Source organism: Vulpes vulpes, chromosome 3, assembly GCF_048418805.1.
Source record: "Vulpes vulpes isolate BD-2025 chromosome 3, VulVul3, whole genome shotgun sequence".
NCBI lineage: Eukaryota > Metazoa > Chordata > Mammalia > Carnivora > Canidae > Vulpes > Vulpes vulpes.
Genome location: NC_132782.1, coordinates 53,816,218 through 53,938,113, shown reverse-complemented (window position 1 = coordinate 53,938,113; position 121,896 = coordinate 53,816,218). Strand labels below are relative to the sequence as shown.

The window sequence follows — 121,896 nt, the reverse complement described above, 5'->3', positions numbered from 1 at the left end:
CCACATCACAGTGTTTATACCAATCTTGGGTGGAGTAGCATTCTCCGTGAGGCAGACAGGGATGTGTGGCATGATGAAAGGAGAGGTCTAACAGCCGGGGGTATTTGGATGATGCCGGTAATAGGTCCCTTCCCCTTAGCCTGGAGTTCAGGAATGGGGTCCCAGACTCTGAGAAAAGCAGGACCCCTGCCAGTCAGGGCTGGACAAGCCCAGCAATGCAGCTTTCTTAGGGAACAAGGTAACATCACATCTGGACAGTCAGTCGGGGCGCAGAGAGGAGAGTAAAACAGGAGATCAAAGCCAGTGAGGACCACAGCGCTTGATGCTGGGGTCCAGAGGTTTGCCTGAGGACAGGATTGGTGTTGGAGCCTATGGGAGACTTACCTGAGGATGGGAAACAAGTAGTTACAGGTGTGGAGGGAACAGGTATGCAGAGGTAGGAAGCAGGGGGGCTTGACTGTCCATTCCAATGGTCCTCAGTAGTTATGAGATTCTCATATCCCCTGAGAATTTACTCCACTATGTCTGGGATAGAGTGTGGAAACCTGCATTTTTAAGAAGCTCCATGGGCAACTCTGGTGTTCATTTCTGGTTAAGAATCACTGTTTTAGATCAATCCCTTCAGTTTTTCAGATGAAGAAACTAAGGCCTAGATAGAAGAAGTGACTTGCCCAAGGTCATACAACATACTAGCAGAAATAGGACTTAAACCATGCTTTCTCTATCCCCAGTCCCATGTATCTTAATGTTCAGGTGAGCATTTAACATCACCAGCAGTCACAACAGCTCCTTACATGCGTACTCCTAAACCTCTGATCTCATCTGATGTTCACGGTCAGGGATTATTTATGCCCCAGATTACAGATAAGCAAACAGGCTGCGTGACATGAAAATTTGCTTGCTCATGGCCATAGGGAGGGGCTGGGACAAGAACATATTCTTTCTGAGTCCTAAGATCTTTCTCCTGCTTCAGATTATGAAAGTCGACTTTTCTCCCACGAGGCAAGACCTGACCCTTCTCAACCTGGACAGTCTAATGGCCTCCAATCCATTTCCTGTACACGTTGCCAACAAGCCCCTAATGGAGTGATGCAATAAGGTTAAAGGGGAGCCCGGTAATTAGTGGCCTAGAGGCATAAGTGACATTTGGACAACTGGACAGCTGGCTGCAGTGCATTTGGCACCCCAAGGGTTCCAGCAACCGGAACTAAAGTGCCAAGTACATCAAACTCAAGTGTCACCAAGGTCTGAGCTCAGCTGCTCCCTTAGCATTTGCAAAATGTCCTGCCCACAAGTCTGTCCCTCGCATCCTCCCTTGGCCATTTTCAGGCGCAGATGAGCTGAGGTTACATGCAGCTGATCCCAGACCTGCTGGTTAATTATCTTGGCCTGTAATTAGTATTTCTTATTCCTCATTCCTTGCCAACTTCCGCAGTTAATGTATCATTTCTCTCTCTGCAGATTCTCCTTTGGGAGGGCTCCAAGGCCATGACATGAACATTTCCGGTAGTGGCAGCCTTTTGGAGATGCTCTGTCTGCTGACTCTGCCATCACCCCTGGCATCTTCCCTGGTCTCTTTCTCTTCCTCACAGTCTCTACCACTCACCAACTCTTCTGGGTCCCTCCTGAACATTTCTAGTCCATGTCTTTGTCTCCCCATCTTCATGTACTCTGATTTGCTCTGGCCCCATAATCTCTCATTTGCACTCCTGCAGCATGCTCTTAATAGGCTTCATGTCTGGTCCTGCAAATATTTCTTGTATTGTGTAGGGAGAATAATCTTTCTAAATCATCCACCAGGCTGCGTTACTCTCCTAGCTAAAGTGTAATATTTTAGTTTGGCATATAATGCCCTGTGCAGTATGGTCTGCCTATTTTTCAATTCCCTCACTCACATAAAAGACTCACAGGTCTTTTATGCCTCACTAATTTAGAACTGTTGTAATTCTTTCTCTCCTCCATTCCCTGCACATCTCAACACATTTGTACATGTGTGCACATGCACACACATGCGGGCGTCATCCACCCATGTTGCTTCATGACCAGGAGGACATAAGATGGGATAGGGAGGGGGTCTGATGGATGTGGGTGCATCCTAAGAACCATCACAAGAAAAGGAAAAGAGACTCATTCTATGTGGCTTTGGGAGATGGGATTAGAAGCTGAAAGTTCATTTTATTTTATTATTATTTTTATTGGAGTTCGATTTGCCAACATATAGCATATCACCCAGTGCTCATCCCATCAAGTGCCCCACTCAGTGCCCGTCACCCAGTCACCCCAACCCCGTCCCCGCCTCCCTTTCCACTAACCCTTGTTCATTTCCCTGAGTTAGGAGTCTCTCATGTTCAGTCACGCTCACTGATATTTTTACTCATTTTTTCTCCTTTCCCCTTTATTCCCTTTCACTATTTTTTATATTCCCCAAATGAATGAGACCATATAATGTTTGTCCTTCTCCGATTGACTTACTTCACTCAGCATAATACCCTCCAGTTCCATCCACGTCGAAGCAAATGGTGGGTATTTGTCATTTCTAATGGCTGAGGAATATTCCATTGTATACATAGATCACAGCTTCTTTATCCATTCATCTGTCGGTGGACACCGAGGCTCCTTCCACAGTTTGGCTATTGTGGACATTGCTGCTAGAAACATCGGGTGCAGGTGTCCCGGCGTTTCATTGCATCTGAATTTTTGGGGTAAATCCCCAACAGTGCAATTGCTGGGTCGTAGGGCAGGTCTATTTTTAACTCTTTGAGGAACCTCCACACAGTTTTCCAGAGTGGCTGCACCAGTTCACATTCCCACCAACAGTGCAAGAGGGTTCCCTTTTCTCCACATCCTCTCCAACATTTGCTGTTTCCTGTCTTGTTAATTTTCCCCATTATCACTGGTGTGAGGTGGTATCTCATTGTGGTTTTGATTTGTATTTCCCTGATGGCAAGTGATGTGGAGCATTTTCTCATGTGCATGTTGGCCATGTCGATGTCTTCCTCTGTGAGATTTCTGTTCATGTCTTTTGTCCATTTCATGATTGGATTGTTTGTTTCTTTGCTGTTGAGTTTAATAAGTTCTTTATAGATCTTGGCTATTAGCCCTTTATCTGATACGTCATTTGCAAATATCTTCTCCCATTCTGTAGGTTGTCTTTTAGTTTTGTTGACTCTTTCTTTTGCTGTGCCAAAGCTTTATATCTTGATTAAGTCCCAATAATTCATTTTTGCTTTTGTTTCCCTTGCCTTCCTAGATGTATCTTACAAGAAGTTGCTGTGGCCAAGTCCAAAAAGGGTGTTGCCTGTGTTCTCCTCTAGTATTTTGATGGATTCTTGTCTCACACTTAGATCTGAAAGAAAGTTCATTTTAACGTGCAGAATAATTATCCAACAGTTGATATTGTTTGAACACAGTATGGGCTCCCTGGGAAATAGTGAGCACGCCATCTGGATGACACAGGTAGAGGCTGTCTGTCCAAGACGCTGCACATACAGTGCAGTTCCTGCTCTGGGCATGGTCTGGGAGTCTTTGGCCCTCAAAGGGCCTCATTAGATGGCATTCTAATTCCAAGATTTTGTTAACCTCTGATACAAAATCTACATCAAGTTTTGCTGCTTCCACAAAGACTTTCCTGTTTGGGAAAATCTCTCACCTCTCTGCACATTTGTGTCTGACTTCCTACATGCACACACACATAAGCTCTGCATATATCCCCAAGTGGACAATCTCTACAGTGCAAAAGGAACTTACCCACAGTGCCTCAAATTGCTTTTAATATGTGGTGGAGGCACATCCTACACTCGTGCAGCTATGCAAGCTGGAGGGGGAAGAAGAGCAGGAAAAATCATTCGAATAATGTGGGGAAGCCACCTGGACTTCCAGTTGATACACAGGGGCTCCATGCCAGGCTGAGAGTGGTGGGAGGTTAGAGTCTTCATTCCCTTACCTCATCTCATTCCCCAAGCACTGTTCAGGGGCTTAGGGCATCCTCAGTGATATGGCTGCCAACACAAATTACTTCATCTGAGGCATCACCAGAAAGCAGACGTCAGTTCTAGCCTTGAAAAGGCCAACTGATGGTGTTGGACTCCATGAGAAACATTAAGTTGGGTCCTGTTGTGGGCCTTTCTGAAAGCGTTTGGAGGGAAATTTGGGTATGGTTCGATTTTTCCTCAGATGTCAAACTCTATTTAGGACCAAGCGATGGGAAGGCACCAGGACTTCTACTCTCATCCTCCACTGAACCCTGAGGAAGCATGGTGCTGGTCACCTGCATCTCAGGAATTAGCTACTGCATAATTGTTTAGAAAACAAGCTACTTTTGGGGTACCTGGGGGCTGAGTCTGTTAACCAGCTGACTCTTGGTTTCTGCTCAGGTTAAGATCGCAGGGTTGTGGGATGGAGCCCTACCTCGGACTCTGGGCTCAGCACAGAGTCTGCTTATTCCTCCCCCTCATCCTCTCCCCACCCACTTCTAAACAAACAAACAAACAAATAAATAAAATTAAAAAAAAAGAAAACAAGCTACTTTAGTCTTTCAGGATTGGTGTAGTAGAAAGAATGCTAGTCTGGGGGTTAGTGACTCCAGTTATAGTCCTTTACCAGTTTTGTGATTTTAGGTAAACCTCTTCCTCTCCAGAGCTCAATCTCTTTATCTATGTGTTGGGGGTGGGGAGGGGAGAAAGAAATAAATGATCTCCATTCTTCCTTCCAATGTAAATATACTAGAATGCTCTGATTTTTCTATTTCAGAGGACAGTGAACTTCATCTGCAAAGGGCCTGATATTTTGGGGTCTGCACACCACATGGTCTGTGTAGCACTACTCAGCATCCCCATTATCTTGTGAAAGTGGCAACGAATTAATGAGCTCAGTTTTGTTTCAATAAGACATTATTCACAAAAAACACATGGCAAGCTAAATTTGGTTTGTTGACCCCTGGTTTGTTTACTCCTGTTCTAATCTATTCTGTTTTTCACACAATAGGATTGATGTTCTTCAGTCTGAAGTGAGTGGTGGGATTCTGTCCTATTCCACTAAGCTGACTCACGAAGGGACTTTCTCAAGGCTCCTTCCTTCAACTCTCCCAGAGACAAGAGGTTTCAGCTTATAGTATACTTCCCTTAAATCACCTCAGAGTTCTCTTGAAGTCAGAACCAAGAAACATGTGGTAAAGAAAGTAATGGGAGTTGGCCATTTTCACTCTGTCAAATATGTTTAGGTTTCCAAGACTTCCCAAACCACTATGATGAATGGAAAATTTAGTAAATAACAGAGTTATTGGATCTTTTCAGTAACAAGATCTAGAGAGACTATCTCAAAAGCTAGACACATTTGTCTCCTCAACTTCACATGTAATATCCTCTTAATCTATCATGAATGGCTTTTACATCCTCCTATAACCATCACCGCTATTGTATCAATTTTATAGCTTCTAAGCTGTATGACTTTGAAGGACTTAATCTTGCTGTGCCTTAGTTCTCTCAATCTAATGAAAGAATTTGTTTAAAGAGCTTTGCACAGCACCTGGCACACAGTAAGCACTTGATAAATATCATGTATTAGCTTCTGGACCTGTGAATATTCTCCATACTTACTTGTCTCTAGGCCTTCGTTGTCTTCATCCTCACACATCTATACTCTTCCCGTTCCTCAAGACTGAGCTCATATACTGATTGGCCAGGAAATGTTTCCTAATCTTCCTGGTGAGAAATAACCTTCCCATGTCCCACTAACCCCCTCAACTGAGCCTCCTACTTCTACATCTCATGCTTATTCTTGACTTTGTCATAGTTTGTTGGTACTTGTTACCATAAACGTGACCTCACCGGTTCTTTTATGGATTCTCCATGGTACTGAGCCCTGTGCCTCAGCACACAAAGGATTCTTTGTTAGTGTTGGTTGAATTAATAAATTAAGTAAATCACAAAAGGCCTCATTAGCCAGATTTGATTTTCCCTTTCATTTTGCATTGTGTAGTTGGTTTCATGAGGATGGGGTCTCTTGTCAGTTTCTGGTAGAAATTTAACAAGGCTCATTAGTTTTCAGAATATATTGGATATGACAACTGACAGAGATATGATTCTTGCTTAGGTTTGTTTGAATATGGGTGGATGGTTTTTCTTGATAGCTTGCAGATATGAACTCATCCATTTATACCACATCTAGGTATAGACTGGAGACTTGGAATATGGGCCTAGGAGACAGCAGGAGCAGGTGGGCTTGAAGCCTAAGGCTCAAGAGAAAATTTGTCAGATTTTGCTAATTAAGTCTGGGGTCTCTTTCTCCCTCAGCCTGTCAGGATGATGACAATGGGCTACAGCTAGCTATTTTACTAGAGAATTCCCATTGTAATATTTTTCCCTGTCATTAGTGAAAGAGAAGTCTGTGTGCATTAGCCACATATTGAGGCCATACTTTACCCCAATTTAGAATATATATTTGCTCCTATTTGACTTCCAATTTATGGAGCTGAGTTTAACTTCAGGGAAATTTTGGTTCCCAGGCCTGTGACACTTCCAAGGGCTGGATGAATGACAGACTCTCAGAAAATTGAAAAGGGACTTGGAGATTAATAATTCTAATGTCCAATGCATCCATCTCCCCAAATATCTCTAAGAGAGGGCTGTGCTACTTGCTCACGAATGTACCCAGTGACAGGGAGTTTTATTGCTATGTGAGACAGTCCATTTCTTTTTTATTATAACTCCAGTTCTTATAGATATTAATAGTAACATCAGATTGTATTTTCATAATGATTTACTTTTAAGAAAGTATCTTCACATTCTTAATGTTGGATTTTCACAAGATTGTTGGGAAGAGATTTGGGCCCCTTCTATCAGTAATCTTCACCAATGAGAAACACAGGCCTGGCTCACTGTGAGCTGTGAACCTTGTGTGGGCCTCTGACTTCACGCATGAGGTGATTGCCACCATTCCATGAATTCCCTTTTAGAAAATAACAGTTATTTTTACCTTCCAAACTATAAATAGTGGAATATATCTTCTCCAAGTGTAAAGGAGAAAGGAAATACTCTAACTTTATGTTTTGAGCTCAGATATCTGTCTTAGTACTTCTTTGAGATGGCTTAACCAAGTGGCCAGAGTTCAGGGAAGAAAGGAAGCCTGGATGAAGTCCCATTTGCCTGACTGGCACCTCAGTTACCATGGAGACGATTCAGGCAACCACTTGGGATCTGCTGGCAGCAGGTGATGGCTTGCATCTCAGACAGCCCAGAGCAAAGCCGAGAAGCAACCAGCCTTGCAGTCAGTGTGGTGTTTACAGGCCCAGGACAGGCTCAGTCCTACTGACACGAGTTGTCCTGGGTGGACCAGGCCTGCATAGGGCTGCAGCTCTTTTCCAGTGCTCTCTTTTCCCTCTCATGAATCAGGATAGGTTCATGAACCCAGTGGCCTTCCCCTTCCTTAATTCAGGAATCCAGGCCTGTCTACCTGTTGCTGTAGACCTACCTGGAAAGGGTCTAACACCTCCAAGGCCCGAACAGCTCAGCCTGAATAGTGTTAACGGAACTTACACTGGCTGATGGTGCTGACAGGTCTAGGCTGCGTTGATAAGACTGAAAATACGTCATCATCATCATCATCATCATCATCATCTTAATGCTGAGAATTTGAGAGAATGAGAAGCCTAATGGAAAAGCTAGAACATTGACACATAAAAATAAAACAGGGCCCATTTATGTAGAATGGAGGGAAGAGAGAACAAGAAAGAGAACTCATTGATACAATTTTTCAATGAGATTCAAGATGTTACAAAAGAGAAATAATAAGAAATAATAATAATAATAAAAAAGAACCCTCAAAAATTAGGAAAAATAATTTTAAAAAACAACTTCTAACATTGAAATTCTACAGAAGGAATGAAAATGTATGGAAGGCTGAAAACTGGATTATTAATCTAAGAAATAGACCTAAAAACACAGTACAGAATATGGACCAATAAAAAAAATCAATGAAAAATATTAATGCAAATTAAAGAGAAATGGAGGATGGACTCAGGAAGTATAGTTGACAAAGACAAATGGCTCCAGAAGAGAAAAAGGAAAGAATGGAGAAATAATAATTGTTTTAAAATGTAATTTCTTGGAGCTGAATAAAGAGAAGTACTTTTGGATTAAAAGTCATAGGATTATATACATAACTAATAAAAATAATGCAAGGAAACATTTTGTGGTAAAGTTTTAATTTCTAGAAATAGAAAGTACATTTTAAAAGTTTTTGAAAAGAGAGAACAGGTTACTTACAAGGGGGAAAAGAATGATTTTGACATTCACGTTTGTATTTGCAACTTGGGAAACTGGTAGACTTGAGAAATATTTAAAGAATAGCAGTGGCAAAGCAAAAATGGTGATGCCTTTTGTCCTCCAACCAAGGGCTGCAGGGCTCAAAAGAGTATGCACTGTGAACATCTTATGAAGGACTTGAAGAAATATGCCCTCCAGATTAAAATTTAATCAGGAATAAGAGATCAGATTGGGGGAAATAATACATATAAGAAAAAATACTGAGTTTCACTGAATCCAGCAAATCTCTTTTTTTCCCAAAGATTTTATTTATTTATGAGAGAGAGAGAGAGAGAATAAGCAAGGGGAAGGGCAGAGGGAGAAGAACAAGTAGACTCTCTGCTGAGCAGAGAGCCCGAGGAGGGGCTTGATCCCAGGACCTTGGGATCATGACCTGAGCTGAAGGCAGATGTTTAACTGACGAAGCCACCCAGGTGCCCCCGTAAATCTCATTTTTAAGTGTAAATTAAGTTTCTTAAAAGAGAAGAAACACATATTTTAATAACTCAGAGTAAAAATCACAATCATGTTAACAGGCAGATGGAGGATAGAGTAAGAGAAAGCACACTAATAGTCTCTTCTTGAGGGAATATGAGCACAATCAGGATCTAACTTTTAAAGATTTGTAGTGGAATAGGTTAAAATAAGCAATCCCTGGGAACTTGGCTTTGAATAAATGGAGAAAATAAAAACATAAAGCATTAGGAATGAGAAAAAGGAGAACTAAATGAAAAATCTAAGTGAAATACATAATTCTTCAGGAAAGTTGAAAAACCAAAACTAACTCAAGGCAGGGCTCTCTTGCCCTCCCCACATTGTATGTATGGGCATAGGGGCATTAGTGGGAGAAACCCTTGTTCCAGTACCTTCCAGTGACTGGGAAGTTCAGTTCAGGAGGACCCCATTTTGACTGCAGAGCTCATCATGTTCTTCAGGCCAGCTTTACCAGTACTATAAGGTCTACTATATTTTCTTTTTCCTTTCTTTTTTTTTTGAAAGATTTTATTTTTTATTCATGAGAGACACGTACAGAGAGGCAGAGACACAGGCAAAGGGATAAGCAAGCTCCCTGAAGGAAGCCTGATGTAGAACTCTATCCTAGGACCCCAGAATCACGACTTGGGCCAAAGGTAGATGCTCCACCACTGAGCCACCCAAGGACCCAGGGTCTACTATATTTTCATTCTCCCCTAGGTCCAGTGTCTATTGTGTTCTGAATATGAGTGACCTCCCCTAGGTCCAGGTCCAATGTGTTCTGAATATGAGTGGAAGGAGGTGTGGGTAATTGGATTTCCAACATATTCCAGAACAACAGAACAAGTATTTTCCCAGATATTTTTATGAGGCTGGCATAGACCCGACACCAAAACTTAATAGAGCAAACACACACACACACACACACACACACACACACAAATATGGACAATGCTAATTTATGAATGTTATATTCATTATGTCAAATGGACTTACGGGAAAAATGCAGCTTTTTTGTTCACGTTACTAACAGATATGAGAGTATGGCTTTGGCATGCTGAAAATAAGCATGTAAAATTTCCTTTCTACTGCTTTCATTCCCAGCGCACTTTCTCACCTGCCTGTGGCAAGGTGTACCCCAGCAGGTGCAAGCCGACATTCCATCAGCGGAGAGCTACAGCAGAATAATAGCATCTCTCTACTGACAATTCCAGTACAAGTTCTGAGAAGGTATCTCATTGGTCCCACCTCGCTTCCATTCCCATTATTGAAGCACTCCCTGTGGCAGATCTGGTGCTCCAGCAGGCTCGGAGTGGATGATGTGTCCATTCCCAGAACAGCGGTAGAATTAGTCCAACCTGAACCTTATGGGCTTAGAATGAGGAAGTGGTAATAGTCCGCATGAAAACAGGGCCGTCTATGAAGAGAAAGGAGAACGGATTTTAGGTAGACTAAACAAAAAAAAGTCCGACACACACAGACAACATACAAATAGAAAAACCAAAAGAGTAGCATCTAATGTAAGGTTAGTTATAAAAATCTAATCAAATCAAATGCAGCTATATATTCAAGGAATAGTATATTACTAGTATGAAGAGTATTCTAGGTGTGCAAGGATGGTTCTATATTAGGAAGTCTGTGAATGCAAATCAGAACAGTATTTACCTAAAAAGAAAAAGAAAATACCTAGGGGAAAGGCATTGGATCTGATTTACCATCTATTTCCTGTTGACTCATTCCTCCAATAAATATTTCTTGAGCACCAACTATTTGCTAAGCATTTTTCTAGTCACTGGATATAGGATGAACAAAATGGGCAAAACCCTCTCCGTCATGGAGGTTACATATTAATGATTAAAATTCTATGTAAAATAGTAAGAATGTGAACTATCCTAAATATGGTAAAAAATTATCTTTCAGATGTTAAATATTAAAAGACTAAAGATCTTCAAATCCCAGAGTTCTTATTTTATTTGTCTTTTGGGCACAATTTTAACAAGGCTTCTGAGAAATGTAGATATATGTATTGAGTTCTTGCTTGTTAAGAATATCTTTTTACCCCCTTACAAATGAAAATAACTTGATATATTTTTCTGGCCTTGAATATTTTCCCTTTAAACTCTCAAAATGTGGCTTCTTTTCCTTCTGACTTTTAATATTAATAAGAAATGATGTGAAGCCAATCTGATTTCTGTTTCTTTGTAGGTAAGCCATTTCTTCCCAGTCTTGCTCAGTCTTGCTTGTTTTTTTTTTTTTTAATTTCTCTGATATGAAAAAAAGAACTTACTGGAGTATGTGTATGTGTAGGAATCTTGATTAATGATGCTCTTTATGACATCCTCTCAAATTGAAATATGTCTTTTTTTTTTTTGACTCAAGCAAGGTTTCTTCTTCCTTTTCTTGTTTCTCCTCAAATTGCAATTTTCTCTTTCCAGGCTTTATATTTTATACCTACATGGGACCTTCTGGATTTGTCCCCTACATCTTTATTTTTCTTTAATTGTTCACCTCCTTCTGCCTTTTCTCTGATCGCGGGGGCACTCTTGAGCATGCCCTCTCCTGCTTTGGTTCTCCTTGATATCTAGTGCCTTCTGTTTGTACTTTGCTGTCAGTTTTCTTTGTTGTCAGACAGTCTTTCCTTTACAAAATTGCATGATGTTGCTAGAAGAAATATCTATTTGAACATTCTCAGAATACAAATTAAACATCCCCTCTTTACCCTAGCAACCTTATTTACTAGAAAGATGTTGCTCTGATCTCCAAGTCTGTGCTTTTCCAGTGTCAGATGTTGAGCCTGAATCTCTCAAGAATTATTTGTTGACCTTTTAGACATTTAGGTGTAGACAAGAGATTGAAGAAGTTTAGGCTTAGGGTAGTTTCTCTTTGCTAGTTCTGCATTCTGAAAGCCTGCTAAAGAGACAATTGCCAGAGGCAATGATGATGATCTGGAGCTCTGCATTCTTTGCCACAGCTCTTTTTCCTGTGTTTGTGTGATCTGGAAGCTAGCTGGGGTAGTGGCCTCATTTGCCCACCTGGCACCAGGGTCCTATGTCCTTGGACAAGCTCCAATGTACCAATGTAGCCTTTATGTAGCAAGGACTGGGAAACTTAATTCAAACAGGTTCAGACAATAAAGGGGAACATGGGTGGTTAACCGAAAGAAGGTGAACTCTTGAAATGTTATGCCACAACCTGGTGATGTTGTCAAGAACCCAGTTTCTTTTGATCTCCCTTCTCTACCTCTGAAGTGTCAACTTCACTCTGAGGCAGAACTTCCTCACAGAGACAGAGGGGCTGCCATAAGACCCAAAGGTCCTCTCTGCACCCCACATGATGCTGTAGGAGAAGGAACTCGCTGACTCAGAATGGGCAACTGGACTTCATGTAATTATTGAAGGGAAATGCACTTTCACTGATAGGTTTAGATTAGTCTTGGCCCTCCTCCTGCCCCTAGAGCTGGGATGGAGTCCATTCACTACTATTCCTTGCCCCACCACACCACAGCATTAAATGGGTGATGGGGAGTCACCCATAATATATTCAGAATTTTAATGTCCTTTTACTGTGTTCTCAGAGTTGGAGACAAGTTCTGGAAGTGGTCTGAATACTGCAGAGATACATTTACTTAGCTATGTGAGTCTATTTTTTTAAAGATTTTATTTATTTATTCATGAGAGATACACAGAGGCAGAGACACAGGCAGAGGGAGAAGCAGAGGGAGGAGCAGGCTCCCTGCGGGGATATCAATGCAGGACTTGATCCCAGGACCCCAGGATCATGACCTGAGCCAAAGGCAGATGCTCAAACACTGAGCCACCCAGGTGTGCCCCAGCTATGTGAATTTATTATATTAATCACTCAGTTTAAGAAAATTGTGAGTGGGAGCGATTATTATTACCCATTATTTTGGTTTTATTCCACTTTGATATTCCATCAATCCAAAAATCGATAAGAGGGGAGCAAAGAGACTAGACTTGGAATAATGCTAAATTTTTATATTAAAATATGGAGGTTTCACTTATGTAACAATTTTTTTGAGCACCTGCTACTTTCCAGGTATTTCGTTCTTCGATGTGAGGATACAATGTTGAACCAGGTAGAAAATGCTCTTGCTCTTGAAAAGTTTAAGTCATAGAAGAGATTAGAACAAAGTTAATAGATCTCTAAGCGTGATAGTGTTATAAAAGAAAAAAATATCAGCTACTCTGGGAGCACATGGGGTAGGCACAAAATCCGGGCTTAGGGAAGTAGTAAATGCTTATGTGTTAGAGAAAAAAGATACCTGAGATAAGACTTCAGGGTTGAGCAGTAGTTGGCCAGGTGAAGGATGATGAAGGAATCTTATAGCAAGGGGGAACACCATGTGGAAAGACCCAGAAGTGAGAGGCAGCAGAGCAAGATTCGAAAGCCAGAGCACCTGGATTCAAATCCTGGCTTGGCCACTTGGCAGCTGTGTGATGGTGAATGAACTAATTTCTTTGTGCTCCCATCTGTGAAACAGGGATAAGTATGGGAGCTACCTCATAATGTTGTTATGAAGATTGAGCAAGTTAGAACAATGCTTTGTTTGTTAAATAAGAAATGAAATAACATCTTACATAAAAAAATAAAACATCTTTCCACACTGCGTCAGCCAACAGTGAGTAAGAATTTACTTTCTGGTGTCTCTCACTCAAGATAGCCATGCTTATTCTCTAACCTCCAGAACAATGGGTCCAGCTGCCTACACATAAGACTTCCTGCTGGTTCCTTCCCTGGACTAAGCCAGCTCACTCAGGACACAGGCTAAAGTACAAAACCAGATGAGGAGTGAGTGTAAAACACAGTTCAGTCAATGAGTCAATGCAAAGGGCATCAACGAGTATCCTAGAGAGATGGTTATGTGACATCTAGGATGGAGGCAGGCAGTGAACCATGCCAGTGTGCCTCTGACCATCTGTTGTCTCTGACAGCAGATCTTTGTCAAAGCTTCTTTACCCTGTGCAAAGGCAAGACTCCATCTCTGGGAAGCCTGACCGGGACCAAGTCAGGCCCAGATCCAAAGAAAACACAATACAAGGCAAATTACAAAGCAGTGACTCATTCATTCAACAAAAAATTTATTAAGTGTTTAACATGTGCCAGGCAACATGTTAGGTGCTAGAAGTATTAACAATAATATGCTGTCTTTGTTTCTAGTTGTCTAAACTATTCACAATAGTAAGTAGGATAGGTAACATATAGTACAGTGCTTTGGTAAAAATATGCACAGGGCAGTATGGTAGCAAGCTCAAAGTTCTGATCACACCAAGCCCAGTTGCAAGGATGAGGGGAGAGGCAAAGAAAAAGGGCAGGATTAAGTAGTCTTCACAAAGGAGAAATCCAATTATTAATATAAGATCAGGGTTAGCTGGCTTCTAGAGTGGCCTGTTGAAGCCACTGTAAAACATGATTCTTTCTAGAACCTAGGTTAGAGACTCCAGGTTGCAACCTGCAAGGACACAATCATATAACAAAGGTAAGGAGAATATATGAATAAAAGAAAATTGCACCGTGTCCATAAAATATGAACAAATGCCAAAAATATATTGGGTTAGAATACTATTCAACAATAAAAATGAAAGGGGTCAGGAATGCTGCTAAATATCTTGCAATGCACAGGATAGCGTCCTACAACAACAAGTTATTTAGCCCAAAATATCAATGGCTGAGGTGAGAGGCTGGTCTTAAGAGGTAAGCAGAGGCCCAAAGGGTTAAGGGGTCAAGCCAAGGAATTTGTCCTTCCACTTAAGAATAGCATGGAAACGTGGGATTCAGTGTGGGATTGGCATGATGAGATCTGAATTTTAGATAGATCGCTTTCAGTGTAGCACATTGAAAGTCCTATAGAAATCAAAGTGGTGATGTTCAAGAGGCAACTGAAGATAAGATTATGACACTCAGAAGAGACTGGAACTGTAGGCAGGCAGCAGGGTGCATAAGGCAGTGTACATGGGAAGGCCTAGCCTAAGAGGAGTAGAGCATCAGACAAGAAGGCAGAGCTCAAGAGACACTAACAAGCCCAGGAAATAGAACTTATAAAGGAGGCTAAGACAGTGGCTAGAAAGTTGGGGAGAAAACCAAAACAGAACAAGACTGTGTGGTATTACCGAAGTCAAAGTAGATTGTTTCACAGAGGCCAAAGTTCTGCACAGAGTTCGAGTAATATGAAGACCGGGAGTTATCCAATGAATTTAGCAACAAGGAGGTTAAGGGAAATGATGGTAAGACCAGGTTCAGTGGTGTGTTGGGGACAGAAGTCAGGTGTAGTGGGGATGGAAGTCAGAGGAAATGGGAGGTAAGAAAGTTTTGAGGCTGTGACGTGGGAGGCTGTGAGGTTAAGAGACTCATTTGAGACATGTGGCTGTGACAGGGAGGGAGGAGATCAGTGACAGCTGAAAGGCGATGTGGGGTCAACACATTTAAATGCTGAGTGGAAGCATCAGTAGGCAAAGCTTATCAGAAGTATAAAAGAGGGAAATGAAAATGTCAAGATTTTCAGGAAGGACAGAAGTTATCACTCGACCTAGGTTGAAGGACACTTCTGCAAAAAAGCAGGAGTGAAGGACAAAGGGATGGGTACAGGCAAAGGAGTTTGTGGGTTTGGTGGCAGAACATTGAGGAGATCCCCAATCTGAAGCTTTCAGCTTTCCCAGTGAACGAGGTAAGGCCATCTCCCTCGAGCGAGCTGGTAAAATGGCAGGGTTGGGATGTGGGGGAGGATGCACACAGTTCGAAATAGCTCTAACAGTGGAAGAGAAGGGAGCAGAGAGAGTATGGACAAGGTAGAGGCTCTATTGAGACTGGGGACGTAAATATATGACACCAACGTGACACCAACGTGTGTGTTTGACACCAACAACGTGTGTGTTTTCCCAGCAGCAGCCAGAGGGCTACTTACATATTTGACTAAAGTAGGAAGTAGATCCATCCCTGATTGAGATTTTTAGCAGTCAGATGGGACAAGCCTCAGTGAAAGACCACATTATCTAGACTGGAGAGGGCTGGAGAGCTGGGGATAAAGGCGGCAGGGTGCTTGCTGATGGACAGAGAGCAGAGAGGTCAGGGGCTGGCAAGGTCTAGAACAGCTTTGGTGGGAGTAGCCGGAGGAGAGAGCTGGTTGTGGTTAGACAGATGGATGATCTAGAACATGACACGATCAAGGGTGATTCTGTGGGCCAGGATAACAAACAGCGTGGAGGTGAAAGGCATTGTATAGGAATAGATTCAGGAGTAAAGATGGGTTTTCTTTCTTTCTTTCTTTCTTTCTTTCTTTCTTTCTTTCTTTCTTTCTTTCTTTCTTTCTTCTTTTCTTTTCTTTTTCCTTCCTTCCTTCCTTCCTTCCTTCCTTCCTTCCTTCCTTCCTTCCTTCCTTTCTCTCTTCCTTCCTTCCTTTCTTTTTCTCTTCCTTCCTTTCTTTTTTTCTTTCTTTCTTTCTTTCTTTCTTTCTTTCTTTCTTTCTTTCTTTCTTTCAGAGACACACAGAGATGGTGGGGGGGGGGGGGGTACGGACAGAGACACAGGCAGAGGAAGAAGCAGGCTCCTTGCAAGGAGCCTGACGTGGGACTCGATCCTGGGTCTCCAGGATCAGGCCCTGGGCTGCAGGCGGCGCTAAACCGCTGCACCACCGGGGCTGCCCAAAGATGGATTTTCTTCACCAAAGCTGATTTGTCTTGGCAGACTGGAGGTCTAGCACACCTCTCAAAATGAGCTCAGATCATAAGTAGTGTTTTGTTTTCACTTCTCAGTTGCATTCTATCCATAAATCTAGACCCACTAGTACTTGCGACACTCAAATCTACCTAGCAGTCACACTTGAGGAAATCATGCGGAAAAGAATGGAAACATTTCTGAAGGCTACAAATGGATATGGACCATTGTGTGCTCATTGACTTGAGGGTTAGAGCTATGGAAAATGTGGCAGCCTAGACTTTATAATAGTCCTTTTGTAAACAAACACCTACTTGGCCCATTTACACCGATACTTTGACTTGCACCAAACAGGGCCATATCATTTTCTCCTGTATTTTATTTTCAGTTCCAGGGAAGGAGGAGATACTCCCTGGGGGATTTTAAGCAAATCTAGGAAGAGGCCTGAAAGTCATCTCCTCCAGCTGACCTTTGGTGTGGAACTGTTTGGTATCCTCTCTGTGTGGTTGCCTTGTCCATTCCTGGAAAAGTATAGCTTTCAATCGCAGTCTTTAATTCTTAATCTGGCCCTCTGTGTGTTACTCAAAATTCCTGGGATGCCACTAGAGAGGGGCTGGAGTGGAGGGAAACCCACCCCACTTCTGTCCAACTTGGAATGACAGTCATGTTCCGCTGTCCCTTACATTGAATGAAAGCTCTCCTTTCATCCCCTGCCTGCAGTTTGGCCCTCTCGGTTTTCAGGGATGAGCTTGCATCCTTTTGCACGCAGAAACATCTTTGGAAATTCCAGCGAGACCCCTTCTAGTGCATTTTCCCTTCCTCAAGCTACATAGTCCCCTTTACTTCAGCACTCTTCCCTCTTCTTAGGCACTGACGTCTACACGCCGTCCCCCTTCTCTTCTAGCAGGTACGTCTAGATAGCCTTCTCAGCTTTGCCAACCCACCCCCCTTCAGTTTTCTCTGAAAGTGGGAAGAGGGAAGTGTAAGCTCTACCAGGAGGTAGGTTTTCGGCCTCTGGAGGACTGTGCTCAGGTTCCCTCTACTACCCACCTGGGACAATCTCACACTGTCGACCATATCAATGCGGGATATAGGAGGATCCTTTTGCAACTTCTAATGTACATCCAGAGCCCCAAACCACCCGCAGAAGGCCAGAAGTGGGACTGAACCCGACACAATCTAAGCCAATGCTTTGCTATGCAGAAAAGAAGTTGAGGTAGAGCAGTATTATACTTGTCCAGATCATGGCAATCGGCAGGGGATTCAAATCTAGGTCCTCTCTCCCGAATCCGATCCTCTTTGTTTATCAAATTCCCTGGGGACAGTATCTCGTTTTCTTCTCCCTAAATTTCCGTGCCAGAATAATCTTTCAGCTCAGTTCCACGTATTAGTGCTGCGAATATTCATTTCCCAAACTCAGGAGCTTCACAAGAACACAAAGTGGATGCAAAAATTAATCTGTTATTGGGTGACATGGATCATAACAAATACAAAGTGGGCGAAAACACACAAAAAGTAAAGCCTTGGAGTGTTTACAGCCTTATGACATTCATCAGGCTGCGGCCAAAATTGGACAGGACAGAGCGTCATAAATCACGGGGCTGGAAGGGGCGAGCAGGGAGAGAAGCAGTGAGGCGGCACTGATGCCTCCAGCCACATTCATCACCTGCACCTCCCAGCGGCTCTGGCGACAGCACCGTGTGTTCAGAAGCAGTAGGTCTCCCTGAGCTCTCTGCAGGCCTGACATACGCTACTGATACTCAATAATTAAAGGTGCTCGCAGGGCCAGCAGGGCCATTCTAGCACATTCTAGCACCTCACTGAAACAAGGTTATAATGAATCTGGATTTTCAAAGATGCAATGGAAAAAAAAAATCCCTGAAGAGCTGGCAGGGAGAGAGATAGAACTGACCTCTTTTCCTCCGACAATGGAAAACCTAATCCTCCATCTCCTGGCCGAGAATGAAGAGTGCTCCCACAGAGAGGTACACGAAACCGGCCGTGAAAATGATCTGGGGAACGAACTGGGAAAATCAATAACTTCGTGGAAGACTCTAAGTCAGATTCTGGGACGGCTCCAGCACCAACCTTCTGAGCTGTCCTTGAGGGGACAATATTGCAAAACATCGTCCTAGAGGTCAAGATGTCCTCACCTTTTAATATACTCACAAACCACCCCTGGGGGTCTGCGGCTTTGGGCCTGCTGGTCTTCTGCTGCTGGCCTGGGGTCTTGGCTGCTCTCTGTGCAGGTTTAAAATTCTCTGGGATACCAGGGGGGCTTCATGGATCTCCCTGAGGGCTGAGCTGCACTCTCATGGCCAGGCCAGCCTCAGCCTGCAGGGGTAAAAAGCCAAGCTCTTGCTGACTGGAGTGACCACCAGCAGGCTATGCAGTGTCCCTGCAGCTTCACATCGTGGTGGCCCTTGCTGACTTGTCTCCATTGCTCGTATCTCTCTTCCATTCTGAAACATTTCTTATTAAGAGTCCCAAGCCATCGGGTTACCAGATGGGCAGCATGGATCTGGGGATAAAGGTACATTCTAGCACATGAAATGCTCTAAAATTTAAAAAATTAAATTTAATTTAAAAAATAGTTAAAATTTATTCATTTTAATCTTCTGTTTTTCCTTTGCCCAACATAGAGACACAGACACTTTCTAAGTTCTTGGCCTAAATGTCTCTCTTTTTTCCATAAGGGAGTCCTTGTGTCTTCTTTACTCTTTAGTTATTATGTTCAAATGCTCTAATCCATCCAAGTGCAACTATTTCAAGCCTCTATAGAGTCATCTTTTTCGAAATAATACTATCAGATATAGTTATATTATGTCATGTATACAGTGGTTATAGTTCATATTTATGTCATATTAGTGCATACCTTATTAAATATAGTGCACTGAGTATTACTCCCATTTCACAGATGAGGACATTGAGGTTCAAAGAGGTTAAGTAACTCAGTAAGGGTTGGAGGGGGAACATGCACCCTGATCTAATCTGAAGCACAAGCTTTTCCCCCTGAATCACTCCAAGAATTGTATCTAAACTTTCACTTATAAATCAAATGTTGGGGCACCTAGGTGGCTCAGCGGTTGAGCATCTGCCTTTGGCTCAGGGTGTGATCCCGGGGTCCTGGGATCGAGTCCCGCCTCGGGCTCCCTGCATGGAGCCTGCTTCTCCCTCTGCCTGTGTCTCTGCCTCTCTCTCTGTGTGTCTGTCATAAGTAAGTAAGTAAGTAAGTAAGTAAGTAAGTAAATAAATAAATAAATAAATAAATAAAATCTTAAAAAAAATAAATCAAATGTCAACCATTACAAAGTGAGCCAGTAAAGAATGGGACTTAGAGGACCTTTAAAATCTCTTCCATGGCATGGTGGGGTGAATGATTCTAGTGGATGTTTGGAAATCTTTGACAGCTGACTGAATTCTTTATTTCTCCCCCAGATACTGTGGGCTGAGAAGAGAATGAGTCTGCCCCGTGTAGGACCTGGCTCTGCTCCCAGAGAACAGCACAGGGGCAGCTCTGCCCCGTTAAGCTTATGCCTGGCTCTCCTCTCTCATCACTGCAAGCTTGGTAAGTCTTGTCCTTATACCAGCGGAAAGGAGGTCACACACGGAAAGGAGTGGGGTCATTTCCCATGTGCACGGTGGAGGCCAGCAGCAGTTGGCATCGGGTATTTATAAACCCAGGTGTGTTACGCTCTGCTGAAATAGTTTTCTTTGAAGGAAGACCTTGTTAAGAACAGAGAGTTCTGGGTATCTTAAAAAAAAAAAAAAGTTACTCTCCTGCTCCCATTGCTGGAAGCACAGGAATTTTCTCCGTCGTCAGAACAAGAAGCTGGTAGGGTTCTTGGAGGTAGAACTCACGAAAGCATGGGGATCTCCCCTAGGATAGGGCCTCCAGGATTTTCAGTTCTTCGGCTCTTCACTGAGCCTCCAGCCATTGGCAACGACAGTTTCAAGTGTTCCTGCCTGTACTGGTTCCAGCAACAGTGGCTCCTGGGCATTTGGCTCTGAGAAGCTGTGATTCTCTGTCTTTACCCCTCTGTCTCTCCAGTTTTCAGGGCAGCAGCTTGCCCTGTGACCCCATCTCTCTAATGGATCTAAGAAGAGTTGTTAGTTTTCAGTTTGTTCAGTTTTTTTCTTGCGAGAATGGCAGTTCAGCAACTTTTGTGTCAGATCAGAAAATGCCTTTGTGGGGCACGTGAGTAGCTCAGTGGTTGAGCATCCGCCTTTGGCTTAGGTTGTGACCCCGGGGTCCTGGTATGGAGTCCCACGTCAGGTTCCCCACAGAGAGCCTACTTCTCCTTCTGCCTATGTCTCTGCCTCTCTCTCTGTGTGTCTCTCATGAATAAATAAATAAAATTTTAAAAAAATATGCCTTTGTGCACAGAGGAAGGAAGTGGAAAAAAATTAATGAAACTGCTCTTTGCCTTGGTTGGGGTTCAGAAAGCAGAGACTGAGACAAGACCTTGGTGCGGGTGGTTAATGTGATCTCTGGGGCTGGAACAGTTGGGTAAGTTGAGTCAGAGAGATGAGAAAAGCCAGTGAATGGTGTGGCTCTAGCCTTCTGGTTTCCTGGCACTGGTCTGCAGTGGGGGTGGCAGGGTAAGGTGCTTTAGGGACCTTGCTTTAACACATCTTCACCACAGTCTTGGAACAGAGCCTGAATAGTTCTGACTCTGGTTTTAAGGCTGCCTGTATTGAAAAAGAGGAAGTACTGTCGAGAATGGGAGTCGGGGTTCTATCTGTAAGGGCTTCGGGATGGTCTGAGTTGGTCACTCTCCTTTCTGGGGCTCAGCCTCCTTCACGCTCATGGAAGGTCTTTCTACTGCAACTATCCAAATGGTTGTCTATGGAGGCAAACCCCAGCATTCAATGGGGACCGTATAGGGCCTGAAGCCAAACAGGTTTTCAGGGAGAATGTGAAACAAGCAGCACCTTTGAAAAATTATGAGTTTTTGTTCAAGTTCTTTTGATTTTACACAGCTCTTCTGATTCTCTTTAAGAAGCCTATTTATTTATCTATTTATTTGTTTGTTTTTGCCTTTTTGGTGCCATCTTTGCTCTCTGGAATGGAGTCCTCAGTGGGCCTAGCCCTGAGCCTGAGCAGCAGCTGGCTCTGGGCTGCTGTCCTACTTATTAGCTCACTTTTCACACGTAGCTGGCTATCGAGATGGTTGCTAGATGTGAGTCCTGGGGGAGCAATGGCCTTGCCCAGGGAGGTCCACAGTGTGGGGACAGGGGTTACGTAACAGGAGGATGATAGGAATGAATGTGTATCTGGAATAGCTCAGAATATATCTGCGTATCTAGGAATGTGTAGTGATTAGGAATGTACATCTCTGCCCAGTCTGAATTCTAAAGTGACGACTGTGCTCTCCAAGCCCTTATATGCACACTTATTTGTAGGTTTTTTTTTTTTATTTTTTTTCCCTGTACTACCGTCTCTATATACTTTCATTTTGTTGTATTCCCAACATGTTTAAGAAAGGTTTTATGGTAACTTAACAGAGAAACATGCAATGCCGTGACAACAACAAGTAGCAAACCCTTCTATTTGCTTGCCAAGTGCTGATAGCTATTTTAAAACTCATTCAATACTCAGAACAACCCTGAGAGATAAGTGGTATTATTATAGCCACTTTTTAGATGGAGAAACTGAGGTATGGAGCAGTGGAGGGGCTTCCCCAGGCCGCCACGGGAGGGGGTGGAGGAACTGGGATGCACCCCGGGCAGGCTGGCTCTGTGCTATGCTCTGCACTAAAAGGATAAGCCAAGAAAAGTGAGACAGGGAAGGTGAAGGTAGATGCTCCTCCACTGATCTGTCTTTCTTGCTATCCTGAGAATAAGGATGAGCAGATTATAGGTATTTAATGATGTGTCATCTGCTATTTTAAAGACAACTGTCTAATTCTGCTTTCCCTGTTGTAAGTAGTTGTGAGTAGTCATAATGTGCAGTATAGGGGCGGGGTGAGGAGAACCTGCTCCTTCTATTACATTCTGGGACAACGTGGTCTTAACGCCTTCCTTCTTCCCCTCCAGGTGACCCTTTGCTGAGAAGTAGTCCTAAGTGGAGTAGCAGTCCTTTCTAGGATATACCCAGGAGCGCCAGCCCAGAGGGTGCAACCCTTAGAGGAGCAGCATGAAGACCCCCACTCAGGTTCCTCGAAATTGCTCCTTCTGTCTTCTGCTTGTTCTATCATTAGTAACCCATTCCTTCTTTAGACAAGCTCACACTTTCAGGAGATTTAGTGTAGCCTCAGAGAAGTTTAAGGCCTGGCTCTGCCACTTATTAGGTCATCCTGGAGTCTGGGAGGTGAAGATGTGTCTGGTATCCCCAGCACAGCAGGCACTCAAATTGTAGTATTAATTTCTCCTTATTCTGAACCCCCAAGGCAGGGTAAATGGACTTAGCTTAGGGGTCATCCAGTCTCATCGTTTCCCAGATCAACCACGTCCAAAAATTTCTGTATCTGTTCTGCATGTGCCTATAGAGTTTCTGCTGGTTGAAGAGATGTTTACAAATATAAGTAAAATTATTGCTATTCTAGGGACTACATTTCTTTCTCCCTCTCTGTCTCTTTTTAATGTGAGGCTTGAACTCAAAACCTGGAGATCAAGACCTGAGCTGAGATCAAGACTCGGATGCTTAACTGAGCTGAGCCACCCAGGGGCCCTGGGACTACACTTCCTGTTTATTGTTTCCCTCCTTTAACCAAACCAAATCCCTCCAGCCCCTTCCACCCCTGAGCTAGAGTAACTACAGAAATAATTATCAAGTGGATGACTGCCATAAAGAGAAAAAAATAATTCCTAAGGGCTTTCCAGGCTTCTCTCAAATCCTATGGGTCCAATTCCAAGCTCCTAAAATTATCTGGGTACATAAGAGTTTTCTACATCATCTGTGTAGACATAGGAGCCCTCAATGTGTAAAGTTAGAAAAGCAGAGAGTTTATATAACACAGAATAGCCGGGGAGGGAGGGAAGAAGAGGAGCACATGAAAGTCTAGAAAGCCAGAGAAGGTTTAAGCTGATCCTGTCTGGGACATGCTAACCCTAGTGGGGCTTCCAAGGACATAAGGTCCTGCTTGTTGTTCTCTCTCCTATTTGAGTTTAAAATCCAGAGGGACAGAGCTCACTTTCTAGAAGTGACTTGAAGGTCATCTGGTTCCGGTCCCCCACCCTCTGAGTGGGAATTCTCTCTATCCTGTCCCTGAAAGACGGCCCCCACACCTGCTTGCAGCCTGTCCTGCAAGATAACTTACATGGCAAATGGCAGAGTTAAATAGCTTGGTGTCCTGCCGCAGGACCCAGGAGATCTCACTAGACCTAACCACTGGGTCAGGTTTCAAGATGGTCCTCCCACCCTGGCTCCAGAGTGACAGCCTAGAACCTGAAATACCATCCTCAGCTTCTTCTCAGGGACAGAGGTGGAGAGAGACATCCCAGGTTTTAGAGCCCCACAGGCCTGGGTTCAAGTCTCACGAGCCTACACTGCGCAATGGCTGTGTGGCTTTGGGCAAGGCGACCCACTCCTCTGTGCTTTCACTTGCAGAAGACGAGGAATAATCCCCCCATGGGATGTGGTGAGGAGTCACCGGTGCCCGAGACAGCATCGGACACAGGCTCCCCCAGCTGCCTTCACGTGTCTGCACAAGAGTGTGAGCATCTATGTGGGTAGAAACCACTGCTCAGTGGCATCTATCCCAGCGCTGAGCATAGTGCTTTGCCTGGTGTAAACATAAGAGAAAAATAAAATCCCCAGGGCACTTCCAGGTGCCTCCAGAATCTAGAACAGAGCTCTGCTCTCAGATCCCTCTCGGCGAGGCCTGTTCACCAACTGGCAAAACTCTGCTGCCCTCTGTCTTCGAAACGAAAACCTGTTCTGTGGGCTCCAACACTGGAAAACGAAACTTAAGAAGACAGCCGACGCGTTCCAGGCTGAGAAACTGAAACTGATGTGTTTTTTTGCTTTTTTTCTTTCTTCCTTCCCCTCTTGCCACTTGCCTAGTGCAACAGAGCTCCCCACTAGGCATGGCTTCCCAGCCTCAAGGGAAGCAAACGGTGTCAGACGTCCGGACATGGGAGCAGACATTTCAAGAACTGATGCAGCAGGAGAAACCTCGGGCCAGGTGGACTCTGAAGCTGGATGGGAAACTCGAGCCAGATTGCCTTGCAGAAGGGTGGAAGCAGTACCAGCAAAAAGGATTTGGCAGGTGAGCCAGGGTTTGCCTCTTGGCAGGCCTTCTTGGGCACAGGGGGGTCAAGCTCAGCAGCCATTGACTGCTTTTTTGGAGACCTCCTTCTAGGAACAAATGTCACCAGGACCTCCATCCTTTCATGGTCACAGTGATCTTGTGGTTGGCAATGCCCTCCAACTTGCTTAGCTGGAGGGAGTTTCCTCTTTTGCTAGTTTTCCTCCCTAAATGTTTCTGGAAGTCCCCAAGGCTTGCTTCCATATTCCACAAATCTGCCCTCCCCATTCCCCACCACCTCCTGTTCCAGAGTGCCTCCATCCAGAGACTTCTGCTATTTCCGCCCCCAGTCCAGACCGACAGCAGCCCTCCTGGTCCAGCCCCAGCCTGGGACCAGGGCCTTCCTTGAAAGCACCAAGACTTGGAGGGAGGCTACACAATCACTTTGACCCTGATTTTGCTCAAAGCCTGGGGATAAGAGAGGGAATGATGCAGCAAGCAAGACATCTAAAACCTAGATCCTGGAGTCCCTAAGTCACACCCTCTCCTCATGGGCGATCTTCCTCTTTAGCCTCCAGAGTCTGTACCTGCAGAGCCTGTGCTGGGGGTAAGGGTGGGGCGGTGGTGAGAAATGCTGACCTAGGCAACCGGGTCTCCTTTTAGGGGGCACACAGGGACCTTTGCTCTACTTTCCACCTTACTTGTCCTGTTTTCCTCTCTGCCGCACCCTGACTCCATCTGTCCTCTGCTCCATCTTTTGGATTATGAACCGTGCTGGTGCGTTTTCAGACTTCTGTTTCCTTATCATGACACTCTGCTGTTTGGCAGGCCCTTTCCTCCCTCCCCTGTGCTCATCCTTCAAGGACCAGCTCAAGGGCCGCCTCCTCCTTAAAGCGTTCCCTGGTCTTCCGAGGCAGAGTAAATGTTCCTTCTTCTACATTCCCATAGATAATGGGAATAAATATATGTTTTTTAAAAAAGTCTGCTTATGCCTTTGTGACTCAGTTTCCTTATCCGGATATTGGGCTCAATAATGCCTACCTCGGAAGGGACCTTTAAAGATGAAGGGGATAACACTGCAGCCCTTATTACAAGGCCTGCCTCAAAGTAGGGTTTTTTTTGTGTGTGTGTGTGTGTGTGTGATTATTAGGAGGTCCAGATTTGGCTGGCAGATGGCAAAACCACTTTTCCCTCTGAGACATCAGAGATATCTTACTAGCAAAGAGGTAAACTTCAGACCATGTAGGGTGGAAGTTCAGCAGATCACAGGAAAAAGCTTTATCAGAAACACAATCCCCGGGTGCCAGGGTGGCTCAGTTTGTTAAGCGTCTGCCTTCAGCTCAGGTCATGATCCCAGAATCCTGGGATCAAACCCCACAACGGACCCCCTGCTTGACAGGGAGTCTGCTTCTCCCTCTATCCCTCCCCCACTGCTTGTCCTCTCTCTTTCTCAGATAAATAAATAAAAATTTTAAAACAAAACCCTCAAGCCTCCCAATCCCTCTCAGTCTTATTTGGCAATTTGTTAACATCATCTACACTTTTTTTAATTGGAAGAGATCTTAGAGATTGAAGCCAGACCCACCTCCTTCAGGTCCATGATCACCTGAAGGCACAACAGCCTCCTTCCTTCTGTCTGCAGGTTTCAGTGTTCCTCATGCCAGCGAAGTTGGGCTTCTGCTCAAGTGCTTATCTTATGTCACATGTACCTGGAGCACCAGAAGTCCCAGGGCCAGGTGATTATGCGGCTTTTTGCTCAGAGGTGCAAGAAGTGTTCCTGGTCTCGATTTGAGGATCCTGAGTTCTCCCCAGAGAGTGCCATGAGGATTCTGAAAAATGTGGTGCGGCGTATTCTGGAGAAATTCTACGGGAATGGCTTTAGGAAGTTTCCAGAGCTACCCATCATCAAGGAGGTGCCTTTGGATGGGTCCCATGACACAATCAATTGTGAAGCATGTACTCTGGGCTACTGTTTACTGAGGTCACGAAACAACACAACAGAGCCATCAATATCGCCATTCTCCTGTACAGATAATAGGAGTTCCTCTTGTCACATTGGTGACGTGTCCAGCCAAAACCAGGAGTGTGGGAATTACTATGGCTCTAAGGGGTCAGGGCCCAGCCATACCACTACTGAGACCCAAGCACCTGGGGCAGGCACTCAGCCCAAAGGGGAGACTAGTAGACCACCCACCCCAATGGCAGACAGGCAGACCACACAGGGTGATTCACAAACCACACAGGGAAATTCACAATTCACACAAGGGACAGCACAGTGGCAGACCACCCCAATGGCAGACAGGCAGACCACACAGGGTGATTCACAAGCCACACAGGTCCCCTGGAGGACATACTCTGAGGTTCTAAAGATGGCCCGCCAACAGTCTGCACAGCAGTCATGCTCACAAGCCACATGGAGGACAGACCCAAAGACCACGTCAGGGGCAATCCTAAGGTTTACATCAAGGTCACACACTCAGACTATAGGCAGAACAGCCCCCTCTACCCTAGGGTCAAACCTAAAGCTCACACAGAGGACAGCCAGGTTTGTGACCATCAGGGGAGCTCAAGCTGTCTGGGAAAGTTCATCCAGATTTTCTGTTCCAAACACCTGTCCCATACATTCTCGTTCACTGCGACAAGAGGTTTTCTTTGACCCGGATGTGTTATTCTACTTCTGTGTTATCTGTATTATTTTTTTCTTTACCTTTGTAAGCAAATACTTGGAAGCAGAAAGATCAAAATGAGCTTGCCTTCTTTTCTTTTGTCTTAATTACATGGTAAGCAATAAATTGGTTGCCATTTTGATATGACATAGAATGTGCTTTGAGACCAAGCAGGGTCAGGTTTGCTTGGTATAAAATGTTCTGTAACTAGAATAAACACTAGTTTACTAGTTTCCTAGATCTCCTTAGTGGATAGTCTAAAGCATAACCTAGCAAATAATTGACTTAATAATAAATATTTGTTGAATAACTAAAAGCTCTTCATTCATTCATGTACTCATTCATTTCTATTATCTATCTATCTATCTATCTATCTATCTATCTATCTATCTATCATCTATCTAAGATATCTTGACATATGTTCACAAGAACTGAGGGTCATGAATGATATCAGGAAGTTATTGTGGTAGGTAAGATAATGGCCACCCCAAGATATCCATGTCTTAATTCCCAGAACCTGTGCATATGTTATTTTACATGGCAAAAAGGACTTTGTAGATGTGATTAATGTAAGGATCTTGAGATGAGGAGCCTATCCTGCTTTATCTGGATAGACCCAATGTAATCACAATAGTCCTTATAGGAGGGAGGCAAGAGTGTCAAAGTGGGCAAAAGGAAATTTAATGACGGACAGCAGAGTTCGGAGTGATGGGCTTGGAAGATGGAGGAAGTGGCCATGAGTCAAGGAACGCAGACACCTCTTAGAAGCTCATAAAGACAAAGAAATAGATTTTCCTCCAGAGCCTTTGGAAGAAACTAGCTCTGCTGACACACGACCTCAGCCCAGTGAGGCTGCTTTTAAAACTTTGGACTTCCAGAACTGTAAGATAATAAATTCGTGTTGTTTTAAGGCACTAAATTTGTGGTAACTTGTTACAGCTAAAATGGGAAAGTAATACAGCTATCAATGTTACCCCAAGGATCAGGCAATTATGTTTTAGGTATGCTGCAGTTTTAACCAAAAAAGAGAGTATTTTATGGATTAGAAATACTGATATCCTGATGCCCTCTTGTTCTTCCTTCTCCCCTACTTAAATCTACCCAAATGCCCCCATCCAGAAGAGACTCCCTTTGATTTGGCGACCCCTGGAGCTGTCCTATTCTTTCACTTCCTCCAGCACTGGATGAGGAGATCTGGAATAGAAATTAGGTAAGGGAAAACTGAGATGCAAAGCAATTCATGTGGCACAATCTCAGAAAGTTCAAAAATTATAGGCAAGAGTAGCTCTTAAGGTGGGTGCTGGGGTGCTGAAGCAGGAGGATTGGCTGAAAGCCTTATGGCAAGTTTCTTTGCTCCACTCCTCTGCAGCCTGGTAACCACTCTCAACTGGCTCCAGGGAGAAGAATGGAGGTTTATTCTCTGAAGACATTGACTTAGAGGGACTCTGGATTCAGAGACTTGAGTGATGCGAAGCAAGTGAGTGCCACCCAGCAACAGAAAGACAGTCCAAGTCTACACACTGACTCTGGGACTCCCTTACCTCACCATGAAACCCAGGAGCCATGCCAGCTTTATGTCTTACCTACCCACTCCTCAAATACATAGGAGAGTAGATGGGCCCTCTTTGGGAAAACTTATGAGCTCAAGAGAAAAAACAATATATATCTACTAAAAAGGGTGGTGGTGGTGGAGGGGGACAGTTTCCAATGGAATCCAGTGGAATGACTAGCTAAAGTAGCTCCAGAGTGAATCTACATATACAAAAATCCTACAGAGCTTCCAGTGAGCTCTACGGTGTCAGACACCTAATTTGGATAGACTGTCAAGGGGTATTAAATATGTGATTTATCTCCAAATGCGAAGGCAAAGAAAAAGAAAAAAAAAAAAACGGCGAGTCAAAGAAAACAGAGATAATTCAAGGATAAGAAAACAAACCAAAAACATATTTCAAAAGTCAAACTATGATTTATGCCTCAGAGAGTTAAGAGGAGGTATAATATTCACGAAACAGTAATTAGACAAATTCTCTGCAGCAACCTCAGGTGAAGCAGCTATCTTTGGTTGGAGGGGAGTCCTAAGGGAGATCTCAGCTTAGCTTTAGTCTTTAGCAGGCAATGCTCCCCAGAGCTGGGTCAATGAGTGCCCTGATCCCAAAGGCAAGGATCTGGACAGGGGACCACAGCCTCCACTACAGTCAATATTTTGTACCACTTTAACCAACTTGATTGGTATAAAATGTTCAGCAGGCAAATGGAGCCCCATCACTGAATCTGTCTTGGGATGGCAACTAGATATTCACTATCTCCCTTTACTGCCCATTCTCCATCCCCCTCACCCAGGCACCTCTGCTGGTCAGGTGGCTTACCTGATGGGGTTATCCAGACTTTCATCCCTGAGGGGTGTAGGCCCTCGGTCACAAGGCCATTCTCAGTCTGTGGCATCTGCACTGGTCTACCCACTGTCAAAAGTAGACAGGAAAGTACCAAGAGGGGCTCTGGTGGATCACCTGGGTGCCAAATATATTCTTACTGCCTCCACAGTGTAACAGGAGTCCTATTTCCCTCTGAGGATCAAGAGAATGTCACTTTCTTGCTTGCTGTTCTCTTGGCAAAAAAATGTTATTACTGTGTTACTCAGTGAGAGCAAGTCCCTATCTAGGCTGGCCTGACCTGCGGAACCTTGGGTTATGGTTGATGGGACATTTGAAAATGGCACCAAATTTAATGTGAGTGATGGTAAACTGCCGCCTCTTGATTTTCAGACCCATACACACTACCTACTGGGACCACACACATAGTGGTCATTGATTCAGGATGTATACTATACCGTGGTGGATGGTGACTCATCCTTGCAAGGCAGCATCACCAAGGGGCATCCCAGCTGCCTCTTTAAGAGGCTGTGTCATTGATCTGTCAGGGTGGCAGCTTTTGGGTGGTGCTGTATTTGATGGAACCAGGAAATTCCATGACCTTATCACCTCTGCTATGACTCTTTTGCTACATATTTGGTCATTTATCTAATGTGATATCATGTGATGTGTTAGTTTGTTAGGGCTATGAGAAAGGATCTGTTCCATGCCTCTCACCTAGGATCTGGTGATTTGCTGGCCATCTTGGCATTCCTTGGCTTATAGAAGCATCACTTTGATCTCTCCCTTCACTTTCACGTGGTGTTCTTCACATGTGCATTTCTGTATACAAATTTCCCCCTTATTTTACAAGGACTCCAGTATGACTTTATCTTAACTGACTACCATTTTGAGCTTTCACCACATAATTGAACTAAGCCACTGGTGAACCAAGATTGGCCTTATGTTTCCTCTGTTGACTGGTCATAAGTAATAGCCTCTCCTTGAACACATGACTAGCTGTGAGCTGAGGGAGAGGAGGTATCAGTGTACCAGTAGAGGTCGCCCTGGGGCCTGGGCCACTGGTTCATCCAGCTCCTTTGTATTCTCTATCCCTGACTTGTGCTCAAGCCCTGGTGCGTTATTTCCATATTCTGATGGGTTATGCTGGGCCTGCTTATGACTAAATGTGCCTTTTAGAATCTAGGTCATGATGGGCATCTCTGCCCATGAAAATATGATGGGCTCCATCATATTTTGGTATCTCACCATCGGGAGTTTTACCTCTAGGGCTTGTAGAAGTTGGTTTTTGAATGGCGTATAAAGTCTGATGTAGATGGCATGGCCTTGTTTCAGAACACAAGTGCTAGAAATTGTATTTCTCCTACTGGGGATTGATGTAAACATCATCTGGCACCATTTCCCAGTACAGCTGACTCTGGTACCAAAGGGTCTGGTGGATCATATGGCCCATGTGGCAGGGCATTGCACTGTGGGCTTGCTTCAGAGCCCTTTCCTATTCTGGGTCCCATTCAAAGTTGGCAGGTTTCTCTACTTATTGGTAAATGAATCATAGAAGTGTGGACTAACAGGTATTGTGCTTCCTTTTAGTGGTGTGAGGGTCAAGATCCAGTAATTTGCCCTTCACTTTGGAAGGGTTGTCCTGGCATGCTTCAAATTACTGTACCCCTAAAACCTTTACTGACTTGTCAGGGAATCTTTGTAGGGTTCTGTAGGACTCCCATCTCTAGGGTGTGAGGTCTCCAACGCACTTGCCAATTCTTACTCCTCTGGTCTGATTAAAATGATATCATTGATGGAGTAAATCAATGTGATGTTCTGCAGAAAGTCCAGATGGTTCAGACTCTGCAGATTATGACAGAGGAGGAGAGAATTAACATGGTCTTGGGACAAAAGTGTATATGTAAGCTGCTATCCTTTCTATATGAAAAGTACTTCTGAGAAAGAATAAATTCATCCGATCAATGCCCAAATACCATGTCTCTGAAGCTATGTTAATTTGCTCTAGCAAAAATATCACTTCTGGCACAGTAGTTGTAATTGAGACCTCTACTTGGTTGTATCTGACACACATAGTGTGTCACACACATTACACCTAGTGCAATGTCATCCTCCCAGGATTTGATTGGTTTCTCTAGGAGCCAGACTGGCGGATCAAATGAAAATAGGCTGGAGATCCCAGCTCTGTGTCTTTTAGGTCTCAAGGGTGGCTCTAATCTCTGCCATTCCCCCCTGAGATGTTTTTATGATACCTTACCGAGGTTTTTTGAAAGAGAAGTCCTCAGCTTATCTCATTACAGTAGCTCTTACCCCACAGACTGAAGAACTAATGAAGGGTTCTGGCATCTACCGCATGTGTCCATTCCAATTATCCATTCAGGGACTGGCAAAATGACCACTGGGTAAGCTATGGATTCAGTGGATCCATCATGAGCCTGACCTGAGCCAGGACTCAGCTTATTACTTGGCCCCCACATCTACTCAAACAGAAGTCTGTAACCTATTTCAGATTTCTGGGGATCAATATCAATTCAGACCCTGAATCCTAAAGTCCTCAAAATGTCTGCATATTCCCTTTCCTCCAGAATACAGTTACCCAAATAAATGGCCATTCACCTCTTTAAGGAAGGATTGGGGGTTTTTTCAGCATTCTTCCTCCTTGGGAACCATCGTCTCTTTCAGCCAATGAATTATGGATCTGAAAAGTGGCTCAGATATTCCTGAATAAAGAGTTCTGATTTTTTTTTAAATTAGTTCAGGTGGTCTCAGTCTCCTGATCATCTATTTATGGTTTCTTTTGATTGTATAAATTGAGAAATACTCTTACTGGCTGCCCACCTATTTGTTCTCTACATAGAGAATAAAAAACAGAAAAAAAACTAGAGAATTGGTCCAGGAGGCCCAATATCCAAACAATAGGAGCTCCAGAAAAAGAAAACAGAAAATGAAAAAATAGAAATAATGAAAGGATGATTTTAAAAGCCTTTCTTAGGACCAAAGGACATGATTTCCTGATTGAGAAGGTCCACCCCAGGGCCCCCTACACAATGAATGGGCAAGGTTCATATCTGGACATATTTTTTTAAAAAGATTTTATTTATTTATTCATGATAGAGAGAGAGAGAGAGAGAGAGGCAGAGACACAGGCAGAGGGAGAAGCAGGCTCCACGCCACGAGTCCGACGTGGGACCCGATCCCAGGACTCCAGGATCGCGCCCTGGGCCTAAGGCAGGCACCAAACCGCTCAGCCACCCAGGGATCCCCTCTGGACATATTATTAAGAAACTTCTGGGGCACCTGGGTGGCTCAGTGGTTGAACATCTGCCTTTGGCTCAGGTGGTGATCCTGGGATCTTGGGATGGAGTCCCATGTCGGGCTCCCCGCAGGGAGCCTGGTTCTCCCTCTGCCTGTGTCTCTGCCTCTCTTTGTGTGTCTCTCATGAATAAATAAATAAGATCTTTAAAAATAAGGAAAAGAAAAAAAAAAAGAAACTTCTAGCACCAGATTTAAAAAAGACTCCAAAAGTTTTGGAAGGAAAAACAGGACAAAAACAAAACATATAAAGGACCTAGACTTATAATGATATCAGCCTTCCAACATCTCAATATCTCTCTGAGGCATTCATGCTTTTGTTTGTTGGCATGTATCATTTTCTGAATCTTGCGCTGGCTATCTCTCCTAAGTTCTTTATCTTATGCTTGTTTTGGTCTCTGCCTTTCATATTAGAGGATTTCCTCAAAAATCTGGTAGTCCTGGGCTCTGTGTCCAAGTTCAAATACAAGACACTAAAAAGCAGATGGGGATACAGCAAACTAAAACACAATGAAGCCTTCAAAATTCTGAGGGAAAATTATTTCCAACATAGAATCTGATACCCAGCCAAAATTTAGTCAAGTGTAGGTATAGAATAATTTTATTTTCAGTTACCCATGAAGTCAAATTTTTATCTCCTTTCTCGTCTGGCATCCATTTTCAGGAAGCTACTAGAGGATATTACCCCACCTCCCCTCTCCCCATCCTCACACCCTCCCAAAATGAGGAAGTAAACCAAGTATATTGAATACCCGGAGCCCAGGAAGTAGTGGCTTCCACAAGCAGAGGGACTGAGGGAGTTCTCAGAATGCTGGAGAAGCCAGCTCCCAGAACACTGGCTACCAGCTGGCCTAGAAAGAGAAACAGATCCACACTGAAGCTGGATGACAGAAGGGTCCAGCAGGGGATGTTTGCAAGGGGCAATCAAAGGGAACTGAATGAATGGAGGAGACTTCCCACTTCCCACAGTTTGGAGATGATTTAGACACGAACATGGAAAAGTATGCAGGTAAAACCTGCATGAAAATGAAAACCAAGGTGATCATTGATAGCAGGGGTAACAAAACAATTGCACAAGAAAATAAAGGCTATGAGACTAGATTGTACATGGCTTAGCCAGGAAGATTATTCAGAGTCATAATATTAAACATCAAGACTGAATAGTATTTTAACAAAAAACTAGGCCTTAAAAGCTGAGGGGCTGGGGGTGTAAGACAGCTTAACCTTTGATGTAGGAAATCTGCAGATGGTTTTGGAAATCAAGGAGCAGAAACCTGGAGTTTCAATACTAAGAAGACTAAATTGAGAGAGACAAAAGTGGGGAAAACAGAAGCAGAGGGGGCCGGGAAAGGTGGATAATACTTTTCTGGAGCTCTCCACGTCTGGCTTTCACAACACGTAGCATGATAGGCCACCTTCAAGGTGTCTGATCAGATTCGCAGGGAGCTGCCAGTTCTTGGGGTTCCCCATCCCCAGTTCGGGGACTCCTCCCGTCCCCCCAGCTCCCCTGGCTCGGCTCCTCTCACATCCAGGCCCTTCTCTTCTTTCCCGGGGTCTCCTCTGGCCATCAAGCGGGTCCCGCAGGATGCAGGTGGTAGGGACGATTCCAGGGTGTACGCTGCCTGCCGGGCGCTGGCTCGGCCTCGGGGTGCGCTGCGGGCGGGGCGGCGGAGGCCCAGGGCGGACAAAGGACAGCCTTAAATCTGTGATAAAACCTGATGAAACCTTGTCTGTTTTTTTTTTTTTTTAAGATTTTATTTATTTATTCATCACACACACACACACACACACACACACACACACACACACACACACAGAGGCAGAGACACAGGCAGAGGGAGAAGCAGGCTCCATGCAGGGAGCCCGATGCGGGACTCGATCCCCGGTCTCCAGGGTCACGCCCTGGGCTGCAGGTGGCGCTAAACCGCTGAGCCCCCGGGCTGCCCTGTTTGTTTGTTAACATCAGGAGCTCCGCCAGTCCTGAACGTGGGTGGCAGAGCACTCCCCGAAAGTAATAGTCTTGAACCACCACGTGCGGTTGGGGTTGAGGCTTCCCAGGCGGGCGAGCAACGCGGCAGCCAGGGACCCGCGGTGGGCGGGCGGGAGCTGCCCAGCCCGGGAGCCGGGCCGGGGGCACAGGGGGCACAGGGGGCACAGGGGGCGCCAGGCCCCACCGGCTGCACACACCTCCGCCCCACCTAGACCTCCACGCCCCTGTGCCCCCGCCGCCCTCCGTGTCCCCCACTCGTGCTGCGCGGCCGCCCCCCGATGCCCAAAGCCGCCAGGGACCCAGTGGCCGGCTCGGGGTGCTCGGGCTGGCTTTGGGGGGCATGGGCGCCCCAGCAGACAGAGCTGAGGGAGGGGTCTGGGCCGGCAGGTGCAGGACTCGCCTGGAGAAAGAGCAAGGGGGGAGGGCGTGAGCAGCCCTTCAGTCCTGCTCCTTCTGCACTTCCTCTCGCCCAGCTTGGGGTTGGGGAGATGTCCACCCCCGCCCTTCCTTCCTTTGCCTTTTTTTTTTTTTCTTCCCCTTCTCAGAATATGTTCCTAGAGACCACTGTGTCTCTGAGATTCAGAGTTTTTGAAAAGGGATTTGGAATGGGCTTTTCTTCTCAGCGAGACAAATGTTCCTTCACCCAAACTTCTTGGAGAAACTTCTTCCTAAACTGGAGCGGAGGATCCGCAAGTCATTTGGCCTATTCATGCGGGAAACAAAGGCAGAAGAAAAATCATCCAATGTCCTTACTATCTACAGCCCATTGACAAGTCCTTGAAAGAGGCAGAGTGACATTCCTCTAGGACTCAAGTGTCTGGTGTTAATACTTTGCTAAGGGCAAGGCTCAGTCTGAGCCCAACTCCCAGGACCCTGTAAGTCTCCTTTAACCTGTAAATATTACCTTGGAAACTCCCTTTATCTCTACTTCCCAAAGATACATGTTGGCAATCATCCCCCAAGCATACGACGCCCCCCCATATACATCTGAAGGGTCTCATGATTCAGTTATTATTAGATGATAATAAATGACCTTTTCCCAACAATAGCAGGCTTCTCGAGGTCCTGGAAATCTTGCTTCCAAATTCTTTAGAACTATGCTATCCATAACCCCTTCGGACTTGAAAGTCTATAATGGGCCACCCCTCATGACCCTGATGGGGGAATCACAGGACTAGCTGAGGACAGAGCACACTGACAAGTCCTTGAAACAGGGAGAGTGACATTCCTCTACAGACTCAAGTGCCTCGATGATGTTCATACTTTGCTAAGGGCAAAAGGCAATCTCAGCCTGACCCCTAGGATCCTGTAAGTCTACTTCGTATAAAAATTCCTTTAGAAATTTCCTTTTTCTCTAAACTCCCAAGATAGGTTTTGGCAATCATCCCCCAAGCATATGACCCACTGATATACATCTGAAGGGTCTCATGACTCAAGTTTTATTAGATGGTAATAAGTGACCTTTTCCCAACAATAGCAGGTCCCTTGAGGTCCTGGAAACCTTGCTTCCAAAATTCCTTAGAGAGTATGCTGTCCTCAAACCCCTCCCAACTCCCAGGTATATAATCAGCCACCCCATACAGGACTGGGGCAGCAGCTCTTCCTGCCCATGGGTCCTGTCCCTGTGCTTTTAAAAAAAACCACCATTTTGCACCAAAGATGTCTCAAGAATTCTTTCTTGGTCATTGGCTTCGAAACCTAACGTCATTCATGCATCACTATTAAGGAGGAAGGTGTTTTTTTGTTTTTGTTTTATTTATTTATTTATTTATTTATTTATTTAAGATTTTATTTATTTATTCATGAGAGACACAGAGAGAGAAGCAGAGACATAGGAAGAGGGAGAAGCAGCCTGATGTGGGACTTGATCCCAGGACTCCAGGATCATGCTCTGGGCCAAAGGCAGGCCCCAAACCACTGAGCCACCCAGGGATCCCTGTTTTTGTTTTTAAAGAACAACTGTATTTTATTTATTTTATTTTATATTTTATTTTATTTTATTTTATTTTATTTTATTTTATTTATTTTATTTTATTTTATTTTATTTTATTTTATTTTATTTTATTACTATTTTAATTCAAGTTGCCAGTATATAATATAACATCTGGTGCTCATCTCATCATGTACCCTCCTTAATATCACCCAGTTACCACCCCCCCCGCCCCACACACACACACCACCCCTTCTACAACTCTTTGTTTGTTTCCCAGAGTTAGGACTCTCTGTCTTCTTCTCTAATTTTTCGCCACTCAGTTTCCCCCCTTCCCTTATGGTTCCTTTCACTATTTCTTAAATTCCACATGAGTGAAATCATATGATAATTGTCTTTCTCTGATTGACTTATTTCACTCAGCATAATACTTTTCAGTTCCATCTACATCGGTGTCCTTTCTGATGACTGAGTTTTTGTTTCTTAAGTAGGTTCCACACTCAGCACAGAGCCCAACAGGGGGCTTGAACTCACAATGTTGGGATCAAGGCCTAAGCTGAAATCAAGAGTCAGGACTTAACCAACTGAACCTCCCAGATGCCCAAGGAGGAAGGTGTTTTTAAACAAAGACCCATTCAGGGTGTTAAATAGGTTCACCTGCTGATTGTTTTCAAATTAGATTTCCAGGATAACCATACCCAAGCACTTGATGATTTTGTTTCTAGGGCACCTTGTATAACCGCACAATATCCAATAAATATCATGTGACTTGTAGGCCTTTCTTTCCACCCAAACTTGCAGCTATCCCAGCCTTAAACTGTTTTGTCCTGGAGTGGTGAAGGCTCAGGATGTGGCTGGCCTGGAAAGAAGCATGACTCTATCCCCATGTTGAGGAATTAACAGGAATAACGCATCATGATGTCACTGGAGGGCAGAAACATGTGCAGAGAAATTCAACAAAACACCTGGCCCAGCCATGTGCAAGTATTGTCAGGCCAGGCAGCCAAGCTGGGATCAGAAACAAAAATATTTATTTTGTGAACATTATGAGCACTGAGCTGATTCTGAGGCAAACAGAGATTTGACCTGAGGAAGTTCAGCCAAAACAACAAAAAAAGGCAAACCAAAAACACAAAAAGCAACCCCTGGCCCCTGGCCAGCAACACCCCTCCTGTTAACAAAATCAGGCGTGCCCTGAAATGGAAAAGTATTTCTGTGTTGGTCATTAACTGTAGTCCAGGGCCTAAAGTTGTGGCTTTCGGGGAATATTAAATGCATCCAGTGGTCTCTCTTTACCCACCTTTCATGTTCTCTGCCCCGTGTACCCTTCACATCTTCACCCCTCCAAAGTCAGGACACTTTCAGCGGTGAGTACGTTGGCTCAACATCCTCAGGTAGAGGGAGAGAAGCCTCTGGAGATTTGAAAGTTCAGATTCAGCAGATGTCAGAGCCAGAAACAGGTTTAGAGAGCACTCCCACGTGCCCCTTTGCAGCAGCAGGGATGAGGGATGTAGTGGTTTGACCTCTGTTGCTTCAGTGGCAACCAAAAGGCGCTGATTTCCACTCTAGGATGTCAAGTAGGTGAACGCTCAGGGGAAGCTCCTTACCATCCTAATTAAACTAAAAGCCTGGGGATGTGGAACTAGGAATTTCTGAGGCTTATCGTTGGATGTGGGGACTGGTTGGGGCAGGGAAAGGCAGGGCAGTGGAAGTAGATTGGGCAAAGCAATGTAGTCTTATTCCTGGGAACTTCTAAACCACCTTAGAACTGTTGCAGTATGCAGAGCAGTGTTCTAGTGTGCTCCGACCACTCTCTGGGAGCTGGGTGGCAGGGGCGGCATGGGCAGGCACTAATTCTCCGCTCCAAAGAGTGAGCCTAGCAGTTTCCCTGGGGACCCTGGGAAGCTAGGAAAGAAGTTGTAGGTGGCCTTGGACTGGGCCCTTAGACACCTTCTAGTCCTAAAGTATCTTTTAACAGAGAAGGAGATCAAATTCTTAGAGGCAAAAGTGAGTTGCCTGTTAAAATATAGTTTTTGAAAAGATAAAATCATGTTCTTTCATATAGATGTTAAATGATTATGTTTCACAGATTTTATTGAGCTCCTCAATTAATGTGGAGAGATAGAAGACTTAAAAGTGGCCCAAGAGCATTGGAGACACTAGCTATGTATAGGCAATCTAACAGCTTGCAGGGTTACAGGCTGTACAAAAACTGGTGTGTGTTGAACAAGATCATAAACTGTTAACTTTGGGGTTCTTAGTTCCACTGGGAAGAAGTTATTTGCATTTCCACAGAACAAAATTTTCCAAAGGAGCTTTTGCCTTATAGTGAAGAAAAATAATCCAGTAAACAGAGAGTTGTCTCTGGCACTGAAAGAGTACCTGATAGTCTCTTTCACCTATTTCCAAGTTTCGGGAAATTTTTTTTTTAACTTGTCAAAATTACACTGGTCATTGCTAGTAGCAATGATTAGTAGCAATAAGTAGTAGTGATTATCCTACAGCTGAAGTCTCATTCTGCCCAAACCAGTCTTTCCGGCCTTGCGACACACAGTCCAGAAAGACCATGATGTATAAGAAGAGCCAAATCGTCAACTGGAGAAAGGACTGCTTAAGGAAGTGCTGCGTTCCCTACTTCCCATCTACCCAGCCCACCTACCCCTGGAAGGTGCTGCTCATGCCAACACTGACCTTTGAGGAAGCCCAAACTGGGTCCTTGATCCCACATTCCCCAAACCCAATGTGTGGTCTTAATACTCCCTGTCTTCTCTCCAGCAAGATTCCTTAATCATCCCATCATCCACCCTTCCACACTCAATCCTCATATTTCAGTCTCTCTGGGCTCCTTTTCTGTATATTCTCTGTTGGAAACTTCCTTAGATGTTTTCAAGTGAAGGTAGAGGACACCTCGTGGAGATGTGTAAAAAAAGGGACTTAGGTACTAAATGTATTCGGTTGGCACAGGTATCTGTTAAAGACCTGTCTAGTTCATAAATTCAAGCACTCTTCAATTCAAGTTTGTCTTCCCAATTGGGAGCGAGAACCTGCATAAAAAACCTAGAAAGCCTCAGGTGGGTTTGCAAAGCTAGCATTGATTTTTTTGGCTTTAGAGAAACTCTAATTTCCTGGCTCTTCATCAGAATGAATACTGATGTCCTTCCTTTGGGGAGGTCTCTGAGGATAAATTGAGTTACTTATTTGCTGAGAGATTTGGTAGCCCGAGGCAAGTGACACTGAGCTATGACAAGGCATCTGCACAAACACCCATCCTTTTGTTCTTGCCAGATCTTTGTGGGCGGCAGAGTTTGTAATAACTTCCTTACCAGAGTCCATCAGACTCGCTAGTGTCTAAGATTGCCTTTGCCATTATCATTTTGTTTGTCTGCAGTGGAATTCAGGTAGATAAGGAATGGGGGTAGTGTAGGGGGAACTATTAGCTACACTCAAAAGATAACATGATGGGAATGAATCATCTACCCCCACGCCCTGATTCTGAGGCTTGTTTTTGTAATGTTTTTATCCCCTAAATAAAGAGAAAAGAAAAATTCTAAGAAGGATAAGTTTCTCATGGCTAAGTGAAGTTCAGAGCCATCATAATGTTTAGATCACAGTTTGGGATGAAATGGGAACATTTCAAAAGTGCTGTGCCCAAATTTTAATCTTGTTCTTTTACTCACAGTATATTAGGGAAAAGGGCATATGAGAGATTTTTGAGAGATTAGAATTTTATGGATTGAGAAATGAAGACCCAGAGAAAGAATATAACTTGTGCAGTTTCACACCCCTGTGTTGGGTGCCTGTTTTTGAGATTTATAAGGGATGAAGCAGGAGGAACAAAGCTCTACGATGTTGGAGCTAGTACCTTGTCTACTGAACTGTCCCACTGATGAGGGATATTTCTCTGAGGCTGCATCATAAAACACAGCAGAGGCAGGAAGGAGTGGTTTCAGGCCATTTTCCTCTCCTCAGATCAAATCATCCTTCAGATTTTGCCCACAGGGCCTCTAGGACCAGCTTCTGTCTCCACTGATCTCACCCCCAATCCCCAACATTTTCCCCATAGACTGTCCTCAGTTCTCAGAAATTGTAAAGAAATAGCGATTTTTCTCAAATATCCTTTTTAAGTTTTAAGCTCAAAACATTCCACTTCTACTATCTCAATTAATCTTCACAAGAACACTGAGGCCAGTACTGTCATTCTCACTTAATGGATGGGAAACCGAGGCTTACTGGGGACTGATATCCAAGATCTAACAGCTGGTGACGACCGAGCTGGAGATCTTTCTCCTCAACTCTGCTCTTAAGTTCTGTGCTTTGCAGTCTTGCGCATTTGACACCACCTCCTCAAAACTTTGTCTTATCCCATCTTGCTTCCCTCCTTGGTGAGTAAATTCTACTTCTAGTCAGGTGGGGGCCACCGTCACTGGACTCTGAAAATCTGAAACAGGCAAGGGCTGTCTTGCCTATTGAGTGCAGAACCAAGCAGTTGAGTGCAGAATCAAGACAGCTGTAAATATCTGAGTTCGTGAACGCTATGGGTTGCCTGCCCAATGCCCATTTCCACTCTTTCCTTAGAGTGTAGGTTGTTGTTGTGGTTTTTTCCCCCCCCAAGATATCCCTCTTTCTCTCACAAAGCTCACATGCTTCACTTCCAGCCCCAAGAAAAGTGATTGGTTCATAGACTGATATCTGACACAAAGGTGGTCACTGAGATGCAAAGAGACGTTTGCAGAGGGCTTCTGGCAAAGTCCTTCCATCCCCTTTGCCTGCTCCTGCACACATTCCTTTCTATTCACATGGGACTGTGAAGTGCCAGTTCTGAGAACCAGTTGGATGCCTCCAGTGTTCCCAACCCACTTTTTCATCACAATGGCAGGACTCCTGGCTTTTCATAAACCAGCTCTAAGACTAGATTTTGGGTCTAGACCCCCCTCCTTGTCTTTAGTTGACAATGGAGCCTTTTTAATGAGGTGTCCCAGAAAATACTGCCCAGTGTCTTCAAATATTAATAACTTCATTTGTTCCCCAAACTTAGAGAAGGTGGCATGAAAATTAATGAGTGTGCTGGTAGAAATCAATTGTCTTCTACAAAATGTTCTCTGGAGTCATTGTGTAGGAAATTATGTGGATCTTTCTTGCTTGCTGTTTTTGCATCTGGGACAATGTGTTTGTAGCTAAAGGGTATGTTTCGATTATACTTATGATGCAGCAAATGGAGACTTGGTAAAAATCTTTTGGGCCTTTGTTTTGAAGAAAGATGAAACTTAGAGAAAAATAATCCCAAAGAATTAAAACCCAAAGGAATCATTTAATCAAATGTTTCTCATGACTCTGACGTGGGTATCCAGATTTCTATTTAGTGCCTGTGTCTTGACACTCACAGCCAGGCTAACATGGATTTATACTGAGTTAGGGACACAGAGACAGGCTTGGAGAGGAAAATATTTGCCATGAGTCTCACAGTGTGGTTAGCAAAAGAGATCACTGATCCCTTGTTCACATATTTACTGTGCTACATATTACTCACCTTTTCTGCTCTCTCTTAAAAGAAAAAAAAAAAAACCCAAACCAAAACTGGGCATGGGGATAGAAGCTAGCAATGTATTCATTTGTTTTGATAAGTTTCCCAAGTTAAAGTATTTTACAAAAAATTATTTACTTAAATTCAATTTAGTTAACATATACTGTATTATAGGTTTCAGGGGTAGAATTTAGTGATTCATCAGTTGCGTATAACACTCAGTTCTCATTACTTCAGGTGCCCGCCTTAATATCCATCACCCAGTTACCCCATCCCTCCCATCCACTTCCCCTCCAGCAACCCTCATTTTGTTTCCCAGAGTTTGGCATCTCTTATGGTTTGACCCCCTCTCTATTTTCATCTTATTTTATTTTTCCTCCCTTCCCCTATGTTCATCTGTTCTGTTTCTTAGATTCCACTTATGAATGAGTGAAATCATATGGTATTTATCTTTCTCTGACTGACCTATTTTGCTCAGCGTGATACCCTCTAATTCTATCCACGTCATTGCAAATGTCAAGATTTCATTCTTTCTGATGGCTGAGTAATATTCCATTATATATATATGTATATATAAGTATATATATGTGTGTGTATTCCTCACCTCCCCCCATATATATATATGCTACATCTGCTTTACTCATTCATCTGTTGATGGACAGATGGGCTCTTTCCATATCTTGGCTATTGTGGACATTGCTGCTATAAACATTGGGGTACATGTGTCCCTTAGAATCACTATGTTTGTATCCTTTGGACAAATATCTAGTAGCACAATTGCTGAGTTGTAAGAACTTCCATGCTGTTTTCTAAGTTAATGTATTTTAATGACTGAATTAAAATCACAATCTTTTCCCACTCTGAATCTGCCTTCATCTTAAATTTGCTAGTGTCAGGTAGCATAGGATAGATTATAGATTTTTTGGGGGGGTCTAGTTATGAGGAAGTTGAAAATACATTTGATCTTAATTGAGTGGGACACATTTATGTATTTCACATATCTGAATAAGATGCACTATTTTATGCAGAAAATTGGTAATGTTCAAACAAACCATGTTAGCTGCTGTTTGAAAAGACATCAGAATATTTCAGTAAGTCAAGTGAGAGTTTTTGCTTCCTGTTTGAACATACATGAAGTATATCTTGTTTTAGCCTTTAAAATTTTATTTATTGAAGAATTGAAAGAAAATTACTGAATATTTATTGTATCATTTAAAAACTATTTGCATATTTGAAACCTTTCATAATAAAAATTCAGGGACTTTTAAAAAAAATAACGGAACACAGGAAAATGGGGATCAACACAAGCAAGATAATGGATAGAAACTTTCTGATCTTGAGAGGCAAATTGTAAGAGACCAAAAATCACCAAAGACAGTAATTCATTAAGAGAGATAACTTTTCAATAAAATAAGTGAATAGACTCTTAGATTGTTTGATAATCCAATCAACAAAGTGAAGTGAGTCATGTAAACACATTGGAAAATTTTAAAATATTTTGTAGACCTGACCTGGAACGATAATATCAATGAAGGATAATAAAAAACTGATAATATTCACTATACCAAGGACATCAACAACAAGCTCATTAATGAGTGGCTTGATTCAGAGTACTTAAGATGAGTCACTGTACAAAGAAACCTGAAATGCCCTGAAAACTTCCTGCTCACACAAGAAAAAAACTGGATAAAATTCCCTTGTTTGATAACAATCCTAAAACTTTGGATGACATTATTAATAGAGTTGTAAAGCTTAAAGGAACTTTACTAAACTATCAATAGTGTTTTCAAAAAAACTGATTAACATGGTAGAAGAAAACTGTGTTATCTTTCTAGTCTCTCTATAGTAAATATTACAAAATCAAACAAAAATTTGATCAGATTTTAGAAAAAAGTATGACAGAGATGTCAGTATTTGCCATTTTTCTGGATTTTGTGGATTTTTCAGCATTTATGGATTTTTCAGCATTTTAAAATGTATTTGCTGTGATTTTTTTTCATTCTGGATAAAGATTCACTTTTACTTCAATTTTGTATTCTCCTCTTAAAGAGAGCCTGGTCATATTGTATAAGCCAAGGCCCTACCAAACCTGCATGGCTCAAGCAGTGAGAGGGAGAGCAGATGTTAAGATGAGGTGGGGGGTGGGGGTTGGTGATGATTATTGGAACCTGAAGTGTAAGTGCCAGTTATGGAAGAAACTGAAAAGATGGAGCATCTAGGTGGCCAGAGACACCAAACTTGGCTAAGTCAAGTAACCTTATAAATAGGAAGAGTGGTAAAGAGTGGATTAGGGGCTTTCCAGAGGCTTTTGATAACAATGACCATGACAATTTCTACTATTACTGACCACTTATTATATGTCATGAATTATATCAAAGGTCACAAATTACGGCCCATGGATCAATTTGGCCTCCTTTGTTTTGTATGTTAAGTTTTATTAGAAAACAGCTATAAATCTTCATTTAGGTATGGTCTATGACCACATTTGTGCTACAACAGCAGAATTGAGTAATCATGATAGAGACCACATGGCTTATAAAGTCTAACATATTTACTATCTGGTCCTTATAGTGAAAGTTGGCCAACCCCTGCACCATGTGGTCATTAACCCTGTGGTAGATTGTACTTCCAATATGTTCATATACTATCTCCCAAACCATACACTCAGGTGAACATGTAACCTTCTAACCCAACCCCACTTATCCATGTCTGGGTGGGTGGGTCCTGGGGCTGCTTTGATCAATAATATTAGTGAAAGCAATACTCTGCTATTCTAGGTAGTGCCCTAACTTGCGTGGCAGCTTCTGCTTCTTCACTATTGGAGAAGTTAGCCACCATGTAAGCACATCTACCTGAGACACCATCTTGTGAGAAGCTCAAATTTCATGGAAAGGCCCTACAGATTAGATGACACATGAAAAGAGAGAACAAGGATAGTGGAGGCACCAGGCACATGAGTGAAAAAAATATTTTGGAAGTAGATCCCCCAGCCCTGGTGCCCTCACTAACAGCATGTGGATCAGACACAGACACCCTAACAAACCCTCTGGAATTTCTGACCCATAGAATCACTAGACGTAATAAAACAATTGTTTTTATCAAATAAAAAAATTGTTTTTATCCATTAAGTTTGGGGTAGTTTGTTATACATTAATTCAAATTATCTTCACAACTACCTTATGAGGTATGAATTATCAGTCCCAATTTATATGCGAGAGAATCAAAGGTTGGAGAAGCCAAATTATATGCCCAAGGACACACAACTGATACATGACAAACCCAGAGTTCAAACCTGAGTCTGCCTGACTCCAAAGCCCAGGTACCTGCCATGCCTACCAGTCTGACATTCTGTGTGCTAAAAGCTAGCAAAGGTAAGGAACAATGGGTCAAGCAGGAGGCTCCTGAGAAGGTCATACTCTGGTCATAGGGGAGTTATGTTCAAGGAGCGAGTTTTGAGTATCCAGCTTCCACAGAGTGGAGCAAGTAATGATAGAGCAAACATTGGGTCTTTGGCAATTCTCCTGACATTTCCTTTCCTTTCCTTTTTTTTTTTTTTTTAAAGATTTTATTTATTTATTCCTGAGAGACACAGAGAGAGAGAGAGGCAGAAGCAGGCTCCATGCAGGGAGCCCGGTGTGGGACTCGACTCTGGGACCCCAGGATCATGCCCTGGGCCGAAGGCAGGAGCTAAACCACTGAGCTACCCAGGGATCCCGATATTTCCTTTTCATCCATACTATGTGTTTATTCCCCTCCAAGCCATGTTGTTTTTCAAAATGCTTTCTTTTTAAACAGATTTATTGAGGTATAAGATAAATACCATAAAATTCATCCATTATAAATTCATAGTTAAGTGGTTTCTAGTAAATGTACACAGTTGTGCAAACATCACTACAATCCATTTTAGAACATTTTCAAATGTTCTAAATGAAGGAATATTTCCTAAAAAGGTCCTTCATGCCAGATTGTGGTCAATCCCCACTCCCACAGCTGGTCCTAGCAACCATTGATGTGCTTTTTGTCTCTGTAAGTTTGACTTTTCTAAAAGTGTCATATAAATGGAAGCATGTGATAGGTAATTTGTTATGTCTCACTTTTTTTGTTTAGTGTGTAATTGCTGAAAAGTATTCCATTGTATGGATATACCACATTTTCTTACATATTCAGTAGTTGACAGACGTATGGGTTGGTGTCAATTTTGTGTTTAGTCAGTGTTTGATTGTTTAAGAAGACTCACAGGACCCAAAATGACAATGCTTAAAATCTATGGCTTATTTCAGGAAAAGGATAGAAGAATAAAACATTGTTAAAATAAAGATTTTAAGCATTTCCTACCACTTTCCTGAGAGTCAAGAAGGTTGCTCAATGTTGGAGAAAAATGGGGGAATTCTAAAGTGAGTATTTTGGGCCCGATATCCATTTCCTTGACTTTACAGGCAGGACCTAAAAAGTCTCCTATTTGGTCTCTAGGTGGCAGGGTGTGGAAATAAACAAAGACCACCCAAATGAAGAAAAGCAAAGACTGTTATTTAGAGCTTGCACTAACAAGGGAGTCAGCTACCATCACACTTTTGGCAGAGACTCAAAAGCAGGCAGGAGAGTCTGAAAGTTTTGTAGTAAGAAAAGGGGAAATTTCAAATATGTCCCAATTGGAGACTTTTGGCATGGGGAACTGAAGGACAACTAGCTAGAATGGGGGCATCCTATTTGATTAGTTAGGGGAGTGTATTTGGCTTTCTCTGATTAGTCCTATGGCAGAAGTAGGGAGATTAAGGAAGTTGGCAGCGATTGACTAGGTCCTGAGTGTTTGGGGTCTAATCTTGCAAAAGCTGTAGGTTGGCTTCCTGGACTGGTTGTTGCAGAGGTCATGGGTCAGAGTTCTATTTTTATATATGGTCAGGCCACTGACCACTGACAATATTCAGTCTTTCAAGAGCCATTCTTCTCCTAGAATCCCTTCCATCTAACTCCAGTACGCAGATTCCCAAGCAAATCTTCCATGGTGCAATAGAAGTGAAGAGTGTTTGGTGCCAAACGACCCAGCTCTATTCCATGGAAAAAAAATCACGTATCTGAGATTCCGGTTATTTGCACATAGGATGAATTTAATGATAGTAATGCTTGCCCTCTTATCACATAGTGTTTATAATAGATTGCACTAAGTTCCCTAATTTTTTATCTGCTCCCATAACTATGCCTTTTGCCATGTGACTTCCTGCAAAAGGGAAGAGGATATTTCTCTAGACCATGACTGAGTCAGCCATATAATGTGCTTTGGTCAGTAAAGTAAAACAGAAATGACAGTACAATATTTCTGAGCTTAGCTCTCAAGAGCTCTTTCTGTTTCTACTTGCTCTCTGGTGGGCTACCTCCATTATCATGAGTAGATCATGCCTAGGCTAGCTCACTGTTCCCAGAAGGTGATGCAGAGCCAACTTGTTCCAGTTGAGCCATCCTACATCACCTGACCCCAGTTAACCCCTATACCCATGACCAAACCCAGATAAGATGAGCAGAACCACCCAAATTAGTCCCACTCTGTGAGAATAAATGATTGTGTTTTTTAAGCCACTAAGACTTGGAGTGGTTTCATAGGTAGCAAAGGCTAATATAATATAGAGTTGTCAGGTCAATCAAATAAAACAGTGAGTGTGGAAGTTTTTTAGAAACTGCAAACTACTCTCCAAAATAAATTATCCTTACTTTTGTGTCCACATGACCTTATTTCAGCTATTTGTGAATTAATCTCAAAAAAGTATTAGCTGGAAACAGTTTAAGATGTATTCTTTTATGAAGTATTCATCTGTATATTTATTTCTTAAATATTTTGAACACCAGCTGTGTATTCTGTAGAATACAGAAAGGCTTTTGAAATTCAAAGAAATATCTTTCTAGCAGAGAACTTTCAGACATGGAATAGATTTGGGGTGAGTAGGGAAAGATATGAACTTTGAAGTATTCCATCAGATACTGGCCTGCTGCATTGTATGGTGGACACCTATTCTGTATCTTACTCTCCTTCAGAAGCAAACAAAGAGCCAAAGCCCTCTCCCTAGATGATGGGGAGCACAGAATTCCTTGGAGAGCAAAACAGGAGTAGAACTTCCATCTGGAAAGGACTAATGAGGAGGGGAGGGTCTCACTGCACTTAAAGCTCTGGGTCCAGAGAAATTACTGGAGAACCTTCACTCCTTGTAATTTACATCTTCTGAAATCAAAACATTCCTTCAAAGCCCAGCTCCAATTCCACCTCCTCCAAGCAGCTTTCTTTCCTGGGGGCACTATGGGTAATATCTTTTTTCTTTACATCTGGAGTAGTCTTTCTTTGTTACCTCTATTGTAGCCTTTATATATTTACTATTTTCACAAAGCAGCCTAGTCAACTAGTAGGATCTGATCTGGGAATGCCTTGTGGCAGCTGAGTGTGGCTTAAGGCAGGAAAGTGCAGCTTATGGCAAAGGTTGGGATGAAGGAAGTAGAACATGGAGCATCTGGTTTCCATGAAAAATTGTTGGAGGAATCAGGAGGTCAAAGAGTGGCCAAGACTACTTTGGGCTCCATCAGGGTCTTAGAAAGAATTTATCTCTGGCTAGGAATTTGAGGGTCACACCCATTGAAGGTCACTTCTCTTCTGCCCTGAGTCTCAGGTTTATTAAGTGGCCAGGGCTCAGCTAGGTAGACCCCTCAATGACATGTTCCTTAGATGCTCAAATCAGATCTAGTTTTTTTGGGAACAACTTTCCTTTTATTTTTTAAAGATTTTATTTATGTGAGAGAGAGAGAGTACAAGCTGAGAGAGGGAGGCTGATGTAGGGCCCAATCCCAGGATCCCAAGATCATGACCTGAGCTGAGGTCAGACACTTAACCAACTGAGCCACCCAGACAACTCCCAACTCTCCTTTTAGATGAAAGTGCTTAAGCGTGATGCACTTTAGATCATAGGCTTTACTTGACAATTCATTTTAATTACTGAATTTTTAAATAGGAACATCTCCAGATCCTCAGAATCTCAGAAGGCATTACAAATACAATGGTTTGTGGATGTGATAACTATTATTAAAGAATTAACTCATTTATGATGATTTTTTTAGAGATAAAATATGCAGATGTATACACTTTTACTTAACTAGGGACATGATCTTTGTCAATAGTAAAAGAAGAGCTGAAAGATCTATAAAATACCTGAAAGAAGTATTTTGAAATGAGTTGGATTCTTTTATGTAAACCAATAGTTTACCTTCTAATCCTAAGTAGTTGTGTATCTGTGTCTCTCTTCCAGCAGCCTCTATTTCCTGAAGGGCAGGCACTGTCTCACTTCTACCTGCATCTCCTTTTTGGCTGGTACAGTGCCTGGCACTTAATGAGAACTCAGAATGTATATTTGTGGTCTTGAAGTGTTATCACCAGCTGCTTTTACATATGTAAATCATTTACTCCTTGCAATAATTTTGCAAAACATTACCACCCTAGTTTTCACAGAGGAAGGAACTAAGCCTGAGAGAGGATGATTTGCTCAAGATGCTACCATTAGTAAATGGCAAGATCAGGATTCAATACTGGCCTACTTTCTATGGAGTCCTTCTCTTTAGACAGAAAAACAGGACATGAAAATGATCAAACACAGGGATTTCATTGCTATCCTGCTGTTGTGGATTTCACTCTTTTTGTCTCTTCACTCCATTGACTTATCATATTATGTTCTTCAATTACAGCTGTCAACTTCCTCCCACAATTGCTCTGTATTCTGGGATGTAATTGCTCCTCACAGAATCTGAGCCCACATGCCTACAATTTCCCTATCAGCTAAGCAGCCCCCACTGCTTCCAAGGGACCATGGCTAATGCAGCCCACAGAGGTATATGCACCTGTGATTACTGCCATTTTCCACTTTAGTTATCCCAGGAGAAGCACTATTCTAGAGTGCCTTTTAAGTAATGTGTAGTGACAATATTCTGATGTGGGTAGGTGGCCAGGAATCATTATCCCCCATGTTATTATTTGAGAAATGGTACCTTCAAAGTAGGATCTGATGTGTTCACTTACATGATTGAGGAGGACATAAAGGTGAGTCCCTTTGGGACTGAAGTTCATTCTGTGTCCTTAGTACTGAAGGTACAAGGCTGTTCCTAGATAATAAATTAAGCCTCTACTTAAGAAAGGTCTAAAGCGGTAATACACTATCAACTTGCGTTGTCCAAGGAAAATGCAGTTCAGAAAAAGAATTCCTCCAATTTCTTCTATATAGAAATCCTCAAGATGAATTTAAAAAAAAAAAAAAAAGAAAGAAAAGAAAAAAAAAAAACTCAAGCAGTTCATAGAATTTGAGAATTAACAAGGCCTTACACAGGTGAAAGAACTGGGGCCACAAGAGGAAAAGCACTTGGCCAAATCATTCAGCACATGGTAGACAAGAGTCAGATTTTAAGTCTTCTAGACAAGGGCCTTCTTCACTTTTGTTAAACTATGGTTGATAGGGAGGGCTGGTGCCATTTCTACTTTCAGTTTCCTGTGAGCTTCTGACAGGGGCAGCTACAGAAACAGCAGGTCCCTGGGATAGCAGCTCCTGCCATCAGTAACATCTTACTTCTAGGACACCCTAGCCCAGAATTCAGTAAAGAAACTCTAGCCAAGCAAGCCAAACATTGCTGAAGAGATAAGAAATAAGAATAATACAAACAAACAAATAAAACACTAAAAGGATTATTGAATGTGCTTGAGATCCAGTCCCTCTCCACCTCAGGAATGAGAAAGGCTGGTCATGAAGCTGGTTTTAGGGACCTGAGAAGCTTCCTGGAGAGAGGAAGAGATCAAGTGTAAGGATTATTACAACCAATTTGAAGCCCATAGAACCTAATCCCTGTCACAGAGGAAGGGACTCTTCCCTAGGCATTAACTAAAAGCAGAGAGCTGAGGAAAAGCTGAGACAGGGTTCTAAAGGGCTGCTGTGAGGCAAGGACATTACAGAGTGAGCAGCTGTCTGAGGGATCTGCCTGGCATCTAGCAGAGACAAAGCCCAACTGACACAGCAGCAACTAAAGAACACCAATGGAACAGCAACACTACTAAGCTTTACTGAGCACTTATCATGTACCAGATACTTTTCTAATTGCTCTACATACATTATCTCACTTGATCCTCACAGCAGCTTTATAACAAGAATCAGGGAATGTGGTAGGTCCGCTTTCCAAAATTCTGAGAAAGGACTATTACAAAGTAAAAACATTTCATAAGAAAGGGCTGTTTTGAGATCCCACAACCTCTCTATATATGAATAAATATTGTTTTTAATATACATATTAGTTTGAACCAGGGAAAACTATTAGTTTTGCAGATCAAAAAAAAAATGGTCGAAGAGCAGAAACTTCATATGGTTCAATCTTATATATTAAATACATATTCTTTACAGGAATTAAGTAAAAACATAACAGGAAAACACAATAGAGTGGGATGCATACAAATAGTAAATTTGTGCGTGCTGAAGAACAGCCACATACAAAAGAGGGTTCTAACCAAGTGTCTAGGGGAGAAGGGCAGTCAGGGGAGACTTCCCAGGGGGAATGTTGAGACCTGAGGAATAGAGAACAATTAAGGAAGTTAATCATTGTGAACCGATTCAGTAAGTCAGGGAGCTTTTGGGTCATTGCAAAGTAATAGGTGTAGGACATATACAGCAACTAGAAATGAGTAGAAAATTGGGAAAAATATATACAACAATAAGAACTTTCAGACACTGGACAATAAACATCACAGAATCATCATCACTGGGAGCAGGAAAATAAACAAGGTGAATCCTTCAGTTGATTAAAATCAGTAAGTCTTAAAAGATCGAAATCATAGAGTATGTTCTCTGTACAGAATTAAATTAGAATTAAAAACAGAAAAATGTTTAAGAAATAAGCAATATAGTCTTAAGTAACTCTTGGGTTAAAAAAAGAAAGAAGGAAAGGAAAGAAATCCTGAGAGGAATTAGGAAATATCTTGAACTGAATGAAAATAAAATGGTAACATATCAAGATCTGTGGGATGGAGGTAATACAGTGCCTAAAAGAAGTTCTGGAACTTTAAGTGATTATGGTAGAAAATAATAAAAACTCAAGGAATGATTTCAGCTTCCATAATAAAAAGATACAAAAAGAGGAGACAGTTAAATCTAAAATAAGTAAAATAGTAAAATAATAGGAATAATGGCAAAAATTAGTCAACTAGAGAATGTGCAAATAATGGGGGAAAATCAATAAAAACTGAAAGTTGACTCTGTAAATATCGGGCCCTGAGTTACAAGCAGACATCTTAGTCTGGAAGCCCTGAGATGAGAGAAGCTCATAAAGGAGGTCTGCCCACTGGAATGTATACTGGCTGTAGAGGCCCATAGCTCTGACCTGCCACTCAATGTGTCACCATCTTGATTGGCTGCTGTGACCAACATTTCAATAAAACTAATAACTTCTAACTAAATTTATCAAGAAAAACAAGAGAGAAGATCAAATTACTCATGTCAAGAAGGAAAGAGGGGAAGTTATTCCAGATTCTACTAAAAGGATATTAAGAGTTATTATGAACAACTTTATTCAAAAAAATTCAATGTCAGATATGAAACAAAAGAAGCCTTTGAAAAAAAGGCCAACATTGACTTGAGGAAATAGAAATTCTAAATAGTCCTATATGTACTTAAAAAAAAAAATAGATTTCTTATTAACAACATTCACAAAGAAAAATCCTAGTCCAGATAGCTTTTCTGGTGAATTCCTCCAAATATCTAAAGACAAAATAACAATCCTACACAATGTCTTTCAGAAGATAAGGAAAGCATTAATATGTTATTCTGCATAAAAGATTAAAAGAAATACTAGGAGCACCATTTAAATCCTGCCTTTTTAAGAGAGTCCTATAACATCTGCAAATCCAAGAGAAATAAAAACATGTGCCCATAAAAATGCTCATGTGCAAATCTTTATAGAATCTTTATTTATACTAGATACAAACTGGTAATGATCTAGATATACACCAGTCAAAGAAGGAATAAACAGATTGTGGTAAATACATATGGTGGAATACTACTCAAATGAAAGGAAAAATTGCAGACATGTGCAACAACACGGATAAATGTAAAAAACATGACACTGAGTAAAGGAGCCAGACAAAAGAATATAGATGTATGTTCTATTTCTATAAAAATTTGGAACAGATAAAACTAATCTATGAGCAGATCAGTGCTTACCTATGATCAGTTGTAGGGGTAATTGGCTACAAAGAGAGATGAAGGAACTGATTGGCTTGTGGAAATAGTCTACATCTTGGTAGAGATGATGTTTCATAAGTATATACAATTGTCAAAAACTCATTGAACTATATAGTTAAAAAAAAAAGAACTATATAGTTAAAATGGCCACATTTTAGTTCATGTAGATTATATCTTAATACAATCAGATTAAGAAAAATAAATCAAAGAAATGGATAGAAATAAAGAAATTAAGGAGAATGATATCCAAGATATCCATAAAGTTCCAATTGAAGCAGCTCAGTGGATGGTGGTTTCCCTCACTATTCTGGGAGGAAATGCTGGAACAGAACCCGGTTTGAGATGAGGGAAGAATACTGATAGAGCGGTACTGAAATGCTAAATTGAAGGTGTCTGTGGCAGTGGTGCATGGCAAACATTTCTCAAGGAGGAGAGGAAATGGACGGGGATTTGTAGCATTTCCTGATTTCATGCTGTATATGCTTCCATCACCTCTGATTTCAAGCTCCCAGTGGTTTAACAAGCAGCTTGAAAAATTCTGGAAACTTAGCTATAAATTCTGGTGATCCAGGTAGAGCTTGCTCCAGCATACCACTGCCTATGAATCGTCACAACAAATATGTGGAGCAAGAAGTTGTATAAATGGAGGGTTTGCTGAGGGCGGGTGGGGAGGGGGAATGTAGTTATTGGTGAATAGATGGTAATAAAGTCCAGGTATATAGATGCAATTAGGGAAGGAATAATGAGGGAAGGATGCCTAGAACTGTGTAAAACCACATGCCTAAGGTACAGTTGAGAATGAGCAAGTAGAAGAAAATGAGAACGAGCTGAGACTCGGGAGGACGAACAAGGTGGCATGGTGTCAAAGGAGCTAAAGGACAGAGCAAAGCAGTGTCAAATTTACATAGATTACATAAAACAAAGACTAACATTTTATGGTATGGAGTTGATGGTGACCTTTAAGAGAACAATTTCAGTGGCACTTGGAAGTAGAATGAACTTCAAACAGGTGCTTTCTTCTGGAAACCCAGAGGTGGAATAGCTCATAAAGGAGGTCTGCTTAATGAAACATATACAGGTCTTTCTCAACTTACAATGGGATTACATCCTGACAAACATCATTTAATTGAAAATATCATAAGTTGAAAATGTATTTAATATACCTGACTTAGCAAACATCATAGCTTAGCCTCATCTACCTTGTATGTGCTCAGAACACGGTTGGGCAGAATCATTTAACATAAAGCCTACTTTATAATAAAATGGTGAATATCTCCTGTATTTTATTGAATACTGTCCTGAAAGACAAAATGTCTGTATGGGTACAGAATGACTGTCAGCATATCGGCTGGTTACCATCATGATCCTGTGGCTGACTGGGACATGCGGTTTGCCACCCCAGTTCAGCATGAAGAGAGAGTATAGTACATATCACTAGATTGGAAAAAGATCAATATTCAAAATTTGAAGTAGAGTTTCCATTGAATTTGTAAGACTTTTGCAACATTGTAAAGTGGAACCATCCCATGTCAGGGGCTGTCTGTACTGGCTACAGAAGCCCAGAGCTACAAACTGCCACTTTGATGTGTTATCACCCAGATGGACCGCTATGACCAATATTAACTACTCTAACCAAACAGAAGATGTCCTGAAACTCAAGCTAAGATACCCAGGTCAAGCATGTCCCTAGAATCCTGAAGATCTCTGCTTTCATGCATGGAAGAGTTTTGCAATGGACCTGGGTTCTCTGCTCCAATTCCCAACTATCTGCACCACCACCCTTTCCTGAAGGAAACTTGCCTTCTCCTGTGTGACCCATCAGCTCTCTAACCATGGCCCATGTAGTACTTTTTTAAAGAGGTAGTTCTAAGTTTTCCATAGTTCTTATCAGTACCTAGCATTTCTAAGTAGGGATTCAGTAAATACTTATTGGGTGAATTGATAAACCAGCCCTCTCTTTACCATCCATAATGACTTCCATACAGGGAGAATCACTTGGATCCTAAAATTGAAGGTCTATTCTCATGCAAGTGCCACTGCAGATTTGCCCTGCCAAACCATGTTATTCTCCTCAGAACATGCCCTCAAAGTATGGATTCTTCTCTCCTGCTAAGTCCTTATTCCCATGCCACTGAAGATTTGCCCTGCCAAACCATATTGTCCCCCTTGGAAAATCTCTCCAAAGCATGGATTCTTCTCCTGTTTAGACCCTGTTTCCAAAGCACCAATACCTTGAAGAGCCACAGGTAATAAGAAAGGACATAAGTCATCCTAAATGAGATGTTTGTACCCACTTGTGGTGACTTGAAACTATAGAAGAAATATGACACTTATTCTTGGAGTGCTAGTTTTACTCAAAGTTGCTTTAGTGGGGGAGATTACACACACACACACACACACACACACACAAATAGGTATAAAAAATAAACACTATGATGTACTATGAAATACAAGAATAGATAAAGCATAAAGATAAAACATGAGATTTCAAAGAAATTATGTTTGCAGCATGTTACTTTACTCTAAATTTCTAGGCCTCTTTCAACTCCTCTCTCCCACTCTACCCATATATCCATACCCCACGTGTGGGGTATCCATATTCATTCTCCTTGGCCATTAGAGAGACTTGGATGAATAAGTTTGACAAGCCTGCTGGAGGCATATGTGGGCAGGTGCCAAGAACCAGGACAAGACTTCCAGTAACAGATGCTCTTTGGCTTTTCTGAGCACCACCTGTCCCTAAGGAACCTGGAAGACTGTTGCTGGGCTCTTCCCAAGGAAAGACGTTGTCAGCCCTGTGGTTTCACACTTTCATTTGCCATCCTTCATACCATCCTATCCATCTTCCACTGCTCCTGGGCTATAAACAGCCCAGAGTCCACTGAAGACCCAAAAATCTGGACCCAGAAACCAGAGAGGGAGCACAAGCACAGAGACAGGAACTTCCAGTTTCTTCTGACTCCAGTAGCACCCACACTCACTGCCTGAGTCACTGGGAGAGAATGGATATAAGAGGAACCTTGACAGCATGCCCATGCTTCTATGTAACCCAGACCTTAACAAGGGCTTCTCAGAGCAGTTAGAGGAACACTGGACTTCTTTATATAGAGTCTATATATAGACCCTAAGCTATATATACTAATTTTTAAAAAGAATTTATTTATTTGAGAGAGAGAATGTGTGCATGTGAGAGAGAATATGAGTGGGATGAGGGGCAGAGGGAGAAGCAGGCTTCCCACTGAGCAGGGAGCCTGACACCGGGCTGGGTCCCAGGACTCTGGGATCATGACCTGAGCCAAAGGCAAGACACTTAACCAACTAAGCCACTGAGGCTTCTTTGTTTTAAACATCACATGTTATGTCTATGAAAAGATGTAAGTAATACCCCCTGGAATCTAGCAGTGCAAAATCTTGGTACCTATGTGTATTGATTCTGGCTCCAACTTTCTGAGACCTTTACTAGCCAGACCAACCCCCAGGTGTCCTACCAGGTAAAAGGAATTTGGACTGAAGGGACAATGAAAGCTTAGGAGAAAGGTCTTCCCTGCATTCTAGGAAGTTGACTCTGCTGGCCATGGAGGGTAGGTGAGAGAGATTAGAGGTTGGAGGAACAACTAGGATTTTATTGTAATAAGCCAGTGGTTCCCAGGGGAAGTAATACTGCTTTTAAGGCATGTTTTGAAATTTTGAGGGATCTTACACTTTGCTACTGGTGTTCAATGAATAGAAGCTAAGAATGATAGACATCTTGCATTGTACAGGACAGCTACAAACAACCAAGAATTGTTCTGAATTCCACATAAAAATCAAATATCCCTTTTTATAATGGTCAGAGCCAGCATTTAACTCTGTTTTATGCATATACACACTAATGATATTTGAATCCTAGTTCAACACACCTATACTGGCATGCATTTGTACTTATAGCACTCAAAGTATGGAAACGTTTTACTACTTGATTATGTACACTAGTTTACTGAAAAATATTATTGTTTTGTTATAAATTACCTTCCTTTACTTCTCCATGTATTAAATGCAAAGCGTTATATTGTTGTTTGTGGAATGATGTGTTGTTAGATTATATTATCTTTGATTTTCATTTCCAAATACTAGACAGGGCATCAAAAATCTTTTATTTTTATTTATTTTTTAGAAAAAGAAATTTTAGATGTAACGGTGTTGAAAGTGACTGGCTTAGGTGATAAATATCAAAAATCTCGGCAAAGGACCAAGGAGTATGAAAGGAAGTCACTGTGGATGTAGAATCAACAGAATTTGGAAGGTGATTGGATTCAGTGGGCTAAAATTAATCTCTGTTTCAACTTTCCCTTCTGTAGGCTTCGTAAACCCAGAACCATCATCTTCCTTGGCTTGCTTCATAAACCTTTCATTATCTTGGTTGTCTCCAGAAGCATTTCTTTGAGTTTCCAAATGGTGCTCAGTTATAGATTCTCACATGGAGCTTAACTATATTAAACGAGGAGCCAAGACTCCCAACTCACAAACAAATATGCCACACACTAGTCCACAGATCTTACATGCACAGGAATACACAAGTGTGACAGACATTATCAGTAGCTTGAAAATATCCCCTCACTTTCTACACATGCTGAGGGACTTGCACCTGTCAGGATTTGCATTTCACTGACAACCTGCTTTGGCCACTGATGGAGGATAGAAAGCCTGGAATTCATGAATCTCCCCATCTGACAAACAGCCCTCAACAAATAACTCACTGGAGTTGGTATATAAATACCCTTCTCTTGAGTATGGGTATAGTCAAAGAGCACAGGCCTGGGAGACAGACTTGGGTTCTAAGCCCAACCTGTACCAACTCACCATCTGACTTTAGGGATATTACTTCTCTTTCTTTCTCAGCTTCAATTTTCTTACCCTTAGAATAAAATATTTTCACCATATTAACATTACCCAGAATGTATTGGAAGAACTTTGAATTTTGAGAATGTTAATAGTTGTTATGGGGAAGGGATGAGAGAAGAAAGAAGGTTCCTGGGCTGTAAACTGTGGCCATCTTTAACTACTTCTCAGGACTGTGATGAAGTAGAAGTGGAGGGCCTCTCAGTGCCTGACTTCTAGTAGGCTTACAATAAATAGTGACTGACTTTAAATCCAAAGAAGTTAGCTCATACTCTGTGTAGAATACATCATCATTAGACAGGGGTTCTTAACCTGATGTCCATGCAGTCGGGGATCCCTGGGTGGCTCAGCAGTTTAGCACCTGCCTTTGGCACAGGGCATGATCCTGGAGTCCCGGGATTGAGTCCCACATCGGGCGCCCTGGATGGAGCCTGCTTCTCCCTCTGACTGTGTCTCTGCCTCTCTCTCTCTCTCTCTCTCTCTCTGTGTGTCTCTCATGAATAAATAAATAAAATCTTTTAAAAAAAATGAAGTCCATGCAGTCTCTGAAATTGTCATACAAATTGGATTCCCTGTGCTTCTGTGCCTTTTTGTGGGGTAGATTTTCTTGATTTAATTGGGTTGTTAGACTCCCTAAAAGATTAGTCTTGTCTTAAGCCATTTGTTCTTATCAGTTGTTTTAAAACATAACAGCAAGTTATTATTTCCTGGTTTTAATGATCAATCAGCAAACACTTAGTAAACATCTTATCTCCCTTTTGGGAGAACACTCCAATTCTTTGTGCAGTGGTCAATTGGGGGAATTCACTGAGAATTTCTGAGACATGAATGCAAAATGTGTGAACTGCAAATGTAAGAATTCAGTTGACATAAGAAAAAAACTAATGGATTAAAAAAATTCTGGGTTTCACAGGGAACTTTATTTTTATTTGGGCAAAAATAAAGGTGTTTTGTTTTGTTTTGTTTTGTTTTGTTTTGTTTATCTTTAATGCTGGCCAGTTTGATGCACACTGTATGTTAGAATGGGATAGGATATTTCCTAAATGGATTAGAACAACTGGGCTATCATTGAATATTTTCCCTTTACCTTTCTCTCTCAGAACAACAGACAGACCACGGGTCTTGTATCCAAATGCTTTACCCCACTGTCAGACCATTAATTGGATCAATGTGTCCTGGTGTTTATTTGGAGAAAATGTTCACTGTATTTGCCTGTGATATCTCAACAGTTTACACAATCCTTTCTGTTTTATAAGACTTCAACAATTCTCCAGGATGTTGGGAGGCCTGTTATCTCAAACCACATGCAGCAGAGCTCTCTTCACAAGCCAACTTCAAGAATAAGGGAATAAACCACTGGGGATGTTTCCAGCTCTAGTTTTAGTTTTATTAGTCTTTCTCTCTCTGTGAAGCCTAATCTTTGGTTGTTATTGCCAACTGTTGTGACCACATTTGAGAATGTATGCAAGGAGCTGTGTGGAGGAAGTATAGGGAGGTGGGAATGAAAGGGGACAAATTGGCAGAAATGATTTCAAAAGATTCCTATGTTCCCAATTTAAGCTCACCTGATTTTGTCAACATCAAGAGAGGCATAATTTTCTTGTTTTTAAAAAACAAATTATGCCTGGGTAGAAAATAAGTCCATTATCATGAGTAAAAGAAAAATATATTGTCAAGATAATTGCTATGGGAGATAGCATCCAGCTTCAGGAAACTTTCTTGCATTTCTTACAGGTAGAGAATAGTCTTTTATTAGAAAAAACTAAGCAATATCATTGGTACAATGGCCTCTGCTATACTTTACCCATTAAAATTCCTAGTTCAGTAGATCTTCATTTTATTTTTTTTTGTGAATATGAGGCCCCTTGTAATATTTTTGAAAAATCGAGGACCTTAAAATGCTAATAGCTGTACATTTAGTAACCATGAACAAAAGGAAATATAAAATTGTTTCTAGTTACCTATTGCTGCCTACCAAGCAATCAGCCAATTTAAATCTTCAAATCTGATGTTTTAAAACAACACCCTTGGTTTTCCAGCTCATAAATCAGCATTTGGGCAGGGGTTGGCAAGAGCAGCTCATCCCTGCTTCACACGATGGAGCAGAGGTGGCTTGAAGACTGGGGCCAGAATCATTAATGATCTCAGGCCTGCACATGTGGAGAGGTTGGTACCCACTGTCGAACCTCAGCTGCAGCTATCACCCACAAAACCTATACATGGCATCTCTACATGGGCTCTTTGTTTTCTCAAGGCATGCCAATTGAGTTCCAAGAGGACCAGATATCACCTGTATTGCCTTTTATGACTGTGGCTAAGAAGTCATATAGTTCCATTTCTGCTCAGTGACAAGTGCACTCTGAATTAATGGGTACAGCTTCAATGTTGCATAGTAAGAAGAATGTGTGGGATCAGAGTTATTGTTGTGGCCACTTTGAAAAATCTGATTTTCTACGTATAGCAAAAATGCTCACATTAGGTAATGCTTTTAAATGAATGTATGAATAAGCCCATCACCCCTGGTAATGATACTTCCTTGTTTAGGGACTACTAAAGATCAATGAGCATCTCTGCTCTAGAACAAATGCAGGTAAAACCCGTTCCAATAGGGGCAAAGCAGCAATTGGTTATGGCTTGAGGCCCTGATGGTGCCATGCTTCTCCCCACAGAAGATGGACCTCCTTGCCGTCAATTGAGTGAACCTTCCAGACCTCTGTAGTTTGGTCTTCTCCAGCCTTTCTTCTACATGTACTTTATCCCACATTTAGCCAACAGCACATTTTTTTCTTCTTAAAATACATGCCTGTTCATAAAACAAACCATCTCACAAATGAACTCCATATGCCTGTAGAAATAACAATAACATAAGCAGTTATCATGTTTGAGCAATAAATGTCAAACACCAAGCTGAGTGGTTTACAGGCATTAACTTCATTAACCATCACTGGGATAATAAGGGCAGTTCATGACATTATCCTATTTTAAAAATTAAAGAACAACACTCCCCTGAGGATTATAATAAGTTTATCCAAAATCCTGGCTAGTGAATAAGTTATGGACAGGGTCTCATGGAGACCTTGCTTTTAATCATTATGATGCTATGGGTTCCTGTACAGGATTAACCAATCTATTTAATGTGATGCTCATTAGCTAGACCCTGTTTTTCTAGTTTCACATTGTAGCAGTTTTCCTTCACCCTCATAGAACCCATATAGCAGTCATTTAATGTTTCTTACTATACACACATAGGCTTTATTCTTTGTTCGTTTGCTTAACATGTCTTTCTGCTCTCCAACTAGCAAAATAGAAATTCTCTGCCTAAATGTCATCTCCTCTAGGAAGTCTTTCCTGACTTTCTTAGATAGTTAAATAGTCCCTCCTCTTGATTTCTATGACACTCAGTACATTCCTCTACAAAAGCTCCTCTAACACCATTGAGCTTATTTGCGTGATTGTGGTTCCACCAGATAATGAGGCCAGGGACATGCTAGTCATTTGTAAAGCCTCAAAGACTAGCACAGCACTTGGTACCAAGTCATCATATATTCTGTTTGGTGGAATGTCTGTTTCCTGCCATGATGGGTTAACAGATACCACACTAGTTTCTTTGTAGTAAGTAGCTATAAACCTAGACAAATTATATTAAAAAAATCACTGTTTTGTTTTCTGATGTGAGTCAAAAGCCATATGGGATTGTAATCTCTGGGAGATGAGAAACAAACAAGTCAGCCCCATGATTAGCATTGCTCTCTTTTGGAGGCATGTTTCAGACAGCAGTGCAGAAAAGAGGAGCCACCCATACCACAGCTGCCTCACAGAGCTGTAAAGCCAGAGATCAGAATTCAGGGCGACTAAGTCAGCTAGAATTTCTGGGACAGGGTAAGTGAAAGATAGCGGAGTCCAAAAGAAGCTCAAAAAGTCTGCTTATGGACCCCCTTGAGATTTTAGCTGAATACTAACCTGTATATGTTCAGAGAAAAATGGAATGAAGCTGGCTGAAAACATCTACCAGAGGAAGACAACTATGGGGAGCTGGGAACTAAACAAATACCAAAGTTTGTACAGAGCTTGGGGATGGCATTTTAACCTGCAGAATAGAGAGCCTTTGCATGAACATTCCAGAAACTAAATAAAACCCACAGAAAGTCAGCACCTGAGGAATAGAATTAGTCTAACCTTATGGTAACAGACATTCTAGACTGGATCTTTAAAAGCTTCCAAACATGGGGCACCTCAGTGGTTCAGCTGGTTAAGCATCTGCCTTCAGCTCAGGTTCATCAAGCCTTGAGCAGGGAACCTGCTTCTCCCTCTCCCTCTGAACCCCACTCGTACTTGCTCTCTCTCTCTCAAATAAATAAATAAAATCTATAAAAGATAAAAGTTTGTAAGCAAACCTTGAAAGATCTCTCTTGATCCATGAGTAATTTAAATGTCTGCTGGAATAAAACACTAAACTCTCTTTTGAAAGAAGACAAAATCCTTAAAACTGTAGTATGCATAATGCCAACCATATAATCAAATTTGCTAGATATGTAAATGAGCATAAATACATGATCTGTAATCAAAAGAAAAAATCAGAAACATGGAAACAAGAAATGAGAAAGATTATGAAATTTGCAAACAAGAACTTAAAAACAGATATAATTCTAATAAATAATTTAAAGGAAAATGTTAACATAAAGAATAGGGAGCTTTAAGAAAGAAAGGAAAACTTAAGGTAGAAAGAAATGAAAATTCTAGAACTAAAGAATACAATATTTGAAGTGAAGAAATCATGGGATTTAGCATCAGATTAAATAATGCATAAGAAAGGTCGGTGAACTCAAAGGCAGAACAACAGAGATTATATAAATGGAAGCACAGAGAGAGAATATGCTGGAAGAAAATGAACAGAATTTCAAAGAAAAATTGTCTTGTGGTATAATACCAAGGAATCCTGGGTAGGCATAATTTGAGTACCATGAAGAGACAACAGAGAGACAATATTTACAGAAGTAATGATTGAAAAAATTTTAATGACATGAAAAAGATAAGCTCACAGATGTAAGAAGCTCAGTATACTTGAAGCAGAATAATCACATACACGCACATTCCACCTCACACTGTATTCTGATGGCATTATTGTACACCAAGATGTGTTAAACAAATGATTAAAAAGAATCTTAAAAGCAGCTGCAGTGGGGGTGGGATGAGGGAGGAAGATATATTACAGAAAGACAAAAGAATAACTATAAAAATGACCACTGGTTTCTCAATTCAAAGCAGAGAAAATTGAAACATCCTTAATACACTGGGAAAAGAATATCAATCTAGAAATCCATATCCAAAGAAAATATTTTTTAAAGGAAGGCAAAATAAAAACCAATGAGAGTTGAGAGGATTTGCCACTAGCTCTCTTGCACTAGGAGAACTGTTAAGGAAAGTTCTCCAGGCCAGGGGAAAACGATACTAGATAAAATGTGTCTGTATGCCTGTGATCTGTGTATGTAAATTATACCTCATTACAAAAAAAGTCTTGCTTCTCAGGATGCCCTTTAGATTTCAGCACTCAGTCAACTCACCTTTAAAGAGAATTGGTATTTTTTCAAGATTTTATTTATTCATTCATGAGACACACACACACACACACACACACACACACACAGAGAGAGAGAGAGAGAGAGAGAGAGAGAGGCAGAGACACAGGCAGAGGGAGAAGTAGGCTCCATGCAGGGAGCCCTATGCAGCACTTGATCCCTGGACTCAAGGATCATGCCCTGCACTGAAGGCAGGCGTTAAACTGCTGAGCCACCCAGGGATCCCCAGAACTGGATTTTTTCAAGTGGGTTCTTGGCTGGCTGGCAAGACTAAGGCCCTATCTGTCTTGTCCACAAGCCTTCCTTGAATTCTGCTCCTTTCAAAAAGATAAGACAGTAACAATGCTGGTGAAGATGTGGAGAAAAGGGAGTTCCTTTTGCACTTTTGCTGGGAACATAAACTGATACAGCCATTATGAAACCGGTGTGGAGCTTCCTCAAGAAATTAGAAGTAGAGCTATCATATCATTCCCACTTCTGAGTATATTTCCAAAGGGAGCAAAATTGTTATCTTGAAGAGATATTTGCACCCTGTGTTCATTGCAGGATTATTTTTAATAGTGAAGGTATGAACTACTCAGTGTCCGTCAACAGGGAAATGGGTAAAGAACATGGGATATTCACACAAGGGAATGTTATTCAGCCTTAAAAAAGGAGGAAATCCTGCCATTTGGGATAATGTGGATGAAGTGGAGGAGGGCATTATGCTAAGTGAAATAAGCCAGCCAGGGACTAATGAACTTGATGGTAGGGAAAGTCTTTCCCAGTATATATGTATATCGAGTCATTACCTTGTACACTTTAAATATCTCACAATTGTACTTGTCAATCACACTTTGATTAAGCTGAAAAATAATTCTGCTCCTTTCTCCCTACAAAAGCTTCTCATCCCGGGAGAATGAACAGGGCACCCACTCAGAGGCTGGTGGTGATTTCAGCAGTTTGAGGAACTTTTATTAAAGAAAAAAAGTTTTTCTTTTGTGTCTCAGGATGGGTCTGCTGAAGATCTAGAAAGCTATGGCCCAGATCTGCCCTTTAGCTTGGAGTTTCTCAGTAAACCAGTTCCTTTCTCACCTTCTTTATGAAAAGATTAGAGGATGGAAAGCCAGAGCAAATGTGTCTCTGTCAGGCTTGTCAGCGCTTCACCTAGTCTGTGCCTCGCTGAGGGCAGTACGTCACCGCCTGCGCCTTCAACACCATCAGCCCAAAGGCACCATGAGTTAATTGTACAGGGTTTTAGCTTATTGTTGGTAAAGTGATTCCATCAAGAGTCTTTTATCTTTATAGTGAAGATTCTACTTTTGTACAATGGGGGTCACTGTGTTTGGTGTATGTATATTAAGGAGGGAGGGACTTGGAATATTTGAAGTTTCTTTTGCAGACGGTGTTATGGATGTTTGAAATGTCATTAGAGGAGGGCACCTGAGTGGCTCAGTGATCGAGCATCTCTGGCTTTGACTCAGGTCCTGATCCCAGGGTCCTGGTATTGAGTCTCACATCGGGTTCCCCGCAGGGAGCTTACTTCTTCCTCTGCCTATACCTCTGCCTCTGTGTCAAATCAATCAATCAATTAATCAATCAATCAATCACACAAAAAAAGAAATGTCATTAGAGAAGTGATGCTAGGAAGAAATTCACCTTCCTGGGCAGCCTGGGTGGCTCCGCGGTTTAGCACCACCTTTGGCCCAGGGCGTAGTCCTGGAGGCCTGGCATCGAGTCCTGCGTCGGGCTCCCTGCGTGGAGCCTGCTTCTCCCTCTGCCTGTGTCTCTGCCTCTTTCTCTCTCTCTTTGTGTGTCTCTCATGAATAAATAAAATCTAAAAAAAAAAAAGAAAAAAGAAAAAAGAAATTCACCAATTCACCTTCCCTTTTCTTCACAAATCTTTTTTTTTTTTTTTTTTAAGATTTTATGTATTCATGAGAGACACACACAGAGGGAGAGAGGAGATTTCTTAATCATAGTCCAGCTGCCTTCTTGGGTGGTTCATCTGATTCTGGGCCACCCTAAGTTATATTTGCTCCTAAACTTGGTGCCCTCTCACTGGGCCATCGTAACATAATGCTCTTCCCCTGGCCCTTAGGGCTTGGACATCCTTTCATTGGCTTCTCCATAGCTCCTCTACCCAGCACAGAATAGGAGAATTCCTTTAAGTGTGACAGCCAAGGTACAAACAACAGATCACAGTTCAATTCCACATGTTTTCTGTGGGAAAGGGGCAGCCTCCTTTGTCTGCCCCATCCTCTCAATGGCCCATCTCTAATCTCAAAAGGGGTTAATTCAGGGTGTGTTCCTTTGAATGCTTTGCAAAACCGAGTTAAGTTGAGAGGCTGTGATGCCCAGATTTCACCAATTTATAATTCCAGAAAGATATGGAAGTGATCGCAGGTTCTGGGAGGGCAAATGGCTTGCTGAAGATCATCTAGCAATCTGGGGCAAAAATTCTTTCCATTGCTCCTATAGTGTCTCTTCTTTCCCCATTAAGTTTCAGAGTAAAGAAGCAATGATTCTGTTGGGAGACTGTCTCTCAGGTAAGGTTTAGATTGAAAGAGGAGAGAATGACCCGCTCTCTGCTTGAAAGGGCTCTATTTCTCAAGGGAAGACCCTACATCTGTGTATTCCTGAAGTTTCATTCTTTTGAGGACGTTTAAGTGCATGCTGCTTACGAGCAACCCTTGGTTTTCCCTTGGAAATATTTTGCTGGGCTCCTTTATCTTTACTTTGAAGTACGGTTCTCCTATATGCAGTTAAACCTGAAAGAGTTGGTTGATGGAATTTCTAAATGTTCTTTTCCAAGTGTTTTCTACTTCTGAGCTCTCCTCATCTAGTGAGGGTGGGGATGCGGAAATGAGAAAACCCAGTCTTGGGAGCCTCGCTGCATTCCTTTAAAAAGGAAAATCAGCACAACTTTTGATGAGCATGTCACAAGGTTTAATTCCCCCTTAGACTGTCAGTGAAAGGTAGTGTAATGAGTATACATCAAGCCTGCAGCCTTTCTCACAAGGAAATTTCAAGAGGGTCCACCTGCTTCTTAAAGGAAGTGGCATTTTGCTATAGGGCCAAACACACCTCTTGGCATTCTGTGAACCTTTTCTAAAGGGAAGAGAGATATGGCTCATCTCAGCAGCGGATCTGTTGCAGGCAGTAAGAGGCCAGTGGGGACTTGGAGTGTTGCCCATTACAGTATCATTATTATTGTTGTTGTCATTATTATGATCATCTTTCAGATTCACTTAATGGTAACAACAGGACCAGGCCCCAAAAAGAGCTGCAAAAAAGATGTAATCCCTGCCCAGAGGCCTCATTTTGGAGATGGATGTTTTTCCAATAACTCAATCTCCCAGTCCTCTGGTGCCTGTTGTGGCTACGTGTCTGTGTGCTCTGACCAGCCTGGCCACACGAATGTCCATAAGCTATGCACACAGAGGAGTCATCATAAACACAGAGGAATTGTCCGTTCACATGCACTTCATCACCACTCTTGATAAACCAGAGCTTCTTTGCAAGAGAACATGAGAGATGTATTGACATAATTCTGTGAATACTGCTATCTTCTCAAACAGGATTCAGAGAACCTAACAGGTGCCTGATGTTGGAAGTGACCTCACAGAGCCAACGATATGGTGCTTCAATTTGCCCTTCAAGCATCCTTCTCGCCTGTTCCTAAATACTCCTGATGTTAAAGAATTCAGCACCTCATAAAGCAGTCCATTCCATTCTTAAGCAACTCTGCCAGAAAGTTCCTTCTTTCATTAGTGCCTTAGGTGTCTGCTTAGTCATTTTCTTTCTCCTTTTAGAGAGCAGTATTCTCTAATCCATACAGATTCTTCCTTTCTTTGTTCATGGCTCTGCCCTCTCTGGAGTGCTCCCTAGCACTGGGGGCCTTTCTTATTGTCTCTGGCTTTTCTATGGTTGGCATCACCTGGGGCTCTTGCTTCATTAAATGGGCTGATGCTTAGTAAGTTTCCTCAAAACCTAGTGGCTTAAAACAAAAACAAATCATTATTTGTTATGACTCTGAGCATTGGTCAGGAAATTGCTCTGCTGATTTCTCTTGGTCCCCAGTGTGCATTTAGGTGGGAAGCTGGGATGCATGGAAAGGGGCAAGATGACCTCACTCTCATGTCCAGCAGTAAGTGCTGACAGTTGCCTGGGATTCCGTTGCTTTCCTTCACATCCCCATCCTTTCTTTACTGGACTAAACTGGCATTCTTCATGGTGGCCACCAGGCAGTTTTCCAAGGGGGTGGAAAGGAAGCTGCAGGGTCTCTTAAGGCCTAACTTTGAAAACAGTGCATTGTTTCTGCCACATTCCTATTGGACACAGCAAATCACAAAGCCCATCGGACTCAGGTTAGGGAAATAGACTCTATCTCTTGATGGGGTGTGGTTGGTTCTTCTGTCTAGCAACAGCCTGTCTACTTGATTGTAGAGAAGGTACATAGAGACAATAGAAGGTACAGATGGGCACGAGGGCATCCCCCCTTTCTTGGCATTGTTTCATTTTCTCAAGACCAGTATCTCTGGATGTATGGTAACATATAACCTCCTTTTCTAAAGACTTTTGATGATTTTGGAAGAGAATTATACAAAGGAAGAAAGTATAATTGAAGCAAATGTGAATATTGCCTTAAATCTAAAAAAAAAAAAAAAATTGAAGGGACTCATTATGTCAAGATCCTCTGTGGCCACTTTTGAGCTTTCAGCCTAGATCCTCCATCTTCAGATTTGGCCATTTCCTCCTCTCTCATATCAGGTGTCTCATTGTTCAAGGGTCTTTATCCAAATTTCTTCCTCAACCCCACTTCCTTCTATGAAAAGTTATCTTTTCATGAAGGAAGAATTTTTTCCTCCTAGAGCCTTTGCTCTTTCCTGATATAAAATGACTTAAGTTTTAATTATGTACTCTCAGCCCTCATAATGTTGGTCATGAATCAAATTTCATAGACAGGTGGGCACAGGATAGGTGCTGGATCCCCAGGGGAAGCTGAACATGGAGTTGCTTTTTGAGGGTTCCCTTTCTCTATTCCCTTGTAAATGCTGAGGCTGAAAGTTCCTCTTAACAGGCACCTAGTAAAATGGGAAAAGCTCCCAAGGCAAACATAAATTGTGTGGTTGTGTGCATGTGTGTGTCTATGCAGGTATGTGTGAGTGTGTTTGTGAGGGTCCTGGGGACGGTTCAGATAAAATGGGCTTTACTCAATTAAAAATAGAATCAATTACTCATTTAAAAATGGAGTCAGTGGAACCCCATTATTAAATGAGAAGTATTTTATTTCTCTTCTGCTCAGTCTTGATCTCTGCCAGAATCATGTCAATTCAGTGGTTTCCACTCTCACCCCCAACCAAGTGAACACACCCATATCTTCTGAAGGGATATCCACTTGTCAGTGGTGATTCTTCCCTGAGGACACACAGAAAAAATCTAATTCATCTTTTATGAAAGTATTTCATGTATTTCAAGATAATTACTATGTCTTTCACAAACCTATTCTCTTAGATAAACATTCAGGCTGGCTTAATAAAATGTTGCTTGGGGGTGCCTAAGTATGTCAGTTGGTTAAGCTTCTGACTTTGGTTTCTGCTCAGGTCATGATCTCTAGGTTGTGAGATGAAGCCCCCAGTCAGGCTTTGTGCTCAGCCCAGAGTCTGCTTGAGATTCTCTCTCCTTCTCCCTCTGCCCCTTTTGCTTGTGCACTCTCTCTGAAATAGATACATAAATCTTAAAAAAAAAAAAAGTTACCTGACAAATGTCACTTGATAAAAAAGATAGGAAAAACATTCACACTCACACCTATTATTTTTATTCTAGATATTTCAGTTGTGCACTCTGTCCAAATGGTTGGACACAGAATATGGATAACATATGGGATAATTAACATAAAATGTTAAGTCATTAATCTGCTTCTATTTCTTTTCTTTTGTGTCTAGTACATAAGTCAAAAGGGACAAGGAGTAAAGATTATGGAAACAGGTCCTATGTTTAATAATTATTTTCCCTAACTAGACAAGTCCCTACCAAACCATTTAATAAATATTTATTAATCCTCAGTAATATTTAGTAGTAACCGATTCTGTATCAGTCACTATATATCAGACATCTAGAAAACCCTTGGTAAAGTTCTATTGGGTGAAAACTATACAACTTTGTGAGGTAGAAATTATCCTCATTTTCTAGACAAGGACATTAGAATTGGGAAGGTAAAGTGAGTGGATCAAATTGTTACAATTAGAAAGTACCTTCCAAACATGGGAATATAAAAATCTGTTTATAAGTATGAGCATCTGAGCTTGGGATTGGGCCTCTTGCTGGGATTAGACTCAATAGGAGTAAAAAATGGAAGCAGGGAGATATTTTTCTTCCTTTCTCTGGAGGAAAACCAATGTAGGATGGAAAAACAATAGGCCAAGTCCTCCCAGGAGAGCTGAGGAATGTAAAGAACTATCAGAATTCTTCCACACAAAAGGGAGAATCATTCTCCAGGTTTAGCCTGATTTCAAAGTCAAGAAAGCATGAGATTGGTTTCCTTTCACCCCAGTCTTGGCACTTGAACTGACTCCGGCAGGGAGAAAATTTAGATCAGTTCTTAGTCTTAAGAAGCTCATCATCGGCAGGTTGGTACAAAGATCCATTCAAGAAATTCAGCTTTACTTCTTGGCTTATGCTTGTCCTGACAGGTTGCAGGTGCACCAATCCCTCCTCGAAATCTCATGAGATTATTTATGTAAACTCTCTGAGCCTCAGTTTCCCCATCTGTTTCATGATACTGATGATACTGTTTGGGGGGCACCATAAGGACTATATGATACCACTTAAGTGATTTGCCAAACACAGTACCTAGCACCTCACTAGAACCCAATACTTGTCTCATACCATCACATTTAGGAGAATTGAAATACTTTTTTAAAAATTACACATTTTATGTGAGAGAAGCTTGACAAGAAGGAGAGGAAATTATTTGTTATTAACATTTTCTCCAATGAGATTCTAAGTTCCATAAGGTATTTATTCCAAAATTGGTGGGAAGAAGCTCAAACGAGACAGCTCATAGGAAAGCTTTTGCAAACTCATAAGTAGCACCCCACCCTCCTCCCTGCCACATAGGAGGGACCACCTTAGGCCTGAGAGGGTCTGCTCACTGGCTTTGCAGCAAGGGTGCTGGTGTTCTGAGGCCAGAATCACTGCATGGAAGAGGCCTTCATTACCAACCCTACATGCCTGCTGATGATGACCACAAGTGAAGTGGTGGTGAAGGGGTTTTCCATTGTTGTGCCTTCTTCTAACACCAATTTGTGTAACCTATGGCAGCTCTGCTTCCAGGACCCTGAGTCCCAGAGGCTGGTAATAGACAAGATCACTCCAGTGAACCTCTGCTCATCTCTAGCCAGGGGGACTCTGACTTCCCAAGAGAAGACAAATGATTGTTAAGCCTATGGAGAGGGGAGGGAGACATGTTTCATTAACAACTCAGAGCTGATGACAGAGGGCTGGTCAGAAAGGAAGGATGCAAATGGCATTGCTGCCCCTTTAGCTCCTACCACTCTAATCGCTTCCGGGTACTGTCTTACTGTCTTGGGGCAAGATGATGATGATCTATCTCATCAAAGACTATTCTGAAGCTGTTTTTAGGGGTGCGTCTGGGAGGAGCAGAGGCAAATCTGCCAGAGCTTTCTGATACCACCAACTCTATTGGGTGCACCTTCTTGACTGGAGCCCTGAGGCAGAAGCCACTTCTAAATTGATTCATTACAGCTTTTCCTTTCTCAAAAAAACAAAAACAAAAACAAAAACAAAAACAAAACAAAAAACCCCAAACCACACACACACTTATTTATTTATTTTTCTACCTATTATTCTTTTAGGACACTAAGTAATTCCCAAACCTCAATGTTATCAAAATTACCTGAAAAACCTGTAAATGTGCAGAAACCACTCTCTCCACCATCACCACCACCACATCTCACAGACCCAAGGGGTTCAGGGGATCTGTGTTTTAACCAATTTCCCAGGTGATTTTATGTAGATGATTCTTGCATCACACTTCAAGATACCCTATTCTGGGGATTAGAAATTCAATACAGAAACTATTTCATAGAGTGTTCAGACCAGAAGATACTTCAAGAACAACTTTTCAATCTACAAATGAAAGAGCGTCATATTGTCGGTAAAGGCACAGATTCTAGCAAACTGTTAGAGTTCAAATCCTGGCTCTGCCTTTTATAAGCTGTCTGATTTCGGGCAAGTTACTTAAACTCTCTATGCTACAGTTTTTCCATCTATGAAATGGAGATAATACAAAATAGGATGATATCTACATCACAGGAAGCTCTGGGTGTTTTAAATAAATTAATACAGGGAAACCATCGAGAAAGTGTCTACTAGCACATAGTAAGCATTTGATAAATATCACTTGCATAATTCAGGATTCCAAGAAGCAGAATTGCTTCATGTGGTATAGAATGAGAAATATATTACAAGGATTGGACCGTACACAATTGTGGAGGCTAATAATGTTGGCCACTTGAGTCTATAATTTCTGTATTTAGTGTTGGGCCTAAAGTCAGCAGGACTAGAGATATAGAGGGAAATAGACACAAAGTAGAGATACGAAGAACAGACTAGAACCTACAATAATTAGCTGGAACACTATCCGTCCCTCACCCCTTTCAATCTCAATGATGCTGCTGACTTACAATAAAGGCATCAGGATGAACTGGCTCCCCCAGACCCCAGTGTAGCACCTGCATATGGCCCATGACTCAGAGAAGTTGAAGGAGGGGATCTTGTAGGGACTGGATGAGCTGAAGGACCAACTGTACCCCATAGCAATCAAGTAAGCTTTTAGACTGGTGACAACAGTGCCAGCCCTCAGTGACTTTCAGAGTGTAAAATTATTAAATGGCTCTCCTTCACGTCCCTCTTCCGAAGCTCACATGACCCTAACTTGGAACACTGGCTTGTGGTCAACTCTAACTTGAAACCATACAGAAAAGAGAATTCTAGGATCCGTAGTTCCAGTTTAGCTAAGCTCATATAGTACAAGACCACCACATTGTTAGTTTCTCTTACTACTCATCAGAAAACTGCTACAGAGATGGAAAGTAATTTATTCAAAGTCACACAGCAAATTTGTAGGAGAAGATTTACAAGGGCTTGGATCTATTCTTTTCTATTTATGCATTTAAGCCTCTTAGTTATCACAGTGATCTTAAGAGGCTGTTCATTTGAATGGTTTCTGGACCTATAGACAGAAGGCCCAAAGGGTGATGGATCTAATTCAATAATACATTAACAAAGGGCCTGATAGGTATCAGGTACTTTGTCCCTTGGAGAAGAGCCCTTACCCTCAAATTGCTCACAGAAAAGACAAGAGTGTCAGTAAGTACAATAAAGGCTAGAGAGAACAGGTTTCCAGAAACAACAGCAATGTTTGGATAGAGCTGATGAAAAATGGGTTATCAAGATAACTTTGGGGCCTTTTGCCTAGTAGCCAGAATTCATCACATCTAACCCTTACCTCTCCACTCTTATCCCTAGGTACTCTGCCCCATTGAAGCAGGATACATGGTTTTTCTGGAACTGAGGGGTTTTCCCAGATGCAGGACTTCCAGGGCTAAAACTGTAAAGTATCTGGAAAACTGAGGTAAGTTGGTCACCTCAAGGCCTAACCAAATAGAGTGACTTACTGGAGGGAAACAGCAAGCAAGTAAGCAAAGCCAGCTAAGTATAGTATAATATTCTCTTGGCTATTATGGTGGACTTAAAAAAGAAAAAAAGGCACCAACCCTGCAGCTCTCAGCCTAAGAAGCCCAAGAACCACTCACAAACAATAAACAAAGGAATCAAAGAAGGCACCAGGGCTCTCCAGTCAACCTTTAACCTTCCTCAAAGGTTCCTGAACTTCTCTTCCACTTGGCTTCCCAAATTCTCTTACCTCTTGTTTGTTCTCCCCACAGGTACCAAAGACCGTTGGACTTGGTTTATGTTGGGTCTCTGTGGCTTTTACTCTGGGTCTTTCACTGTTGCCTTCCTGATTCTTCCCAATTAAGAACTATGAGAGGACACTCACACCCAAAGCACCCAGCACCGCCAAGATAGAAAGACCTTGAGCAGAAAAGAAGGTACCGGAGTTCATGTTTGGTTGTCAGTGCTGAGATGGTCACTTAAATTCTCCAGCTCTTTGGAAGGAAAGTTTTAAATAACCAGGGGTGCCTATCAAGACCTTCAGCTTTCACTATACAAACATCATTTCAGATGAATCACCTTCCGGATCTACCAACCAGGGTCTTTGTTTGGCTTGCACAACTAAAATTAGCAGCCCATTCATAATCCATAATGGCTGGGGAATTATCTCATACACATGGGACAAAGGAGAGGGATCCGAAGAGGGGCCTCTTCCCTAAGTCTCATCCACGAGATTCTTCTCGTTAAAGAGGCACTCTCAAGCGTCCAATTTACCGCAATTATAGCAATCAAAAAAGCATTCATCCTCCTTCCGCACCTGACGAGCCAGCTCATGCATTTTCCCCAACAGTGGTGGGGAGGATGCTAATGTAGCTCCCATCCCCCTGGCTCAGCTATAGCCATCACTACCACCCCTACTCCCACCCTCACAGCTGGAGTTGGTTCACAGATCAAGGGGCTCAGTCATGTCGATGCCACATGATAGACCTGTAGCTGCCCAGACCCACATGGGCTCACTGGTTCTCCAGGGAGAGAGGGCAATTAGCTTTTGGATATTGGCTTTAATATCTCTACCTCCAAAGGCTGGATGGAAGAGAAGTGATTATAGACAACCTCTTCCATTCTGTAAGTTTCTAAAGCTGATAAAGGAGTTCCTGCTGTGAAAACAGGTGCAGGTATAGCACCATGGAGAAGCTAGGGCTTGTCTGATTGCTTCATTGTGCCAGCTTTCATGGCATTTGAATGGGCGCTTTGTGAGCACACAGTCTCCCCAGATTGCAGGGAGCGGCTGCTGCTGGTGGTGGGTGGGGGTCTGTTGATTAACGGCCCATTAACACAGCACAAATAACTCTCAACTTCCTCTTCTCACCTGCTTCTTTGTTTTCATCTAATGGCTCTTGGGAGATCTGAAAATATTATTTAATTATTCCCACCCCCATGCTGCTGCTACTATGACTCCTTCCAGAGCATGCCTTCCCCAGTAAGACATCTGTAAACATTCTGATGAACCTCTCCAGGCTTACCAATGGATGTAAGAAGTCTGCAGTCACTCCAGTCAGGCTGGTATTGACTCATCTACTGGCACTGCCTCTGTGCTCCTCCCCTGAAGCCCTGGCTGTCCCACCTGTGAGCTGCTTCTGTCCTCCCTCAGGCCACTGACACAGTCCTTAGATTATTACTCCTCTTATTTCCCTCAGTCCCTGCCAAGAGTCTTTGGAAAACAACATGCAGGTCTTTGTTTGTGGTTATTAAGGATGATCAGTGAGCCCAATGGAACATCTTCTTAACCTTTTCTCAGCCTCCCCATCTTTAAATGGGGACAATGGGGATAACAAGATCTCCAAAGTGTAATTATGATTCCGCAATGAGTTAGCATTTGGAGAATACCTAATGTTCAATTGAGTATGTGCTCAATTAAAGGATATTATTTCATTACTGTTTCTGTCTTGTCAATTGTTATTTTTAATAACTTCCTCTGGAATGTCTTGCTGTCTCTCAATCTGACGATGTGTTCCTAGAGCTGGACACTTCTGGATTTTCTATTTGTCCACACAATTTACCAGGCGTCTAGAATATAGAAAGAGTGGGGAGCATCAGACTGGAGTCCTGACGTTGCCAATTATACCACATTCCTCTCTCTGGTTGTCTTTTTTTTTTTTTTAAGAGTTTATTTATTCATTAATTCATAAGAGACACACACACACACACACACACACACACACACAGACAGAGAGAGAGAGAGGCACAGACACAGGGAGAAACAGACTCCATGCAGAGAGCCTGACGTGGGACTGGGTCCTAGGTCTCCAGGATCACACCCTAGGCTGAAAGCAGCGCTAAACCACTGAGCCACCCAGGTTGCCCTCTCTGGTTGTCTTTCAATTGTCCTTTTGTCTCCTCTGTGCCCTTACTTTTCTCTCTCTTCCTTAAATACCTCCCCTCTTACCTTGACTCTACCTATTCCAATTCCTCTCCTCCTCCAGGCTCAAACCAAATGGCCACCTTCTATGAATCCCTCTGCTGGCTGCTCCAGCCTACACCAGCCTTTTCTCCCACATTGCTAATCTCTTCATGGTTGCACCACAAAGCCTAGTAAATTATTGCTTTTTAAAAGCCTCATATTAACATAGAAAAAAAATGCAACCTTCTTTATCTTTTTGCAAAACTCTTTTGCTGCTGTGCTTTCTACATTTATGCAGCACTGTAGGGCAGAGGTTGACAATCAATGGGCCCTGTTTTCTCTTTTTCTCTAGCCTAGAGCTAAGAAATTTTTTTGCATATTAAATGGTTGAAAAAATCAAAATAAGAATAATATTTCCTGACACATGAAAATTATATGAAGTTTAAATTCTATCATCTATAAACAAAGTTTTATCGAACACAGCCATACCTATTTTTTTATGTATTGTCTACAATTGCCTTCACAGTACAATGGTGGGCTTGAGTAGCTGCAAGAGATTGCATGACCTACAAAGTTTGAATTACTTATTATCTGCCCCTTTTCAGAAAAAAGTTGCTGACCCTTGCTTTAAAGTGTAAAAAACCCTTCACATTTGTACATTCATTTGGTTCTCATAGTAGGCCTATGGTAACATTTCCATTTTCAGAAGCTCAGAAAAGTAAAGACATGTGTCCAAGCCTGTATATCTTCAAGATGGCAGAGCTGGTAGTGTCCAACCCACTATCCTGACCACACCTACATGTACACTGCTCTTCAAGCCAGACATCATGGAGGTAACTCCTTTGCCTGCAATCCATTCTCTATCATATGACTCATCTCACTTGACATCTCTGAGGAGCTCCCTCAGGAAATCTGGGTGTGTGGAAATGTAAGCCTGCATCAGGGACTCCCCAGACTCCCTGAAATGAGGTGTAATTGTTAGCAAATGAAACTCATGGATAACCAGTAAATGGCCTCTGTTCTTGGATGGTGCTGGAACTGGGTGAGCTCTATCCTGCCAACAGTAACTTCTTCCTTGGCTGACTCTGGTAAGCTTTAATTAGGGGGAGGTGACATGTTGCTGGTGATTCCCAATTGCCAGCCAAATGTACAAATGAGCATCAGCTTTGGGGGAACAGTTGGAGATCCTGGCCCCCATCCAAGCCATTCTCAGGCAGCTGACTGCCTGCCCAACCCCCTTCCCAAATCTCCTGCTGTCTTCTCTCTTCTCCAGAACTCCTATGGTGGGTGCTCACTGGCTGTCTCTAGTATCTCCCTCACTGGTCCTTAGTTTCGGGCCATACTCTTTCTTTAGGGATCTATTTTATGCTTCCCAGGATCTGGGTGATTTAGGGTGAATTACTTGCCCTCACTGAACTCATCTGTTGAATGGGGATAATGCCTTTACTTTCAGCATCATTGATATGACCACACGTGATAATTTCTATAAAGTGCACTCAGCATGGTGCCCAGTATATTGGCCAGACTCAGTAAGTGCTAGCACAGTAGTGATGTCTTCATTTGGAGTTGCAGCAAAGGCAGGCACAAGCCTTTTATTAGGAGTCTGTTTCTTCTCCCAGGAGCTTTCTAACATGGGTATAACCCTCCCTCTATTCTTGCTCTCCAGTTCTCAAGCTCCCCCACATTTTTTCATAGCTCACTTGTCAGGAAAACCAGGAATGTCTATTGATATGACTCCTGCCCTTGAGAGGGGTAGTGGTTCTGAACCAGAGCTGAAACCTCTCACTGGAAATGCCAGGTTCCATAGGATGCCCTCCATGGCCACAGGGGCCACTGACCAGACCTTGCTGCCTCCCACAAACCAGGATTCCCAGGTTCTCACTGGGAAGTTCCAACTCATGGCTTTATGGAGTGGCCATGAGTGGAGTCGAAACTATTCACTACCTCTGTGGAGACTTCCATTTGGGTAATGGTAGTGTGTTAGAATTCTCAAACAAAACAAAACAAAACAAAACAAAACAAAACAAAACGAAAAACCCACCACAGAATAAGACTGTATATATGTACATATAGAGTGAGTAAAACCTATTTATTATAAGGAATTGGCTCGCACAGTTATGAAGGCCAGTTAGTCCAAATTCTAGAGTGTGGACCAGCAGGTTCAAGACCTGGGAGAGCTGATGGTACAGATGAACTCTGAAGGTAGTTTGATAGATATTTCCCTCTTGCTACAGGATACTGATCTTTTTGTGCTATATAGATTTTCAACTGATTGGGTGAGACCCACCCACATAACGAAGAACAATCTGCTCACTCAAAGTTCACTGATTAAATGTTAAACTCATCCCAAAACACCTGTCAAGTTGACATAAAATTAACTATCACAGATAGCATGCATGTGTGCATACTTTACTCTTTCCATTGTCTCAGACAACTCCTATTTTGTTTCTCTTTTTAAACAAATGTATTTTAGGAGGTAAAGCAGTCGGAGAGCCATGTGATGTTATTTCTCTGTTCGGAGTGGTTGAATAAAAGTAATAGGGGGTGGAGGGTAAAACTGTCTTAGCCGCAGAAAGCATTTTTCAGTCCACATTCTCACTGGTGAGGGCCAGTGGTCAACTGGTCTAATGCCCTCATTTTTCAGAGAGGGAAACTGAAGTTTGGATACAAGAGGAAGTTTGGCCAAGGTTATCTCATATGTACATCTGCTGGTGATCCAGACAGCTGAGTAGGCATACTGGAACCTGGCCCAGGGTTTTCCCACTACTTACCTAAGGTTTGTATAGTTGACATGGAATGAAGCCAAAATTTGAGCAGTTACTTTAAGTAGGTTTGGATTCTTTCAATCAAGGGTCTATAAGGAAAATTTGTGAAAGCCTTTAATATTTGATGGTTAGCTCATCCACCTAGGTTATCTCTGACTCTCCTCGTCTTTGGGCTATTTTACAGCTCGGTGCAGATAGAAATTAAGTTGTAGAAAATGGACAGTAATTCAAATAATTCCTGCCCACAGAAATGCAAATCGAGCCTAATGGGATGCAATTGATTTTTATGAGCACTTTTTCATATTTTTATAAATTCATTTCAGCTTTCCATACTTGACTAAAAATATGTGACCCTTTGAGTTTGTTTTTGGATTCACTGCAACATCTACTGGTTTCCTCATTAATTAATGAGTTAAATAAAATCTCTGACATATCCATTTTCTATCTGTATGAGAATCATGATTACATCATCTTTTAAAATGTATCCTTTAATAAGTGTAAACCATGCATACACCTTGTTTTCTCACACTGCACCGTGTTCCCACACCTTATTTAAAGAATAAATCGAAGTTCCTGTGAGCTTCAGAGCATTCTGGGGAGTAATAACTCACCTTGCAAAAATACTTTAGGGTTTACAAAGCACCTTCACTTTTATCATCTCCTTTGATTGCTACAGTCTGCCTGGGAGAGCAGATATCATTCCTATTTCACAAATAGGAAGAATGAAGTCCAGAGAAAAAACATGTTTTTAAAAACCAAGATCATACAGCTGTTTGAGGCAGAGCCAGGATGTCAGTGTAAGTCTTCTCTTCATTCTATTCTCATCCTCTTCATTAGGCCACATCTTCTTTCTTGATAAGAAATACTGTGGACCCAGCCTGGCAACTGGATCCTCGCACGGGAAAGCTGCTGTTTCAGAAAAAAGGCCAAGAATTTGGATATAATGAAAGTTCTGAGAAGTCACAGCTCCATCTCCAGGGATGTTATTCAGCTCCCTTTTTCATTTTTCCCCTTGAGAACAAAAGCTAGTTTTACATTTTAATGGATTTAATTACTGCATAGAGATCTGAACAGATATGAAAGGAACAGACAGTGAGGACACAGTGATGGTCTATTGAGCAGCATTTGAATTAATTTGGAGTTTTCATCCCTGTGATTAGTGTGGTTATTAGTGTTAATACTTGAAGTTCATGTTAACAGGGTGTTATTGTGAATTTGAAGCATTAAAACAGGCCTGATTTCCTAGTATTTGTTTGTTTACTTATTAATCAGTCTATTCACAATGGCTATGGTGCTGACATATAAAACACCCCTTGCATTCAACTTCTCAGCTTAACTTAATAAAGGATAATATTGGGTCTCATTTAGCCAATGTTTAATGCTAATAAATTGTCCTTGTCTATTTTGGTGACTTCCCCACTGTGGGTATACTTTCCTTTGTCCTTAGACCACTGTGGAGAAGCAGATAAAGCCTCAGAGCTTCTGGAAACAGCCTTAGTTAGGGTTTGGGATACCAGGTTTCCTTTGACTTGAGATTCTTGAGTGATCCTGAGAAAGCCATGCCCCCTCCCTGGGCCTCAGTTTTCCCTCAATAAAATAAAAGGTTTAGGTGAGATGATCCCGGCTTCCCTTCAGCTCTGTGGTTCAGGGAGTAAATCAAACTCTAGAGATAACTGGGGAGTTATGGAAATGTGAAGTTGTGACTAAGAGAATATCTATCCCAATGCATTAATCCTTTAGTTCTGCACTTTTATTTCAAAGTCCATAGGTGTGGATTCATTCTTTTTCTTCTTGTTCCAGGTGCCCTGTAAATCTCCAATCTGAGGGTTTATGTTTTTTTTTTTTCAACTATGGAAAATTGTCAGCCATTTTCTCACTGAATATTGACCCTCTCCTTTCTCTTTGAACCCCCTAAAAGATGGTAGACTGCTAACTAATTCTAGTTAAAGCCCTAAATCTGTCTTCCAGGCATTAGTTCTGTCTGCTACTGCATCTACTCTGTTCTCAGAATCATCAAGCTTTCAAATTCAACAATTTTTGTTTCTAGGAGTAACAGTTGTTTCTTTCTCAAATCTGCCTTTTCTTTTTTTACATGGAGTCTTAATGTGTTGTGTATGTGTACTCTACTTTTTTTTTCTTCTTGAATTTTATGATTTTTGAGTGCGAGCACATTTTCGATGACAATATGGGAGTGACTAGGAATTCAATGCAACGTGGGTTGTGGAAATATCACTCTGGAGAAAGCTTTGCATTTGCTTTTGCTGAGTGCCCCAGAGGTATCATGATCCCAGAAATATTTTATTTTACTTTATTTTATTTTTAAAAAGATTTTATTTATTTATTCATGAGAGACACACACAGAGAGAAGGGCAGAGACATAGGCAGAGGGAGAAGCAGGCTCCATGTAGGAAGCTCGATGTGGGACTCAATCCCGGGACTCTGGGATCACGCCCTGAGCCAAAGGCAGATTCTCAACTGCTGAGCCACCCAGGCTTCCCCCAGAAATACTTCAATGTAAATCTTGAGGCTTAAGGATTCCTGTAACATATAGGTGATATATTCTTTTATTCTAAATCTTCCTAGGCTGGTGCAGTAGGCTGAATAATGACTGCCAAAGATATCCAGGCCCTAATCCCTACAAATTATGAATATTACCTTATAGCAAACAAACAAACAAACAAACAAAAAACCTCTGGATATGTTTAAATCAAGGATCTTGAAATGGGGATATTATCCTGGATTATCCAACTGGATCTTGAGTGCCATTGAGATCACAAGTGTCATTACAAGAGGAGGCAGAGGGAGATTTGACTACAGAGAGGAGAAGCCGATATAGCAATGGAAGTCGACATTGGAATGAAGTGCTTTGAAAATAAAGGAAGGGGCCACAGACAGAAGAAAGCAAGAGATGCAGAACTAGAAGCTGGAAAAGGCAGGGAGATAGATCATTCCCTAGAGCCTCCCAAGCAGTCTTGCCAACACCTTGAATTGAAACTGACTCCAGAAGTGCAAGAGAATAAATGTGTGTTATTTTAAAGCCACTAAGTTGTGGTAATGTATTAGAGCAATAATGGGAAACATAGCTGGTTAGCAGAGTTTTTCTATTCCTCTTTGAGAGCAGTACTTAAAAGATTTTTCCAAGAAAACTTGACTGGATTTTCCATGAAGGCAGATGGTGAAGAAAAGGCTGGAAAGACATGGGATGACAAGATTCCACAACTCCTATGACTACAAATCAGCCTTCAGAGAGGGATTAAAAAGACATGGGTTCTTGATTTTTGAGCCCTTTTTACTAGCCAAATCTATGCCTCCAAATGATATAACATAGTTGTCAGGAGTAGTTCAATAGACAGACGTTGGTATTTTGTATTCCATGTGTCTTATAATTTGCCATTTGGATAGAAAAGGCATCTTGGGCAAAATTTTAAGTTCTATACTTCAATTTCTCATCTGTAAATGAAACTAATAATAGTGCTTCTCTTACATTATCATGGTGAGGCTCCCAATTAGATAGGGCACATGAAATGTCTGGGTATATATATGCTTTATCCTTTGGTATAGACCCAGGATTATTGTCCAAGAACTATGTAAAGAGAATTGAATGACTCAAAGAGATTCTTAAGAACTTTTGAGGACTCAAAAAGAAACCTCAAAATGAAGTTTTATCATCTTCAAAGTTCTAGAAAACAGAAGATTCTGTTAATTTTAGAAGGAGAAAGGGCTGGTTTAAAATAGAAGATGCTAACGTGGTTGCTACGTTATTCATTCAACGAACATGTGTCTGTAGGGTGGTACCTATGTGAGGCTAGATGCTAAGTGCTGTGAGGGAGACAGCAGCCACAATCCTCCCATTTCTAGAGCTGCACTGTTGTTAACAGTTCACAGTATTGCAGGAGGATTTCACAGGCATCCTCTGAGGTGAAGTGTCCAGGAACTACCTACCAGTATTTTACAGATGGGGGAACTAACCCTCAGGTTTAATAAAGTCCAACAAAGTTGGGTCCCAAACCCACCTGCTAATTCAATGCCACTGACACTCTATCACAGCTAAGATGAGATCCCTGATCTCAAAGTGCTTAGAGATGAGACAAAGAGGAGAGAGCACTGCAAGGTAAGTATGACCACCAGAAGGTATCAAAGCAGAAACAAATAAGATCTTTGAGAGGTTAGGAAGACTTGTGATATGGAGTAGGGTGAGGGTACCTGGTAAGACAAAACACAGGAAGGCTTGGTGGAGGGACAGAAAAACATACACATTTTAAAATTCTTCACCTTGGAAAATAAAAACCAATGACCCAACAACAAAACAAATGGTTTCTGACCAGGTCAGAATGTTGCACAACATGTTTCCATTCCACAAGCAATTCTTACTTGCCTACTATATGTGTGGGATTGATCACAGTGAATCGGAAGTGACGACATTCCACAGAACCAGCCTGATTGAGGGAGACCTGCGCTCCAGCCCTCACACTGAATGTGGCCTTGGGTGGTTTGTTTCCCCTTGAGCTTGAGTTTCTTCTTGCATACGTCGGAATCTAAACTTCGCTTGCTACTCTGACAGCCTAAATTTGAATAAGGAGGATATTTATGTACTCTATTGTTTTTACTTTCATTATTCATTCTTTCATCTTAAATTATTTGCTTTCTCTCTTTTCCTCATGTCTTTCTCCTCCTTCTTTTGGGCTGGCTCCTTCCCTGCCCTCCCTCATGGTTATTCTCCTTCTCACGTTCAGTGTCTGCATATTTTCTTCCTCATTACCTAAGTACATGTAAATTGGCCACATTGCTGATGCGGAAGCAATTTTTAAAATTGGTTAAAATGTGCCAACGTCAAACATGACGAATTCTTCCACTTTTGGACTCCTCATGATTTTAATCATCCCAAATCAGCCATTTAAGAAATGACAGCATGAGGACCAAATTCCCTTAGCATCATTTTTTTTTTTTTTGTCCTTTGGTGGTGTGTGTTGTGTGTGTGTGTGTTTTGTTCACCAAAATTGTCAGTGGGTTTGGGCATCATTTAAGTGTAGCATTGAACACTTGTTGTATACAGGACTTTCTGAGTATGTGGAGAAGGGGGAAATAAAAAAAAAAGAATAACATCTAGTCTGTAGTCAAAATGATACTTGGGGACTTGGTGAACGAGAGCATGGAGGCATGGCTAGAAGTAAAGAAGGAAACCTTGGCTCTATTATGCTGGTATTTTGGCCCCAAACCCAGGAGTGTCTGACTCTTCAGTACAGGGTTCTTGGATGTTGTTGAACACAGAGTAAACTGTAGCAACATGGCCACAAAACTGCCACCTTGCTTAACACTAAAGCCATGGCCTGATAATCCCTGATTAGGAGTTTTCTGTTAAATGCTGATTTGGAAAACATGTGTTAGGCTTATTAACTGCCTTTCTAAGCACCAAATATCTATCCTGGGTCTCATACGTTCAAGAATATCTTTGCTAAGAGAAAGAAAGAGAATCAGGCCCAAGAGGGACCTTAAATCTGTTTACTCAATCAGTCATAAGTGGAAGCCAAAGACCAACAAAACTGGTCAATCTGGCCTGGGGCCAAGGCTTTACCTGCATTTCAGGCAAAAAATCAAAAAACAAAAAACAGAAAACAAGAAAGAACGCAGCACAAGGTGCTGCTTGTTTAAGGTACAGTAAGCCAGGCCACAGGTAAACTGGACTCATTAAATGTTCTAGCTCTGGACAATCCAGCAAGTCTCGTATCTTTGGAAGACTGGAGAGGGAGTTTTTCTCACTCCTAAGAGCAAGTAGCACTCCATCAGTGCAGGAGTTACTGATCTGATGTGGCCTCAATAAAGTTAGAGGAGGAAAAAGAATATTGCCTCCTCCAACAGGACCTTGGATAAGAGACATTGCTAATGAACTGGGCAGATTCAGGAGGAGAAGTGTGCTCAACCCCATTTCAGGCAATATGAGCAAGTTTAGAGAAGTAGGGCAAAGAGTTGTATCTGGAGAACATAGTGAGTTACACTTTTATATCTGAATAAATGCTCCTAGGAGCAAAGTGGCTTACCCAAGACCATGTTGGGTAGCACCAAGGCACAAATAGTCTTCTGACTCCAGGTCTGGGTTTCCTCTCATTTCACCACCACTGCAAGGTAATAGGCACCCATCAAAGCAATTGATAGCAGCAGGACTGCTGATCTGGGAACGGCCTGACCGTGAAAATGTCCTGACCATGAAAGATGATATCCCTGTCCTTGGAGAGAGGGCAGGGCAAAGGAAAAAACAAAAAAGCACAGCCAAGTTTTGGAGCAAAATGATGACTTGAAGACTGGGTTTGTCTCCTCACTAGTCCCATGATTCTGGGCAAGTCATTTAACTTCCCTGATCTTCAGTTTCCTTATCTATAAAGTCAAGATAGCAATGCCTCCTTTAAAGTGTCCCTCTGTGGGGCACCTGGGTGGCTCAGTAGTTGAGCATCTGCCTTTGGTTCGGGTCATGATCCTGGGATTGAGTCCTGCATCAGGCTCCCTGCAGGGAGCCTGCTTCTCTCTCTGCCTATGTCTCTGCCTCTCTCTCTGTGTCTCTTATGAATAAATAAATAAAATCTTAAAAAAATAAAGTGTCTATCTAAGGACAAGATGGAATAATCTATATGAATAGCATTTGCCACAGTATGTGCTCAGTGAAAATACCTTTACTCTCGGTGTCATTCATTAACTGAAGCAATATAAAATATACTAGTTACCTGCTACAATGATTTCTAAACCCTCATGTGGGTAAGAATCACCTATATAGTTTATTTAAAAAATGTGGATTCTCAGTCCCACCCTCTTTAAGAGATTCTGACATGGGGCTCTGAAATAGGAATTTTATCAAGTACTCCCGGCGACTCTGGTGATGTGGTTCAATGTCACACTTTGGAAAATATTGTATTGGATTGTATTTTAAGTTTAAAATATGACTTCTCCTGGTTCATGGCTCTCAAAAAAGTCCTGGTTAGGCTTGCATTCTGAAGATTTCCACCTCTTCTTCCTCACCCTCACCTCCAAGCACAGTGGAGGAAGCAATAAGCTGCTATTGTTGTTACCACCACCTTTGGGGAATATTCCTTACAGCAGAGGGTCTCAACTTTGGCAGCTTATTCCAATTATGTGGAAAGCCTTCAACCAATCTGGTGTCCAGGCCACACCCCAGACAAACTAAATCAGATATCTGAGTGATATTCAACATGGAAGCTTGCTAGGGGATTTCAATGTATAGCTAAGTTGAGAATCACTGCTCTAGATCCTCTGTCCCAACTTCCCATCAAATTTTCTTCACTTGGTTTCCATCCCATGCCTTCTATCTGGATATTTCCCTTCTTTCAACAATTTTGGCTGGATCCACTCAGCAGATTTCCTGGTTTTCTTGTCATTCTTCTTGATCCTCCTTGATGCCTCTTACCTGGCTCTATTTGGTGTTGATGTCCAACCCACCATTCTGTCCAAACTTGCAGGACACAACACTGAAGCCCTCAGATAGTACTACTTTGTCTTGAGGCTGGGGCAGGGAGGACAGATAGGATCATACCACTGTCTTTCAAACCTCTTTTCCATTTTCTCCAACTAGATGTTTTCCCAGCCCCTACCTGTTTATTATGCCAGAGTTCATGCAAAGACCTCCTTCTCTGGAAGGCCACCTCTGACTCTCCCAGGTCAAAGAAGAAAGACTCCTTATTCCTGACTTCTCTAATACCATTGATATCACATATTATAACATTCTACCTATATAAGGAGGGGGGAAGATGTTATGGTGACAAGAGTCATCAGAACTTCTAGGAAGGAAGCCACTTATTTGGAAAAATTATGACTGCATGGGGTAGAAGTTTATACTGAGAGGGATATAAAACAGGTCTGAACTACCTTGCTCAAATGTAAGAGCAATTGTTGAATACCCCCAGAGAGAAAAAAGGAGGTCATCGCTCTGTGATGTGACCCACACAATGATTTCCATAAAATCTTGAGTAAAATCTATAAATCATTATGAGATACGTCATAGAAGCAAATTTTCAGGGCACTGCTAAAAGGCCTACATCCAGGGTATTGAGGGAAAGACAGGCCACATGGCATGGACATAAAGATAAGAAATACGTAGAAGATTCTAATGGAAATTTTAGGAAAGTTTTTAGATTATCACAGGTCATAGACTATGGGTCAAGGCCAGGCTTCACCAGACCTACAAGGGACACAGTAGCCTCACCTGTGATCTGTATTCCATCTGAGCATCCTCTCTGCCCACTGAACTGGAGTCTACTGATGGCAGGGCCTATCTCCAGGTCTGCAGCTGAGTTTCCCTAGTTCCTGGCACAATACTTGGCATATGTAATACTTTAAATAAGTGTCTAGAGAATGAACAATACAGAAAGCACATTAACGTAGGCTTTTCTTAAAGTCAAACGGAGCACCAAGGAATTCGTCCTGTCTGTGGCTATTTTGTTCCTCAGACTGAATTCTTTTTCGTTCACCACTTAGATGCTATTGAACTTGTTTCTCCAAATTCGGTTGCTCAAAATTTGATTAATTTAAGCTCAAAATGACATTTCAAAATCCCCTATTCCCAAACACATAGCTCATCAGAAATGCCTCCCACTATTTACAGTTTTGCTTCATTGAAATATGATGATGCCAGGCAGACAGCGATGTGTATTCAGTGGAATTCAATTTTCCTGATCACTGGCTCCATCGATCAGTCTGTTTGCAAAGGGCTGACGCAAGCATCAATTCATCTCTTATGGACGATGGGTGAGCCGCTCCTATTATTTCTGCATGTGAAAGGGGTTGTTAGACTCTAATGATGGGATTCTGGAGGATCGCTTTATTATTGCTGTTTTAGGCTTTATTGAGTTCCTATCATGGGCCCGGAGTTTTTACTGTTTTCATATTTAATCTTTACAATTGACATTTTGTGGGTACAGAATCTGAGACCTGGAGAACTTGGGAGGTCTTGGGAGCTCTTGTGCTTACAGAGCTAGTGAGGTATAGATCCAGGATTCAAATGCAGTCCTTTTGATTCCAAAAATTAGTACCATCTGGTTTGTTAGATTTTCTTCTTGAGAATTATCTTGGGGCTTAGGCAGGAGAGGTAGAGAGAGGTGATTGAGAAAGAAATCCAACACAAGCTGAAGGGGAAGAAGAATGACTGTGGTTTATGATTCAACATAAACTCACTCACTATCAGTCCTTCTTGTGATCCCAGTTGTGCCTGTAGAGATATTTGTCACTGCAGCCAGCAGGTCATACTTGGCTATGAATGTGTTCTTCCCAGGAGACATGAGCCCCTGGCAGGTGCATGCCTAGCAAGTATACTCAGTGTGGCACCCAGAACCAGAGGAGTGAGAAGCAAATGCAGCGCTAGAGAGGAAAGCTCTCCTTTTTCTCAAGATTTTGTTTATTTATTTTAGAGAGAAAATATGAGCAAGTGAGGGGGAGTGGTAGGGGAGGAGCAGAGGGGGAGGGAGATAGAGGGAGAAAGAATCTCAAGCAGACTCCTCTCTGAGTGTGAAGCTCTATGCAGGACTTGATCCCATGACCCTGAGCTCATGACCTGAGCTGAAATGAAAAATCAGATGCTTAACTGATTGAGCCACCCAGGCTTCCCTAGAAAGTTGGCCCTAGGAAGTGTCTTGAGAGCAGTGCTATTCAGCTGGAAGCCAGGAAAGGAAGCTTTGTGGATCCTATAGGAAAGCCACTTTCTTACTGGGTCTTCCAGAGAGAATGACCTGGGCATCCAACTCAAACAAGGGGCAAAAACCACCCAGAATTCCAGTACACTTGGTAGTTTTGCCAACTCAAATCTGCCTCATGCATAGCACGATCCCTTTGCTACCCTGGGCAGAGTCAGGAAAGTGCTTTTGCAGGACCACCACAGCTCTGTCAAAAGTCTGAGAACAAGGGGTACCTATATCTTTAAGCTACTTTCAACAGGAAACTTTCTTTGTTGCTCATAACTGTGTCCCCAGAAATCTGTGACCTTGTAGCTACCCTCAATGCATAAAAAATCTCAAAGCGAACTATGTTTTTGATCCTCAGGCAAAGTTTGAGAAAAGTTGAAAACATGCTTCTCTGGGCAATAATTCTACCTGACATCACAGACAAAACTGATCAATAATTGCCCTCAATTTCTCTGAAAAATGAATTTTACATTATGAATATCCCCCCCCCCCCCACCAAGTGATAAAGCCATCACTTTCTTTATTAAGAGGTCAAAGTGTTTTTGTAGACCTTTGGGTTTGTCTACGAGGCCTGGTTAACAAAGGACAGGATCATATATGAGATGCAGAGCAAACCTGAAATAGGCGGGGCTGATGCTATTCTTTTCATTTCATGAATGAAGAAACTGAGGTCCAGAGAATCCATGTGACATCTCCAAATTCACACAGCTATGCAGTGGTAGCACTGGGGTCAGGACCAGTATTCCATTGTCCAGTTCCATGTCATGCTGTGCATTGAAGCTTGACTAGTGTCAAGAGCTTGTGACAGCAGTCAGACTTTTCTCATTCAACCTTGAATCACATTTATTTCTCCTAGAAAAAGCAACCTGGATAGGAGCAAATTGCTGGTTTAAGTACAGTCCAACTCCACTGTGAATAGAAAAACTTGAGCAAGCCATTCTGCTAGGGGCAGAAGGTTACAATAGAAGGTTACAATACAAATACAATAGATTTCAGCGTGTAGGTTGTGAAGCAAAGTCTTAGATAATCTTTCTAATCCTATTAAGGGCTCACTCCTATTCCCAACTCAGCTGATCAAGTCCAATTACATTGCAGATCAGAATAAACACTTCAGGTCAAATATTTCAGCACTCAGGCTAAATGTTTGATTCCTTTTGGATGGTAAGTATCAGAGCTTCAAAATGTGTGTATGTGAGAGTGTGTATGTGTGTGCATTTTACTATTTTCAAGCCCTGGTAATTATAAGTTACACTTTAAACCAAATATTATAAGGTTGTCTAGACATTGCTTAATCACTGTGATCAATATTTTGTGTTCCAACTGCAAAAGGAAGAGAGAGAGAGAGGGGAGGGAGAGAGATAGAGAAAAAGGGATAGAAGTATTTGAAAAGAAGTGAACAGGTGTAGCAGCATATCAACATTGACACACACACCATGAATAATCTCTAAAATGTGTCAAGTATACTACAGTTTATAGAGCACATTCACCAACCAACATCTCTGCTGTGATTCTCAACACTACCCCATGTATGAAGTACGCAGAATAAGTATATCAGCATTTAAATAATGAGGAAACAGAAATATAGAGCCGGATTTAGAGTCCTGTGTAGGAGCCACAGAACATTCTACAGAATGTTCAGTGTGGTCCAGATTTCTCCCCTACGCTGCCATTTCCACATACATATCATCCTTTATTTACATAATGCTTACCAGTGTAAGAAACCTTCAGAAGTGCTTTGTGTTGACTCAGTTACTATCTATATGTATGCGCTAATTCAAAAAGCAACTGAACTTTGTCAGTTTTATACAAGCCCTCAGGCAGGGGTGTTAATTACAAAAATAAAATAAAATAAGATAAAAACAATGATTGGCTGTTTATAAATGGTGCGTTTTAAAATAATTTGTTCTGGAGTCGTACATTAAACACTCTTCCAAAATACCTTCTCCCACACACTGTCTTTTTATCCTCACTAGAGCCCCATGAAATGGGAGTTACAATCTCCATTTGAAATAGAGGGGAGGCTGAGGCTCTGGCTCCTGGAACTAAGTCATATTTGACAAGAAGCCATGCTGTTGGTGCTGGTAGGTGGTGTATGTTGGGAGGGAAGCAGGAAGTGGAAGAGTAGGGGATGGGGAGTTGGTGGAGGGAAAACTCAAGGGTGCCTTAGAGGACAAAGCCCTGGAAGCAAGGTGAAGGCTTGCTTTCAGTAGCCCCAGGATTAGTTTTCTTTTGCTTACTGCCTCAGCTTTTACTGGCGTCTAACCTCCTCACTTTCCAGATTTATACTCTTTCATTGTGAATCCTTTCTGTGTTCAAGAGGCTGTGCCTGCAGATATTCTCCTCCTAGGGCCCCTGTCATTCTATCTGTACCTGCACCTGGAGCCTGATAAGGAAATAAGGTAGGTGGGGTAGGAGCTGGGAGAGCAGCAGCCATTGTCTCCTGTGGCAGCCTGATGGGATGGAATAATTTACAGGGTTATTATTATTATTAATTCACAGGATTAAACTTGCATGTGTCTTCTTAATTCATGGTGACCGCTCTGCTGCATCCATGGCTGGATGCTGGGATCATCTCAACCAATAAGTACTACATGGTGCTGGTGTCTTGGGTCATGGTGAGGTCACAGATCATAGGCCAGGAATTTAGGGTTCCAACCATCACTTGGCAAAATGCCTAGACTTAATTTTTCATTTCAACCGTCATTTTCCAAACACTGAAAATGAGCACCATACCAGGAGCTGGGGACAGAGGTAAACTTTATTTTTTTAACACATACTTACATTACATTCTCTATATGTGAGGCACTATGTAATCACTTTATTAGCTAATATAATTGTCACTGCACCAGTGACAGGGATAGATGAGGACACTGAGACATAGAAAGGGTAAGAAACTTGCCTGATGTCACACAGTTAGTGACTGGTAGGGCTGGAATGGAATCCATGCTGTAGCACTCCAGAGTAAATGTTCTTAACTGCTGTCTTTCAAAATTTCTGCCTTCAATATTTTGTCACCTAGAGAAGACATATAGTCCTTGTAGATTATAGTGGTGGTTGTAACAGAGATATGTGCAAGGTGCATGGAAGAAAGAGTTTCAACAAGTTGCACTGTTCCCCACTTCAAGGATAGCAACTGCTCCTTAAACCCTATTCTTACACCCTATTCTTATTAGCCCTCTACTGACCTAGTCTCATATCTGACCCTAAAAGCCAATCTATCATTGTAGAGGCATGGAAATTTAAGACTTCCTATGCCAGGAGTACAGAGCACTTGGTATCAAGACTGCCTGCTTATGTGTACGCTCCCTAAATGGTGTCTTTCTGCCGTACTCTGACCAAGCCCCATGCCATATCATCAGTCTGTAAATTCTGCCCCTGTCTTGGGCCCACTTGGCCTCTCAGGAAAGCGCACTGATATCTCTCTGTTTCAGATGAACAAGATTGGAATATGGCTATAACATTTAAGCCTTTATCTAAGACCAAAATTCAATGGACTCTTCTAGCTACTCAAGTAGGTGGTCCCTTTCCTTCTCACCACTTCAAGGATATTTCTCCAATTTTTGCACATGAAGGATGACCTTCTCGGTGGAAGAGGGCTACTTCTCAGTCAAGAGTTATCCAGAATTTCCCCCCTGGAACTTCTTCTTTTTTTCTTGTTTTCTTTTTTTTTTTAAGATTGATTGATTGATTGATTTATGATAGACATAGAGAGAGAGAGAGAGGCAGAGACACAGGAGGAGGGAGTAGCAGGCTCCATGCTGGGAGGCCAATGGGACTCCAGGATCGCACCCTGGGCCAAAGGCAGGCACTAAACTGCTGAGCCACGTGGGACTCCCCCCACACACACCAGGAATTCTAAAACAAGTCTTGAAGTCTTGAACACCTTTAGGACTGAAACTCTGCCTTCCTGCTCTAGTAACTTTTCCACTTCTGCATCCAAGGTCCAGAGACTGCTGGCCAGTGTCATCACCATTGCCTGCCTGTGCCAGATACCTCCCTCACCACTCCCCTTCCCCAATCACATTCCATGACTACCATCTGTCTCCATACCCTGCATATCCTATGCTTCATTTATCACAGTCCTCTTCTGTCCTCTGTAACTATTTCTATAAGATTATCCTGATGTCTCCTCCAGCAGCCTCTGCAATTATGAATAATTTGTCAGCAATCTACACGCTCAGACTGTATTTATATCAAAGTCTAGCCACTGGTCTCACCTTATTTTTTGTTTTTATATGTTTTGTCTCAAGAAAACAACCATTCTTGACACTTAAGACGCAGGCATTTAGCTTTTCTCTAGATCCATAAAACAAAAGCTCCAATTGTATAATCAAAGAGAGCAGGAGATGGGGGTTTGGTCCCAAAGCACTGTGATCAATATATTTGATATTCATTGAGTATTTAAGATAGGCTAGGCACTCCACTACATGCTTATTTCCGTTTAATCAGCCATCCTTACAAAGCTCTATGAAGTTGGTATTAATTATAACCACTTTATAAATGAGGAAATCGAGGAATAAAAATTCAATATTGAGTTGCACAACTAACCAGTGGCAGAGCCAGTTCTCAAACCCAGGTATGTGTGCCTCAGTTCTAATCATCAATGTTCTAACTACTTCACTTCTCCTTTCCGAGTCTTGGTTTCCTTACTGTGAAATAAGCCGGTGGGTGGAATGGATCATAGGACTTCAAAAGTCTCTTCCATATCAAAAAGAATATAAACCTGTCAGTGCAGATTAAAGTTTAAGATGGAGCTTGTCTCACTTATCTTCTGCTTCTTGTGAATCTCCCTGAAGGAGCAACAGCATTGTCTCCAGGTCTGAAGGCTTGTTCTGTGAAGCAGGGATCTAGCTCAATCTCAGGGGGCCCAAAGCAACAGATATTCGAAGGTAATTCCACAGTAACTTTGTAACAATCTCAATAAATTTAGTCTTATACATATTAGGAGTCTAATAATTTTTATGGCCGAATGAAGAGTTTGGAGTTGGAAAATTTATAGCTAAGAGTAATCTGAAGACATGTCTTTGTCCAACTGAGAGAGAAATTGGAGTTAAATTGAAGCTTAGAAGATGCTCAGTAAGGAGGCCAATAGACTACCCCAAAAATCTTAGAGTGGGAATGACTTAAGAGATATTACTCAATACTCAATACCTCCATTTTACATATGAGCCAGTTGAGGCTAGGAGAGGGTAAAGAGTTGCATGATGACTCATGAAACCCTGAGCTGTTATTATCATCCCTTGTTATAGTTAGAAAAACTTAATGGCACTAAGCTGAATCATTGATGGGTTTACCTGAAGTATTGCATTTCACACAAAAGGAGGAAGGACTAAAATCTGAATTCTAACACCACCTCCTCTCTATGAAGATTAAACACCCACGGGATACATCTTCCAGTTGAACCTCTGCAGAGAAAATCCTTCAACCCAAAGGCATTGGTTCAGATGGCTCTGTGGTTCTTTGCAATCACAGCATAGGCCTTTGTTATCAGTACTTTGAAGAAGATATTTAAGTGTCAAACTCACTGAAGTTGGTCAGCTACATCCAATAGAAGGATTGGCTAAGATCAAGGTAGCATTCCATTAACTGCTTTAAATATAATGAAATCTTGGTGAACCCTGACAACAGGGTTGTCAATCATAATTTATCAGAATTGATAACGTATTGAATTGCCCTTCATTTTTTTTTCCAATTCAAATTCTCCCATGCTTAGAAGTGAAGTGCAAAACAGTTGTGAGTTGACAATACCAAGACACTTCATCTTCATCATAGAAGAGGTGGATATTTAAAGCAATGAAGATGGGGTATCCCTGGGTGGCTCAGCAGTTTGGTGCCTACCTTTGGCCCAGGGCACGATCCTGGAGTCCCGGGATGAGTCCCGCGTCGGGCTCCCGGCATGGAGCCTGCTTCTCCCTCTGCCTGTGTCTCTGCCTCTCTCTCTCTCTCCTCTCTCTATCATGAATAAATAAAAAAAATTAAAAAAATAAAGCAATGAGGATGAGGTATTTGTGCATCAAACTAAGTCAGAGTAAACTCCAGAAAAAGTTTCACAAAGAATTAGAATTATTCCAAAGCCAGATTTTGTGTAAGATCTTTTGAGATCTTACCTCAGGGCCCCTGTGAGAAGCTAGTGGTGGAGGATACACTACAGGACCAGGACTATGGGAACTTATCTGACTTGTAAACTGACTCTGACCAGGGTGGCTGACAGCTCAAACTGCATTGTCTGCAGGAATGTTGAAACAGCTCAAGTGAGCTGGTGGATCCAGAACAGAAATCCAGTCTGACAGGTAGGGTGTGAAGCAGGAGCATGCAGGCAATGGTGAGGTGATCTCAGGTAAGTTTATCAGCGTGGCACTATAGTCCAGATGAGCTGCTTGTTTGAGCAGGACACCAGGACTAACGAGTGCAGGGAGGAGAGATAAGATCCAGTGTCCCAAGAAGTGGGGAAAGGCAAGACACAGACAGAGTGTCTAGGCCTAGTCAAAATGGCTATAAACCTGCAGGTTCAGATGGAAATTGGGGAACAAAAGTCTATTCATATTGACTGAACAAGGATAGCAGGAAGCAGGCGAGAACTGCAACTTAGGTGAGGTAGTGTGCTAGGCCAGCGCCTACCTGGGTACAGTGCCTCAAGTCCACAGAACAGAAACTATCCTTGGCTTTTCCTGGTAGATATGTTTAGTGTACTCCTGGTCTCCAAGTTTGACTCAAGGAAGAGACATAGGAGCCTCAATGTCCACCACGTACAGGGGCAAAAAGTCAGGGACTGGAACTCATGCTTTGAAGGTCACTGCTCACTTATCTGACAGCTATAGCATCATAGAAGAGCAAACAATTAATCTCTGGAGGAGAAAGAACACAAATGCCATTCTCATGACTTGATATCATTCTGGGCCTTTTTTTTTTTTTTTTTTTTTTAAATCACCGTCTATTGGGTGATCTGTCAGGTACTCACAAACTCACCTCTGCCAGGGCAGAAATGGCTGCAATCGAGCCCATGTGTTGCCGCTACTAACTAGAGTATTTGTACTTAATAAAGATATTTAAAAATAGTCACAAAAATGTAGTCCCTAAACCCAAGATCAGTATATTTTCAAAGATGGTCAAATCTTGGGCTTTGACGCTTGACTTATAAAGAAGAAGAGAGAAAAATAAATTGAGGGGATGGCACAAGGATGTTCTGTGTCATGGGCTAGTTGTGAGTCAGCAGTACATCCTTCGTAAAGATTGCCCTGTTCTAAAAGATATCCCCTCGGTTATAAAACCCCCTCGGATTTTTTAACACTCGAGTATAAGCATTCTTATTATAAAGCATTATGCAGTTTTATGATCACAATTGCTTGGATATATGGAGTATATTTTGGAATCCTCATTTTGCACTTCTGAAGTTAAAGCTATAGGCAACAGAGTCCTTTGCCTACAGTTATGACAATAGAAGAGTTTGAGTCCAGACTTGCTCCTGTGTCTTCAAAGTCCCAGAACCCAGGCTCGTGGAAAAGAAAAACTTCACACCAGACACTTGTTAAAAACAGCAAGGCATATTTTATTGGAGCTAACTATAGAAAGGGAGAGACTTCAGTGGGTAAATTGAGTTCAACTCCACTAAATAAGAAGTAGTGGGCTTTTTAAATGCTAGAATGTGCTGAAAGGGAAGTACTGAAGGACACTAGGGCTGAGTGGCCAATGTGCTTAGGCCTCTCTGGCATTTATTAAAGTTAGGTTCCCACCCTCCCACAGAGACTGGGAGACTCTGGCTCTATCTCTTATTGATCATATTCAAAGGGATGGCACCCAGGTCCTTGGGACAGACATTTCTGGGTTGCAGAAGATACATCTCAAAAGGGACAGAAAAGGGACTTACAATTGCAGGTTTTCTAAAGTAAATGTTCTAAAAAAAAAGTGAGGTCAGGGGCGTATAGTCTGGTTTTGGTTGGAACAAACAGTAAATTCTTTTGGCAACATTGAGCTTTCTGAGGTGGTCATTTAAAGGGGTTGGAGTTGTCATCCAGGGATATGGACTTGAGCTAATAGAAGCCAGGCTAGAGTTTGTTCAAGTCTCTTAACTGGGAGGTGGAATGAAAGGGGGGATGGTGGATAAAGTCATGTGTGCTGAGAGTTTTGCAGTTTTCACTTGTCAGCATTCCCTGTGGTCTCTTCATTCAGTGTTGGATGGAATGGATTTAAGGCTTCTGGGGACGTCTTCCTTATGCCAACGCTAAAGAGAAGCCCAATTTTAGTTTAGACTCCTGAAAACTGCAAGCCTCATGTAAGATCCATGCTTGCTCTCAACAGCATACTCTCCTGTGAGGGTCGAAGATGAAGGATTATGCTCTTTTACGCTAAAAGACAGTATCTACCTGCCTTTCTGCCTTGTGTGTCAGAAGTACCATTTGTCCAGTAGCTGTAAGACAACTGTGGCCTACTCCCTAGAGGAAGCCAAACTTTCCAGTAAATCTATTCACCATAGGCTCTGGAAACCTTGATGAAAGGCTCAGGGGGAAGCAAATATATTATTATTATTTCCACTGTTTGATTCTTGTAGCATTCATTAGATGATTATAGCTTTGAGATTTGATGGATGGAGCATTCTATCTTGTCACTATTTCTGAGCTGGTCTGTAGCTACTCAATAATTACCATGCAACACAGTGGAGGCATGTTCAAGAATGCTAATGAATTATCAGTTCTCTTAAAGCCTCATTAGATTTCTTGATAGCAAAGCCTCCCATTGACAAGATCTCTAACATGATTTTCCAAAGACCCTTGTTGCTTGTCAGGCAAGAGATTATCTGTGCATGCATGAGGTAGTTTGGAAACCACCCTGATTTTCTGCTATGCCGTTGTCACACACATTTGTTTTTGTTAGAGTTTTGTATGTGTGTATCTGTGATAGATGTGTGCTATGGAGGTGGGAGAGGTGGATTGAGGTCTCTGGAGAAAATAAAAGAAAGGCAGCACTAAATCCCACTGTAGAATTGAATTTTCTAGTTGAGAATTATTTTAAACTCCTCTTGAACTATTGTGTTTCACCCCCAAATCTGTTTTTCTCTCATAATTAAATGGGAAAATGATCCCCTCAGTTCTTCTGGCCAAAAGCCCGGCCATTATCCTTGGTTACCCTTTCTCTTTTAGCCCTCACATTCAACCACCAGCAAATCCAGTTGGCTACCTCCAAAAGGTATCCCAAAATTCTATTCTGTTCTCTGTATCTGCATTATCATATCTCTAGACCAAGCCATCACCCACTCTGTCCTGATCTACTAAAACCACTTCTTTGCTTGGTTTCTTGCTTCCATTCTTACCCCCTTAAGATCCATTATCCCCAAAGTAGCCAGAATGATCTTTATGAAAATAAATCAGATTGTATCACTCTCCTGTTTCAAATCCATAGTATTCTATAGCAAGTAGAATAAAATTAAGACTCCTTTACCTGGTCTACATTGCCCTGTAGGAACTGACCCTTATCTACCCCTCAGGCCCCTCCTAGCATTCTCTCCACTCTTCACCACCCTCTAGACAGGCCTAACTCACAGCTTTTGCACTTCTTGTCCTCTTTGCCTGGAGCATTCTCTCCTCTGAGCTTCACGTGGATGACTCCATCAACACTTAGGTTTCAGCTGAAATGCCATGTGAGAATAATTCCTTGAAGAACAGCCTCCTACTCTCAGACACTTTCTATAAGATTGCTCTGTTTTATTTTCATCAAAGAACTAGTCATTCGTTAGGATTTTATTATATTTTTTATGCCCATTTGTTTATTGCCTGCCTCCCATGACTTGAATGTAAGCAACATGAGGGCAGGGACCTTGTTTTTCTCGGTCACTGCTGTATCCATCATAACTAGAAGAATGCCTGGCCTGTAGCAGGAGCTCACAAAAGATTTACTGATTGAATGAAGGAACAAATAAACAAGTGGATGAATGTAGTACAATTCCTCTTTTTAAAATGAGGAAACTGAAATCCCAAATTGAAAGCAACTTGTCCAAAACCTCAAAGAGGAGACTTATTCTTCTGATCTTGATTTTTATGATCTTTCCAACATATTAAACTGCATCTCTACATGGTTCTCAGCCAGGGTGGTTTTGCCTATCAAGATATATTTGATGATGTCTAGAGAGATTTTCAGTTGTCCTAACTGTAGAGAGATTGCTACTGGCATCTAGTGAGTACAAGTCAGGGATGCTGCTAAACATTCTATAATTCACAGGACAGTTTCCCATAACAAAGAATTAGGTGGCCAAAAATGTCAGTAGGGCTGAATTGAGAACCCTTAGTAGTAATTGCAAAGGCAGGATATGCCTCCTACATTCTCCACTCTTCCTCTGAGCCACGGGAAACCTTACATAGGACTGCCCCCATTGCTCTACCTGAATTAAACAACAGTCATCATCCAGGGAAGATGTCTTGGACCACTAGATTAATCTTTTCTCTCTCTCAAGTCAATCCTCCAACATCTAATTAGCATAGAACATGCCACTTTCAATTAATATTGGTTATGAAATTTGCTAAAGAAATTAATTGCCCAAACTGTCCCTTCTGCTCACCTGTAGTCTACCTATCTTTCAGTCATAAATCCTACCACTTCCAGGAAGTTTTTCCTGAGTCCCAAGCAGAGTTCATATCTCCCTACACCATATTCTCTTAGCACTAGATGTGTATGAATTAAAATACAAACTTAAACTCAAGAGTTGCTCATTTTCCCACCATCCCCAGCTTATGCATTCCTTGAGGTAGGCATAAGAGTCTCAACTGGGCACTGCACACAGAATGGGTGCTTAGTAAGTACCTTATGGAAGGAAGATGCATATTTCCAACAGGCTATATATCCATTTAAGGTGACAAGAAAGAAAACCTTGCAAAATCAACACAAGAGAAAAGGCAAATCTTTCCTCTTTCATTACAACAAAAGGAAGTTGGAAGGCAGGAGCATTAATTGACATATCTTTTCAGTTTATTGCTTCTCTTTTGTGGATGAATGTAGGCATTTGTGAGGTAGACATGTAGTCAACTCCCCACCAACTTGGGAACAGCCTGAATGACGAATTATCTCTAAGGTGGTGGTAGGGGTCCCTGGTGCAGGAGGAACAGTGCGGTCTCTGCAAATCCCTAAGCCGATGACAGGGACAGGGCAGGCAGCAGGCTGTGTTATCTGTACCCCAAGGAAGATAAGGAAAACAAAGTAGCCACCCCCATACTGCTTTCCCAGAAAGCCGGCCAGCTTGACTTAAGCCTACTGTGCTATTTAACTCAACACAGTTGCAAACAAACAAGATTAGAAATGAATGATAGATTTCCTTTTAAAATAGAACATGAAACAAAAGCAATTTTTTTTCACCATGGGCAAAGCAAGGGAAGTGCCTGTTTGAGGAAAACAATTACACATCAGCTTAAATTACCTGTTTTAAAACACAAAACTCTGAACTCTAGAAAGCCTTTAGAAATATGGCCATGTTCCTATTTTATGGATGAAGAAACTGAGATCTGTAGAGCAGAAAGGACTGGCCTGAAATCATATAGCACACAATGGAAACTGAGCTTCCTGTCCCCAGTTCCCATTGTATGTGTGTGATGTGGAATGGGGGGGTGGAGTGGGGAAGGTCAGTGGACCTGAGAGTCTAAATACCTGGGCTTCAGATTTTATCAAACGACAAACTTTATGATTTAGGACAAGCCACTGCTCCTTGCTTCACCGTCCCAATCCATTGTGTAATGGGATTGGCCTGAATGACCTGTAAGCTCCTCCCATTCCAGCCCATGCTGGACTTCAGCACAGGCTAATAATAAATAAGCAAATAAAAATATACACAGTATATACTTTATACCAGACACTGTGCTAAATATTTTTCACACAGTATCTCATTTAATCTTTATAACCCTATAAAATAGGCACGTTTATTTTTGCCATTTACATATGAGAAAGCTGGGACTCAGGTTAAGTAACTGGCTTAGAGTCACACAATTGGTGTGTAGTGACAGTAGCATTTAAACATCTACCTGTCTGAGAGATCCCTGGGTGGTTCAGTGGTTTGGCGCCTGCCTTTGGCCCAGGGTGTGATCCTGGAGTCCTGGGATCGAGTCCCACATCAGGCTTCTTTCATGGAGCCTGTCTGACCTCAGGGATAGAAATTACAAGTTCAATGAATATTCAAATATTAGTTCAGTTCAGTTCTTCAGAGACTGAGAACTCACGCCCATCTCCACAGAAATCACCCGTACTTGGGACACTCTGTGACAAAAACTGTATCTCTGTAATTTATACCCTGTTGATCCAATTATACTTTAAGACTGCCAAGAAGTCTAACATTTATTCTATAAAAACAGTTCTTTAGATGAGGGAGAATTATGTTTATGACCCTTATTCTGAATATCTTCTAATTTTGTAAATTTAGATTTCTAATCACTTCTCTGGTTCTTTGTTTGGACCTACTTTCAATTCCCTTATTACCTCAGCAGGATGCCTCTGCCCACACCCAACATATCTTACACTTTCAACTTAGAATATTGAATAGAATAATACTGATTAAATTCCTAGTGTTTGTAAAAAGGATGGGAGCAGAGATGATGAGTTCATTGAAAATATGAACAAAGAATCTTTGTTTGGAGCCATGATAAAGTCAGTACGGAATCATCCTCTCATTTTTTTCTTTTCGAAAGATTTTATCTATCCATTCATGAGAGACAGAGAGAGAGAGAGAGAGAGAGAGAGAGAGAGGCAGAGACACAGGCAGAGGGAGAAGCAGGCTCCATGCAGGAAGCCTGATGCAGGACCTGACTACGGGACCCCAGGACCATACCCTGGGCTGAAGGCAGCACCAAACTACTGAGCCACCCAGGGATCCCCCATCCTCTCATCTTAAACAACATTTTTTAGAGGGCAAAATGAGCCAAGGGAAAGAAATAATAAAGATCAAAGTTAAAGTCTATGAAATAGAAAACAGAATAATAATAGAGATAATCAAGTATCTGAGAAAGTGCTAAAATTGGTAAACCTCTAGCCATATTGATCAGGAAAAAGAAGGAAGCAAGGAAGGAAGGAAGGGAGGGACGAAGGAAGGATGGAAGGGAGGGAGGGAGGAAGGAAGGAAAAAGGATCATAGGTATAGATTTTATTGATATTAAAAGACTAAAAAGTAAATATTATAAACAACCTTATGCTAGTAAATTCTACACATTATTTGAAGTGGACAAAAGCCTTGAAAAACACAAACTACCAAAGTTCTCTAGAAAAAAATAAATAACACAAATACACCCATGTTTTTAAAGACTTTGAATAAATATTTAATAACCATCAAAAAAAAATGACCATGCCCAGATGGTTTCACTGGTGGATTCAACCAAGCACTAAAAGAAAAAAATGATAATAATTCTCCATAATATCTTCCAGAAAAGAAGAGAGAACACTTCCTGACTCATTCCATGAAGTCAGCATTGTTCTTGATACAAAAGTAGACAAAGATATTATATTAAAAAAAAAAAAACCACAAAAACTGACAACCCAACACCCTTCCTGACACAGAAATTCTTAATAAAATTTTAGCAAATTTTAGGGTCCCTGGGTGGCTCAGTGGTTTAGTGTCTGCCTTTGGCCCAGGGTGTGATCTTAGGGTCCTGGGATCAAGTCCCAAGTTGGGCTCCCTGCATGGAGCCTGCTTCTCCCTCTGCCTGTGTCTCTGCCTCTCTCTCTCTCTCTCTCTCTGTGTATGTGTCTCTCACAAATAAATAAATAAATAATCCTTTTAAAAAAATAAATACAATTTTAGCAATTTTAATTTAGCAGTATAGAAAGAGTTCACACATCATGATTGAGGTTTGTCACAGAAATATGTTTTTCTTAAGATTTGAAAATCAATCTGTATAATTTACCATATTAAGAGACTGAAAAAGAAAACCCACATGATAATCCCAATAGATACAAAAAGTATTTGACAGAATTCAATGTCTTTTCATGACTAAAAACTCCTATCAACCGAGAAATAGAAGAAAGTTGTTCAAACTGATAAAGAGCATTTATAAAAACCTTTGACTAATATCATATTTAACAGTGGATATTGAATCTTAATATTGGGAGAAAAAGGCAGGGGGATCCCGGGGTGGGTCAGTGGTTTAGCACCTGCCTTTGGCCCAGGGTGTGATCCTGGAGACCCAAGATTGAGTCCCACATTGGGATCCCCACAGGGAGTCTGCTTCTCCCTCTGCCTATGTCTCAGCCTCTCTCTCTCTCTCTCTCTCTCTCTGTCTTTCATGATTGAATAAATAAATAAATAAATAAATAAATAAATAAATAAATAAAATCTTAAAAAAAAAAAAAAGAAAAAGGTAAGAACACCTGTTCTCAGTGCTTTTCTTCTGTATTATTCTGGAAGTCCCAGCCATTGCAATAAAGCAAGAAAAATTTCCACACAAATTGGAAAGGAAGAATAACATTATCATTATTAGAAGATGGTATAATGTATTTGTAGGCCTTAAGGAATCTCCAAAACAGCTATAAGAATTGGTAAGTTTATAAAAAAAAAAAAAGAATTGGTAAGTTTATCAAGTTTCCATAATACATGAAGATTGTTTAGAAGCAATAAAAATTAATTGTATATAAGCTATAAGCAATCATAAAATAGAATTAAAAATCAATAACTTATAATCAAAATATGAAGTGATTAAGGGCAACTGGGTGGCTCAGTCAGTTAAGTGTCTGTCTTCAGCTTGGGTCATGATCCCAGAGTCCCAGGATGGAGCCCCATGTCTGGGCTCCCTGTTCAGTGGGGAGTCTGCTTCTCCCCTTGCCATGCACCCCACTTGTACTCTCTCTCAAATAAATAAATAAAATATTTAAAAATATGAAGTAATTAGTGATAAATTTGACAAAAATGTGCAGAGTTTATACACTGAAAACTACAAAACATTAATGAGACATGTGAAAGAACACCTAAAGAAATAGGATATATCACACACACAGATTGGTAGGCTCAATGTTTTTAAGAAGTTAATTCTCTCTAAACTGATCTGTAGATTTGATGAAATTCCAATTAAAAATCCAGCAGGCATTTTTTTTATCATTAAGATCTATTTATTTTCTAGGTAGTAATAATAGCAAACGGCAATCACACTGTTTTTTTTAATAATAAATTTATTTTTTATTGGTGTTCAATTTGCCAACATACAGAGTAACACCCAGTGCTCATCCCATCAAGTGCCCCCCTCAGTGTCCGTCACCCATTCACCCCCACCCCCTGCCCTCCTCCCCTTCCACCACCCCTAGTTCATTTCCCAGAGTTAGGAGTCTTCATGTTCTGTCTCCCTTTCTGATATTTCCCACACATTTCTTCTCCCTTCCCTTATATTCCCTTTCACTATTATTTATATTCCTCAAATGAATGAGACCATATAATGTTTGTCCTTCTCCGATTGACTTACTTCACTCAGCATTATAATACCCTCCAGTTCCATCCACATTGAAGCAAATGGTGGGTATTTGTCGTTTCTAATGGCTGAGGAATATTCCAAGGTATACATAAACCACATCTTCTTTATCCATTCATCTTTCAATGGATACCGAGGCTCCTTCCACAGTTTGGCTATTGTGGACATTGCTGCTAGAAACATCGGGTGCAAGTGTCCTGGCGTTTCATTGCATCTGAATCTTTGGGGTAAATCCCCAACAGTGCAATTGCTGGGTCGTAGGGCAGGTCTATTTTTAACTCTTTGAGGAACCTCCACACAGTTTTCCAGAGTGGCTGCACCAGTTCACATTCCCACCAACAGTGGAAGAGGGTTCCCCTTTCTCCACATCCTCTCCAACATTTGTGGTTTCCTGCCTTGTTAATTTCCCCCATTCTCACTGGTGTGAGGTGGTATCTCATTGTGGTTTTGATTTGTTGATTTCCCTGATGGCAAGTGATGCGGAGCATTTTCTCATGTGCATGTTGGCCATGTCCATGTCTTCCTCTGTGAGATTTCTCTTCATGTCTTTTGCCCATTTCATGATTGGATTGTTTGTTTCTTTGCTGTTGAGTTTAATCAGTTCTTTATAGATTTTGGAAACTATCCCTTTATCTGATATGTCATTTGCAAATATCCTCTCCCATTCTGTAGGTTGTCTTTTAGTTTTGTTGACTGTATCCTTTGCTGTACAAAAGCTTCTTATCTTGATGAAGTCCCAATAGTTCATTTTTGCTTTTGTTTCTTTTGCCTTCCTGGATGTATCTTGCAAGAAGTTACTGTGGCTGAGTTCAAAAAGGGTGTTGCCAGCAAGCATTTTTTAAATACAAATTTAATTTTCAAGATGACGTCAAGATCTATATGACAATTCAAAGGACTTACTATGGCTAAAACAACTTTGAAAAACAAGAACAAAGTTGCGGTTTTTATACCTGATTTCACAATTAAAAATCTATAATAATCAAGACAGCACAAATTTGACATAAAGTTAGAGAAATCTATTAATACAACAGAATTGAATATAGAATTAGACCCACATGTACATATATGGTCAATTGATTTTCAACAAAAACACAAAGGGAATTAAATAAGGGAAAGGATACATTTTCAACACACTGGTAAAATTTGATAGTCATTTGCAAAATGAATCAACCTCAACTCCTACCACAATATTAGAAAAAAGTAACTCACATGAAACAGATTTAATTATGAGATAAAACTATAAAACATTTGTTTTTGGTTTTTTTTTTATAAATTTTTTTTATTTTATTTATTTATGATAGTCATACAGAGAGAAAGAGAGGCAGAGACACAGGCAGAGGGAGAAGCAGGCTCCATGCACCGGGAGCCTGATGTGGGACTCGATCCTGGGTCTCCAGGATCGGGCCCTGGGCCAAAGGCAGGCGCCAAACTGCTGCACCACCCAGGGATCCCAAAACTATAAAACATTTGTAAGGGAAAAGTCTTAATGACCTTGTGTCAGGCAAAGACTTCTTAAGTAAGACATTGAAAGCATAAAATATGAAAGAAAAACATAGGTATGTTGAATTCCATCAAATTGCTCTTCAAAGGATGCCCGGGTGGCTCAGTGGTTAAGCATCTGCCTCACCCTCAGGGCGTGATCCTGGGGTCTCAGGATCGAGTCCCACATCGGGCTCCCTGCATAGAGCCTGCTTCTCCCTCTGCCTATGTCTCTTTCTCTCTACGTGTCTCTCATGAATACATAAATCTTTTAAAAAATTTCTCCTCAAAGGGTACTGTTAGGAAATTTAAAGTGAAGTCACAGATTAGGAAATAACATTTGCATGATATATAGCTGACAAAGGGCTTTTACCCAGGAAATATAAGGCACTGTTACAATTCAGCAACCTAATTTTTTTTTAAAGATTTTATTTTTATTTATTCATGAGACACACACACACACACAGAGGCAGAGACATAGGCAGAGGCAGAAGCAGGCTCTATGCAGGAAACTCTATGTGGGATGTGCTATTTGTATCAGCCAAAAATTTGACATAATATGGCTAAAACAACTTTGAAAAACAAGAACAAAGTTGCAGTTTTTATACTACCTGATTTCACAATTAAAAATCTATAATAATCAAGACAGTACAGATTTGACATAAAGTTAGAGAAATCTATTAATGCAAGAGAATTGAATATAGAATTAGACCCACATGTACATATATGGTCATATACTGACTCCACCTGAATGTCAATCATCAAGGTAATGTAAACAATTTGTGGCAAATCAATCTTATGGGACAGTAGTTTTCAACAATAAAAAGAACAGACTATTGATACATGCCACAACATGGATAAATTTCAAAATAATTTTACTGAGTATAAGAAGCCATGTCAAAAAAGAGTGCATAGTGCATGATTCCATTTGTATAAAAAATTTTTTTAAGGGAGGGGTAGAGGGTAAGAGAGAGAGAGAATATTAAGCATGCTCCACACCTAGCACAGAGCCCAACACGGGGCTTGATCATGAACTGAGCCGAAATCAAGAATTGACCACTTAACTGATTGAGCCACCCGGGTGCTACCATTTGTACAAAATTTTTAAAAAATGCAAACTAATCTACAGAAAACAAATCAGTAGCTTCTTGCAAACAAGAATAAAGAGAAGAATATGGCATGAGGAAAATTTTTGGAATGATGGAAATCTTTGTAATCTTAATTGTTGTGTGGTTATAGGATGTATCCAGATGTCAAACCTGTCCAATTTTACACATTAAATGTGTGCAGTTTGTTGTACATCTACTATATCTCAATAAAGTGGCAAACAACTTTTTAAAGAAGTGAGGCAAGGAAGGAAGACTTAAAATTTTGTAACCATGACCTTGACAGAATCCTCAATGAGAAAAGCATGTAAGGGGGAAAAATATTGAGAAATTGGTGGGAAGATAATTCAAGAAAAAGTCATGATATATTTGGCAAAGAGCTTTGAATCCACAGCATTCTATCAACCATGTTTTCTGTCTTAGTTTGATTCATGTTGGTTTGATGGAAGAGATAATCTGAGAAGAACCTGAAGCAGTGGTTTTAGAGTGTAGGCTGCAATATAATGCATGATACTTGAGCAGAGTATAAGAAAGGATATGAAATCATAGGCTTAAAAGTGTCACTTTATCACACACTCTACCTCCAAGCAGAGTTTATGTCAGAGACAGGTGGAGAAGAAAGCTATGCCCCATCCATTTCTCTGCACTGTGTTCCTAATATTAGGGAATGTCTAGCCACCACCCATCAAGGAGGCTTGGATTCATTGACTTCCCTCTCTCTTCATCTCTTGGAGTATCCATGGAAGAAATCCTTCTCAATCTCCCCTAGGAGACAGCCTACTATAAAGAGTACAGTTCCTGACAGCATCCATCTGCAGTTTTTAAAGATCTATCATAGCGTTTGAGCTGAGCCCCTTTTCTGGCAATCCATAGTCAATGAATGAGCATCACCATGCCTGCTCAAGTTGGATTCCACATAGGACAATCCTGGGATTAGAGCTGTCTGATGGGTTGGTGAAAATGTTCTCAAAGCTTCCCCAAAATCTGAGGTTCTTCCTATGTAATCATCCATCCTTCCCTCCTCCTCTCCTTTCACAGATTTCAGGTCTGCAGTGTAGTCAGAGACTTTCCCTACCCACTTTTTCTCCCTCCTCTCTTTATTTTTCATAGACATTACCTCAATATATATCTCACACTTATAACTCTATTTTGACATCTGCTTCCTGGAGGGCCTGAAATAACATGCACCCTGTCACCCATTCCCATCAACTAAATCCCCAAGTTCCCCAACTTTACTGCCCCTGCCTTCAGTCAGGCTGCTATTGCCCAGGAACTACCCTGATATGGTCCACCATTGGATCTGAATTCCAATGGTGGTGTTACTCTGGGAACAGAGTGCACACTCTGAATATCTGAAAAGGAAGTCTACACATCCCTGAGAAAAAGATATGATTTGGAATGGGGCTATGAAGTCTGATAATTCACTGGCATCTAATGTTCCACGTTCCAATGTTACCTTTTCCATCTAAAACAAGAACAATGTAATCATAGTCTCTGCTTTCCTTTGCAAAGAAGCAGGAAGGCTGGTGAAAATCTTGTTGGTAAAGTGCTGTGAACTTCTTGGAAGCTCTGATAATCTTCTATCTATGGATAAAAATGCTGACCTGCCATTATTCCCATATGTGCTTTTCATTTTGGCTACAAATAAGGCCTGGCTGCCTTCTTCTGGTGTTTATAATTCTTTAATCTTGTCTTTCAGTACCTTTCTCCGCCTACATATGTTCCAGCCAAATGGAGCCACTCGCTTATCCCCAAGCACAGTCGGTGCTTTCTTGCTTCACTAACCTCACTCATTCTCTCTCCTCTGTCTGGAATCTCCTTGCCTCTCACTCCCAAAGCTGCTTGTCCAAATTCCAGCCATCATTTAAAACCTATCTGAAACATGACATCCCCTAAGAATCCTCAGAGGTATCCTCTCCCTCTGCTAACCATTCCACAGTAATTTTTTTTTGTATATTTCTCATAATATCCATTGCTTTCCATCTTGTCTTGTGTTTATTCGGTGCATATCTTGGACCCCCTACTAGGTTATAAGCTCCTCGCCCATCTGTCTGATCCTCACTCTCCTCTAGCACCTGCCCCCTAGGGGGCCTCTCAGTCCCTTGGTCCTGAATAGGTCATTGTTTTCAAAGTGGTGATGGCTTCCCTTGTACATTTCCATAAAATGTCTCTTTGAGACCCAACATCACAGACTAGCAGGGTTGCTAGAGAGGGCTAGGCATCTTTGCCAGGAAATCAAGGTGTATTGTGCAAGCATGTGAGTCCTGCATCGTTAATGCAGTTCTCTGGTCAAACTGGCTAGGAGAGTAAAAAAGCAGATCTCCAAACTTCACATGAGGATATGAATGCCCATCATTTTTAAAACAGATCCTTTCCCCCAGTGTCTGACCAAAGGTTTCAGGAGTTGTTGCAGGTTGGGGAGAACATCAATAATAGTAATTCCCATCCAATCCCTAAAACCCACTTCATTCTTTGTTCTCTCATTCTATTCTCCAGTCACCACCAGGTCTGACTTCTGGCCATCCACCACTCACTCTGTAAAGTCATGCCAAAAACATGGATGGAGTTCCAATGCATTTCTCTGAGAGCCTTACAGTGCTTCTAGCCTTGCCAAGGAGTTCTCTTTCTCTGCTACATGTATCCAAAACCAGCTTCCATGGACATGTTTACCACTTAGTAAACATTCAACAACATATGTTGAGGCCTATTGTGTGCCAGGAACAGGCCCAGGCATATAGAGATAAATAGGACCCAGATCCTGCAGGCCAGAAACACTCAGTGAGCCAAAACAGCCTTAAATCTTCTGAAACACATATTTTTTTCTTGTTCAGATTTTTACGACCTCCTTGAACACTCTTACTCTGTCAATTCTCATTTTAAGTTTCAGTTCTAGAATAGTTTTTAACAGAGCAAAAATAACCTTCTTGATTCGGGTGATCGACTCAGCCAACTCTATCTATCTAGTTTTATAAAAGCTCTGGGACAGGTCATCAGCACACTATAGTACAGTAATCCTGGTGTAAGACATAATAAGAGGAAAGTTGTTCTCTCACAGCTTAGTCTTCCATGCAGTATAGATATTCTTTGTTCTTTTTTTTTTTTTTTCCAGGAAATAAAGACGGCTAAGAACAAAAAGTTCTAGAAGGTAGTTCATAAGACCTCAGGCAGATCATACTCTTGTATGGCAATTTTCTCAGGTGTGGATAATTAGCTCTGGCTGAAAATGCAAGAATATTTTCCCCAACAGAGCAGGAACAAACCTGGTGTTTGTCTTAATTTGCAAAAGGTTTCTAACAGTAGCATTTTTAATCGACCAACCAAATATCCAACAGCTGCTACCAGCCCGGGTCCTGAGGCTGGAATGCAGTCTGACTATTAATTTCCTGAAAGCCTAGCAAAACAAAGTTGGATGCCAGATTCTCAAGTAAAGTCTCCTCTTCGAATAACAAATCTTTCTCCAGCTTTTTAACCTCTTCCCAAGGTCTCAGCCAAGATAAAAGAAACATAAAAGTGTCACCTTGGATCCTATCTTACCACTACTGAACCACCTGAGAAACCTATCATGCTTGCCAGCAGAGATTGGGCTTCATCTTGTCAACTGCTTGGCTGCCCTGGGATTTTCCATTCTTCACATCTGTCATTATCGAGACACACAGACATTTGTCAGTGAGCTGAGCCTAACTTTTAAAGAGTTGCTCCTGAGACATGCTTCAAAACTTGGAAGCCTGGATGTGTGGAATGAGCTCTGGGCAAGCATGGTGGACTTATAATTCCCTGTTTATCCTTGAGAAAGCTCTTTGAAACTGTGTATTTACCTGAAGTACAGGGAAATAGTACCCATCTGCCTACTGGATGTCGGTAACACTCAAATGAGGTAATGTATATGAATATGAGAGCAAAAGACTCCAATAATTAGACAGTAACCCCTGACAGATGAGTTGGGCTCTCTATGTCAGGGGAGAGAAACTGCGATTTTTAATCAGGCCAAAGACCAAGAGGAACAAAATCAGTCAGCAAAGCCTGAGATAACAAGCTTGCACAAAATTCAGCAAAATTTGCAAAAAGACCCCTGCAATACATCCTGTTATGTTCTCCAGCGGTTGTTACATCCTGAAACTGCTACCAGAAATAGTGAGCTGTATCCTGCTTGCCACTCTGCTCCTGAAACTTGCAGTTTGGGACTTGTGTCTGGCAAGTTTCTGTAAAGGACACAGAACTTGTGGGTTTTTTGTTTTTGTTTTTGTTTTTGTTTTGTTTTTTTGCCTATTTAGCCCTGAGCTTAATCCTTCCCCTTAAGAACGTACTTTTGATTTGTTGGGAAGCTATGTCTCTGTGATTTGCAAACTGTATGGCAATAAAACTTTTCCCTGCCTCTGACCAAATCTTTGCATTCCAGGAATTTTAATTGACAAATACATTTGATAATAGGAAAAAAATCACTGTGTAAATGTAAAGAAATAATATGGTTGATGGTTAATCTGTTTAACTTGTATTTGCTTATATAGACCTAACATAAATAGAGATATGGTCTTTGTTCAATAGCAAAAGGAAAGAAATATGTTAGGGTTAAGAAGTAACACCTGTAGCCTGGACCATGTTTGAATTTTAGCATGCTGTCAGGTACATGGAGAAATAAGTTTTCATTGAGTAAAACCTGTGTGTGTGTGTGTGTGTGTGTGTGTGAGTGATGGGATACAATCTGGGTATCAGCTTCAACTCCATCTGTGCCTTAGCCTGCAGCAGGCATCTATCTCAGGCATCTCCATGCTCCTGGAGGGTGTTGCTAACTAGCCCCAGGCATTACTGTTAAGGAGGCTTGTGCCAGGACATGGAGCTCAGTGGAGGAAACCAACAGGTCCAAAGATGTTTAAGAAGTTTAGTTGGGTATCATTCTGCTTAAAAGTGTTGGGAAAATATAATTGAAAACAAAATCTCTTCCCAACCCAGAAAACCTCTCTACAAAGGAGGGAGAGAAAAAGACACTTTAACCATTGAATAAGCATTAAACCATGTGATGATCATCATAGGGTAATCTGCTAAGTGATTGCAAAGAAAGAAAAGACTCTTACTTGGCCCCTTATACAGCCAAGTAGATACAAGTTATTAGATATATGTTCTCAAGATAAACAATGACTGGTCCTCAGGGAGGAAGACTTGACAGCCCCTTTTGTCACACATAGTTTATCCTAACTCTACTTTGAAATTTGGGGAGATCACCTGTCTTAGCCAATTGGCTTTATCTGGAAGAGAAATAAACTTTTCATATCTTTATGACAAGAAGTAGCTTCGCAAACAGGAGCAAAGTACTCACTGAAATTAGCCTCTGACCTCCTATGGGAACTGGGAAATAAAGAGCTACCTCCCTGATGTTTGCACTTCCAAAAGATAATTCCCAGATTCCTGAGGAAGACACTCTTGGGTCATATGACCCAAGAGTAGTAAAAAAACTGACAATAGATCTATCTAGTCTTCAAAGGGGTGCGTGTCAAAGAAATAAAGTGCTTACAACTATAAGTTTTCTTTTTTAAAAGATTTTATTTATTTATTCATGAGAGAGACACAGAGAGAGACAGAGACATAGGCAGAGGGAGAAGCAGGCTTCCTGTGGGGAGCTTGATGCAGAACTCGATCCCAGGACCCCAGTATCATGCCCTGAGCCAAAGGCAGATGCTCAACCACTGAGCCTCTATTCTTAAATTACTTAAGAATAGAGACCAAATTATAAGTTTTTGAAGGTAAATGCTCTAAGCAGAAGGAAGAGAAGGAAAGCCTTTCCTTTATTTTCAACAGGAAAACTAAGCCTCTTATTTTAAATTTGTATTTGCCCTTACAACAGCCCATAGCTTTTTAAGCAGAAAAGTTATATTTGAGAGAACTGATGGAAGGTATGATTGGTGAATTTTCTGATGATAGAAAATCTGGATAATTGTACTTCCCTTTATGGTTGGCTTTGGAGACCAAGAGAATCCCGAATTCCTACTTTTCCTATGGCAGGTCTCAGACTTTCTTGATCTTATGACCTCCTAGTAACTAAAAGGAAGATATCAACTCTCACATATTAGTCAACTACTAGTTCATATCTGCTGTCCTTCTGGATATTTCTGCTCTGAATGCTACCCTCTGCATGATCTCAGCCATTATCTGTCCAGGAAGCCAGCCTCCTTGCTGACAACCTCTGCAACTCTGACCTCTCTGTTTCACAGAGTGTTCTTGCTGGACTTTTGAAGACCTGGGGCTGGAGAGCTGAAACCCTGTTGGTCACATGTTGTGGTTCTACATTCATCACATCCTAATGCTGCTCAGGCTTCCCACAATATTGTCACAGGTCACCCCTTAGTGACAAATGATGTTTGAGGAAGCTGCTCCCTTCACCACCACCACCTGCTTACCTTCTATATCCAAAACTCTCTTCTACAAATAGGGGTACACTTTCTCCTTCCTGTGTCCCACTTGGATCCCCAGTGATAGAATTCTTTATATATTCACATGTAATCTTCTCTTACCTAGTGCATAGGTGCTCTGAAAGAACTAGTTGGGACAGTTTAACGTAGTGCCTTGAGGACAACCAGAGTCCCTAATTCCCAAGATAGTCTGATTTTAGCACTGAAATTCCCCCAACTCAGTCCAGAGCAAATGAGGACAGTTGGTTACCCTAAGACAACATCTAAGACTATAATGAATATGCAAATTCCCTGGGGATTTTGTGAGCATGAAGACCCTTGTACAGTGGGTCTGGGGTGTGGCTATATTTTGATTATCAAGGGCATAAAGTGGCAGCATCCTGAATTTGGTTTTTGTTTTCTGTTTTTTGTTTGTTTGTTTGTTTGTTTGTTTGTTTTGAGATCTCTAATTCCTTCCCTTTCAGTCTTGCTACTGAAAGTGAACATCCATACTAGCCTCTATTTAGCAGTGATTTCTCTGTACCCATGATCCTATTGTCCTCACTGCAATCTGGCTTTTGCCAGAGGCTCCTCTGATTTACCAGTTAGGTTAATTGCAATCCTGGTAGTAAACATTATTGACCTCCTACTCAATATCCATCCCTAATATTTTCCCTCCTATAGGAACTGAGAAATGAGCAAAATGGATCTAACAGGATTTAGCAACTATGTTTTCGAGATCTTGTCTGTAAATTAAGAATAGAGACCATTTATTACTCATTCCTAGTCCTTGAAACACAAAGCATGATTCCTTGCTAAGAGTGGACTTTCCATAAATGCTTGTTGGTACTCTCTATAGGCCCCCATCTCATTCTCCAGCATCTAATCAACACTTAGAATCTTTCTTGCAAATAGAAAAATGATAGTAGGAAAGGCATCTTGAAGTTTTAAGGACATAGAATTTAGAACTGAGTTTTAAGAACGGCTGTGTATATCTCTAGGCTTCACAATTACCATAAAATGTTATTGTTTGTCTTTAACAGTGATGGGACTCAGGAAAGGCCACCCTCAAACAGGCCAAAGTGGCATATAAATTATTCTGAATTAAAGTTACTTAAGAAACAGCAGATGCAAGGAGGACACTCTGATACTCCTATCTCCTTGAAAGCAGGAAATAAACGTCCCATGCAAAAGGTATTCTCCCTATACCAGGATGTAGAGAGACATTCTTACTTCCAGAGATAGAGAATTTAGGGCCAAGAAGGCTATATAAACAAACTCTGATTAGTTACTTCACTGATTAGTACCTAAGTCTAAGTCAGTTCTTCATAAAGTTATTGTTTCTTTGTCTAAAAGGTACACAAACAGCCTGCTTTGGCCCATTCTTAGGTCCCTTATCTATGACACCTCTATACATATGAAATTAAGTTTGCGGTGTTTTTCTCTTGTTAATCTGTCTTGTGTTAATTTAACTACTGGACTAGCCAAAAGAACCAAGAGGGATTAGTGGAAAATTTCCCCTTCCCGATAATAGCAAATCCTTTTAAGTACGTGGCATTACCCTATGAACTCACTTACTGAGGTTAAGCAAAGAAAATAGTTTGCAGAGTAAACACATGTCAGTGGACACTCAAAAAATAGTGTTAGCCTAGGATGCATCAACTTAAAAACATCTATAAAGTAGATAATTACTGTCCAACTGATGGCAAACAAATTAATAGAGTTAAAATTAGCACAATTTAGTTAATATTTTGTTTTTCCTTACAATGGCTTTGTTTGCAGGTAGAGGAACAAAAGGAGAAGAAGGAAAACGTTGAGCAGAAAGAAGATAGAAGAGATGCTCAGGGAAACTTCTCATTATATAACCCATCTAAAATATAAAAAAACACATATTTTGTCAATGCATGGATGAGCTGTGGGGAAAGTGAAGAAGCCAGGCACAAAAGAAAGAATAACTTGTCCTAGCATGAGCTCTGATCCGGGTCGCCTAGGGTCTGGCTTCTAACTGAAGACAAAGCCTGAGCTTGGGTGGAGTAGGAATGGATTACAGACTGCCACACAGAGCTGGATTCCTTAAGGAGAAAGTCCCAAACTCACAGAGGAAGAAAATGGACAAATACCTGATTTTACTTTGACTCTAGCTGGAGGAGAAAGAGGAAAGTAAAGTAAAGGAGGAATGAAGGTAGAAGAGAGATTGAGGGGAAGAAAGAAGGAAGGGAAAGAAATAAAAGAAAAAGAAGAAAGAAGGAAAGAGAAAGAAAGAAAGAAAGAAAGAAAGAAAGAAAGAAAGAAAGAAAGAAAAAAAGAGGGAGGAAGAGGAAAGAGTTTCCTCTGAGAATTCCTAGCCCATATAGTGTTTATGAATCTGAATCCAAAATTTATCGTACTTCTATGTCATTAAAAAATCCAAGCTAAAAATTAAGTTCTAAGAGATCCTGGGGTGCAGTGTGTCTTGATGACTGGAAGGAGCAAATACAAGTCTTCTCTGGGGAAACAAACTTTAAAACTCAGGCCTCAAAGGATTTCTGCACAGAATATTCAAGGAATAGGAACTCACATACCAAAACCTCTACTCACCAGAATTAACCTGTGTATGAGAGTCAGCAAAAACAATTAATTACTGAATCTCACCCATGAGTATAGCTGATACAGATTGCTAGAAATAGAAAATAAATATAATTAAAATACCTGAAGTAATAAAAGCAGGCATTGAAATAAGACAAATGAAGATTTTAAAATTTGACCAGGTTTAGAGTTCAAAGAAAACCCAACTATAGGGATGCCTGGGTAGCTGAGCTGTTGGGCCTCTGCCTTCAGCTTAGGGTGTGATCCTGGGGTCCGGGATAGTCCCAGATTGAGCTCCTTGCAGGGAGCCTGCTTCTCCCTCTGCCTGTGTCTCTGCCTTTCTCTCTCTCTCGCTTAGGAATAGATAAAATCTTTAAAAAAAACCCACTATAGAATTTTTATATATTAAAAATACGTAAGTTGGCATTGAAAGATTGTTGGGTGACTTAAATAGTATGTTAGGCACAGCAGAAGAGTGATTGGCCTCTAAGATAAGTTTGAAGAAATTATATAGAGAATAGAATAGAGAAACAAACAATGAATACATTAAAAGTTTAGATACAGAGACAATAGAGCATAACTCTAATGTACTCATCAGAATTTCAGAAGGAAGGAAGGAAAGAGAAAATACTTGAGGAGGTAATGGTTGAGATTTTCTAGAATTTGTAGAAAATAGAAGCTCTCAGATTCGGAATGGTTGGTGAACTCCAAGCAGAATAAATGGAAAGAAACACACTGAGAAACATTGTAGAGACACTATAGCAGTGAACATCAAAAGAAAGCCTAGGAGTAGTTGAGAGAAAATATTACCTATGCAACTGATAATTTACTTCTCACCTGCAACACTCGAAGCTAGAAGACATTCTTAAAGTGCTAAAAGAAAATAATTGCCAAAGTAGCATTGTATATGCAGTGAGATCATCTATCAAGAGCAATAGAGAAATGGGGAAATTTTCAGACCAACCAAAACTGAGTTTACTTCCAAAAACACTCCCTAAAAACAAGATGTCAGGGTGATGTTCTTCAGAAAAGGAAAAGATTCCAGAAAAAAAAACAAGAAATGAAAGGAATACCAAACAAAGAACAATGTCGACTTGCGGATAAAACCAAATTGATAGTGACTGTAAAAGAAATTAAAATATAGTTCAACTCGTGGTGTTGCAAAATCAAGATAAAATTCATATGCTGGGCAATATTGGCATATGGGATGAGGAAACTGATTACCTCAAGTCATTTGAATTTCCTTCTGTTATTCAGGAGGAAGATAAATACTTTGGACTTTAGATTAATTTTGAATTTTGAGTTAAATGGTCATGTTAATATTTTAAGGGTAGCCAGAAAAGTGGAATGCAAAACTTCTAGACTGGTGGAGGAAAAGAAGTTGAATGGGGTGGGAGTAGAGGACAGAGTCAATCCAAAGAATGGAATGAAAATGGAATTTAAAAGAAACACTTAAAAGAAAAATGGAAAGTATGAAATAAGATGAAAGAAATAAATTCAAACATGCTATTTATCTCAGCCAATGTGTGAGAACTGAACTCTAGTTGGAAGACGGGTTTTAGGTGGGATTTAAAACAAACTCAGCTATGTGGTACATACAAAAGAAACAACAAAACCATAAAGACGTAGAGATGTTTAAATAAACAGATAGAAAGGACGACTGGGTGACTTAGAGTTTGGGTGTCTGCCTTTGGCTCAGGTCGTGATCCTGGGGTCCTGGGATCGAGTCCCACATTGGGCTCCTTGCAGAGAGCATGCTTCCCCCTTTGCTTATGTCTCTCCTTCTTTCTCTGTGTCTCTCACAAGTAAATACATAAAACCTTAAAAAAAAAAAAAGATGGAGAAAGAAATTCTAGGGAAAAGTCAAACATGGTAGACTTTACGTTAAAAATATTATTAGCAATAAAGAGGTTTGTTAAATATTAATAAAAACTTTAATTATCTATGAAGATAATTCTAAACTTGCAATCAACTAAAAACATATATACAATATCCAGCAATAGGAGAGTGTGCATCATTTTTGAGCCCACATGGAATTTTTGCAGAAATATAGTTTCATGTTAGACCAGAGAAGTCCCAATAAAATTTAAGGAACTTGATACTACATTCTCTGGTCATGGCATCAATAAGTTAGAAATCAATTTTTAAAAAAAGATGAAAATAGATTACTGGAAGCCGGAATACTTTCAATGACAATTTTATCTCAAATCTTTCTCTTAGGCTTTGCTGATTGACAATTTTGATAAATCCTTGTATTTTCTGGAACCCACTATTTTATTTTTTCTTTAATATATAAAATATTTGGTTGAAGTGTGACCAGTTTGTAAATTGGTTCTCTGGCCATGTAGCATACACATGTATACTTAAATGTACGTGCTCACTCTTTGGTTGGTTGACCTAATTTAATTTTAAAAACGTGTTGTATTTCAAAAAATTCAGTTTTCCGTGTTAGGAGAGCCATTCAATGCTCTATCAGTAATCGAAATTTATTTAAAAAAAAAAAAAACCTCTTCAGGGGCACCTGGGTGTCTCAGTTGGTTAAGTGTCTGCCTTTGGCTGGGGTCATGATCCCAGAGTCCTTGGATAGAGCCCCTGCATCAAGATCTGGGCTCCCTGCTCAGCAGGGCGCCTGCTTCTCCCTCTCCCTCTGCCGCTCCCCCTGCTTGTGTTCTCTTTCTCTCTCTGTCAAATAAATAAGTTAAAAAAAAAAAAAAAACTTCTTTGGTATAATTATGCTTTAACCATCAGTGGTATAAATATTAAATAAATTTTTAAAAATTCAGTTGTCAATCTTTATGAGAGTTCTTTTTCATTTGGGCTTGAGATACTCCAAGAGGTTTCAAATGGTTCAGTTAACTATAGTCAATTTAATTTAATTTAATTTAATTTAATTTAATTTAATTTTTTAAAGATTTTATTTATTCATGAGAGACACACACAGAAAGAGAGAGAGGCAGAGAAACGGGCAGAGGAAGGAGCAGGCTCCACGCAGGGAGCCCCATGTGGGATTTGATCCTTGGACTCCAGGATCACACCCTGAGCCAAAGGCAGGGACCAAACGGTTGAGCCACCCAGGGATCCCCAATTTCTAATTTTAAAGGATGTTAATACAAATAACAATATGTAGAATTAGTTTGACAAAGATAGGATCTGTGAAGCTGATTATAATAAAAATGTATTCAATTATAAATTCCATAAAAGCAAGAGCCGAGTCATTTTTTCCTCACCATTTTATCTTCAGCGCTTAATATCAGATCCAGTACATAGTAGATATTCACAATTTTTTTTTGGCGGGAAAAAAAAAAAGATAATGTAAATGTAGGGTGGTCAGTAGCTAAAGGCCAGAAATAAAAGAACCATATCTAGGGGCACCTGGGTGGCTCAGTGGTTGAGCGTTTGCCTTCAGCTCAGGGCGTGATCCCAGGGTTCCGGGATCAAATATCATATCAGACTCCCTACAGGGAGTTCGTGTCTCTCATGAACAAATAAAATCTTTTTTTTTTTAAAAGGATCATATCCAATATGAAGGGAAAAGTGCTTATAGTCATTATTTTATTTCTTTCAGCCAGTATCTATGGAGTGCCTACTCTGTACCAGGAAAAGCTCTAGGTGTTACAAGATACCTTGATGAATGACCAGCAGGATTCCTTAACCAGGTGAAACTTATAGTCTAGGGACATACAATTTGTTGGAAATATATAGGGTGGTCACGAGAATCAAGTTCTGAGGTTTTGAACAGTGTGGTAAGGGAGTGGGGGAACTCAATTCATCACCTGCTATAGGTATCTTACAATGAAATTTTTATTTAACCCAGAATTTGATCACTTATGGTAATTCTTTAATATTCACAGTTGACACAATACTTTAATATTCACAATCTCATCTAAAGCAGAAAGACTGAGAATTATGACTACTTTGCAGATGAGGAAAACAAAATCGAGATGCAGGTAAATCTCAAGATTGGAATCCAGATTTCCTGGATCCAAATTATCGGAGATAAAGGCGATGCCATGTTCTAAAGATTGGGTTTTGGTGTTTGTTCGTTTTTAGCAAATATTTGAATAAAAAACATAATCTCCTTTTCGTACTTTTCAAAATATCCAGGTCTCTGGCTTTGGCAAATTTCATGTCTGGATGATTGTCAGAACTTTTCACTTTTTTGTCTGAGAATTAGCCATTAGAGATAGAGACACGATCAGAAAGTCCTCAGTTACATGAGCAGGAGTCCCTGGAGGCAAGGTTGGCTGGATATGGCATTAGTCTACTGTGAACTTCTTGCAGTGAGGCAACTTGGTCATGCATCTCCGTGTTCCCAGCGTCCCCTATTGTGGAGCTGGCCAAATGAAGATGGATTGGCAGTAAAGCATGTCATTCCTCCATGCCACTCTGGTGGCCACGGCCAGCCCCAGGCCCTGTGACACTGTGCCTCAAAGTATCTTCCCAAACTGCTCTGTCTCTGTTCTGCCTTTGCTCAGAAGCCTTAGGTGGCTCTCTCTTGCCCACTAAATTTTGATCAGATCCCTCAATCTGTCAACCAAAGTTCTCCATAGTCTTTTTGAGGTTTATTGTGTTCCACTCATTCAACACCTCCCCTCTGGGCAACATTGACATCCTGGTCTCCAGCCACAATACTCACTATCACCACAGCACACTTGATTTTGTACAGATCCGTATCTTTGCTCAAGCAGTTTCTTCTGTCTAGAGCACATTCTGCAAACACACATATATGTGGAAGTCTAACACATCCTTAACAATTTCTACTTCTCCTTGGATCCTTGACTCTTAAGGAATCACCTTTCCCCATGTTCCCACCATGAGTCCTGAGTTTGCTTGGCCTCCAGGACACTTATCTCATTCTACCTTGCATCAGTTACTGAGCTATATGGCATGAGTGTAGGAGTCAGGCTTGTGTACAGCACCAAGGTTTCAATCACGCTGACCCTGGCTCAGTTTCTGTCACATAGTTGATGTTTTATAAATGTTTCCTGAATTCCTGAAATTAATCAGTGATATCACGTAAGGTAACCAGAAATGCCAAACTCACCCCTATAAAGTCAACTTGACCCTGATGGTTTCCTCCCCTCAAAAAATGAATGCAATGACACAGATGTGGGGCAATACGGTCACACTCACAAAGAGTGTGACAAATAGAACATGTTATTTGGCATCTATTTTTAGAAATGAAGAATACTTAGAAACTCAAGATGGGGCAGTGGAAATTAAAACTGTCTGTTCAGTATTGCCAGAATATTACTAATGCAAATTGTCTAATGATCCCAGAAACTGGCACAGCCAGGGACAAAAAGTTTTCTCACCTCTATACTTGTTTACCACATACTACAAAGTTAATTTGTATATAGCTCTTCTAAACTTTTATCTTGCTGACTTTCAGTCTCCCAAATTCAAAAAAAAATATTGAATTGCTCCTGACATCTAGCTGGCTTGATCTGGAGTGCATGCATAATTTAAGCTGATTGAATATTTTGCCACATTAGAGTGGAAAATATCTGAATCCCCCAAACAGTAAAAGAAAATGACAGGCTCAAATGCCACTTGGCATCACCTTCCGTGATTTCCGCCAGGTAATTAGGGCAGTCTAGGCGGCTGAAATGGAAATTTGCCTTTAGCTACAGGATTCACTCATGAGCACTCAAGGCCCAGAAACAGATGACTCTGTCTTTAGCTGATGCAAAGTCTTTTTTCCTTCCTTGGAAGAGAGATAAAATAAAAACACTCCTCAGATTATTTGCTTTTTTTTTTTTTCTTTTTTAAATAGGCTTTTTTGAGTTGATCTTTTTAACCAAAGAAAAGGGGTTTGGAAGAAGCTTTCATTACGAGACTTTGCTTGACTTTGAAGTAAACAAAAACAACAAAAAGACACTCCTAAAGCCCTCCAGGTTTGTCAGAAAAAAACAACTAATGATGAGCCTTTGACTTCTCTAACCCTATGTCACTCTCCTACCCACAAGGCACAAAAGTGCTGGTTCTTCCTTTGCTCCCCTCCTGAGAGTTTGAAGACAGAGTCCTCTCCCCTCCCCCCAGTCCCAGTCTCAGCTGTGACTGTAGAATTGACAGCACCAAGGAGAAAGTCCCCAGGGAGATGGGATGTGGCATTCTGAAGACTATGGGCAGAAAAGGCTAATGAGCTTCCTGGGTAGCAGTCGTTGTCGGACTGGGCAGGGAGGGGTGAGGGGCCAGGGAGAGAAGCCCAGGATCTGGGAGCAGGTAAGTGCTCTCTGTTGTGGAGCAGGGGCATCTCATCAGGCCTCACCCAGCTAGGGTTTTCCTTAGGGCTCCTGTTTCTTTTTAT

General features: G+C 41.4%; 1 protein-coding gene across 12 annotated transcripts; it reads left to right on the top strand.

The window, feature by feature from the left end:
* Positions 1-15,179: 15,179 nt before the first annotated feature.
* Positions 15,180-114,931, top strand: RTP4 (receptor transporter protein 4). Of its 12 annotated transcripts, none has more exons than XM_072752477.1 (6): positions 15,180-15,456; positions 19,881-20,010; positions 22,482-22,599; positions 24,451-24,655; positions 26,277-26,857; positions 26,950-27,616. In XM_072752477.1, the coding sequence occupies exons 4-6, from the start codon at positions 24,474-24,476 to the stop codon at positions 26,952-26,954; spliced, it is 768 nt and encodes a 255-aa protein (XP_072608578.1). In that variant the 5' UTR covers positions 15,180-15,456; positions 19,881-20,010; positions 22,482-22,599; positions 24,451-24,473; the 3' UTR covers positions 26,955-27,616. The 12 variants fall into 12 exon arrangements, 10 of the variants coding, with proteins under 10 accessions (XP_072608578.1, XP_072608579.1, XP_072608573.1 ...); XM_072752478.1 differs by lacking the exon at positions 15,180-15,456 and adding an exon at positions 18,098-18,975; XR_012000427.1 differs by lacking the exons at positions 15,180-15,456; positions 19,881-20,010; positions 26,277-26,857; positions 26,950-27,616 and adding exons at positions 20,868-20,952; positions 23,995-24,100; positions 73,651-73,756; positions 114,804-114,931.
* The last annotated feature ends 6,965 nt before the right edge of the window (positions 114,932-121,896 follow it).

What these genes read in the sequence shown, in the direction of transcription:
- RTP4 (XM_072752472.1), top strand. An exon ending in TCACGTGTCTGCACAAGAGT is followed by an intron (nt 24,101 to 24,450) that starts GTGAGCATCTAT and finishes CCACTTGCCTAG; the next exon opens with TGCAACAGAGCTCCCCACTA. An exon ending in CAGCAAAAAGGATTTGGCAG is followed by an intron (nt 24,656 to 26,276) that starts GTGAGCCAGGGT and finishes TTCTGTCTGCAG; the next exon opens with GTTTCAGTGTTCCTCATGCC.